This window comes from Haliotis asinina, chromosome 13, assembly GCF_037392515.1.
Source record: "Haliotis asinina isolate JCU_RB_2024 chromosome 13, JCU_Hal_asi_v2, whole genome shotgun sequence".
Lineage (NCBI taxonomy): Eukaryota > Metazoa > Mollusca > Gastropoda > Lepetellida > Haliotidae > Haliotis > Haliotis asinina.
Window position 1 is genome coordinate 29,367,242 of NC_090292.1, and position 144,179 is coordinate 29,511,420.

The 144,179-nt window shown below is 40.5% G+C and overlaps 2 protein-coding genes across 3 annotated transcripts; one reads left to right on the forward strand and one right to left on the reverse strand.

Annotated features, from left to right (window-relative positions):
• Nucleotides 1-28,346: 28,346 nt before the first annotated feature.
• On the forward strand, nt 28,347-83,105 carry LOC137260008 (uncharacterized). Of its 2 annotated transcripts, none has more exons than XM_067797686.1 (20): nt 28,347-28,407; nt 51,955-52,182; nt 52,614-53,191; nt 54,564-54,689; nt 55,528-55,664; nt 57,174-57,315; nt 59,080-59,208; nt 62,517-62,631; nt 63,398-63,601; nt 65,866-66,111; nt 67,597-67,820; nt 70,123-70,219; nt 70,782-70,919; nt 71,762-71,869; nt 73,951-74,067; nt 75,387-75,472; nt 76,565-76,690; nt 77,850-77,945; nt 80,994-81,082; nt 81,674-83,105. In XM_067797686.1, exons 2-20 carry the CDS (start codon nt 52,044-52,046, stop codon nt 81,816-81,818), a joined length of 3,042 nt encoding a protein of 1,013 aa, XP_067653787.1. In that variant the 5' UTR covers nt 28,347-28,407; nt 51,955-52,043; the 3' UTR covers nt 81,819-83,105. The 2 variants fall into 2 exon arrangements, with proteins under 2 accessions (XP_067653787.1, XP_067653788.1); XM_067797687.1 differs by lacking the exon at nt 28,347-28,407 and adding an exon at nt 50,337-50,400.
• A 2,092-nt stretch (nt 83,106-85,197) lies between these two features.
• On the reverse strand, nt 85,198-96,826 carry LOC137259891 (calexcitin-2-like). The gene is made up of 6 exons (XM_067797537.1): nt 96,347-96,826; nt 94,237-94,289; nt 92,539-92,676; nt 91,836-91,992; nt 88,552-88,649; nt 85,198-88,095 (listed from the first exon to the last, which is right to left on the reverse strand). The coding sequence occupies exons 1-6, from the start codon at nt 96,429-96,431 to the stop codon at nt 87,979-87,981; spliced, it is 648 nt and encodes a 215-aa protein (XP_067653638.1). The 5' UTR covers nt 96,432-96,826; the 3' UTR covers nt 85,198-87,978.
• Nucleotides 96,827-144,179: the final 47,353 nt, after the last annotated feature.

Below are 144,179 nucleotides of genomic sequence, written 5' to 3' on the forward strand. Positions count from 1 at the left end.
TGTGAAAGGTATATGACTAAGAAGGGAATGGGCATGAAAAACTGAAAAAAATGTTCTGGACTAAACTACTCGTGGAAAAAGAAAAAAATCGTTTGGGGCGTTTATTGTCACCAAATGTAGAAACATGTTATGACTTACGTCACAATCAACAGCTGGTGGCAGCAACTACCCACAGCATTGTTTAGTTTGGAAGATCCATTTGCACGTGCGTTACCTTAGCGATTATGAGAGAGTGAGTGAGTTTAGTTTTACCCCGCACTCAGCAATATTCCAGCTATAGGACGACGGTCTGTAAATAATCGAGTCTGGACTAGACAATCCAGTGATCAACAACATGAGCATCGATCTGCGCAATTGGGAACCGATGACATATGTCAACCAAGTCAGCGAGTCTGACCACCCGATCCCGTTAGTCGCCTCTTACGACAAGCACAGTCACCTTTTATGGCAAGCATGGGTTGCTGAAGGCCTATTCTACCCCGGGACCTTCACGGGTCAAATTGACAATCAAAGCTATGGATGAACTCGGAAAAAATAGTAAGGTTTCACTTGCATGCACAATGTACTGTTTTAATCATATCTTGTATATCAAACAGGATAAAAGAAATGTAGGGTGAATGGTATGTGGCGTTTCCATAAAATATAACATGTACCGCTACCCTGTAAAGTCATGTATTTCGGATGATTTCATAAAATGTGTTAAAAGCAAAAGTTTGGAAAACTGGTATTCATAAAATATTTAACAATCTAACGTTATTTCCTTCAAAACTATGAAATAAACGCCAATATAATATTAATCTTATTTCTGTTTCCGTGAGTACTTTTGATGTAACGCTGTTTTGTGTTTGTGATGTTCTGAATTGGCAAAACAATGGTGTGCTTCCATAAGATGTATTGACCATGAGCTGCTCGTGAATAGACAATGCTGACGTTTCGAATTCTGGATACGACTGGCTTCCAAATAGTACTAAAATTTGTGATCTGTTGAATATATTTCGCCTATGACAAAAGTACCCTTTATATACCCAGTCTTTCTCTACGTTGCTCAGAAAATAGAATCCATTTGGTAAAGGCAATACAGAGAATCACATGAATGAACCATTAATGACACAAGCACTGGGTTATGATGACGTGTCAGCCACGTCAGCGAGCCATTCCCTCCCACCACACACCACCACCCGATCAAACTAGTCGCCTCTTACGACAAACATGGCTTACTGAAGATCAATTCTAACTCAGATCTTCACGGACCTGAGACCTGATGAAAGATTGGTCTTCTCCAACTTACAGTTCACACACTGATCTCCTTTGGTTCTTGTCCGGACGAGTCGAGAATGCTCGGGACATCCTAGGTCCGGGTTCTGAGAGCACTGGTAATACAATATAGAATATTTGTTGTAACATGAATGGTAAATACTCATCAGCTGTAAGCAGGTGCGCAGCAAGTCAATCGTTTCGTGTGATAGGCTGAACAGCTTTAATTCAGATAGTACTGGGGGCTTGCCCAGCCTTTTTTCTAAACACAACCATCATGTGTAATCGTGGGCTTTGTTACATAACAGTACTGGAAGTGTCGGTTTTATATCCATGGCTCCATTTCACCTACTTGTACCTGGTGGAACCTGCGATAAAAACCGAGTTGCTCCAGACAAATTCCAGCTGCACAGCTGTGATTGCAAAATGTAGACGCAAATATTTAGATGTTATATTCAGACGTTTAACCACACAAAACTGACTTGCACTTGGTGCTACTAATAACAAAATTGTGCTTTGTAATACATGTATTAGGTTGCACACAACACTAAATCAGGCCCTGTTTTATAAGGTGTTTTGATGATGATGATGATGATGATGATGATGATGATGTTGTTGATGATGCCAAATAGACCCTGAGGGAAGATGTGACAATTTATTCCATTCCTTTGAAAATGTTTCTTCTGTATGGATATATATTACTTTTACTCACATGTATTGGTATTAACTAGTCGTAGGCTCGTTACATGGTACTGCTTTCTTGGTATTGTACAAATGTGATTTCATGACGCAGTGTTCGCGTTTCGAGAGCAATCTGTATTTGATCGAGTAAGAACATAACAACCAAATGGCAGACAATTCCGATGCCATGGGAATGAACAATACATTAATAAAGGCAATGAGAGAGTATGATTTTACGCCGCTTTTAGCAATATTCCAGCAATATCACGACGGGGGACAAGATTCACACACTGTGGCCGTGTGGAGGATCGAAACGGGGTTTTTGGCCTGCCGGGCGAACGGTTTGATCATCAGGGTACAACTTTGTATTTGCGACTACATCACTCTCTCTTTTCCCAACATGGGTGCAATATGATTGACAGCAAAGTGAGTGAGTGAGTGATTTAGTTTTACGCCGCACACAGCAATATTCCAGCTATAGGGCAGCGGCCTGTAAACAATCGAGTCTGAAGCTGACAATCCAGTAATCAACAACATGAGCATCAATTTGCGCAATTGGGAACCGATGACATGTGTCAACCAAATCAGCAATCCAGACCACCCGATCCCGATAGTCACCTCTTACAACAAGCATAGTCGCCTTTTATGGCAAGCATGGGTTGCTGAAGGTCTGTTATACTCCGGGACCTTCGCGGGCCTTGATAACAAAGCATTACTAATGCAGGACACTTATTATTCTTCGTGCCATAAATATGGAATATGCCGTTCTTTCAGTCATGACATGTATTTGAGTGTTTTGTCACAGCAACAACTGAGATGTTGGCGGAGCGGGGATACTGACAAAGTATAACTAGATATTTTCACCCTTTACATTACTTTTTTTCCATGAGAAAACAAACATTACCAAAATTGCCAACAACTACTCAAAAAGTCAACTTTGACAAACTCAACATAGCCATACTCATGTCAGCTTATATCAGTATCCGTCAACACTCACAATGACATCGAGTTTTGTTCTTTAAAATTTCTTTTTTTAAAAAAAAAAACCCCGAATTCCAATTATGAAATTTCTTCAACATGTCAGGGTTTGAAACACAACAGTTTTATTTCCAAAGCTATGCACCGTTTGGGGAATAACATGCAAATTCAGAAATGAAGACAGCTGGTCCTGTTAGCTGTTGTGAAAGGAAAATGTACACTCACTACGACGTAAAACATAACTCACTCACTCACTGACAATAAATATCAATTATTTACTTTTAAGGTCGCTTGATTAAATAGGATTTCGTCAGCAGCTCCGGCATCCAGTTTTTCACCAATCACCCGACACCTAAAGATGTTCGTTGAATAGCAGCACGTTGGTCGTCCTGTTATTTGACAGCAAAACTCCTCACATAGCTTTAAACCGCAAGGCCTTATCTCGTACTTCGGTATCTCAGCCGTCACCATGACAGCCATGAAGAAGGCTTCAAGGTTGAAAGAGAACATATTCCAACCTATGAAAAGTCCCAGCTGGAACAAAATGGAAAATCACAATAAACCACAAACACTTGAAAATATTCTCTTCAGAAGAGTAAGTAGGGGAACCTGAACTTTGAAGTTTGGTAGAAAGAAAACCCATAGAGGGACCTTACAATGGCATTCATCTTGTGTATGCAGCATCATTTCACGTTATCACCACACGCAAACACAATGCATGGGAAGCACGTGCACAACATGGGCGCCTCCTACACGTGCATGGGGAGTCATTATGAATCTTGACGTTTTTCAGGCAGGTCGTGAAATCACTGTAGACCCTTTTTTCCGATAATTTTCTTGCATCTGTGGATGGTCAGGGTTTTCAGGGTCAAATCACACACTACTGACTGAAAATTGTAAACCTGAAATTTTCATGTCATACGCCAGTCACCTAACAAGGGAGATAACTGAGCGAACAGCTTTGCTTTGAAAGAATTCCATGTGGTGATGCCTTCTCAAAACATCCATTATTATTGTATCAACACTGATTCAATGTCATATATCTCCCAATTTCGACAATCGTACAATGAAAGTTCCCCAACTTTTTAAAGAGTATATATTGAACAGCAAAGAAATGTAAGTTTTAAAAAAAATAAAATCTCATAAACGTAAGCGTTCGCGTTTATGATTTCTATTAAAACACAAAACAAAACAAAACAGAAGTGCGTTTCTTTTGCTGTTATGTATACTTGAACTGAACCCATTCCGAGTAAGATTCCATTCTAAGAAATTTACATGTACCTTGACTGATAGAGCATAGGCATTGTACGTATACAGATCTCCTGAATCAAGAAATTCCGGATTAACCAGGTGAAGTAGTAATTATTAAATCAGGTTTCACTGTACAGAAAAAAATGTGAAGGTTGAGTCCTATCCGGGATTCGAACCCACACCCTCAGATTCAGGCACCAAAGTCAGCAGTCTGACCCTGGGACAATGTGATTACACAACAATGCGACAAGGTAATAATACGGCATTGCAACAAAGGGAAAATATGACAATGCAATAAAGTGACTGTGCGACAATGAGACAACAAGGTGGTACAACAATGAGACAATGAAACAATGAGACAATGTGACTATGCTACAAAGTAAACAGGACATTGCGATAAAGGGACAATGCAACAACACGACAATGTGGTGGCGTGTGGTCATCTGCATAAGGCTCAGGTCACAATCAGGTGAAGGCGCGGTCAGTGCTCGGATGGGTGACCTGACTCCTGAGCATTTCTAGGACTACAGTACTGGCCGAGAACGAATCACATGACACATGTCTTACCTTACGCAAGTGAGTTTGTTCAAACTGCCTCTGTTCACCCAGCAGAAAATGGGTACCCGGTGGGATAAGTCATGTGATAGTAATCTTCTAGGGCCTAACAGGCAGCTTGGGTTATCCAGGGTAATAATATGCCTGCTTTAAGTGTTAGCGCTATGAGCATTCACCTCATGAGTGGAGTTTGATACAGTATAAATACACATATTATTATTTAAAATGTGACAATACGACAATGCAACATTGTGATAATGCAAACACATAATCTTGATCTCGCACGACAGTGCAACATTGTGACTATACGAGAACGCCGCAGAGATAAAGCACCAACATGCGACAATGACGAAAATGTCACTATAAGGCTTTACATGAAATATACAGGACAATGCGACATTACACAAATTTACCCTACAACAAAGCGAGAAAGATATGCACGACTATGTGACAAAGGGACAATACTATATAACGGTAAAATATCGATGCGACAATATCACTACACAACAATTGCGATAATGCCACAATGTGACTATATGACAATGCAACAAGTATATGACATGACAATGCGACAGTGCGAATACAACTACATGACAATGCGACAGATACATAATTACTATCCAAAAAGAAACGCATAGACGAGAAATCTGTTACGAAAATGTCGCATTTTCAAACATGTGTAACTCGTTCACAAATGAAATTTTACACCAGTTTAGAAGAGGGTAATATCAATACAACCAAGGGGTACTTTTAAATAACGGAGACGATGAGCGCGATGGCGATGACGTAGCACGACCCCAACGTCGGGTTTCCTGGCTCTCAGACCAATCTCTTTCAATCTGCTCCGTACAGTCTAACAGGATATCCTCTGAAGTCCAGGCACCCTGGCTACTGTGCTCTCACCCGTGGCAATACGATCCGCAGCAGTGATGGGCTTGGGCTGCAGTGGTAACTCGAGGTCTGCCTGTACGGGGACGGTCATTTGTTATACTTGTTTGGTTGCAACGAACTGCAAGCCATGATCTCTTGCTCAGACTAACATTCAGACGCCTGGCAACAGAAGATTGGTAATCCCCAGTATGCATTCTTTCAATGGCGATGTTCCGTGTAGTCAAGACGTGACGTAGTGATTTGAATGCCAATTTCTGAAAATAATCTGGATTTTTATTGCCAGACAGTGAATGCCCTTTGTTGCACAATTTCAACTGAAAGGTGATTTGTGTTGCATTGTGGCGATGCCTTTCTTGTGAGAAATCTCATCAAAATCAGTAGTATAGGGAATGACAGTTCTAAAACACTTTCAAGAAATGTCTCTACAAAGCCTTATTTACTAAATAAGGCTTTGGTTGGGGCCTTAGCTCTTGCTACTATTACCCCTACTACAAAAAGGTTGGGTGTCTATTACCGTGTATTGGTTGGAGGTAACACTGTGCCGTACGGTACGATCAATAATTCTTCTCTTACAAAACCCCTACCCGGCCCATCCCTCAAGTAGTACAAGTTAGGTTCGTCGGCTTTCATATCCACTTTATCTATGTTGTAAGTTTTGACTGACCATATAGGATCGGTGGCCCGCTTACGGCTATCGCCCTCGTGTTCCCCCGGCTGGTATAGATACCTCACTAGGGCCCTATCTGGTATCTGTTTCTCCTTCCCACGCAATGGAGCGGCCGACTCTGCAACTATTGATTTTAGTTTGATAGCGTCTGCCGGTTTCTTACCGGTGAGACGGGTGACTTCATGGTTGATTGCCGACACCACCTTGGGTAACCTCGTGACCCATTCAGTCGATCGTTTTCCAGGGGTGGCCATCTCCCTAGCATACTGGTAGCCGAACAAGCGCTCAGCCAAAGTCCTATTAAATCTTTCAACTATGGCTTGGCTGCGATGGGCTCCGGCCGTGCCACGCCTGACCTTTGTATCGTGTTTGGCTAGCAGTTGTGACACGGCACCCATGAACTCCCGTCCGGGGTCAACTTGCAGCTCTGTTGGCCACGTCAGCGGGCTGCGTTTGTATATGCGTTCGAATCCTCTGGCTACCTGGGCCGAATCTTTCGTGGTCAAGGGTTCGGCTTCCTTGTAACGACTGGCTACGTCCACTACGGTTAAGGCATACTTGTACCTCTTGTCGTGGGGTAGGAACAGTAGGTCTGCCTGGTGAACGCTATTAGGTATGTTAATACCGAACCTCCTTCTAGGCACGTAGCGTGGTGCCGGCAAATAGATCTGCCACAGGGCTTGTTTTTCAAGCCACGCTTTGGCTTCCTCCGGGGGTACTCGCGCTATTTTAGCTAGCTTATCTACTGCGCTAGCTCCTTTCCAGTACCCACGCGGGCTGTAGTAAATAGCCTCAAATTTTTTCATGTCCATACGCGTATGTGTTTATCCCATCAATAGCTATCCAACGTTTCGTGTCCATAGGCGACAGGGACGTCTTGTTTATAGTCAGTCCGTATATCTTATGTCCATCACTTCTAAGTGTGTTCATTTTATGCCTAAAGGTACGGGTCTTGAACAGGGCTTCCTTGAATCTGGCGTGTTTGATGTGTTGTTTTACCACATACTTCTTAACCCCCTTAGCCTTCCGGATCTCACTATTGTCGGCTTTCAGTATGGAGTACATCTTAGGTCTCAAACCTATGTACTCGGCTATGGGCGTGCCAGCGCACTCGTCCTTCATCTTACCTAGGACCTTTTTATTTACCGTACTGTGTATGGTATGGGTCTTAGGGTAGTCGCTGGTGTCGTATAAATCGAGGTGTTTTTTCATGTCCTCGTACACGTCCTCGGTTCGAATCTCCATCAGCAGGGAATCCGTGTCAGTGTACAGCACTTCACACCTGTCACCGTACTGTTTCTTGAGCTCGTTGTAGTAAAAGTCGTACATCAGGTGTTTGGATAAATCGAGGATGCTCATCCCCACGTAAAGAGGCCGGTTGAATTTTATGTGGCTTTTCTTCATGTGTAGGGCAACCAGGTTGTCTGTGAATATCTTACTACGGTTGAATGCCGGACTGGCTATCAATCTCCTGAGCTTGTCTTCCTCACTCGACCGAACCAGCTTCACGGTCACGCGTTTCCTCAGGTTCTCCATAGTCTTACCAAACACCGAGTTGTTCATGAGCTTGTAGAGATTTTTCTCAAAATCACTGGTGGCTTTTTTTCGTAGGTCTGTGTTCATTCTGATGTAGGGCTCCATCCATGGGCTCTGGTCGAACATGAGCACCCTGTGTATTTTGGTCAGCCTCATACCCAACGACAGGTACAGCTGTAGGTTGCGATAGTGAACGATGTACTTGGTCTTATTCATTAAGTTAGGCACGAGTTTTTCAACGTCTGTCACACGCCCACCTGACAAGTTATGTTGATACTCAGACATCCAGTCTGGGTTAACCCTCATACGTTCGGGGGCCAGGGGGTAGCTGTTGTGCGATGTGTGTAATTCCTTGGGGTACTCTAAGTCAACCTCGAGGATATACCCTTTGTTCGAATCTGGTGCAACCCCCATAACATCAACGTGGGGTACCCATTCGAATCCCCCTGTAGGTAGATACTGGCTCATGGCCCAGCCGTACAGGTTGTTTGCGTCGAGGTAGAGAATGTGATTGGTTGGCTTGTTAGGATCGTAACCTTTCACGTATTGATTATTTGCTTTCGCGTATCGTTTGGATGCCATGGAAATCCCACCTCGCAAGCCTTTCTCAATGAATAGGTGCATGTCGTAATCTGTGAGCAATTCCAAATTAACTCCGGTCTTTTTAAGCAAGGCGTCCCACGACAGACCTGGGCTGGTGTAATACCATGCGGGGTCGAGTTTATACTGCTTGAAACACGTCCGCCTAAACGTTTCAAACACGTCGTCTAACAGCAGTACATCTGTCCTCAAGTACAGGTCGTGATAATCACCCAGGTTCTTACAACCCAGTTTATTCCATACGTTAGTCGCGTGCGAGTAATCATCTCGTGAGATGGACGCCTCATTCAGCTTGCTATAAAAGCAGTCAATAGGGGGTAGTCTGGTCTCGGTGAACTTGGCCCAACTATCCATGTACTCATAGGGGTACACACCCTTCCTCATAAGCAGGGGTCTAGTCTCGGCGTCTGTGTATCGATCGGTGATAGGGAAGGTATTGTTGGCCTTGACCAGACTGTCGAGTGACGACAGGAGGAACTGAAACGAGTCAATGAACCTAAGTCCGTTTAAGCTGAAGGAGATGTATCTCTCCATGTTGTTGGGGATGCACGTTATATTACCATCGATTTTCGCGATGGCCTGCATGATCAAGTGTGAGTCGTACCCTCTCAAGTTGTGAAAGACAACGGGGATGTTTATTGTCTTAGGGTTGATTTTAAGCTTGAGGTTGCACGCGTTGTGAGCGGCGCCTCTATACTTACCAGTTATGTGGCAGTGATCTCTCACCGAATCACCGTTAAGTGGTGAGTCACACACGTGACAGTTAGTGCTACTAGCGTGGGCTAGCCTGTCGACTCGGGTCAGACGCATGGGAGCGATTTTATACAATGCATTCCTAATAATTTTTTCTTCCTCCTGCAAACACTTTAGAAACCTTTCAGCCCCGTCAGGCCCCCTATACACTACCGGAGCTTTCGTTTCCCCGTCACAACGGACGACAATGTATCCAAACGAACAGGCTTTATGCTCTTGTGTTTTGTGGGTGAAGGGAGCCTCGACGGCGGTATCACTGGTGGAATCCCCCACAACTAAGGCTTCGAAGTCGGCGTATATAATATAAGGCACAGACATTTGATTCTTGTGGTTACTGAATTTTAGGATATTGTCACCTTCCTTAGGCATGTCGACTCGTATGGTTGTCTGCCCCACACCTTGGCAATCCTCCCGGTGGGATTCTAATAAATCAGCTCGACTGAAACCGTGTAGGCATCGTACACAAAAGTGTTTTTCCCCATCGTGTTTCGACTGGTCGTGCAACAACCGGCTGAGATGTTTTATCCACGTGTAGTGATACTTTTCACCTCGTTGGATCATGAATATATTGATAACTTGGCGATCCTTCACCGGGCTGACCCTGTGTACTATTGTTTTGTTACCTTCGTGCCCAAAGACATTTATAGCCAGATTATTCTGTTTTTCTACTTTAGTGATCTGGGATATGGGGGTGGGTTCATCTATACCATCCCAGTTGAGCCCATCGTCTTGGGGATAATTAGAAGGCCTGTTCGGATTAGTGTCCTCTATTCTTAACGTTTACTATAGCATGTTTGTTCCTATAGTATGGTGGCAAGGCTAGGTATGACCCGCCTCTGAACGGCACGTAGTTAGCTATGTCTAGATAGATATTATCGATTTTATCTACAACCCACCCGGACCCCAAGTGTGTGTAGCGTTCTAGGTATTCTCGTATCTGCTGAAAACTGGTATCGATTGATGCGTCAATGGTCTCTGTATGTGTGGCGACCTCTTGTTGACCTCGGAAGTAAGGCTGAACATATTCAGTGGTACTCCCAACCTGCTTATCGAGCGACATTTTCACTGTGATCTGAAACTTGATACTTCCTAGATTATTTAGTTCCTGGTTGACCTTATCAGCTATCAGAGGCTTGATATCTGTAATGTCTATGTTTCTATCAACGTGCATGCGCCAACCTCTCAAATAGTTGCCTACAGCGCGCTCAGTGCGCACGAACTGTAGGTCAATAGCTCTATTCTGTCGTAATAATTCTACAAGCTGTGGTTTTCTCATACGGGAATACCCGCCTAAACCCAAATCGTGTGCCTCGGCTTTCAGTTGTTTTACAGTGGGAGGTTTTGCTACGGGGGTATGTGATAACAATGCGGTTAACCCGGCTCTCCCCAGGTTTGAATAACCCGTGTATCCAAGCTGTTTTGCTTGAGCTTTTAATTGTTTTACCGTAGGAGGGGCTTCTAAACCTAGTAATCTCAACAATGCTGACTTCCGCATTCGAGAATACCCGATCACACCTCTCTGTTTTGCGACCCTCTTCAGCTCGCGTACAGCAGACATAGTGTTTACACCTAAGAGAACCAATGTCTAATTGCTTCACAGTAAAGGGAGATAACCCTTTCACGCACTGGAGTCTATCTTGAGCAGTCGCCTACGTTCTTTTATGTAGCCTTTTTTATTCTCGTAGATGAGTTGATGTCTGACTACGTTCGCTCCGTGAGCTTTACATAGACAGTAGTGTCCTTTAACCCCGATACCACACACAGAACACGTGTAGTTAGGACTTCCCATATGGAAACAACAGAACCCCTGATTCCTGCATTTCCTACCACAGGCCTCGGTCTTCCCCATAAGTATGTATTCGCATCGGTATGGAGCGGGTCTCATGTTTACTTATATAGGTATTTTAATTTAATTGCTTCGCAACCAACACAGTAGCTGCTATACCCAACACTATGAAGCCCAGTTCACGATTCATTTGTCCCTTGGATGGTGTGTAGTACTGAGCGAGTGTGGGTTTATTGAGCGGTTCCAATTGTTTACCAGTTAGTAGGTAGTATTCTTGCATTGCTTCATCGACATCGTTGAATGTTTGAACGGCATGGTTTTCACGCTGGAGTTGTTCGTTAATAAAATCGATCCTCTGGAGGCGTTTTTTAGCGTACTCGGCCTGTGCTCTTTGTAATTTCTCAGTAGCGAGATCGTGCCGCTTCCTTTCTTCCTGTATTTCAGCCGCGTGATCATCTCGTAGTTTCGAGAAGAGGAAATTACTCCCGGAAAATGCCAGGGCATTCACTAACGCCCCACCGACCATCATAGCTATCGTGGCCATCCCTATATTTATTTCATTATATTATCAGGTATTATTCCTTGTTTTACTAGGATGTCTTTTGTGGCCATCGCCATACCAAGGTTCATTATGAGCATACCCATATCCTGCAGGTTGAAATCTAGCTTGATAGTTGGTTGTTTAAGCACCATTTTAGTCAACCGAGCGTACCCAGACTGGCGACCACTGTGGCGTGGTATGCGTCGTTGACGAACGTTTTCCCCTCAGACATTATGTATATGATATAAAAATATTAAAATTATAACATGATATGCGGGTCAATAGTGGGGGTGGGGGGCTCACTGTTGGGTGGTGGCTCACTGTGGGAGGGTACCCCCACATATAACCACGAGATAGCCAAGGCAGCAGTTACGCCTACAGCCAACAACAGTCGGGGGTTGGTCACTTTATGTTGGTTACACCACCGTTTTTTACCGGCAGCTACTCTCTTAGGATTCTTCTGCCTGGTTACTGTTGGGGGTACCCCCACTGGGGTCACTTCCCTCACTGGTTCCTGTGAAGGGGTCTCCTCCACTGTTGGGGGTACCTCCACTGGTTCCTGTGCAGCATCCATCTATACTATTATTATTATTTTTTCTCTCAAATTGACAATGTTTTGCCGTGATAATCGCCGCCGTCACTGGAGCCAACAACATGCCATATTTGTGGTACAGCCCGCAGCTGATAGAACTCACGGCGTGTTCGATAAAAGGGTCTTTCTCGAGGTCCTCCCACAGGTAAAGTCGGCGCTCTGGTGGAATGGGAAGGAAGTGTGATACAATACCGGTGTATATCTGGGTCATAGCCGATCCTATTGTCTTTGTCATTTCTGCTCCGAGCCGGGACTCGTATCTAGCGTACAGCTTATCGATTTCTTCGGCTGACATTTTGTGAATTTTATCCGGAGTGTAGTCTCCAAAGTAATGTTTGGCTTTGCCACCAACAGCCAACGCCACCAGTTTCTCTCGCTTGGGGGAATCCCCCACAGTGGGGGTACCCCCCAACTGTTCGAGCAATTCCTCACACTCCATCTTATAATATAACAAGTAAGATTTAGTTTTAACTATATAATACTCGATACAGACAAAACACAGAGAAATGAAGGTTAAGTTGCACACGACAAATACTTCAAATATCATAGCTATATACTTAGCTTTGCTTAGCTTTGCTTAGCTTTGCTTAGCTTTGCTTAGCTTTAGCATACTATATATGCTACTGGTTGGTCGGTCTTGAGCACGAGCTTAGCGTGTTTAGTTTCAGCGAGCTGTTTCTTCACCCGTTCCCGTTCTAATTTACTCATCACATCGTTCTCTCTCAAACACTCCTCGAACGAATCCCTGTCCTTGCAGTGAAATAAGGCCACCCATCGCGTCTGCTCCCTGAGGTCTTTCAACACCGAGTTGAACTTCTGCGTTAGCACCCAGACGCTGTGATTTGCATGCCGGCCGGAGAAGGCCAGGTACGATAGCATGTCTCTCTTTTTTGTTATCTCACGATTAGCGCTTCAGTCGTCCAGTATAAACAGCGTCGGTTCCCCTTTAAATTTCTCGTGAAGAGCTTTCAACCAGTCCTGCAGGCGTGTTCCAGGGTCGATTTTGTGTACGTCCGGGTCCGTCATCACCCAAGGTCGCGCGTACGTTTTATTCATGCTCAGAGTAGGGCACATGATAACGATGTTATCGAACACATCCTTGTAGTAACCCTCCAACATATCCAACACGAAAACGGTCTTCCCACAGCCAGTCTGCCCGCACACTATGGCGCAGTGTGGGTCAGTGGGTAGTTGTGGGTACCCCTGGGGGGTGTGGGGGTACCCCCCATCAGTAGATGGCTTGCACGAATCTCCCATTGTCTATATTAAGTTGCGCGTCCATAATAACGTACAGATATAATTTCAACTTACCAGCGGGTTGAGCCTTCTTAGTAATCTGGATGGTTATCCCTTCGCTGCCGTTATCTATACGGCGCCCGCTACCGTGCAGTTTATCATCATCCGTGGATCGCATGTCCAATCATAGGGCGTACTTGGTGGTCAGGTATTCACCGATCTGCACGGAGCCGAGGTCCAGGTCCTTTGTTATATAATCCCCCACTGGTAGTTTTTTTATCTCATCCCACTGCTGGTGTGGTCTCATACCATGACTGAACAGCTGGTTGGGCACGCCCTCGATGGTCACTTCCACCTTTTCAATCTCTGGGTTGAAAAACTTCTCGCTGTCCCTCCGGAATGGATCGTAATCCTCCACGGGGACGACCAGGATACCTTTCATCGATCGCGCCGGCACGTTCAGGTTGATATTCCACACAGTGTCGCTCTTATCTCGCACGACTGATCTATGCCTCAGTACGCGATCGTACAGGATAGCCATCTTCCCAGAGTACTGGCTTCGAACCTGCCTGGCCAGCTCCGGGCTAGTGACCATGTCGAACTCCAGAGATATGTTGTCTATGGTATAACTGGCCTCATCACCGTTCGGCGTACGCACTACTTTGCTATAGTCGTTAAACGTGAGCTCGTATTCGAGCCTATCACCCAGCGCGGCCTGGTAAAACGGCGCGTGTCCCGTGAGCAACTCGAAGTCGAGCGGCACGCAGAATCGATTCCCGTATGCTCGAGCGATGGCCTTTTCACCGTCCGATAGCTTGTCTTGCTGGTCTGGCGTGAAGACATACCCTATGCGCGCCCGGGTTGATTTGCTGATACCCTGGTACACATCATTGACTCGTTCTCTCTCGCTTTTCCAGAGATCCCTGTAGCAGTGAAACACGTCGCTGTCGTCGATGCTCAGCACCTCGTTACCGCTGATCTTGACGGTCGTTTTCTTGATGATAGCTCGACCCACGTTCCGCACTAGCTCGCGTTTGTCGTTGTCGGAGGTCAACGTGATATTGAACGCCAGTCGAACAGTGCCTGGTACAATAAGGTCATTCTCACCAAGGTTTGGAAATCTAACCAGCAGAGTTTGATTCTGGTCTATCTTGCTGGGATTGTTCTGAAAGGATCTAATTTTCTGCCGTACATTGTTATATAAAAGAAATATATTTTTAATACTAATGGATGAAGACATAGATATGACGGAGATGCCGGGCGATAGTGCCCAGGCATTCGATGAGCAGGAGACCTCATTTACTAGTTCACCATTGAACCAAGAACTCTTGGAAACAACGGTAAATGATTATTACGAAAATTTAAGAAGAGATAAAAACTACGTTGAACCACAGGGTCGATACCATAAGAATTTTTTTATTGATACAAAGGGTGTTCTACGCCTTAAGTCTGACCCAGGGGTTGACCTCTTTAACAAGAGCAATAAAAAACCACTGGCCTTGTCAACTCTAGCCAGCCGCCATGGTGTCGAATTTATCCGTAAAAATCTAAACATGCATGATTACGGTGGTGCAATACCTAAGGCCGTTAAAGAAGATCTGCAAGCTACCAGATCCCACCTCACCACTAGAGATGAAATGACACCACAGCGTGCTACAGAAGCCTCGGACAGCATAGAAAAACTGTTGAGCACCTACTGGGACAAACCGTTACCGGGGTTTGACTTTCCGGTAAGGGAACTGCGCGGCTTAGACGAAGCCGTGAAACGCGTGCGTGGAGAACTCGTGAACAACATGGGGAAACTGAACGAAATCGACGAGCACATCGCTAGGGAAAAAACCAAACTCAACGAAACTGAAAACGATGATATGAAGCGTCGTATCAATGAACGACTACGTGATTTAGAAGACGAGAGACGTACACGATTGGAATCCGCTTCCTCAAATCGTGAACAGCTTCGATCCCAGATCAGTCGCATTCGGGAAACAATCGATAGAATACTGAACGAGGATACAACTTTAGCCAACAGGATTCGGATATTATTCCGGGAGCAAGGGATCACCATCGCCAGCATTCTGACTGCATTGGGTTTCATCATATCAACCCTGGTGGTGTCACTGGTGGGAGGAACCCCCACACCTGGCGGCGGCGGAACTCCAAGTGGCGGTGGGGGTGTTAAAGACTGGATAAAAAAACTCGGGGAAGGCCTAGCTAAACTGGCTGGTAAAGCCGCCGAAGCCCTTCCCGGCATCCTGGGTAGCATCGTCTCGTGGTTGTTGGGCGCTCTGGCTAAAACTGCCATGTGGCTCAGTCAAAACATGTGGGCAGCCATCGTCGCCGTGGCGGGTCTGGTGTACGTAGCGGCTAAGAAATCTTTAACCAAATAAGTCCCAAAGTTACCCCACCAACCACCAGGGCCGTTTTACTATCAATATGCTGCTGAGCCTGAATATGAGAGTGTGTGGGGGGTACCTCCACATGAACTTTAGGCTCCGGGGGCGGCGCAACTATACCCGTTTCACGTGGTGGGATGTGTGGGATATAGGTGGTGTTAATATCGGGGTTGATACCCAACTTTTGATCCTTCGTGGCTATGACTATTTCGTTGTTATAACCCACCACTTTTTTTACTCTCAGTTGCATATCATTCGGAGCCATGTACAGCCCCACGGCGAACACGTAGTCGACTTTCGACCTGGCGTATTCTAACACGTTTTGGTAGCGTTCGATAGCCCGCGGGAGATCAACTGGAGAATTGATAGCATCCTCAACGTTGACAACGAATTGTTTCTGAGCGTCGTAAGCAGTTCCCTTACCGATGATGTTGGAACGCGTTTGCGACTGCGCGCCCAACAGCGCCCACACGTACGTTCGAATCGAGTCGTTCAACCTGACTACCCCGGCATGAGTAAACCCTTTCGACGTGTCCAGCATGTACATTTTCCACCCGTCTGCGGTTGACTGCTCCACTTTCTGGATTGTGAAACCAACACCACCTTTTTTAAAGTCCATACGATCATCCCTCCATTCATTACTCGACAAAGCAAAGTCCTGCCTAAGTATACCTAGTGTCAGTAAATCATCACTGGCATCTTTCACTGGTTTTGGCCCAGATTTGTTAGGTTTAGGAACAAGATCAGCTAATGCATGGGAAAAACGTTCCGTACTAAACATTTTTCGTTGCATAAATTTTATTAGTATATGTTTGTCAAATGCTTTTGGCGAGAGCCCATGAGCGTAAGGAATACCCAACCCGTGGTTCAGCCCCGGCAAACGCCAATCCGTCTTCGGGTTTATTTCGAATTCGTTGCAAATACGTTCGTAGGCCCGTCTATCGTACGGGTTGTTTGTTGCGTCCCACGCTTTGTCCTGTGGGAGGGGGGCGCTGATCTCTTTAAGGATACGTCTGACCTGGTAGTACACGTGGAACTTGAACACAGACTGACTCAGCGGCCCACGCCGAGTGTCGGTCAATGTCACACCACACCCCGTTGTAGCGCACCACACGGCAAAGTTGAATTGGTTCTGCCAGAACTGCATAGGGTTGTTGAACCAAGCGTGGACTGCCTCAATGTTAGTCACCGAAAGCTTATACTTATCAGGCATATCTATAAACTTGGCATTGAAATACAACCCAGGAGCAACCACGATCTTCATGGTGGAGAAATCTACGTCCAGTTTAGGGTACAACACACCAGGGGAATACATTTTAAAACTATTATATAATGAGCATATATACTCTAACATGTACATAACACTTCCAGGAATAACGAGCGGTGAGGCCGTTCAGCTGAGGCACGCGATCGATAACACGTCAGGTCAACTCGAAGTCGCACTCTGCGATATCACCTACCTACCGCAATGGACTAACATTAATATCAGCAACAATAAGCTGTTCGTCAGCGGAACTCGCAGTCAGATAACTGACGGCTACTACAGTGTGTGCTCTCTAAACGACGAGGTCTTCAAACCCCTGGGAGCCGAACTCAAGATGAACGACTCAAACGGCACAGTGGTGTTAATCAACAACGGAAGAACCTCCTTGAGGCTCGGCCGACCATTAGCGAGGATACTCGGTATGTCTCCTGACGAGATAAAACCAACAACAACCGTCACAGGTACGAAGTTACCCGACCTAGTACATCCATCTCGGTCAGGTGAGCACAACGTACAACATTCAAGGAGGTCACCCTTCCACTATACTGAGAGCAGTGCCGGTGAAAACTGAGAAATACAACGATGGTAGAACCGAGTCGTTTTCACCACGGCAGTATAAGAGATTAACCCAGGGCAACATACCTGAGCTGACAATATCGGTGTTAGATATAAATCATAATCCTGTAAATATAGGATACCTCAGCTTAACGCTTCATGTAAAATGACCAGCGCACAAGGGCCCGGAGTGAAAAAATGCGTCAATATCGGGCTCTCCGACCTCGGAGACACGCGCGGTTTCGACGCTCCCGGAGTAGATGGTAAATCGTACGCCTTGCAACTGAAAAACAACATTTACAAACGCGTTGAAATCCCCTCCGGTGGAACCCTAAGTGATATGATAGATACCACAAGAGCAACAGTCAACACTAAGTACGCCCTTGTCAACACCGGTGATAATAATTGGATAATATACCCATCGTTCGGTGGTAAACTGTTCGACTTAGACGATGTTGAGAGCACTACCGTCGCCCGAAACAAGCCATATATGCTCGTCTTCACCGAAGATGACAAGTGGGTGTTGTTACCCGATAACGACGACTGGTTTCTCAATATTAGACTCGTCTCCCCTTACGTGTTTACGGATAACAAAGACAACCACCTAAACAAAGTCGTGAACAATGGAACCCTGCTCGTGGCTTATGTCCCAACTCAGAGACGTAGCGTAGTCGTCAGCCCAGTCAACACTATGGTAGCCCACATGCTATCGAGTAAACCGGCCATACAAAACGTGACATTGCAGTTGGTGTCTGAATTCGAAGGCGTGGTCAAGATACTAGAGAGTCTACCGGCAAACTCAACACTGATCATCAAAGTCTACCTAGGGGAACCATCGGTGAATGATGTCGAGATCGTGAAGGGGATCAAACTCGGGTGGGTGAAACGACACCAGTATCAAGTTTGCAACGTTTACGTGCGGGTGGGTGTTGGAGCCGACACCAGTATGGAGGGGGTCAACGTGATCGTGGAAAACAAGATATCACTAACCAAGATCTTCCTGCCTGACAACATACACTTCATGGGTATGAAGTTAACCCCTGAATTATTATCAAAAAACCAGTTGGAAATTATATCGTAATAGTATAATAATGACCAGTCATCGTCCCAACACTACGCTTAACGACCTAGGAGATACGGAGGGATTCGATCAGCCTGGTGAGGAAGATGAATTATACATCCTGCAATTCAAAGACAACATGTACAGACGGGTGTCGTTATCAGATTTTAAAGAGCCCAAATGGCTGATCAACTTAACACTCACCTCACCTTATATCACATTAACCGAATTGGGGCGTATCTCTAAGATTAGGAACAACGGTATCTGGCCCGGGGATTTCATTCCGGAGAGGGGATTAATAAGAACTTACAAAAATGGGTTAACGTCTTCATTCGAAAATAAATTAACATTTAGTAATCCTGAAATAATATTCCCCCCTTTCACACTCATCATAGAAGTCTTCTTTGAGTATTCAGACAATGGAGACCCCCCAATAGTACACCAAATTTTACCCGAGGTGTATATACACTGGTTTAGCATACACAAAGGCGAATATTGTCGTATTGTTATACAACAGGATACCACGGGTCCTATAAACCACTTAATAAACCTCCTTGGGGTTTTTATTACAACAGGAAATTCTATTAGCCTCTCACCTATTACCCTGACTAATAGTCTAGAACTTGTAGACTTCAAATTCATTGATAGATTTTTAACTGAAACCCAATTAAAATATCTTTCAAAATATATATTATAGGATGGGTCTGTACCCAGTTGTAGAGGAAGTAGCGAAGACGCTGGAAACCGTAGATGGGTTCTGCTTGAGGCAGTTATGTGATGTGAAACGTCAACTAGAACAAGACCGTGACACGCGGAAAGCTCTATGTAAAAAGTATAATAGAGCTTTCAATATCGTGGACGGGGCTGACACTACCCTTATGGCAACCAGCATGGGACTAGGGGCGGCAGGTGTTGGGTTGTTGGCTACCATCGTGGCCGCACCTATAGTGCTAGGTATTGAAATAACGGCAGGGGTGGCAGGGTTGGCAGGATTGGCGCTTAAGTTAGTATCACGCAGACTTAATCGTAAGGCATTGAAACACGACGAGATCAGGGTTCTGGCCGAAGCAAAGCTGAACACAGTGAGTGAGCGTATTTCCACGGCACTCTCTGACAGTAAGATCTCAGAAGAGGAGTTTCGTTCAATCCTCTCTGAACTCAAAAAATATAACGGAATGAAACAAGATATTCGATCCAAGTCTCGTAAGTCTGCTATCAGCGAGGACGAGAAAAAAAAGTACATAGAACAGGGGATACAAAAAGCCCAGCAAGCCTTTATTATGAACACCAAAGAGATCGTAGGCGGTTCACGTTAAACTGTTTCATCGATATAAACATAACATAGGCACAGACGTTAAGTAGTAGGGGGAACACGAGGGTGATAGCCGTAAGCGGGCCACCGATCCTATATGGTCAGTCAAAACTTACAACATAGATAAAGTGGATATGAAAGCCGACGAACCTAACTTGTACTACTTGAGGGATGGGCCGGGTAGGGGTTTTGTAAGAGAAGAATTATTGATCGTACCGTACGGCACAGTGTTACCTCCAACCAATACACGGTAATAGACACCCAACCTTTTTGTAGTAGGGGTAATAGTAGCAAGAGCTAAGGCCCCAACCAAAGCCTTATTTAGTAAATAAGGCTTTGTAGAGACATTTCTTGAAAGTGTTTTAGAACTGTCATTCCCTATACTACTAAATCAACATTTTAAGGTAAAACCTTTTACTCGTACAATTGTATAAAATCGTGTTGTCAATACTTTTGTTACATATTTTGACGATTGTTTGAACACACAGGTAATTAATACCTATTTTAACACCACAAATCGATGCATGCATTTTCTTTTTCCGTTCTAATCTGTCCGTCCCGTGAAGGTCCGGGGTAGAATAGGCCTTCAGAAACCCATGCTTGCCATAACAGGCGACTATGCTTGCTGTAAGAGGCAACTAACGGGATCGGGTGGTCTGGCTCGCTGACTTGGTTGGGACATGTCATCGGTTCCCAATTGCGCAGATCGATGCTCATGTTGTTGATCACTGGATTGTCTGGTCCACACTCTATTATTTACAGACTGCCGCCATATAGCTGAATTATTGCTGAGTACGGAGTAAAACTAAACTCACTCTAATCTGGGTATTCACAGTTTGGAATGTAATTATTATCAGTTAGTAGATTGGAACAGATAACGGATAAGAGAATGGATAACATAACTTGCTGAATGACGAAATATCAGCTTGACAGCATATCTTAACAGAGAAATTATTTTCAGGATCTTCAGTGATGATTGTGTATGAAAGTGTATGTCAGAAATACTCGGCGTCATTAATGAAGGGTGAAGCTATCGGCAACATGAAAATATGTTCTTCCCTACACGTTCGTGTTCGGACATTGCTCAAATTGTTTCAGTAACATATTTCTGGCCGTGCCTTCACGGGTGTCATGGACAGGGCATGCTCAGTTTCCGAAACGCCATGAACCTGTCATTCTCTTCCCACAGAGGTTACTAGTCATATTTTCCTACGAACCTGTGTTCTAATACGGCCATATTTCGCGGTTCTCATAAAATCCCTTAACGGCAAAAAATGGCAGCAGATTTATCTCCCCTTTTTCTGTCCAATCAGAACACGTGTTACATCGACCTAGATTGAATTTGACAAATACAAGCAACGTGGAGAAACAAATATGACATGACTGGGTTCTGTCTAGAAGAAACGTCCGAGTATCGCGCTCGGGAAGAGGTTCTAGTTTTCACGATGCATCCGGAAATTACCGAGATCTTGCGAACGATCACTTTTGAAACAATGTCGCTGATTGCACTACTAGATCTGATTGCCTCCAATCACGAGTCTTGAACACTCGCACCATGAAAGGGTCGTATTAGAACAGAGGTTACATAGGAAGATATGACAAGTAACCACTGTGGGAACAGAATGTGAGCAATTGAGTTGAGCTATACGCCGCTTTGGGCGAAAGTCCGCCAATATCGTGGCAGGGGACACCATAAATGTGCCTGACATATTGTACCAATGTAGGGAATCGAACCCGTGTTTTCGGCGTGACAAGCGACGAAATACCATGTACGATCACTATTTGGTACTGACTCACGGGCACATCCTTATAGTGGAAATATCACTTTGGCTGTTCTGTTTGTTCTGATTATGGTTTGTACGTGCAATTATTTTCATTGTTATTTACAGAATAACATAAATAACCACAACAAAGAGGGTGTTTGTGGTACATTCAGGAATGGTTTGTCCCACCGAAGCTCAGGGCCCATATCCCCTTTACACGCAGCCCAAATCGCAAACAGGATTTTTATCATGAAACGATGCCATGCCAAACCCTCTGTAGACATTTTTGGTAATTGTGAATGCTCACTAGCACGGTAGCTTTGGGCGTTAGGTATTACTGGTACGAAACAGGACCACCTGCCCAGTGTCACTGAAAGAGATTGGGAGGTACCAACTTTAAGCACCAGAAATCGATGCATGTATTTTGTGAGTGAGTTGAGTTTTACGCCGCTTTTAGCAATATTCCAACAATATCATGACAAGAACACAAATGGGCTTCACATATTGCTCCCAAGTGGAGAATCGAACTCATGTCTTAGGCGTGACGAGTGAACACCTTAACCACTAGGCTATCCCCACCGTCCCTTAATTCATAGAGAACAACAGAAAGTCTGACTACTTGACATATGGAATACGTGTATGACAGGGCCAAGAATCATCTCACAGATGACAGTCTTACGTTTCGGATGAAGGCTTTCTACCTGGAATGTGAATGCACAAGCATAATATTAACAAGGTTTCTGTATTTACCATGCACTTTTATAAACACACGTTCTTTAAAATGACATCATCCTTATCATATATTTTTAAATACATTAGCCGACGCGTGCAAGAATATTTAAAATAGCTTTCAATAATCAGTTGAAATATTTCCTACCATTTGTGAAATGGATGTCATTCCGACCAATGAATTATTTGGTTCTAATCATTTGACTTGAAGTGAACTGACACATTTAACCTATTATAAGGCTGTAGCTGATAGAGGCGAAATTCCAGGGCTTCCATACAATCAATGAGACCAATGACTTTGTTTCCGTATTATACTGAACAGCAAAAAAAATTAATTGTAAGCGTTCATGTTTATATCTTCAGATCATAGTATCGTTTCTTTTCCTGTCCAGAATAGAACCTGTAGTAACCTGTTCGTAATGTTTCCGTATTATACTAAACAGCAGAAGAAACGCAAGTTTCGAAAAAAATATCCAAAGTAAGCGTTCATGCTTATGTCTTCAATATCGAACCGTATGTAACCTGTTCGCACATGTATACAACTAATGTCGACGTGTAAAGTAGAGCTATCTATCCCAAGTATGTCGACCAATCATCTTCGAGGTTTGATACATCAGTGAAACCCGTCAGTGAATAATTCCTCTTCAGAATTGGCAGTGTTTACTTTGAGTAATATGTAACAGTTCATTTACATACCATACACCAATCATCTTTCAAAAGCGACTACATTCCACTGGCATCTCGATCTGTTGGTAGTCATGGCAATGCAGCTCGACTGTATAAATGGGTCTTTTGTCTAGCTGCGTGTACATAATTGAGCTTGCATCTGTCAAACCGGATTTGAACATCAATTGCCAGGCCTTGGAACATCTAATAGCAGTCTTACCAGAGTTCAACATGAGTAACAGTTCAAGATGCGATAACAAGCATTGAGGTCATATGATCACCTTAGTGACCCCACACGACAAACATGATGACCAAGCTCGTCGGTTGATTGCTATCGCTATAGTGAGTGAGTGAGTCAAGTTTTACGCCGCATTCACTCAGCAATGTCCCAGCCACATGGCGGCGGGTGGAAAATAATCGAGGCTGGACCAGACAATTCAGTGACCAACAGCATGAGCATCGATCTGCGAAAATGGGAACCGATGACATGTGTCAACCAAGTCAGCGAGCCTGACCACCCGAACCCGTTAGTCGCCTCTTACGACAAGCATAGTCGCCTTTCATGACAAGCATGGGTTGCTGAAGGCCTATTCTACCCCGGGACCTTCATAGGTCAGTTGTTACTGATACTGGAAGCAAGAGCGAGTGCAGCTTAATAGGACGGGTTAGCTTGCACAATACAGCTTGCTTTTTTACATGAACCGACTAATTCTTCACCTGATGGAACCATATGATCATGAAAACGTATGTGCCGTTTACACGCACGCACGCACACACGCACGCACGCACACACACACACACACATATATATATTGAAAATCCGGTATGGTACATAAACATGTAAGGTATGCAAATATTTGCGGATTTGGAAAATGTACTTGTTTCTCTACACAGGTGAATTCACGTGATTCCAACCCCATTAAACTTAGATCGAAATCGGCAATTTCAGCACCTATTCAAAATTCAGAGGAAATACTGTATGACCATCCATTTACCGGGGATATCTGTTTTGCAATTCATGCTTGGAAAAACACGACAATCCGGTCAGGGCATACATGAACGATTTGCTTGTGCGTATGATGAGTATATGTGTAGGAAATACCTGCAAACATACGCAAACCCTGTCATAACATACATTTCTTACTGTATTTATGTATATTTCAGTGGTGTACTATTCGACTTTTGGTCCTGTGTATTGATCTAAGTCTAAGTGAAAAACACCAAATTCAACAAGAAAAAACTATAAAGACCATAACGATATTACTTGTCGCAATAACCAACAACCTGACGTCCCCTTTCGATCATATTAGAAAATGTTCACATTACCTCGTAGATATACAGGTGCAGTGGCTGTCACTGCACAATCCTCACTGTTTCCAGGGCGAGAGGTTTTCCAAGGACTGACAAACAGGGTAAGCTTTCTTCCTCATGCTATTGATCACGACACAGGTAGTTTAGATTTATTAAACATAAGGAGTAACTCCATCTGTTGAGAGCAGTCAGTATATGTGTCCTTTAGGAATACCATTTGACATTTTGGGTCGGAGATATGAGAACGTTCAGATTTTTAAGAATGAAATATGTACAGATATACAAATGATGTATGAACACACGTATAGTGGTAGGTTACGGCCATGCTAGTGTACCTTAGAATACTTTCTGATAGTAAAGAGTCCCTCTTTGATATTTCTGACTTTTGTGGTACTTAGACAACACACACTGTATAATTATGTCTACATTAATAAGAAGATATTCAAACAGAGAATTCATCACTTTCGTGACGATAAAAAATTTATGTATTTGTGCAATGAATTTTATCACAATGGAACAAAAATTGAACTTAATACTAATTTATTTGCCCAATAAATGGCATCATAATGCAACTGAAGATGAAGTTAATGCAAATATATCTGTGCAATCATGTTATGATAATACCAATTTTCCCTTAGATTAATTTTAAAAGGAAATGAGGAATCCCAGATGCTATAACAATAAAACATGTTGGCAGACAGAAAGGCTTATACGATAAGGAACAAAAATTTGAAGCAAAAAAAAAAAAAAAGTAATAAAAAAAAAATCCGTATTGTGGATTACTATATATTGATCTCATTACAGCATTAACAATTACCGTACCTTCATGTAAAATACCGTAATTTCACTAGTCAATGACGCTTTACAACGTTTTCATGTCACCCCTTCCAGCAGGGCGACAGCTGGAGCAATATATGACCCGCTGTTGCGGTAACCGCTGAACTCTGTGCCCAGAAGTTGTATCGCTAGCAATCTTATGGCGTCCTAACGTGACGTATGCAGTGCCCGGAGTTCGATTAGCTGCCTTGAGTTCTCTATGTACAGATTTATTTTGCGCTTTTAACTTATTCAAACTTTTTTATATATATATATTTAATCATTTGCACACTAACTTAAACATAATTAACCATTCTTATAGTACTTTTAAGCGTGTCAGAATATGTTTCACTGGACTGCACAGTCCAGTCGAGAGGCAGGCGCCATTTTGTTTGCATGTCATATAATCGGTAGCGATATTCCAAATAAAATTAACTGATATTTTGTACATTTACGGTAAGATAAAACGCTGCATGCTTCTTCCTCGGGAAATGAATGCGTTTATTGCGTTGGCTCATCTAATACTTATCAAGCAGTAATCTTGTACTCTTCGCCAAGTGGTATGACACCGAACGAACCGTTCCCTACTTTCTTCAGTAAACCATTGCTGACGTAAAGTTTTGACCGTAAGTTTAGATGTATAGGATCAAGTTCGAGGCCGAGGTCATGAGTGAAAAGTAAAGATCTCAGTGCGAGATCTCATTTTCACACTTCCTGAGCGCCGAGGCCCTTATTTATTCATTGATCACTGTCTGGTCCAGAGACGATTATTTACAGACCGCCGCCATATGGCTGGAATACTGCTGACTGCGGCGTAAAACTAAACTCACTCACTCATGCTCACTATCATTATTTGTTTTCATTACATCTAAAAAATTTATTTTTTGGATGAATTTGTTCTTTTCCCACTTTTCTTCCTTTCAGTCCAAAACTTCTATTTTGGCCTTGAGGGAATCCACAATTTGGAGTTGTACCTCTTCCTTTGATGTTTTGTACTGTAATTTGAATTTTATCCAAATTGCATTTAGTCGTTTAGATTATTGTTATGAAACCATTTTGCCTGTTCACACCATGTACTGAGATGATATTTTACTCTTGTTTTAATGAGTTATGGTTAAATATACATGATTTAACCACAGCGCTTTGAACTTGCAGTTACCCTAAAAGCCATCTCGGTTGAGTTTCTTTTGCAGCGCATTACTGACATTTTGGATTAACATAAATCTTGCAAAGCTCCCATTTACTCGTGCAATTGATGTGGCGGTTGCAAAACATCCTCATAGTGGTAGTAACAGCAGTTGCATTTTCAGAATACCAGAATACAGAGTGGTGATCCTAATGTCAAATGTTTGCATGGCAAATATACATTTACTGCTTGACAAGCATTAGATGAGCTAGCGCAATAAACGCGTTTGCGACAAGCAGGCGGGGCAAGTGATCTGGACGATTACACTTGTATGCTACAGGTAGAATGGCGATTAAGCACGTGAACTACATGCTGACCGTGGAGTGAAATCAATACCGCTACTGTTTAACACGTGTCTCGTACAACAATTTAGTTGAACAAGACACAATCACAAGAGGATTCGCACGAAGAAATTGAACTTTTCAATATTTATACGACAACCTGTTTCCCTCTTGTTCCAAATGGAATGTTCTGGAGGGCGTTCCCATATATGCACATTTGGGTCATTTGTCAGGTTGTGTCTCATCTAATACTCGTCAAGCAGTAGTATCAACTGATTACACTGGAATAAATATTTCTCCTGTTGATAAAGATTAACATGTTTTCACATGCAATAAGAATTTAAAGTGAGACTTATACTGAACAGCAAAACAAACGCATGTATCGAAAAATAAATAAATAAAAATAAAATAAAATAAAATCTCACAAAAAGCATGCGTTCATGTTTGTTTAAAAACTTGACAAAATCCAATGTTTCGTTGCTTTCGCTGTATATGACCGCAATAAGATGAATTTTTGGGGGTTGTAACCAGTTTGAATTTCTATAAATAGTGAAATGCGATCAATGTCTTGACAGTATCACGACTACTAGTATTCAAAACTGTACTCGTCACAATATGGCTCAAATATTGCCGATGTGACGTTCAATATTAACTTACTCAAAACTGTATCGAATGCTAACTACACTAACCCCCAAACGAAACGTTACCGTCTCACTGATACACTACCCAGGATATAGCAGAAGGCGTCAGTATATAAGAAAGCTGAATAACAGCTTTATGCAAATTACGAAATAAATTTGTCAAATGTATTCATATTTTTCAGACAAAAGTATTTGTCCTATTTTCGATCATACCGAAATAAATAAATCTGTAACACTGATTTAGATGTCCAAAACAAAGGCTGAAATGAACTTCTGCTTTGAGACCAAGATAAAGTCACAATTTTTCAACTGTTAAGCCAAGAAACAATTGTTGTAGAGAGGTGAAAATTGCTTTTGGTCTTTTAAAACATTTTGTGCTAATTTGCATGGGTGAAAACGAGTAAAACGTGTCTTTGATATTGTGAAAAAGTGCATGGAAACATCTGAAATTATCTTTCACAGTTATTCTTGAAAAGTAACATTTTTCATTTTCTGTTTTCAGTTAGTTTAGTCTTACGCTATATATATTCCATATGGCGGCGGGCTGTAAATAATCGAGTCTGGACCAGACAATCCAGGGACCAACAACATGAGCATCGATCTGCACAATTGGGAACCAGTGCCATGTGTCGACCACCCGACCACCCAACCTGACCACCCGATCCCGTTAGTCGCCCCTTACAACAAACATAGTGGCCTTTTGCTGCAAGCACGGATTGCTGAAGGCCTATTCTACCCCGGACCTTGACGGGTTTCTGTTTACACATAGTAAATATCAACCGCCAAAACGCAGCAACATACAAGCAGTATTGGCATGCATTTCACGAGTAAAGTGATTCTATAGGGAATATAGGGGGCAGTTTGACCAGAAAAAGAAGATCTGTTTCGTAAAACAGAAACAATATGCCAAGCCCAGTCAATGAAGGGGTTATTAACAATCAAAGCCTGTTTTCATTTAAACACACACCACTGCTTGTTCTCACCATAACGGGGTGTATAATTCACGTGTTTCACGTGCAGTATTAACAAGCATGTGCGCGAAGCTAGCAGAGAACGTGCTGATAAGCGATATATCACCATGGCTGGACACCGCTGTACGGTCAAAATTGGTAGGTGTATTTACTATACCTATAATAGGCTATATCAACATTTTGGCGAAAAGTGTGCATTGTTTTCGAGATTATACTGTTTCGGTTAAGCCGTTTTACAATTATCAATGTGATGAATACGTTTAGGCAGCTTTACTGCATCGGGAATAGACTTGGTTTTCAATGTGAACGCTTAGGGGCTGTGACCATGGAACGAGAAACGTCGAGGGCATCAAAATCGGTAAAAGGTTTCAGGCTGTTAGGGGAAGTAACACGAGAGGATGCCAAAAAGTAATGAGCCCAACTATATTCTCGTTATCAAGTGTTTGTAAAGTTCCCATTTAGTTGTGAAGGGATCATTAGCAAAGCCATGTCCATAGTTTCACATTAATGGGTAATGTGGTTCACGAGATATGAGTTTTCACAACACATTGAGGTATAATATTTGTTAAATTATTGCAGAATATAAAAAGGATAGGTTATTTGGTACCCCTTGGATAATTCATGTCCTCAGATATTATCAAACGATGTTTCAGAATGGTATTGGATGAATTTCAGTCATAACCAACTGCCAAAGATTTGGATTGCTTGATTTAGGTTTATACTTGGGCTGTTTTCAAAAGACACCTTCATTTTGATCTTTCAAAACTCAAAACCGTTGTGTCCAGATATTCAAACAATTCATTGGGAGCTTGGGTGAAATTTAAAAAGCGTTTATAGTTTCATATTGCTTGCGGGCTTCTACCTATCTCAAACAGACAAAATGTTAGAATGAAGATTTTATGGATATCAACTTCTTTATTATGAGAACACAACGTTTCGGAGTTAATGCTTACTCCTTCATCAGGTGAATGAGAATGGGGTACAGAGCTATATTTATATGTACAGGTAAAACAATAACAAAATAACAAGTGGAATGAGTTAACAAAAGCTGGGAGCCAGTATAAACGAGCACTGATAGGAAGCCGACAGTTTTGATAACAAAGATGGAAGCCAATGGTAATTACATTACACATGATTGGATGATGTTTACATAACACAGGTTGGGGATGAAGGACGATGTACATGTTTGGGGATTAAGGATGGAAGCCAATGGTGATTACATTACACATGATTGGATGATGTTTACATAACACAGATTGGGGATGAAGGACGATGCATCCAGCTAACCCGAGAGGATGCATCTACCAGATCCCGCGCAACTGTGGCGACCTATACATTAGAGAAACGCTGAGACCAATCAACACCAGAATGAAGGAACACCAGACCTCCATCAGCAAACTCGACCAGAAATGATATGATCATATGTGGATGTAGGGTAGATCTATGCGTTTTATTCTTTGAAAGGTTTTGATTGTTTGAATAATATTTACATGGTAAATTGACTCAGTAACTGCACTATACGACATTTTAAGCCTCTACACAAGTGTTAGAAGATCACACGTAGCCGTTACTGTAACATGTGCTTTATAGTTCTTGTGATGTACCAGAGTCAGTACGTTGGGACAAATATTGCACTTTCATATGAACAGGTTAATAGATATCGATTTAATTCTTATAAATAAAATTGATAATATTAATTAAAATGGTGTGTACATTTTATGAAATGTATGGACATACATATTTAAAGGAATTATCTTGTACTTTGCACTAGTGTGTTTCGTTTTGTATAGACAAAACAATTATGAAAATTGATTGGCCTGGTGCGAGCTTGTCAAAAACGTTTTATGATTCATTATAATTGTTTTAGGATATAAAGTCAATTCAGATTCGATTAAAACATATTATGATGACAGAACATCTAACTCAAACGATATTTATACGAAAATTGTTTAAAAAATATGTAAAGCAGGTCATGTCTTAATGTGGACAAACCTTACGTCCATATTGTAATAGTTCCATATTAAAAACGCGTTCTCTTTGTACCTTTCTTTGCATACTTATGAAGTAAAATATTTACATAATCATAAGAAGGAACGTTTATATTCTTAATGGATATTCAATAAATATTCAGGTTTTGTGAAATTTTAATTTACGCTAAACCGATGCCAGACAGGTGCGCGTGTTGCTCACAATAAGATACTTAGTAACACTGTCTAATTGTTAATATATTCAGGACACTATTGCAGTGGTAAAGCCATTCATTTTATGTTTTGTCTAAAAAGTATTGAATTCTGACACAGAAGCCGAGACCTTTTACACATTGAGTGGAAATTAGGTTAGACATATACCAATCAGCAAACCAGTGTCATCTTTTTCCGACGTCACAAAATGCACAAAACATGCCATGACGTCAACTAAAATGTCGCATTATTTTCAGTTATTTCATAACATTTGAAGATGTGGCTGTTACTCCGTTACTAATGATGCAAAATTAATGACAATACATCTACACAAACAGGAGTATATGCTAATCTAAGAATTCAATTATAAGGACATCCAAATCGCTATTATCTGCTTTCTCGTGTAGTATACTGGCATCTTTTCTTGTAAATAAATTATTGTGGAACTACCAAAAGGTATCCGCTCACAATGGGGGAACTTTGTATCGGAATAGTGTGGTTCACTGTGAACAAAACATAACGAAAATATACTGTTCGCATACACAGCAAATTCTCTCCATGTGATCTGAGTTACATTGGCCTAATGTAAAACAGAGGGGGTTATGCCCCCTTATCTTTATACGTGCATGACCTCTCTGTCGACGTTTGCCGTCATAGAAGAACACGTCACAATTTAATTCTGGACTCACAATAGTCCAGAAACTCTCCGCACTGTGGCCACTCTCTCACAAGAGATTTGGCAAAAATAAACATGCAGCTATTATGAATATGTGCTAAGGATGAAAAAATGAAAAAAAAATTTTTCGAAAACTGAAAATTTAAACTCGCTCGCCCATGGGCACGCCCATGGGCGAACAGCGGCCGAACAGAGGCCCATGGGCGAGACTGTTTAATTTCGTCCAAAATAAACGTTTTGGAGGTTGTAAATGAATGACAAAATGTTAATAAGTATCATGACTCAAATTTCAGCTCGATTTGACTTGACTCCGCTAACTGAGAGTGATTACAAAAAATCTCGCCCATGGGTGAAAAACATATTGGCCCATGGACGAGAATATTTACTTTCACTGGAAATACATGTTTTTTTCCATGTTTTGTAGTTTGTAAATAAATGAAAGTATATTTATAAGTGTCGTGACACGAAAATCAGCTTATTGTGACTTAATTCTGATAATTTAGAGCTGATTTAAAAATATCATTTGGCCCATGGGTGAGAATATTGACTTTTACTCAAATTACATCTTTTTGCATGTTTTGGGGGTTGTAAATGAGTGAAAGTATGTTCATAAGTATCATAATACAAATTTCAACTTATTTTGACTTAATTCCGTTAATTTAGAGCGATGTTTAAAAATCTCGCCCATGGGTGAATAACATTTTGGCCCATGGGCGAGAACATTGCCTTTTACCCCAAATATATCTTTTCACGTGTTTTGGAGGATGTAAATGAATGAAAGTACATTTATGAGCATCATGACAGAAATTTCAATTCATTTGACTTAATTCCGCTAATTTAGAGCGATTTTAAAAACTCCCGCCCATGGGCGAAAAACATTTTGGCCCATGGCCGAGAAAATATTGTTTTCACTCAAAATAGATCTTTTTGCATGTTTTGCAGTTTGTAAATGAATGCAAGCATATTTATGAGTATCATGACACGACATCCAACTCATTTTGACATAATTCTGCTAGTTTAGAGCGATTTAAAAACAATCTCGCCCATGGGCGAGAATATTTCCTTTTACTCCAAATACATCTTTTCCAATGTTTTGAAGGATGTAAGTGAATTAAAGTGGCTTTACGAGTATCATGACACAAAGTTCAACTGATCTGACTTAATTTTACGAATTCCGGAGGATTTTAAAAATTATACGAGAATAATTACTTTTACTCAAAATACATCTTTTCCTGTGGTTTGGAGGTTGTACATGAATGAGGATATGGCAAAAAATTCATTTTGACTTAATTCCGCTAACTACAAGAATCTGCACTTCCACTCCAAATACATAGTTTTTTTTATTGTTTTAGAGGTTGTAAATGAATGAAAGTGTGTTTATAAGTATCACTCCAGTCTTAATTCGACTAACCTCGCTCGTGGACAAAAATATTTTCATTTGCTTGTTTTCTTTATTTTGCAAGCATATGGTTAAAATTCAGATGAAATTATAGTGAAAAATAATTTCAGTTTAATTTAGTGAGTTTAGTTCTATGTCGCACTAAGCAATATTCCAGCAACATCAATTTTCGACCAGACAGTCCAGTGATCAACAGCATGACCATCGACCTGCACAATCGGGAACCGATGACATGTGGCAATCAAGTTAGCGAGTCTGACCACCCGATCCCGTTAGTCGCCTGTTACGACAAGCATAGTCACCTTTTATGGCAAGCATCGCTTGCTGAAGCCCTGTTCAACTCCAGATCCTCATAGGTCCTGAACGCAGAGCTATGAAATTGAAGTTATTAGTGAAAGTCCTTACTCCAGTGACACAAAGACTATGCTGGGACACATTAATAAAAAGCGTTGTGAGATCTTTAAGCTGTTTTGAAATGTGTCTTGTCAACCCCACTGACATTCGCCAATAACCACTTAAATATAGAATATATAGTCCGTGCTCCTTCGGAACAAATAAGTAATTAAGGATCCCCAACTGGGTAATTAAGTAAACAACTCAAAATACTGTCACTTTCTGCCCAGGACATCACGCGTCACCAGTCGTGAGCTAATGACCTTGTAAAACCCCTCCAAAGCACCAAAACCAGTACAGGAATAATCTACAACAGTGATAGGTCACTCGCTTGCTTTCTTTACCATTTGTACCAATTATCATGTTCCTCGTCATGTTCCAGTGCACACAGTGACTTGGTTCGTTTCCAGCGCAACTTCGGCTGCGTGTAACAGTACTTCAGCCAGTTTACTGTATCAGTCGAAATCTTACAATGAATGAATGAATGAATGAATGAATGATAAGAATTAAGAGCAAGATGTATATGTGAATGAATGAAAGAAATAATAAAAGAAAGAAGTACATATGTGAATGAATGAAAGAATAAATGATACACCACGGCCATCCCTTCCTAAACATGCTAAATAATGCAAAACTATCGTTAGATCACATGTGTTAACATCAGCTAATTATAGTCTCCCTTGTCAGACATAACAAGTTTCAGACAGGTTTAAACAAAAAACTATCTGCTTGACTGCACAGCTGCCTGTTGACGTAGTATACCCACCTCACCTAATTTGCCTGCGTAATCTTCATCTACACCACCATAAGCAGAGAGCACAGAAGGCCGAATACCTGTAACCACTGAACCGTGGCGTCTCACTGGAACAGGCTAAGTTCCCAAGTGCGGGTGTCCTTCTCTACCTTTTCCATTAATCTTTAAAACATCTAACAAGCTCAACGCATGCAACTTTTAACTAAAATGTGATGTTATACATATCATAAAAGTAATTTTTAGGTATTATTCAGTTGATAAATTATCATTTTATGATGCATATATGTATGACATGCTGGACGGGTATTGGGCATTTTGTGATAATTTACCATTATCATTTTCATAATGCATAAAAAAGACACTCATTAATCTATCTCTGAGTTTTGTCATTCTTTCACTCCAATACGGTCGTTAAATCCCCTCTGATCATAGTATATGGACTCTCCCATACCCAATTCACCTAATCCTGAGAAATCAACCAAGCACGACATACCCACATCACCTAATTAAGTTTCTGTACCTATCGATAAAAAAATACATAAAATGGAAGGACACCCTGTTCACTAATGGGAGTGAGCCTTGTAGGGAGTACCCTCACTCTCACTAACCAACCGACTGGGGAGAAGCTGCCGTGTTTGTCGGGGATTCTTCTGACTTTATTTTGCTTGCTTTTTGTGTAACTACCCACATTAGGACATTGAGACCATTCTGATTTATCGTGTAAAATACGATTGTATGGTTTAGAATTTGAATCTTGGCATATCTTACCGGTTTTGCTACTTTTGCACACTACCTTCTTACCTGGGGCGAGCATATTTTGGTGGTTTTAGTATTTCATCTATTTGTTTAGATTTATTGATTTATTTGTTTTTGTTGTGTTTTTAACTGCTAGTGGCCCAGCGAGTGAGTCTGCTTTGATAACTGTAAGTTTATTCTGACGCTTGACGAGAGAGACATGAACAAGAACATATATGGAGCCCTTGCATCAATACATATTTAAGACTAAAGGTTTTGAAAAAATAAAATTATTCTAGACCAATATTTGTACATAACTGGTGAAATGAAACTGCGCGTTCAAGGTTCATAAGCACGTAGAGGGCACATTTATCCTACTCCATTTAAGAATGTCCATTTCTGATTGCTTCATGTGACCTTTCGAGGGAGAATATATCAGTTTTACCCAGCCACGTGGGAAAAGCAAGCATCCATGGCAGTAAGTGAACGTAAAGCAGTGATTCGAATCGACTTTAGTCAGTACCATGTTAATAAAAATACATTATTTCAGTTTGTTTTGATGCTATATTTACATAAAGTGAGATTTAAACATTCGTTATGGTAAATGAGGTGTAGCATTGTGATCCACCGATCCGAATGTTAGTATCCTCTTTTGGTTCACACCTGGAGTGTCAACTGTTTGATCGAATACACAACTGGACTGTCGAGAAGCAGCGGAGTGTGAGTGTCGACTGCCTTGGAGAACTTGCGCCTAAGAATAGGAGAAGCCTCGGCTCTACTCTAATTAACGAGGGAGAACACATACACAAAGACATCGGTGAAAGAAGGAGCTGTGGAAGCAATTCCCGAACGATAGTCGTCGCACGAACAGTAATCGAGAAAGTTGGCATCATCGTGAATCGAGGGTCTGTGAGCAATGTAAACTGCATATTGTAACACAGTGGCCACAGTAAAGAAGACAGAAAGTTTCAGCGTGTCAAGGACCAGCTTCAGAGACAAGAGATTGCCATAATAAGCTGTGCTGATCAGACAGTCTACCTCGTTCATAGTGGTCACATTAAAGCATGTACTGTTAACGGATTTTGTTTACCTTCTTGTCCGGTGTGTTAAGGCCATAGTGTTAACGTCGGGTTACCTCCTTACATATTAGCCGAAACATCGAATTTACAAAATTTCAATTTTCGACAGCCCAGGTGCGTTGTTTATTGACGGAGTAAGAGGATTATGAGGCATGGTCGACTAGGTTTCTTTGTTTAACTAATCCCACACGGCCTTCACCAATAGAGGGAATGATTTCTGTTCAGTTATGACATCGCTGTTCTCCATATGTCTCTATTTTCTCAACACATCTCCAAGATGTTGTGTTTTTTGTGTGTTTCGTAAACACTGATTGGGACTGGTGAACAAGCTTTACAGTTTATATCAGTACTTCAGCCACACAACATATAATACAAAATATGAATGCAGCATGTGTCGTCATCCATATGAACTATCACATAATAACATATGCATACATATCATTAAATCAAATAAACATCTATCATATAGGTAGACATAAAAAAGAGAGTTACGGCTTGTTGTGTCTGACTAGCTCTTTGTAGAAACACTGAACAATTGTGAGAAGGTTATTGATAAGTTAATTAGTTTTCTGTTAAAAAAACAAGCTTTGTGTTTGCGTGATAAAATCATTGACGAATTCAACTATTTTCTGGTTTTCACAGTGTATAAGTTCTTTGTTTTCGTTCACCGAAGTCATCACAGACCACAGTGAGAAAAGGTCCATCTTCAAGCAGTAAGGAAGACCATGATAGAGTATGGAGTACTTGTGTCTTCCTTGGCTTGGTCATCTCCACCGTTACCCCCTCCTCCGAAACCACACCCCGCAAGGGCGTATAGGATTGTGGGGCCGTGTCAGCGACAATTTGGCTCGGTGGATAAACAGGGACTCCTATAACCCCGTATACCCTTCATCACAATGCTATAATTTGTCGGCTTTGCGTATCCGGTTTTGTGCATTCTGTAATATTGTATAGTACTGGTGAAGTATTAATCAACGCAATATTTTGTTTGCTAAATGAACGAGATTCTTTGAGAATCAAAATATGTTTTAACTACATTTTCAAAATTGAAATACAGCATGCACACAATAACTAAATTGAAAAGAATATCGTGCAGGAGAAGGTTTTCCAGAGTACATGCACATAAATGCCATTCAAGTCTTTGAATGTCTATTCGATGGGAGGACACTAGGATACTATCTACCAACAACAACAACTGGCGCCAAAGGAAACTGCAAGAGGCCATCGAGATCCGGAGACAGAAACCAGCCATCAACCGCGACCAAGGAGTGTACCTACCAAGTGCCTGGGACTTATTGATAAATTAATCTCATCTACCTGTGTACATTCTATCTATGTAATTCATGTATAGTCTATCTACCCGAGTACATACTTGTGTTTGTACATCACCAACCCTCATGTAAACATGCTCACCCCCTATCGTGTGTTATGTACATCATCCTATCATGCGTAATGTATCACCATTGGCTTCCATCCTTATCCCCAATCATGTTATGTAAACATATCCAATCAACTGTAATGCATTACCATTGGCTTCCATCATTGTTATCTTAACTATCGGCTTCCTATCAGTGCTTGTTTATACTAGCTTTCGTTAACTCATTCCACTTGTTACTTTGTTATTGTTTTACCTGTACATATAAATACACCTCTGTATCCCTTTCTCAATCACCTGATGAAGGAGTAAGCATTAACTCCGAAACGTTGTGTTCTCTCATAAAGAAGTTGATATCCATAAAATCTTCATTCTTATAAATGCCATTGTCTTTCACAGACTAATATGTGCAGGTCTTGAAGAAGGACAAAGTCCCCATCCCTGTTTTAGTAAATAGGATTGTTCAATCACACATTCATGTATATATATTGATTTCAATATATATTTACAGTAAAATTTAATGCACATAGAATTTTACGAAAGGTCGAAATTCGAGATTATTCATGTGCATATATAAGGTCTGCATGCATCCCCAGTATAAACAACAATGTATTTAGTTCACATGGCAAAGGAGGTTTATACACAAAACCGAAACCAATTGGTCAGCTCGACGCCTTGTAAAACAATTAATTCGAGATTTCCTTTGAATGTGAGATATTTGGCTACGCGTCATGCGCAGTCAGTCTTTTTCATCCATATACACTCACGAACACCTGTTCATTTCAAAGCTGGTGTCACCTAATGATCTAGAGTAATCCATGGATGAGATGTCTATATGACAAGTAAAATACACTTGAAAGCGGCAGCTGGTTTATTCCAATACACAAGACCAGCGGACGAGACACGACGCGCAAATTGTAGCAGGCGCTTTGCGGAAATTACGTAACTGAACGCGGAAACAGAAAACGTCATCGTTCCGCTCAGTGGTTTTGTCTTTGCGAGTTATGCTGAAATACTCAACAAATTAAGATAAAAGTCAGAATGATAAAAAAGTGGAAATCAGTGTGTGGATTAGAACTTGAAAAATTCTCATGAAGTCGTTGACAAAGTAATATCTGTTCAGGTTAAAATAATTTGAAAAACAGAGAAAGTTATATGGATATAGAAGTTCTTCTAATGTAAGCAGCATTTCGGCGTAGGTGTTAAACTCGTTTTGAAGCAAATGATGTCTACGGGGTAGTTATGTAAGTTAAACCTTTATTTTGGGTCAAGGTCAAAATCGTTTGGTGTAGTGACAACGGTGCTGTTTTAAGGGATTAGACACTGGTTTTCTAAAAAAAAACAAAATAAAATGTGTTTCTTTAGGAAACGAAATAAGACACGTGTGCCAATGTAATTGAACCGATGTTAGCGAGTTCACTCAGTGACTTTAGTTAATAAAATGAACTTTCAGTTCACCCCTTCCGTTAGTAATGAGTTATTCAGTTTCTTAATAAAATTGCTTAAAATGTGAATGTTGGAAATGACAGTTTTCTTTATCATTTTAACAACTTCAGTTATGGCAAATGCGCTGCTGTACTTTGCGTTTCCTCCTACCTATTTTACCTAAAGACACCTTTTTGTAAAAGGTTATATGTTCATTGTGAGAATATTTTTGTAGTAAAAAGGGAGAATGTACCTCGTGAAAATGAATTTTGAAAGACTGCAGATCAACAGTTCCAACAGTATCAACAACATAATTTCTAACATACTTAGAGACCACAACCATGGACCTGTACACAACGAAGCCACGGTAAATGTTTTCGACTGTAGCAAAAATAGCGAAAATTTATTAAAAGATAGAAAAGTAAACGTAAAATCAATCTTGAATATTTTACGTATTCCTCATAGCCCAATATAAAGATTACACATTAACAGTATGGATACGTTAATCTATAGTTTAAACTAATCTCTTAAAGTAATCGTGACTGGATTGGCAAGCATAATCATGCATATAAATGCCACTCCATACCAATAATATAATTATATAACATACATGATAACTACACAAACCTCGTCAACCGTCAGAATAAATTTACAGTTATAAAACAAATAAATCAATAAATCTGAAAAAATAGATGAAATACTAAAAACCACCAAAACATGCTCGCCCCAGGTAAAAGGTAGAGTGCAAAAGTAGCAAAACCGGTAAGATATGCCAAGATTCAAACTCTAAACCATACAATCGTACTTTACTCGATAAATCAGAATGGTCTCAATGTCCTGATGTGGGTAGTTACACAATCAAAGCAAAATATTGATAATTTATCAACTGAATAATACCTAAAAATTACTTTTATGATATGTATAACATCACATTTTAGTTAAAAGTTGCATGCGTTGAGCTTGTTAGATGTTTTAAAGATTAATGGAAAAGGTAGAGTAGGACACCCGCACTTGGGAACTTAGCCTGTTCCAGTGAGACGCCACGGTTCAGTGGTTACAGGTATTCGGCCTTCTGTGCTCTCTGCTTATGGTGATGTAGATGAAGATTACGCAGGCAAATTAGGTGAGGTGGGTATACTACGTCAACAGGCAGCTGTGCAGTCAAGCAGATAGTTTGTTGTTTAAACCTGTCTGAAATTGTTATGTCTGACAAGGGAGACTATAATTAGCTGATGTTAACACATGTGATCTAACGATAGTTTTGCATTATTTAGCATGTTTAGGAAGGGATGGCCGTGGTGTATCATTAATTCTTTCATTCATTCACATATGTACTTCTTTCTTTTATTATTTCTTTCATTCATTCACATATACATCTTGCTCTTAATTCTTACTATCATTCATTCATTCATTCATTCATTGTAAGATTTCGACTGATACAGTAAACTGGCTGAAGTACTGTTAAACGCAGCCGAAGTTGTTAAACGCAGCCGAAGTTGCGCTGGAAACGAACCAAGTCACTGTGTGCACTGGAGCATGACGAGGAACATGTTAATTGGTACAAATGGTAAAGAAAGCAAGCGAGTGACCTATCACTGTTGTAGATTATTCCTGGTCTGACAAATACGAGAATACCCCATAAAACCTCGGTCGAAGAAAACCTGGGACGGGCAAACGAGAATTAATAAAAGTGGATCCCACAATATTAAAACGAAACATGCTAAACTGGGTAGGTACACTTAAAACCACTGGGTAGGTACACTTTCCAATTGTAAGGTTTTGCCCACTATAGAATGTATTCCACAACAAATATTTTGACAACATACCGTGTGTCACCTAGAAAGAAATACAGTTTTGGTGCTTTGTGTTTCCTTGTGAGGGGTCACTGTGTGCACTGGAACATGACGAGGAACATGATAATTGGTACAAATGGTAAAGAAAGCAAGCGAGTGACCTATCACTGTTGTAGATTATTCCTGTACTGGTTTTGGTGCTTTGGAGGGGTTTTACAAGGTCATTAGCTCACGACTGGTGACGCGTGATGTCCTGGGCAGAAAGTGACAGTATTTTGAGTTGTTTACTTAATTACCCAGTTGGGGATCCTTAATTACTTATTTGTTCCGAAGGAGCACGGACTATATATTCTATATTTAAGTGGTTATTGGCGAATGTCAGTGGGGTTGACAAGACACATTTCAAAACAGCTTAAAGATCTCACAACGCTTTTTATTAATGTGTCCCAGCATAGTCTTTGTGTCACTGGAGTAAGGACTTTCACAAATAACTTCAATTTCATAGCTCTGCGTTCAGGACCTATGAGGATCTGGAGTTGAACAGGGCTTCAGCAAGCGATGCTTGCCATAAAAGGTGACTATGCTTGTCGTAACAGGCGACTACAACCTCTAAAACAATAAAAAAAACTATGTATTTGGAGTGGAAGTGAAGATTCTTGTAGTTAGCGGAATTAAGTCAAAATGAGTTGAAGTTTTTGCCATATCCTCATTCATGTACAACCTCCAAACCACAGGAAAAGATGTATTTTGAGTAAAAGTAATTATTCTCGTATATTTTTTAAAATCCTCCTGAATTCGTAAAATTAAATCAGATCAGTTGAATTTTGTGTCATGACACTCGTAAAGCCACTTTCATTCATTTACATCCTTCAAAACATTGGAAAAGATGTATTTGGAGTAAAAGGAAATATTCTCGCCCATGGGCGAGATTGATTTTAAATCGCTCTAAATTAGCAGAATTAAGTCAAAATGAGTTGGATGTCGTGTCATGATACTTATAAATATGCTTCAAAATGTTTTTCGCCCATGGGCGGGAGTTTTTAAAATCGCTCTAAATTAGCGGAATTAAGTCAAATGAGTTGAAATTTCTGTCATGATGCTCATAAATGTACTTTCATTCATTTACATCCTCCAAAACACGTGAAAAGATATATTTGGGGTAAAAGGCAATGTTCTCGCCCATGGGCCAAAATGTTATTCACCCATGGGCGAGATTTTTAAACATCGCTCTAAATTAACGGAATTAAGTCAAAATAAGTTGAAATTTGTATTATGATACTTATGAACATACTTTCACTCATTTACAACCCCCAAAACATGCAAAAAGATGTAATTTGAGTAAAAGTCAATATTCTCACCCATGGGCCAAATGATATTTTTAAATCAGCTCTAAATTATCAGAATTAAGTCACAATAAGCTGATTTTCGTGTCACGACACTAATAAATATACTTTCATTTATTTACAAACTGCAAAACATGGAAAAAACATGTATTTTCAGTGAAAGTAAATATTCTCGTCCATGGGCCAATATATTTTTCACCCATGGGCGAGATTTTTTAAAATCACTGTCAGTTAGCGGAGTCAAGTCAAATCGAGCTGAAATTTGAGTCATGATACTTATTAACATTTTGTCATTCATTTACAACCCCCAAAACGTTTATTTTGGACGAAATTAAACAGTCTCGCCCATGGGCCTGCCCATGGGCCGCTGTTCGCCCATGGGCGTGCCCATGGGCGAGCGAGTTTAAATTTTCAGTTTTCGAAAAGAATTTTTTTCATTTTTTCATCCTTAGCACATATTCATAATAGCTGCATGTTTATTTTTGCCAAATCTCTTGTGAGAGAGTGGCCACAGTGCGGAGAGTTTCTGGACTATTGTGAGTCCAGAATTAAATTGTGACGTGTTGAAGAAAATCCATTTTTGACATTTATTGCGAGTCATTTTTTAATTTGTGCATGTGACCTTATGCATTAGCACAAAAATCCATTTCATATACACTTATGTCGTTCAGATATCAAGCTGTATTTTCTTCGCTCACACTTTCCGTAAAGATGACAAGTTCAGAAAATCGTAGCAGAGTGTTTTTATTGGTGCACGATAAATAAAGGAGAACTTTACTTTTTTTTTTAAACACAAAAGTTTTGGACAACATTTAGCAGTGTCTATTTCCCAACCCCCTGAGGTAGTTGCAGTTATATTTATACCAGCGGATAGGAAATTAAATATTCTACATTTCTGTGTAATTTTATAGTCGTACGCAGATCCAGGACCACGCAAGCGCAATTCTTGCACAACGTTCACTTTTCTAACCTTACGAAAACATGCGTCTGAAAAAAAAACCCAAACCCGGCATCCAGGGGGTTAAAGAACAAAACAAACATAACAAGATTAATATTAATGAAAACCTTCAACGAGAATAAAGATGTCGCCCACCATATGTCAACTGAACAAAGGACAAGTCTCTAAAACAATTTTAATCCATTGTGGCCAACTGGTGAAACTTATTTGAAAAAAAAGAATAAAATTCACGGTAATGGTTCCTTTACTTGTTCTGGCTTTCCCGGCAATGAGGTTTGTACTTAAATTGCGGCTTTAATGGCAACAGGTAGTATTCAAATGTTGCACCGTCTGCACGTCTCATTGTATTGACGTCTCTGCTCGTCTTATTGTATTGACGTTTCCGCACGTCTTATTAAAATATATTGTATTGAAAATTAACTGGTAAAAGATATTAATATGTTTCTGTAAACTGTACGTGCTTTACAGGGAAACTCTTTGATTATCAGGAGTAATATACTGTACACAATAACATTGCTAGGTATACAAAGCATTGTACATAGGAAACTACTAGTAATATGTCCATTGGTGCAGTTACATTGAACATGAGTGAGTATAGATTTACACCACCCTTAGCAATATTCCAGCAATATCACAGCAATATTCCAGCAATATCACAACAATATTCCCGCAATATCACGGCAGGGTATACAAGAAATAGGTTTTACACATTGTAACCACATCGGGAAATGAACTCGGGTCTTTGGGCTGAAAAGCGAACGAATCAACACACAGGGTAGGGCATTTCAAATCGCCATTACGTGCTTTCTGATGAAATACGAAGTACTAGAATTTGTACTTTACTGAGAAAGTGTAATATCCAATATATGTAACTTATTTTTTATATTTTACCGCTTTCTAAATGGCAGTGCGTAATCACAGTTTTCGGCCGTGGGAACCGTGACAATGAACACTTATCAGAGGGGTACACCAAATCCGCCTTCTAGGAACCGTGACAATGAACACTTATCAGAGGGGTACAGAAATCCGCCTTCTAGGAACCGTGACAATGAACACTTATCACAGGGGTACGCCAAATCCGCCTTCTAGGAACCGTGCCAATGAACACTTATCACAGGGGTACACCAAATCCGCCTTCTAGGAACCGTGCCAATGAACACTTATCACAGGGGTACACCAAATCCGCCTTCTAGGAACCGTGCCAATGAACACTTATCACAGGGGTACACCAAATCCGCCTTCTAGGAACCGTGCCAATGAACACTTATCACAGGGGTACACCAAATCCGCCTTCTAGGAACCGTGACAATGAACACTTATCACAGGGGTACACCAAATCCGCCTTCTAGGAACCGTGACAATGAACACTTATCACAGGGGTACACCGAATCCGCCTTCTAGGAACCGTGACAATGAACACTTATCACAGGGGTACACCAAATCCGCCTTCTAGGAACCGTGACAATGAACACTTATCACAGGGGTACACCAAATCCGCCTTCTAGGAACCGTGACAATGAACACTTATCAGAGGGGTACACCAAATCCGCCTTCTAGGAACCGTGACAATGAACACTTATCACAGGGGTACACCAAATCCGCCTTCTAGGCTACCAATTGTCCGACTTTCGTTTTTTGTGGAAGTCGTTGTGGCTGAACGAATTTGTCGGCTGAATTTGTGTGACTCTGACTCTTAGGGTGTGGGTTCGAATCCCGGATGGGACTCAGCTCAAAAAGTACTAGAATTTGTACTTTATTTTGAGAGTAGAATACCCATTGAAACATATGTTAATACGATGTCTTCAAAAAGTGTGATACAACCAAACGTATCCGGTTTCAGTGGGGATCTTTGTATTGCTTAGTTCACTGGGAACTAAGTATCATGAAAATATAGCGCGAAAATATATCCAAAATTCATTCCAAGTGATCGGCGTTACTATGACCAAGTGTTGGCTGGCTGGTTTTACAGTTTTAGGGCCTCGTGGGCCAGTAAAAAGCTTATTTGCGTCCATGACCAAGTGTTACGCATAGTGGAGTTATGCCCCCTTATCTTCATACGTGCGAGGCCTCTCTGTCGTCGTTTGACGTCAAAGAGGAAAATCTGTTCTCAACATTTATTACGAGTCATTTTTAAGATTGAACGTATAACTTTATACATAAGCACAAAAACTCATTTCATGTGTATTTACGTCGTTCAGATACCAGGCAGTATTTTGTTCGCTCATACTTCCCGTAAAGATGCCATATTAAGAGCAGATATCGTCGCACATAGCAATTATGGGTGCACGATTAAAAGCGGAGAAATTTACTTTCTTTATCGCATGACGATTCGAATGACATTTAACAGTGTATAGCTTTTTGGGGAATTTAAACCATTGGATAAGAAATTTAATGGTTCACATTTCTGTGTAATTTCATCGCCGTAGATAGTTCCAGGACAACGTGAGAACAATTCTCGTTTACGTTTAAAATCTTATGAAAAATTTCGCCAGTTAAAAAAGGGGGGAAAACCCCAAAGCAAAAACAACAGCAACAACAAAACATGGCACACAATAGTGCATTTTGTATCCGCACGCAAGAGAAGACACGTTCTGAAGATTACACTTTCTTAGCAAAATACGGATTCTAGGTCTTTTTCCCGGTTACATGCGGGATTCGAACCCGCTCCCTCCGAGTCAGACGCTTAACCCGCTGAGGCATTTCAGGTGCCTGACTCTGGGGGTGTTGGTTCGAATCCCGGATGGGACTATACCAATCGAATGTACTAGAATTTGTACATATCTTACAATTTACCTCTTTCTACCATTGTGTGACCGCTGCCGTGGTGTAGTGGCTAGAGTATCCGCTCGGAGAGTGGAAGGTCGTGGGTTCGATCCTCGGTCGCGTCATCATATACGTTAAACTATGGTACTTATTGCTGCCTGGCATTGGACATTGATGGGTACAACAAGGACTGGTCGGTTCGGAGTCAGTATAATGTGTCTGAGCTGGGTATTCCTGCTTAACTGTGACATGGTATCGCAATGAGCTAGCACTATAAAACCAGCTTGGCTAGTACTTTAGTATGTTTGGCTCACATGCCGACGTGCATGCGTGAGCACGTGTGTCTGCTTCGTTTACTCACATACGAACAACGTGTCATAAGAACTACATCTCAAATACTGTAAAATCATTTATTATTATTCGCGGGTGTTTAGTTTTTGCGCTTTTCGCGCAAAAACATTATTCGCGAAAATAAAACCTCCGCGAAAAATTATGATAAATTGTTAAAATAAAAACAGAGAGCTTTGAGATTTAGTTTTGTACTGCTAGTAATTTGACTAAAGTACACTTCATTCATTCATGACTCAGTGAAACAAAAAGATACATAAAAACAAATTAAATAGTTGATTCAGCACATGTCATTTTCAGTGTCTCTGATTGACACGATACACACGACTTTACTAAATTAAAAATGTCAGGTCACCTGATACTAGTGAATTAGTCCGAAAGCCCAGCTTGGCGAAATCCGCTTTGGATTAAATCCTTCCTCTTGGATATGTTGTCGTAGGCCTGGATAATCCATTGCGCATATAGTGGTTTGGCAATACTGGATCTAATGTCAACAGAAACGGCGGATGTTGGGTCGTCAGCACCAGCTTCCTCCTGTTGCTCTAACTGACGCACTACTTCATTTGAATACCAAACATGAAACGCATGTTTCAGTTCATCTTTAAAGTTTTTGTTCACAGCCAAATCCAGAGGTTGTAGTTTGTTTGTGCATGGAGCAGGCAAGTAAACAACTTCGATGTTTTTCTCTTTTAGAAGTTTTCTAGTTGACTCTGTGCGATGTGCTTTGTACACGTCAAAAATGCACAGAGCTTTCTGAGTAGCTGATTTGGCCGAGCACGTCACGGGTCGAGGTCACATATGGGTCAATGATTTCTTCCACATATCTCAACATGGATTCTTCAGTGCTCCAGTGCATGTCAGTATGGGTGATGTCCCAATCTTCAGGAAAGTTGACACTGACGTGGCAGCGATCTGTTTTCCCAGCATAAATCAGTTGAGGGGGAGGTAGTTGTTCTGATTTGGTCATGGCTAGAAGTGCTGTGATTTGTCGTTTGTCCCCCATTCCAGATATCGGAACCTGTTTCGATCCTCTTTCTTCCATAGTCCAATCACCTACAGGCACGAGAGAAAGGCCTGTTTCGTCAGAGTTAATAACCAGGTCATCTTGGATGCCATGCGCTTCGATTACTGATGCCACTCGACCGTGAAACTCTGCTTTAATTGCCTCAAAGTCGGATGGAAGACGTTTCACATCTTTTGTTCCCTTTCTCTTGACAAAATCCATTCGCCTTAAGAGAGACCGGGGCCATGCTTATGTCAACTCAATGCTGCCTCCAATGTTTTGATTTATGGAACTTCTTCATTATCCCATCGGCAGCTGCATGCAGCATACGGACATTTACTGTACCGCCAGCCAATCCTGTTTTTCTAATCCACTTTCTGATGTCTTCTTCGTCCTCCCCTAACTTTGCCCTTTGACCCCTGACTGCCTTGACCAATCGGCGAGGGGCTTCTCCAGTTTGTTGTTGTTGCTTTAAAAAGCTAGCTTTCATTCCTCTAACAGTTAATTCGCTGACTTTCCTCTTTAGTTCACTGGAAAATTTTCTTGTTGCCTTCATGACTCCATTTTCAATAGCGTAAACAGCGATTTTAGCACGAAGTTCCTCATCATACAGGCCATACTCTCCACGTTTTCGCTTTTTCTTTGTGAGGTCAGGCATTCTCTCATCTTCCAACAAATCTACAGCGATGTTAGCTGGCATGACAAGTTGCGCTTCAGTTTCATTGTCACATAGACTCGGATCTGGGAGGCCGGGTGTCTTTGCTTTTGAAACAGTCTTCGTAAGCCACTTTTGTAATGAAGCATGAAGGAACACGGTATATGCAGACGCTTTAATTAAATAAAATTAATTAAACTACAAGGATTGATTAGGGATTAATTATCTGAGCAGAGGCACCCCCATGGCCCCGACTGCCAGCTGCTTGGACTGAGGTTCTTATTGAAGAACCTTGGACACAAACTAGAGATGGTGGCCGATTCCTGTTGTTTACAGATGGTGATGATGACAAGATAGTTGTCTTCTCTAGAGATGAACAGCTAGCCGCCCTCCAGTCTGCTGATGCTATTTATATGGATGGGACTTTTTCTGAAGCTCCATTTCTCTTGAACCAGCTTTACATACTTCACGCAAAACTTGGATCAGTTATGTACCCGTTGGTGTATGCTCTACCACCAGATCGTCAGCGAAGCACATATCATCGATCCTTCAGCAAACTGAAAACATCTGTGGAAGAAATCCTTCATCGACAACTATCCCCTGCTCGCATTCAGACAGACTTAAAAAAAACCCAGCCATTCAATTAGTTGAACTTGAATTTCCAAATGTTCATGTGTCTGGTTGTGCCTTCCATCATACTCAAGCGATCTGGCGAAAGGCACAAGCTCTTGGTTTGGCCGTCCCATACAGAGAAGATCCTGACGTGCAGAAATGGATTCGCCGAGCAGACGGTCCTCCCCTTCTTCCTGCTTTGGTTCCAGACACCTGGCTTGAGTCGATGAATGCAGCACCAGAGATAGCCAGAGCTGACGAGTTCAACGACTATGTTGTATCAACATGGGTAGACTACGATGCTTTGTTTCCAATAGGACTGTTGAACCACTTTACATGTACTACAGAAGGCCCAAGGACCGAAAACAATTTAGAAGGATTTCATTCACGGAGGAACCGTTCTCTGTCATGTGGCCACCCGAACTCGTATAAATTCATTGACTTGATAGCTGGGATTGAAAAAAAATTAACGGACCAAAATTGACCAGATCGGCCTAGGAGCTGCACCCCCTGCACAGAAGCGCGTCTACCGAGACTCAGAGAACAGACTCCAGAGACTGAAAGATCAGCTGGAGAGGGGACAGAAGACCGCAGTCCAGTACCTCGATGCAGTTGGCTACTTACGGAAGCTGGGCTAAATATAGAACACATTCAAGACTGAGAATGAAAGCAACACTAAATTGTCACACACTGTATATATTGTATATTTTGTCTATATAATGTTGTATTTGGATGTAGTGTGAGCGTGAAAGATGTATGAGTGGCAAATAAATAAATGAAATAATGAATGAATTTATTTGTTTTCTGTTGGGCATTATTACGTAGGCACTGGACCATAACGTCTGTTTGGGCAGATTCATTAAGCAGTCGCAGGTGACAGCATGTAGTTAATCTGTGCATTGGGCCATAACATGTGTTGTTTAAGCTGTAGTTCTTATGCGAGGACACCCCCAAGAAGGACGTTAAACTCCATGTAGCCACTTCTCTGCTAAAATTGTGTATTCACAGCAAAAGACCTCAGTGAATTAACAACGGGTTTATTGGACAGTCAGTGAATGTTATACAGGAAGTGTTCTTTTTTTCTAGAATCTATTCAACCAACTTAAAAAGCACGTTACAGTGAGATTAAGTGTACGTTTTACAAGACTTACGCGAGGAACAGCAATTATGTAATAGAGTAAAGCACAATGGTCACAATAAATATCAAGCTACACAACCTAATACCTATTATTATCCAATAGTGTTTCCTAGCTGAGATATCGCTTGTAGAAGATCAAACGAGATATCATGTGGTAAGTTTTGTGCTAACTGCTAATTGGTCAATATTTTCGGACTACTTTCATTATCCTTAGCTTTAAACAAAGATGGCCACCGCAATGAGTTATTTTTGTTGATGATTTGTTTTGACATTTCTTAAATGCCACAAGAAATGGTGAAACTTAGGTATTGCAGAAAGCCATGTACGTTACCACTACTTTTCTGTGTGCTTTGTTTGAAGTAATGTTGTCACTCGTCCCCTCTTCCATCAGCCACATGTATTCATATGCAAGTCTTCAAATTAAATTCGTTTCAGGTGACGTTTCATATTTAATTTCTCACTAACGACAAATTGATATGATATTGATAATTGTATGATATTGGATGATAAATGGCATGACACTCGTGTCTTTGATATCAAATATATCACCACTCGTTGATAAATATTTTAGTCCGAGGTTTGCCTCCTCCTTTGATCAACACGAGGCTGAGATTGTCTTTTATTGAACACAGCACATTCTAAAACCCCAACAAAATAGAACAACAACCCCACCCCCCCCACCCCAAACCAAAATCCACAGCTACAGTTAAATCACCAAAATCCCAAAGCAGAGACTCGGAAATTCCAAATTTCTCAAACTTAACATTCGTGTATCATTGCTGTCATATCCCAAGTGGAATTTGTATGTGAGTTTAGTTTCAAGCCGCTTTTAGGCAATATTCCATGAATATCACAGCGGGGGACACCAGTAATGGGCTTCACACATTGTACCTTTGTGAAGAATTGAACCCGGGTTTTTGGTGTGACGAGCGAACACGTTTACCACTAAGCGACCCTACCACCCAAGAGATTGAAAAGAAAACGATAGTGCTATATACAGATGGTGCAGAAAACAATTTATTCACAAAGAAAATAGTGTTCTTTAAAATAATCATACTACAGGGGATGAGAGAGGATAATTTTATACGGAATGTGGGATCCTTCATTTCGTTTTCAACGGGAACACATATAGCAGCATGGTTACATGCAAGTTCAGACAGCTGTGGTAGTGACCGCGTTCACTAAAACATGCATGGACTCTCCACGAACTCGCCATTTTGAGATACATTTTAAAAGTCGAAGATAAAGTCTATTTGGAACATAAAGTACAGCTGAAATTCTGTGGCAGTGATGTTATGTCATCGCTGCGCTGGAGTGTGGTTTATGAGATATGATGCGCTGACGCTTTCAACTGGGAACTGGGCTGCAGCTGGCGCAGTGATGGGACTCTGGGTAGGAGAGAGGGCTGGAGCGTCAACAAGACAAGGGAGGTGACTCTAAACTTTCAAGAACTGAGGTGGCGTCTCTTGTTGCTAGTCAAACGTAAACAAAGATATTTAAAGGTATATATGGTCGTGATTTGTCGTTTGACTGCTTGATTTTATGCATTGTGACAGGTTTCACACCGCAACAGTGTATTATAACAAAGCTTCGCGTGTGCGACATGCTACTAGTTTGAATGTCGGTCTGTATAAGTGGAACGTTTGCCAACCAAACTCTAGACGGTTCGTGGAGGGTTAAACTTTTGCGTGATGCACTGAAAATGCCGGCAGTCGTTTTAGTCGTGTTCCAGATTGACGGATTCCATAAAGAGACGTTACGGCAAGAAATTATATGTAGTTACTAAGTGCGGTTTGGTACTTAGCAGTTTTTGGCCCAGAACATAACAATGACGGCACGAATTCGTTAGGTTGGTACTCACAGGCCAGCGATTCGGTTATCATGGTAAACGTGCTAGATACACATTCCTTGTCATTAATTAGCAATGGGCGCTAATATGAACTAAAACCACAACATCTACATACCTAGTTCAGCTAGCTAAACGTCGTGTTCCTGCCAAGGCATACGTATGCCTTGGCAGGAACAGAACGTTTACCTAGCTGAACTACTAATTACCCTTTCAGTATTTGGGTCTTTTGACATGTTTTGGGCCAACACAAGCAAATTGTTTTAGATTTTCAAGCATAATATGTCTGAAACACCCACTGGAAGTGTATTTAGTTGCAGTTTCATAAGTTTATAATCAAATTGTGTTTAACAAAAATAGAAAGTGATGTTGGAGTTTTCTGTCAGTGCTGACTAGGATTCAGTTCAGTTATACTGGCGTCTCCTATTCTCGCGGTACTTATGAATATCAGCTGAAAAAATAATATAAACAGTTCTTTTTGTATGTATGCTTGTTGTTTTTAAATAAATAGATTCCCCCTCTAACATCTGCATCAACTGCTTGATCCATCAAGTGTATTATCTCATTTGAGCTCGATGAAAAACATGGTCGTCCGCCCCTGACTTTTCGAGGCATCTCCTATTCTCGCTGTACGAGAAAGTAACGTTATTACGTGTAAGGAAGGGGAATCTTATCGGGAAGGGCGGGGAAAAGTTATGATTTTTCCAAGTTGGTTAAAACTAACGAATATTTGTTACATTGAAAAATTTTGATAATTCACAGACTTGGGCCTCTTCCTAGTTACTGGTCAATGATGTAAACAACCGCTAAGTATCACACATCGGCGACCTTGGCAGAAAATGTGTTTACCGCGAGAATAGGAAACCCGTGAGAATAGGAGACGGTCCTATACATTTTTAGATAAGTATCTTGATGTTTAAATATGATCAATGTGCATTAATTGTAAGATCATAAGTTTTCAGGTGGCAGTGTTTACTAGCACTTATATCAAGGCTGGTTCCTTCTCACCAGACTCTGTACATTCCTCGAGTACCCAGGCATGTGTTAAAAATGATGATCTTAAAGTGTCCAAAATCTGTAAAGCAATATTAAAATCAGCCATGTGGTAAAGCTTTATGTGCTTTCCATACACAAATCAACATACACAGTTGCAAAACTGTATTATAAAGGGGTCTGTTTCCTGAGCAAAGTTCTTTATCCATGTTTTCAGGTCAGCAGAATCCATAAACTGTTGTATAATAAGTTTTCAAGGAAGATTGAATGTTTGAGAAAATGTGCCCCAAGTGAGCCCAGTATCAGATGGGTTGTGGGAGCAGTGCTTTGAGCCCCAGGGAAGATGTGGGGAAGAAGGATGAGAAGGCAAAAGTAGTGCAACAATATCAACAGCACGAGAGCTTCCGGACAACTCCAACTAAACAAGTACCCCCAACAGCATCAGGTGAGATCCGAATCTCTGATATTATTCAAAACCTACAGCTGTGGGGTAGCCTTGTGGTTAAAGCTTACACTCATCATGCCGAAACCCTGGTTCGATTCCCCACATGGATACTGTATGTGTGAAGCCTTTTTCTGGTGTCGCCCGATATTGCTGGATTATTACTAAAAACAGGGTAAAACCAAACTCAGCCGTAACTCACTGTAAAAGCAGCTTTAGTCCATACTAGAACAGCTGGTTCCTACCAGCTGACACATGTGCATTTACTTGACTAAAACTTGAATATCACACCTTGCTTTTTCTTTGTCCTTTTGAAAATATGTCGTGACATTTTGGATGACAATACTAAATTAATCTTAGAAAGACTGCTGTATTTCAGTACGTGATTTACACCATTTATAGCTATTGATTTGTTGTTCTGTTTTCCTTTGTAGCTGGAAACAAAACCTCCAATGCCAATGAATCTGTGCCAGAATCCAAACCTGAACTGAAACCTGAAACCAAGGAATTGGCAACATCTACAAACCCAGAACTGAAACCTCAAACCAAGGAATCCACAACACCAACAAACCCAGAACTGAAACCTCAAACCAAGGAATCCACAACACCAACAAACCCAGAACTGAAACCTCAAACCAAGAAATCGGCAACACCTACGAAACCAGAACTGAAACCTCAAACCCAGGAATTGCCAACATCAAAACCAACAGAAAAGACCCAACAACTTGAAAATTTAGTCATGTCAAGTTCACCAAAACTTATGCCAGTTTCCCAAGAAAAGACAACTCCTGAAGCTAAGAAAAATGAAAGTGAGGCAAATGAGAGTTATCTGCCCTTGGAACCTGAATCACAGCGACGGTTTGACAAAACTTTGGGATCTTGTTGTTTATTGGTAAAACCAGACAGTGTTGTGAATACAGTTGATAAGAATGTGACAAGGTTACAGCTACACAATGCTTTGCCACACACATATTCTGTGTACCACTTGCTGAAGAAACTTGATAATATACAGGTATGTACAGAAATGACACTTGTTGACAGGGAAGACACTTGACGAGTTAACAGCAACAGCTCCTCATTGACATACATTACTACTGTAATTTGAAATTTAGTTTGAATTGATCCCGGTTCATCCAAAGGATATCTACATTCTGCAGCAATGTGCTTTTCTATGCAGAATCTGTGGAGACTAAATGAAAACAGTATGATGACTATTACAGCTGTTCAATTATTACAAAATCAAACATTTTTTTCTTGCTCTCTCTCTCTCTCTCTCTCTCAACCACTTCTCACTCTTTCAGTATTTTACTTCCTTAGTCCTTCATTCACTCCTTCACTTGAGCTCAGTGTTCACAAACAGTGTTTTATAATAACAGGACATTGGGTCCTATTAGTGTCAGATGTCTGTCTTACCCACTGAAAATTCACCGGACCCATAGAATAAATTTAAACACACAATTCAGAATTATCATTTCTTATAATTGGCACTGAAATTATTAACATTATATGAAAACAAACACAAGATTTATAAACAGCAAACATATGTCACATGTCACAGAGAACAACTTCAGACAAAGTCATTGTAAAATATATTCAGTCAGACACTGGGGCCAGCAAGCTAGTGACTTGTCTGACTGGCAAATATGCCAGATTTGTTAGAGGGTCAGGCGCTATTTGTGAACGCTGTTCACTCACTTCTTTACTTATTTATGGTCTCTTTTACTCTTTCTCTCTGTCACTGTCCATCACTCACTCAACCACTCAACCATTCGTTCAACCACTCATTCGACCACTCTACCAACCATTCACTCAACCACTCATTTGACCACTCAGCTACTCAGTCAACCTCTCAGCCACTTGACCCGTGAAGGTCCCGGGGTAGAATAGGCCTTCAGCAACCCATGCTTGCCATAAAAGGTGACTATGCTTGTCGTAAGAGGCGACTAACGGGATCGGGTGGTCAGACTAGCTGACTTGGTTGACACATGTCATCGGTTCCCAATTGCGCAGATCGATGCTCATGTTGTTGATCACTGGATTGTCTGGTCCAGACTCGATTATTTACAGACCGTCGCCATATAGCTGGAATAGTGCTGAGTGCGACGTAAAACTAAACTCACTCACTCACTCTCAGCCACTTACTCAACAACTAATCCACTAAATCACTTACTCCATCACTCACTCGCCCACTCAAATACTCACTCATTTACTAAACCACTCACTCACTCACTCACTCGACCTCTCACTAAACCACTCTCTCACTCAGCCATTCATTTACACACTCACTCAACCTCTCACTAAACCACTCACTCAACCACTCATATAAACTCAACCATTCATTCAACCACTCATCAATCCCCTCAGTCACAGGTTTCTGTTTACAGGTACTGGACCTCTCTGGCAATAATCTTGGGCCCCAGGGTTTCCGCAGTGTCTGTTTGGCAATGTGTTCCAACATGTCAATTGTCAGTCTCAACCTAGCCGACAACAGATCCGACACAGACAGTGCAGTGAGCATCGGCAGCAATAACCAAAAGCACATGCAAGGAATAGTGGTCCTAAGATAGAAATACACTCCATGGTCCTGCAAAACCATCAACAGCCATTTTGCCATCTTTTTCAAATTCCACTATGCACTCTGACTATAAAACCTAGTCAGATTTGCCTTGTCTGTTCAACAGACTGACCTGCCTTAGGCTGCCTAAACTCCAGAGCCCACTTGCTTAAAGTGATCTTAGCGCTACGACTATCTTAAGCCTATGTTGGAGAATGGGAGTTACAGTCATCGTGGTGCTAAGATCGCATTGTTCAAGTGGGCCCAGGGCTCTTATTCTTGAACCGTTCATAGCCATTATTCACTCACACTATAAGACCTAGTCAAATTCACCATATTTGTTCAACAGACTGACCTGCCTTAGGCTGCCTAAACTCAAGAACCGTCTTGCTTAAAGCGATCTTAGCGCTACGACTATCTTAAAGGATATGCTGTAGAATGAGTTACAATCATTGTAGTGCTAAGATTGCATTGTTCAAGTGGGCCCAGGGCTATTATTCTCGAAATGTTCATAGCCCTAAGATTTCTTAACTTTGATTGTTACCAATATGTTAAGAATAGGCTTCAGAAGTTCATAGAGCTACAAACATTTCGAGAATAGCTAGCCAGGTGGTGCTGAGCAAGTGCCACCTTAAAGGAAAAAAAATTCAGGTCAGTCAGCATTTCTAAGACCAGAAATGGATATTTTTGTATCGCAGGACAAATTTAAGTAACATATTGTGTATGGTTTTTATAACTGTCAGCAGTGTTCAAGCATAAGCAGACTTCTATTGTTATGTTTTGCTTCCCTACAGGAGTGTGTTGGTAGACTGTTGTCTCACAACAAGTCTCTCGTGTACCTAGACGTCTCCAGTAACAATCTGGGCAAAGATTATTTTTCTCGGTGTGTGGGACCAGCCCTCAAGTCCAACTCCACTCTGCAGACTCTGAGGTAGGTAGTTTTAAATCCATAAGACTACCCATCAAAAGTTTAGACTCACTAGTGTAAATGTAGCTAGTTACTTCAGTCAACTGTTCTGAAGTAGATTTTGTAAAATGTTCCATGCTGTTTGAAAATACTGTTTACACATGATCTGATGTAGTGTAAAATGAATTTGTAACATTGAAAAGATTATTGTCATGAGTTCAATAAATGATGAAACTCGGTAAAGATTGGCGAAAAACAAAACTGTGCACCAAAATGCATCTGTTAACATGCACAAAATTTGCAGGTGTTTTTCAGCAATTTGATGCATGATGTGTGAAGTGAGATCTCCCAAGTTAGTGGAGAAATTTATCTTCGATGTAACCATATATATGAACATAACACATAGTGAGTGCTTGAAGTGACTCTAAACTTTTGATGGGTAGTATACATTTTAGAATCTTCCATACCTGTCTAAAACCCATGTTTGTCGTAAGAGGCGATATGTATTGGGTGATCAGGCCACCTGACTTGATTTACTCATTTTATTGCATCTCAAATGCATAGATTGATACTTACGCTGTTGATCACTGGGTTGTCTGGTCTAGACTCAATTATTTACAGACCGCTGCTATATAGCTGGAATATTGCTGAGTGAGGCGTAAAACATCAAACCAACCAAACCATTCTGAGCTCACTTGCACAAACAGATCTTAGCGCTACAATGATCGTAACTCCCATTTTGCAACATTGGCTTAAGATAAGTAGACGTAGCACTAATATTGCTTTGTGCAAGTGGACCCTAATGGGTCCATGTCTATGTTACATAGTGCTGAAGACTAAAATAATTATTCAGAAGCTCTCCTTTAGTGAATCTGTTTTTAAATTTCATGAAGTGATTTTAGTTCCTTAACATTCCCAGAAGATGTGTTTCAGTTTTTGCATAATATACAGCAAGCTTGGCAATATGTATTTGATGAAAACCAGTGCTAGTTATTGCTCACCATACAAGAATCATATGGGCATTAACGCTGTGATTGTGTCAACGAAACAGGCTTAGATAAACACCATGATCGAGATGATCAAGAATACTTCCAGATGAGACACACAGGAGTATGTTGTTTACAAAGCAGACTTGCAAATCAGGAAACTGCACCAGTTGTCAGTGTCTTGATTTTATGAACAAAACAATAAGAAACCTACAGTGGAAGGTGTCCAAACCGGCATTTGTCCATCTGTCAAGTTGTCAACACTGGCGTAAAATCTCAGTCCCATTCGTGGCTTGTACATGTATCATCGGCTCTACAATCCAGCACATTGTCTAAATCGGATTAATTCTTCAGTTCCAATAAGGGTCGTTTTAGACAGCTTCCACTCTACTTTGTAAAGTTTGGCCCGAAGGTCCGGGGTAGAGTAGGCTTGCTCTATAGACTTACAATTGACTGGGTGCTGTTATAACCTTGTACCAGTAGGCTCCTGTTCTGGGCACTGATTTCAAGTGTAGCCTTTGTTTAAGACCTAGTTTTCTGCTTTCAGGGCAAAAAGTATTGGGTCTACAAACATGAAGGTTTTGCTCGACATCTTGATGGACAATACCTCACTGACTAGCATAGATCTCAGCAGTAATGGATTATCTGATCGGGCTAGTCTTGGCACTGCATTCTCTCACTGGATCAAGGTAGGGGCTAGTCTTGGCACTGCATTCTCTCACTGGATCAAGGTAGGGGCTAGTCTTGGCACTGCATTCTCTCACTGGATCAAGGTAGGGGCTAGTCTTGGCACTGCATTCTCTCACTGGATCAAGGTAGGGGCTAGTCTTGGCACAACAATCTGCCACTAGATCAATGTAGGGCCACCATATACAGTTAAATCTCGTTAATCCGACACCGTCCATTGCACAGCAAACTGTTGGATTAATGAGGATGTCGGACTAAATACATGAGAATTTGTTCAATTATTCAATTTGTTACTAACAGAAGTGTCGGATAAAGCCGATTGTTCCATAAACGGAAGTCGGATTACTGAGACCTGACTGTAGCTGGAATGTCGCTGTGTGCAGTGTTAAACAACAGACAAATAAACTTGTCACTTAAACAAGTCTGACTGAGTTACGAAATAAAGACCAATTCTTATCCCCACAGCAACATAGTTGCGGGGATATAGAAACGAGTTCTGTCCGCGTCTGTTCATCATACTTTCTCTGAGGCATATCTTCTACACTTAACCAAACTTAGTACAAGCATCAAGCATCAAGCATCAAGCATCATCCCTTGATGTCAAGCATGATCCCATGATGTGCCATTTGGGGGTTACACCCATTATGAATTTTATTTTTTACTGGTTTCCATGGAAACGTGACTGTGACTGTGAGAATGTTATTGTGTCCACAGCAGATCTAAACCATACATGCTAGTTTCATCAAACTTGGTACACATATCAAGCATTATCCCTAGATTTGCCTTTTGGGTATTAGACTAAGATATGAACTTTATTTTTTTGCGGTTTCCATGGGAACATGATTCAGTCTGTGACTATGACTGATGATGAAGATGTCATCTTGTCAGGAGCAAATCTCCTAAACCATACATGTTACACGCATCAAGCATTTGGGATTAGACCCAGATATGAAGTTTATTTTTAGTAGTTTCCATGAAAGCATGACTTAGGCTGTGGCTTTGAAAATGTTATCTTGTTTGGAGCAGATCTCCCAGACTTTAGCTTTATCAAACTTGGTACACATATTCACCATGTTCACCATGATCCCTAGATGTGCCGTTCGGGGATTACACGAGTGTGTGAATTTTAATTTTTGTGGTTTCCATGACAACAAGTTTGACTGAAATTGGTGGTTGTGCTCTTTTCCTGATTAGAACGTTAAAACCATTCACTATTCCTTCACCTAACTTGGCACATAGTGGTATGCTGATGCCTTTTGGTAGGTTTAGATTTCTGAATAAAATAGTTTTTGCATTTCCATGGCAACAAGTTCTACCTCGACTGAATTTGGTGATAGTCTTCTTTTCCGAAGCTGAATGGTAAACCCTTACAATACCCTCCTTCTACTCTGTTATATGCACACCAAAACAATAATATATTGTAATCATAAAAAATAGACATACTCATGAAGAGTATTTGGCCATTGTGTTGGATACTGATCACTTAGTCTTCTTGTATTTCTTGTTTTATGGATCTACCAATCATTTTTTTGAAAGAACAAAAAAGAAAAAAACATTTTCCGCACTATTACAGACCAAAGATGTAAACTTACAAGAAAATTTCCTTTAGACTGCAAAAGGTAAAATACTTTTAGTATTTACAAGGAATATTACTTTACATTGATTTGCTTTCCATTCTTTTCCGTCTTGCCGGAAGGTTTTCTGAGGAGCATAATCTGAAAAACAAGAAATAAAATTGTTCTAGCCTTAAACAATTTTCATTTCAGAATCCAGGCTGTTGTCTGACATCTGTCTCTCTAAGTAGCTGTGAGATGAACCCTGCCAGCCTGTCGCTCATGTGTGACGCCTTGTCTCACAACCCATGTCTCACTGAGATTAATCTCTCTGGCAACGAGGTAATATTGCTGTTTTCACTACTTTTTCAATCTAAAATTTCTCATTTCTCTATCGGAGGTACAGGTGATCACAGTTCATGAACAGGGGTAGAATAGGCCTTCAGCAACCCATGCTTGCCATAAAAGGCGGCTCTGCTTGTCATAAGAGGCGACTAACAGGATTAGGTGGTCAGGTTTGTTGACACATGTCATCGGTTGCCAGTTGGGCATATCGATGATTATGCTGTTGATCACTGGATTGTCTGGACCAGAAGTGATTATTTACAGACTCTGCCATATAGCTGGAATATTGCTGAGTGTGGCGTGAAACTAAACTCACCCACTCACTCACAATTCATAAAACATACAATGCTCATACAAGATCTTTCAGCTGCAGTAAACATGTTATCCGGTAATAAGTATGACACCTCTCATCCTCCAAAAATTCTTGTTGATATGGAGGTAGCCACAGGTTGAATCTGGTTACTAAAAACAAACTGGTGTCAGCCCACAGTGACCTAATGCTAATAAACTGACATTGACATTGACCACACTGTCTAATGGCCGGGGACAATATCAGATGTTCATCATTGTCAAGATATGCAATATGGGTGATAAGGCCTGGTGTATCACGATTATCGGGTATGTGCTATCTGTACATTTGGCCTAGGAATGCATAGTTGTATCATTTTGACATGCCAGGACTTATGGACTCTTTTTGCTGTGAGTTAGGCGTTTTGGTGTATTTTATAGAAATATGGGATATTTTGGAAAATTGCTTAAAGTGGTCTTTACACAGTTACCCATTCATTTCATGGCCCAACTGTCTGACGTAAAGATCCACGTTATAATTGGTCTTCTCTAACCCATGATTGTTTTAACCCTTGAAGATCCTGGTTAAAATTGGTCTTCAGTAACCCATGCTTGTCGTATTAGAGGCGACTAATGAGACTGGGTGGTCAGGCTCGCTGACTTCTTTGGCACATTGAAGTAGGCAAACAATTGCTTTGTGACCTTACTCCATGTTGTATTTTTTTTTATTTGTAGTTTTAATGCTGCCCTCAGCAATTATCCAACTACTTGACAACGGTGTTATGAAACTGTTATATGTGTCTTGGGTCAAAGTGAGGGTTCCGGTGAAATCACTTACCTAACTGGCGTGCTGATCTGCTTGGGGGAATTTACTCAGCAAAGAGTCTGAAGTCACAAGAAGCTAATTACAACTTTATTAACAAGAAGTAGAATAACAAGGGTGGCCACAGAGAGTCGGTACAACCCTCTGGGCTGAGGGTTTTAGCTGACCTGTGTTGGGAGTCTAAACCCTACTGATGGACTAAAGGAGGTGGAGACTATTTAACTGCAATTTAAACAATGCAAATATTATGATTTGCTGACTGATACAAAAATGGGAGTAACCTGCAATAGCCAATGAAATGCAGAAAAGACAAAATGAGGTGTGTCCTACCAGTACAACTTCAATGACCAGACAGAGGGAGCACTTAATCTTTTAATCCTATTCTAAGTGGCATTAATCTTGTTGGCACATTTACTGGATGCTTGATTGCTTAGTCTGGGCTGGATCTTTAACGACCAGGTTTTGGCATAATGTTATGTTACTGTAAGTGATGGCATGTTTACCTCATCAAAGCAGTTTATTAACCTGTCTAAACATAACCCTTGTCTTAGTGAATGGTTTGTCTTACAGTGGAGTGAATGCTAATGTATTGCTTGTACTGGTTACAATTAATAATGAATTTTGGCATGAATTAATATTTCATGATAACCGTCTGGACCAAACAATCCAGTGATTGACAGCATTATCACTGTTGCACATCAACCAAGTTGGTTAGCCTGACTACCAGATTTCTTCCTAGTTGCCTTTTACTACATGCAGGGGTTGTTGAAGACCCGTCCTAACCCCGATCTTTATATGATACTTATGATACTTATAAAACTTTTGATACATATGATACTCGTGATATTTAGGATACATGTGATACACTTGATGCTTGTGATACAAATGATGCTTGTGATACATATGATGCCTCTGATACATGTGATACTTATGATACATATGATACTTGTGATACATAATCATACTTGGGATACATATGAAACTTGTGATACATATGATACTTCTGATACATAATTGTACTTGTGATTTCATATCATACTTGTGATACCTATGATACATATTTTACTTGTGATACCAATGATACATAATCATACTTGTGATACCTGTGATACATATCATACTTGTGATACCTATGATACATATCATACTTGTGTTATTTGTGATACATATCATACTTGTGATACATAATCATACTTGTGATACATATGATACATATCATACTTGTGATACATATCATACTTGTGATACCTATGATACATAATCATACTTGTGATACATAATCATACTTGTGATACCTATGATACATAATCATACTTGTGATACATATCATACTTGTGATACCTATGATACATATCATACTTGTGTTATTTGTGATACATATCATACTTGTGATACATAATCATACTTGTGATACATATGATACATATCATACTTGTGATACCTATGATACATAATCATACTTGTGATACCTATGATACATAATCATACTTGTGATACATATCATACTTGTGATACCTATGATACATAATCATACTTGTGATACATAATCATACTTGTGATACCTATGATACATAATCATACTTGTGATACCTATGATACATAATCATACTTGTGATACCTGTGATACATATCATACTTGTGATACCTATGATACATAATCATACTTGTGATACCTGTGATACATATCATACTTGTGATACCTATGATACATATCATACTTGTGATACCTATGATACATATCATACTTGTGATACCTATGATACATAATCATACTTGTGATACCTGTGATACATATCATACTTGTGATACCTATGATACATAATCATACTTGTGATACCTGTGATACATATCATACTTGTGATACATAATCATACTTGTGATACCAATGATACATAATCATACTTGTGATACCTGTGATACATATCATACTTGTGATACCTGTGATACATATCATACTTGTGATACATAATCATACTTGTGATACCTGTGATACATATCATACTTGTGATACATATCATACTTGTGATACATGTCATACTTGTGATACATTTCATACTTGTGATACATATCATACTTGTGATACATATCATACTTGTGATACATATCATACTTGTGATACATTTCATACTTGTGATACATTTCATACTTGTGATATTTATGATACATATGATACATTTAATACTTGTGTTGACAGTTCGGTAGTCTCAAGCTTGTGGCAAGGTTTATTGCATCAGCGTGTTTGCAAGGAAAAGTGAGGAATCTCCACATGAACGATGCCAGAGTCAAAGACCAGGTTGTCTCGTCACAAGGTCAGTGTCATATCAGAAGATCACTGTAGATCAAGGTATAATAAAACTTTCAGAAATTACAGCCAGACCATAGGTTAGATGTAACATTTGCTAGCCCTGACCAAAACTAAATGCCCAATAAAAATACTAATTTACTTAGCAGAATTAAATTAGAACTTGTGATATATTGGAAAAAACCCTAATGCCAATGCAAGAAAAGAATTAACTGTTTCTGTCAGATTTTTGAGTGAATTAATAATGATTTATTATCCTAAAATCTCATAAGTATATTATTTGTACACATGTATAAATTTTATCCCAGCTGTCAAGCAGGTGAATTTGAGAATCTGGCAGTCCGTGTTAAGAATAACTTGTCCCGGGCAGTCAGACAGGCAGGTATTTAGAACGCTGCTTAGATATCAGGAATGTGATTTGATTCTAACTCATCAGTCTTCATTGGTCCTGTAGATGATGTATCTTATTCAAATGCTTTGTTCAGGTCCATTTATTGAGGCACATGGAACTTAATTAAGTATTCAAATCACAGGATCCGAAAATACTTCATGTCAACATACACATAATTGTTTAATGTTTGGAGTTAATTGTATTCATATATTGGACTAAAACATATACACTTATGTAATTTAATACATACATTGCTATCCTGACCATTGAACATGCAGTTTTTCAAAACTGACTGTTTTATCTCAGACTATCAAGCAGACGGTCATTTTAAACACTGTATTTGAGTGTTTTTGTGTTTCATCCAAAGCAGTCTTGTCTTCAGACCTTCCTGAGTCACCGGACCCTCAGTCATTTTCTCCATCACTGCAAGTCCTGAGTCTACATTCCAGCAACATCGCCAATCCACTTTTCTCAGTACTTAGAGAGTGGTCAATGGGGAGACAACTCCAAATCACAGATCTAGATGTCACCAACAACCAATCTCTGACACCAGATTGTATAGAGGATATCATCAGTATAACTTCAGGTAGGACGTACAGTCCATTTGGGTTCAGATGAGAAAGATGAATGATCTACTATCTCGAAATAGGGATAAGGGCACAAATCATGAATAAGACTCATGGTCCTGAAACCTCTGTACCCAACAGAATCTGAAATCTGACAATTTATTTTTGTTGATTACGGGAAAATTTATTTAAGAAACAGTCATTTAATATTGTGCTATTTTCACGCTTCACACAGAGGGGTGACCAATGGCTGGTGAAACAGCACCTGCACACACAGCACCTCATCACAGCCACGTGAGATGACCCGAGCTAGTCAGGTGCTGTTCCATCAGACACCAGCATACATCTTCTGATCAGTCTAAGTAAACTTATCTTCAGTACTTTTCATTACACTCCACTACTGAGTCTAACAAAACCTTATGGGAGGTCACATCAGGTAACCTTTGAGATTGACCAATTAGAACACAGCTTACCAAATCGCAAAAGTGGACATTTGCACATATCTTTTGAACTTTTTATCTCGAAAAGATTCTTACCCGCACGATTCTGAATGCTATTTAGCTTATGGTTGATGCACACTACCATACAACCATGACAACGGTGAGTAAACAGTAGCTGAAAATAATGTTTTTGGCAATATTCAAGGATGTCATCTTGCGGAAATAGTAGCTAATGGTAACCATGTCAACAGAAACCCCAAAGCGTATACTGCAGGTCAAGCAACTGTGTTATATGCGGATTTTTGTTTGTGGAGAGATCTGTGTCAGTGACCTGAATATTTTGAAAGTCCCTCCAATCCCTAAATAGTAGCCGTTGTCTGATTGGATAAATCTATTTAACTGTCTCGCGTTTGATTGGACGGTCATTGGTGGCTCAAAGGTTACCTGACACAACCTTCAACTAGGTTTTGTTATACTCAGTGGTGGAGTGTAACGAAATACACTGAGACTAAGTTTACTTAGACTGATCTTCAGATGTGATAAAATGAAAGCGTTAATGACAAGGCTTCCCAATACTCCAGCTTATTAATATTAAGTGATACAGCTTAATGGACCAGAATTTGTTACTTATGAATTTTTGTATCTTCATAACTGTGTAAGACTTTTCATCTTAGGTTGCTGCCAGAGTTTTGTTATCTACGGAAGCGTATTAGGGCCACGGTGAAACATTTTTTTGGTGTCACTATCTCCTACGTAGGACTTACTATCTCCTATGTAGGAGTTAGGAATACTATCTTCTACGTATGACTTACTATCTCCTACGTAGGAGATAGTAAGTCCTACATAGGAGATACTAAGTCCTACGTAGGTGATAGTAAGTCCTACATAGGTGATAATAAGTCCTACATGGGTGATACTAAGTCCTACGTAGGAGATACTAAGTCCTACGTAGGTGAGAGTAAGTCCTACATGGGTGATACTAAGTCCTACGTAGGAGATAGTAAGTCCTACGTAGGTGATAATAAGTCCTACGTAGGAGATAGTATGTCCTATGTAGGAGATAGTAAGTCCTACGTAGGAGATAGTGACACCAAAAATATTTTTCACCGTGGCCCTGATACGCTTCCGTAGTTATCCGTAAAGTTCCATTTTGTGTTATCCTTACACAGAATCATAAAAAAAACTATAATGTCATCCAAATGTCTCTTAAATTTGCTTCTCAAGCAGTATGTGCAATAGCCACTGGCCCACCAGACCATTGCTAGTAAAAATCCAGTTGGGCTAGAAAATCTCCACAGTCACAGGCCCAGCTTGCTAGTGAATTTTCATGTGGTCCATTTGTAACCATATCACTCTCTCCGACTTGTCAAGGTATCATACACTTTTAAGTCATGCAAGATTATGGCCTGATAAAAATGATCATCATATTAGCAGCTTAGGCCTGACCAATTTTATTTCTTGTTTTACAGATTTTTGTACTCCTAAAACCTAAACGTTTTTCTTATTCATGAAAAAATATGGCAGACGGAGCCATAAAACAAGAAATAAAATTGGTGTGGTCTTACCCTTGAGTAATCTGTTGCTTAATTTCTACATTCAAATGTTTGGCTAGTGGATTCTTTTGTGGGCTGTAAGTTTGAGGCACCATCTCAATAACTGAAGCTTTAGTGTGTGAGTTAGTGAATATGGCTTCACTTTTACCAATATTCCAGGAATATTTCAGCAGTGGACACCATAAATGGGCTTCATGCATTATAACTACGTAACCACAATGCTTCCCTACCAACCATCTGACATATTAGTTAAAGCTGTGTAAAACTTTATCCTCATGTGCTGTTTTACAGATTCCTCTGGACACAGCTCTCTACAGAGGTTTACCTATGGAATGAACAGTTCAGACTCCTTGCCCCAGAAGCTGAACATGACTTCTCTCCCTTGCCTTACCTACCTCAACCTGAGGAAAGCCAAGATTTCTCCAGCAAAGATTGTTGAAATATGTGCTGGTTGTCTGTCTGAGGAGTCATTGCTTTCTGCGATGGTGTTGGATGGTCTCAAGCTTGCTGGTACAGATGTGGTACCTCAGTTGTGTGGTGAGTGGTGACGTGTTTTTGTGTCATTGCTGTCTGCGGTCATAAAGTATAAGAAAGCACCAGATGTGTTGTCCTAATAAACATAGTTCACTTCTGTCATGGTTTCTGTCTATAATTACCACCAGTACCCTGAATATTGCAGTAATTACAACTAAAAAGCTGGTAGGCTCCTTCATTATACATATTATGTGTATTACTTAAGGTTTGACTGTGTATTCCTTTCTTTGCATTGAAGTATGAAACTAAAAACCAATGTGCAAACTGTATGCATCTGAGTAGCGGATTCTTACAAAAGTTTGCATTTTTAATTTCATACCTCAATGCAACGAAAGAAATACACTGTCAATCCTTATAATAAAATTCAACAACAAATACTACAGGCTGTCGACAATACTTTATTTAAACATAATCAAATTCATCGAAACAGATATCTTTGTTACCACTGATTAACATTTTCAGTGTAAGAATGTGGTAATAATGTGACATGACTCAGGTGACTCATTTACATAAAATGACACGCCTACCAAACCATTAGCCAGTCAGCATACAGCACTCTTAAGCAGCTGTCAATCAACCAAGCTAACATTGGGGGGCGAATTTGAGCAGAACAACACAGCGTGACGCGTTACCAGTAAGGGCAAAGTTTCAAGTTCAAACATTTGAATTATTACCAGCAAACTGAAAGACACAGTTTGAAAAGTGAGAATTGGAAATGAACCCTGACAACATGATGTTAGTGGAACTGAGATTGTTAGTGACAGCAGTATGTGTGCAAATGGAAAGAGGCTGTGATGTGACTTGGATTGCGATGCCATGAACTGATGTTCCATCGTGCACATGCTCTTGTCGAGGCGTTGCAATGTTATTAACGTTCACGCTGAATTTTTTAGTTGTTTGTTTATGTTAACCACAATGTATCACTTCAATGTTTATCCAAAGTTCATTAAGCTACCTGAGTGCAAGGGAATTCCCTCGCTGTGTAAAGGTATTCCCCGAGATTCCTCAGGCCGAAAGTAGTCTGGTTCGGTGGGCGTGGCTTATTTTTTTAGATTCATTGGGAAATAAGATCAAAAGAAATGTTCCCAGTTAACCAATCAGATTGCCAGAAGTTTAATGAACACAATAAACATTTAATTATTCACCCATGAATACACCATTATCTACAATGATGTCAAATGTATGACATCATAATGGTTTACAGTTATGACATCACAATGCTAATACATCTGTCACGATAGTATTAGATATGCTTGACTCACGGAAAGTGGAGAGTCAGTCACACTGTTTCTATCAATTTAAGTTTCACTTGTTTGATATGAAATCATTTACTTGCTTGGCAAAAATGGTATTACAATGAAGGTCATTTAGTGTCTTCAATGTTTTACAAAATCCCACTGACAGTCTTAAATTTTTTTCATTTCAAAGACTTACCACTTATGCTGATGCAGGCCATATTTTAGTGTCATGCATGTTCACCTTTTTCAGGTCACTTGAAGCAATCAAAGGTCACAACCTTGAGTTTTGGTGGGTGTTCATTGGCAGATAGTGACCTCTCACCTCTCTGTGACCTTATTGGTCAAGGTCATCCTATCCACATGCTCAAACTGTCAGCCAATCGGATCACTGACACAGGAGTGAGGTGTTTTGTTGAGAGTCTTCTAAAGCAGACGTCACACCCACTAGGAGTTCTGGATCTCTCTAACAACACGGTGTGTGAACAGATACTTGCTGCTCATGCTTCCATCTTAAATGTTTGAGAATTGTCGTTTTTATGAAATGGAGGCAAACATCACTAATTATCAATTTATCATGTGATGTCAATGTTGCAATCATATGTCATTCTAAAAAAGTAGGGGGTATTCCTTTATGCACGCATGGCACTAGCCAATGCCATTGCATATGAGAAAAAGTAACATATACTCATAGAAACAAATAAGGGAACACATGAAAGAACAAGCATTCCTTTATTTATTTCCAGAATTTCACCCACTGTGCAATACATACCTTGTGAAGAACCTTGAAAAGAATAAAGGAACACATGTACTTTTATTACTCGCCCCTTGAAAATACAGCAGTGTAATATTTTCACTTCAGTATTACACTAGTGTAATACCGCTTGACGTATGACGTCAAAATGGTTCAAAGTTGTGACATCACAATACTAATATTGATGTCACGATTTTACTAGACCTTGCTTGACTTGAAAGCTGAGAGTCCTCACACTGTAGGAAATTTTGCAGCAGTTTCTGTCAATTTACGTTGGCGAGTAATAAACAGAATACTAAACTTGCTTCTGTGAAATACCATTTTCATTTAACTCGTTAAAGATTTAGTATCAAACTCGCATTCGCTCGTCTGATACCAAATCATTAACCCGTTTAATAAAAATGGTATTACACCGAAGGTCGTTTAGTATCCTCTATTTATGTGTTCCCATACATGTTTCCATGAGTATGTAACCATACAGATGAAACATTTCCGACGGAATGGAATATAAATTGTCATATTTTCCCTTAATTTCTCCTCATCAGTCTTATAAATCCAATATCCCCAACTATTTTTGAATGGTATATAAATGCTTGATATTTTCATTCAATGAAAGAAGTTAAAGTGCACTGTTTTGTTTAATGCACAGTCTGATTGATCAGTTTGTGGTATGGGGACAAATAGTTTAAGTTTGCACCAATTTGCTGAATTTTATTTTCTGGATTGTCGGTAGCATTGCCATCCATATGGAAGTAGTTGAAGGCCAGCATCGCACAAATGACACTGAAAACATCCTGGATAATCTCCAGGATATATGTTCTGAAAAATCTCCACTATGTCCAGGATAGATCCACGGGTCGGCCCAATGATCTTATTGCCTCCCTTGTCTGGCTTCGCATACAATCAGATGTGTATGCTTGGAAGTGTACCAATCACAACTCACTTTCACTTTTTAAATTTATGTAACTGAATAAACTTGGCAACTAGAATGACGCAGAGGTACTCTAAAATTAGAAGAAATTCTTGCATATATTTTTTTTGAGTTTCGGAATTGTCTATTTCTCTGTATGCTTTCCCAACAAATCTGAGTAACACTGCAAACAAACCTTAGCTCAGCTTAGCTGACTGACTAATGTGAGAATGTCGGGCCAGCCAAGAGAGGTGATAAAATTATCGAGCCAAGCCGTGGATGCATCCAGGGTATAGTCGAGATTTATTGAGGATGCACCAATAACTGAAGCACTGTGAACTGTGGAAAACTAGAAGCGACATTGTCGCTTTGTGAGTTGATGCTCTTACATAAACACTCAACATTTTGGCTAATTGTTGCATTGTCGTGTTGCCATGCATTTCAACACTTTCTTTATGCATCTTAAATGGGGGTGACATGGTAACATATTTTGACCTTGAAAACTCTCAATATGTCACCATTTAGGTTGACTTAGGAAATATTTTTCAAAGCGTGACAGTGCAACAAATGACCAGAATGTTTCATTGTCACATTGTCACACTTTGGTTTATTTTGACACTCTTTGACCATTTGTTTTAAGGCGACAATGTGACAATTTCCCTTGTACAATTCCGTTGTTCACAGTTGTGATAAACATTTTTGCTGGTTGTTTTATGTTGCAATCAGCAATATGCAGCTATGCTATGGGGCAGATAACTGAGTCTGGACTAGACTATCCAGTGACTGACATCATGAGCATCATGATAATAATTTTGCATTAAGGACACATACCAAATCCCTTTTAGAGTTTCTGGGTCAGAATAGGTGACCATAGGTCCCTGGTTATCAATGCTTGTCATAAGAGGTTAGCAAATGAGTCAGGTCAGACTTGCATGTTTGATTGACTCATGCGACTGTAACCTTACTGCAAGGATGATGCTCATGATGTTAATCATTGGATTGTGTTATCCACATGGGATTCTTGACAGGCCGTGTCGTAAAACTAGAATTTTGTTGAGTATTATCGTTCACCAGACAAACTGGCCATGTATCCAGTAATGTGCTGTCTGATTCAGATCGGCAGTGATGGTGCTACAGCTCTTGGCCAGCTCTACATTACAAAGACACATAAGTCATCTCTCCACAGTCTCAACTTGGCAGGCAATACTATTCGTGAGTGCCCTAGTAATGTTGATCCTTGCTCATACTGTTGATCATTGGTTTGCCACATTTAAATATTTGGCAGCTCAAAATTTCCTGCAATGTAATTTAAAAAAAAATTTGCTGCTAATAGGTATGTTAGATATAATGATGTTTATTTGTGATGTGTGAACAACTGACCAAACAAACGAGTGAAAGATCACACGAACAAATGAATGAGTGAATGAATGAACAGAGAATTGACCAAAAAATCAGAGTAATTACTCTGACTCAACCTTACAGGCAAATCTGTTCAGTGCACTTCAGAATTGTTGGTCATATAAACATAAGTGTTAATGAGGTGAGAAATCAAACAAATAAACAGGCAAACAAACAAACTGACATGTATCAGTGCATCACATTCTCAACCCTGCATTTAATACTATTTGTGAGTGCCTTTTCAAAATGTTTTCCTATACGATATAAACATAAGTAACGCACCACTTAGATTTTGGTAATTTTTCATTTGGAGCAATGGCCTCTAGTTTTTAACACCTCTGTAGACATGTGAACTGGCAATGTCCTGGTGTTGCAGGTAAAGATGGACTTATCTCCCTTGTCTCTGTGTTGGGAGGAGGGAGGTGTTTAAAGACGCTCTACCTCAACGACCAGCGTGATGCTATAGAAGAATCTGACATGGAGGAGGTGTACATGAGATTAGCCACAGCCCTGGGTGAGTAGCAAAACAGCCTTGAAATAATGCATCCCTGGTGTCCTGAACCTTGAAATAATGCATCTCTGAGCCTTGAAATAATGCATCCCTGGAGTCCTGAACCTTGAAATATAGCATCCCAGTGCCAAGATCCTTGAAATAATGCATCCCTGGTGTCATGATCCTTCAAATAATGCATACCTGGTGTCCTGATGCTTGAAATAATGCATCCCTTGTGCCATATGTCCTTGGAATAATGCAACCATTGTGTTATGATCCTTGAAATAATGCATCCCTGGTGTCATGATCCTTATAGTTTAAGTAATACATCTGAGATGTCATGATCAAGATGACACATTCACATCGATATTGATCTGTGATTATCTGTCTTAAACATGTTGATTAATTGAATATTATCTCCAGGGGCATAGCTAACATTACATAAACAAAGCTCTAGCTTACACATGATTTTTGCTAAAGACCACCATGACAGTTGGACAAGCCCTAACTATCTAAGTCAAAGCTCTGCAACCTTTATCAGTGGGCTGACACGCTTGATTAAATATTACCTCCAAGGCCATAGCTAACATTACATAAACAAAGCACCAGCTTACACATGATTTTTGCTAAAGATCACCATGACAGTTGGACAAGAACTCAACTATCTAAATCAGAGCTTTATCACTGGGCTGACATGAAACAAATAGCATCCTTAATATATGTACATGATCTCAGTGACTATCATATGTCAGCGGATATTAAAGGATGTGAGTATGATCATCCTGTCATGGAGATTTGTCCTCCAAGGACCTTTTGATTTTATACACTGTTTGACATGATGTAATGACTACTGTCTGTTTTAGATTTTACGGTTTCCAAAGTGGGTGACACTTTTCAGCCCAACAGCAGTGATCTCCCTTCCTTGCCAGAAAACCTTATGGTTAATCTGAAAAACCTAGGAGGACAACCAGGTAGGTATTTTAGATCAATCAGTGTAATATGCTGCAGTTAGGCACTGATTTCAACTTGCTGAGACGTTTTGTTTGTTTGTTGTGTAATGTCACACTAACCCCTATTCAAGCTGTGTGGAATTAGTCTGTAAAAATACAAATCTGGGCCAGACAATCCAGTGATCAATGCAGTGTTTGCGTTCATGCAGAAATCCTGCATACTTGTCTCAAATATGCATTGAATATAAAAGCTTGCATGATTGTTGACCCAAAGCTACTGGGCACAAACCTTGTAATTTGCTGTTGTTTAAAACTACATAAGTTATTGTTTGCCAGCTAACTGCTCAGTGCTGATGAAATACCTTACCTGCTTTACCTTGATTCTTTATCATTATTAAACGATCATAGTTGATGTCTTGATGAAAGTTCCAAACTGATGCTGACTCCCGAAAACATGTCCATGACTCCCTCTCATGACACCAGGGAGTTGTGATGACTCCTAAATGTTCATGTCTAGGGCAAACACTGTCAGTGGCATAACATATGTCAACGGCATAACATATGTCAACCAAGGTAGTGAGTCTGACCACCCGATCTCGTTAGTCACCTCATAAGACAAGCATGGGCTGCTAAGGGCAATTTTAGGCCTGATCTTCACAGGTATGTGAGATATTAAGCAATGTTAAGGATTTGATCCTATGGACAGTAGAAGTCCAAACTGTATGAACGATGTAAAAGGATGTAATGAGCACAATGGTTGGCCTTTGCTCTGTGAAATCATGGGGCATGGCGGGTGAGCTGGCTAAGGCGCCAGGCTAGTGATCCAGCGAGGTTTCGGTTTCGGGATCGAGCCCACCTGTGACCAGGTATAAAAACCTTGGAGTCAACTTTGTGTGCAGACTCTTTCAGTGTTGTCACAACCCCCAGTGTACAGTACACAACCCTGTGCACTTAAAAGAACCCACGAATCCGTTGGTATATGATCAGATGGTGGCCACATGAAAACGTGCATACACCTAGTTGCGGGTACAGCAACGTGCTGCATTCTTGGACAAAGTGCTGTGACTATGAGTCCCAGTCCACCCAGCTGTCAACTGGGTACCTCGTTAGGATGAGAGAGCCATAATAAACTCGGTGCGCCAAGAGTGGCGGCAAGAGTTGTATACTCCCCAGGGAGTTGAGATTGAAATACGAAGTGCTGTTGAGATTGACATCCGGTGATCAAGGCAAAAATGCCAGTGCCTTGAGCATGCACTAGTGCGTGGATATGTGCGCTATATAAATATCCAATCTATCTATCTATATATCGTTCTAATCAAGAAAAGTTGATTTCAGTTCTAATATCTATATACCACAAGTTTATGCATGAATGGATGTATTTTGGTGTGCTCAAGAATCCAGTTAATTACTCTTAACAAGATCTCACTGCAAAAACAATGATTGTCAAAACTGATGATTACACAATGACATTTTAGAAAATGTAACATATGTTATATTTTGGATTACACTTTCTTAGTTAAGTACAAATTCTAGTACTTTTTTGAGTTGAATCCCACTCAGGATTTGAACTAACACCCTAAGAGTCAGGCACCTACTCACCAGCACATTGCATTACTGAAGTATTGCACCTGAATGCAACATCCAATGACTGCCTGAAATGAAAACTGACTTGGCCCCAGGCGTCGGGCGATAGGATTTTTTAACCCCTGCTTCAGATGTGTTTTCTTGACTTCTTGAAGTTTGGAACAATGTCTTCAATTTGGAAACATTATCAGCTGATCTCTTGTACAATCACATCTATGTCTTGACAGTGGCCACTGGCATTGTTTCAGAACAAAGGAAACAGTAATTTCGTTACCTTAACTATGTGTTACAGTTTCACAATATATTGCAATACACATTTCAATACACCAACATATGTCACAATATATCAGAATGCGAAATTTTTGGGCAATACCCAACCCTATCGGGTATCTGTGAAAACTGTTTCTCTTCATCATACGATGCTGTTTAAAAAAATTTTATATGCATTATAATGTGATTTGAACTTGATTGTTCATACAGTTAAAGTATGTCTTCTTTCTGTTGTATTCTCCTTACAGGGTCCCTGGGGAAGCTATTGCACTCCCGTGCGGTTGTAACAGACACTACACAGGATCTGCTGACTGGCCTCACACTGTCAGGAGTTCTAGAGATCAGTGCTGCACTAAAAGGACTGGGTAAGAGAACCTGGGTTCTAGATTTTCAAAGTTCTCTTAGCGCTAAGATAGTACTAAGTTAATGTTAATGTATGGCACTTACGACCATCTTAACACTAGGATAGCTTCAAAAGTCTATGTCCGAGACTTTTTTTACGATTCCAAATTATTATAGTGCCCAGGTCAAGTAAAATGAAAAATAATTGGTTTGTTTAGAAAACTGAACTATTATTTACAGGCCTTGAGCAACATGTATCAAAACTCCATTCAATCTAGTACCTTATAACTATAATTTGGCCTGAAATGCATGTTGACTCGATTTTTTGTAAATAACTCTTCAACAAATGATCCAGTCGATCTCAAACTTTGCAAGTGGATGTTTTGTCAGACAACCTAATCACATTGTAAATCACCGATTTTATGCATTTGTATGAAAGAATCTGTCTATATAACTGTCAACAAAATAAACAGCAGAACGCTGACAGCTTGCAGAGGGAGAGGGCCATTGACCTGTAAGAAATGGGCCCACATGCATTTCATGCCAAACTGTAAGTATTAAAACATATTCTTTTTGACTGACTGAGTCATCAGTGAAATATGTGTTCTCTGTACAAAACAATTTTTTTTTTAAAATTCAAAATGTTTGATTTGGAAATGTTTACTGACGTATGTTGCAGATTTTCTGCAGACTCCAATTATTGGCCTCTGAGAGGTCTAGATACATCTCAGATACTCCATCCTTTCATGTGTAATTTGATCCTTGTGGATTTTTAGGCAGGAATAGGTCAACAGTAATGCTCAGTGAATTGGTTGGCATGTGTTGTGTTGTTATGCAGAGGGTTCATTTGACTTCTATGCATTATACACAGCCTTACATCCTGGTTTACATCAAACTGGTTTACATCAAACTGACATATTATGTGACGACTCAAAGCAAAGAGGCGTTATATAGCTACAGATAATGAAAGAACTTACTGGCAAACAAGGTAAAATTGGACCAGCACAGAGAATGTGTTTATGAGAAGTAGGCGGTGCATGGCAATGAGCAAATCCATTTGTTTTGCAAGAGGTGGAGCAGATGTAGGTTAGTGCATGTGCAGTGCATGAGGTTGAAATGGATTTTGCACATAAGAGTTTTCTGAGACAGGCCATGAGCTTTATGATACTTGATCATGGCCAGTCTGGGGTCCCTTTGCTCACAATGGCAAGTACTAGTGGGCTGCACTCATACATGCTACTACAGGTCAGCTGTCAGATTGGTGCTCAACTTGTCCTTGTTTGCCAGTAGTATAGGTACATGTCTCTTATGATGCTGATGTACTTTCTGTTTTGGTGTACAGGTTCCTCGGAGTGTGTAATGTCTGCTGAGGAGTGGAATCTCATCACAGGTGCCAACAAGGACAGAGAAGTGCCGTCTTGGCTACAGGTGAGACAGTGACAAGCAGGTTATAGATCTTCAGCAATACTGGGAATGCTGAATAGGTACAGACGTACCAGTTATATCTGGCCACTTGACGTAATTTCCATACATTTCATACTTGCACGTTAATTTAGTGTAGAATAAATAATTTTCTGTGCTGTAGGTGGGGGTTGGAGTAGCCATAAAGTTAAATCATTTGCTCATCATACAGAGAGCCATTAAAGAATAACAGTCACTAGTGATCATCCATCTATCCATCCATCCATCCATCCATCCAACATCCATCCATCCATCCAACATCCATCCATCCATCCATCCATTTATCCATACATCCTTCCATCCATCAACAATGTACACAACCAGCAGTTCTCATTTGCGAACATGTTCACATTGCAATGGTAACCAGCAATATCTTTCACCAAAATCGGTTTTCTAAATGATGGGGTTCGCTGGGGTAACCATTAGGGCTGTCATGATACTTTCACATATTCAGTGAATCGAACTGTAGCCCTTCATGAATTCAATTTGTTATTCATGGTCACCAGAAACGAATATGAATGAACATTTACAATTATTTACCTGAGCAAGTTTTACTTGATCTCTTATTAAAGTGAGATATGCAAGAATGGAATATGTATCAGCATTGCAGTAGTGCAAGTCATGTTAGTTTGTAATGGCTGCACATGTTACTGTGGACTATAACTATTAGTCTATTACATACCAAATTTGAATGTCACGTCAGATCACTATTTATTACTATGACAAACTAACAGTCAACATGGGGGGTCAGTATTGTGCATTAGTCACATAACTACAATATTATACTCATGAATATGTATTCATATTCGTTACCCAATACTCATGATACATATCATATTCGCCACATAGTGTATTCATCGCAGCGCTAGTGAGCATTACCGTTAAAGCATGACAGCATCACACTGAAGACACAGATGTGATTCCCCATATGGGTACACGGTTTGAAGCCCGTTTCCTGTGTTCCCTGACAATATATTTCAGGAATACTGCTAAAAGCATCGTAAAACCATACTCCCTCGGAGTAATTTACCAGTACCTTTATTGTTTCCTGTCTGGCAGCTTCAAGATCGTCGTGAGCGATCAGTGTACCTGAGTAGTCTCCCTGGCAACGTGTCGGTACAGAAGCTGGAGGGGATGCTGGAGATGGAAGCAGACTGCAGCGTAGAGGAAGTCGTGCTCATCAAGGTGACAGGGATGGGGAGACTGGTTTAACATAACTGCAGTGTTAACGAATGGTGTTTCATAGTAACAGGACATTGGGTCCTGTAAGCTTCAGATGTCTCTCAGCCTCTACAATTTTATCATAGTTGCTACGAATTTTAGTCTCACCAACACGATTGCACTAGAAATTCTTCAATGTAAGGTTATTGAAATTCAAATCTATGGACAAAAACATATAGTTTTATCAACTAAATGCATTTTTGTCAACAACATGACAACATGAAGAAATGTTACATGCTGATTATTTGGAAATCTGCTTTTGGAGATTTATTGTAAGATTAAAGCTTCATTCTTGATTAGTGTCGTATTATCTTTCTCAGAATCCATCATGGCTTTAAGTATTTAGTTGACCACTATTTTTGTGGTCAGCCATGCTTCTCGAACACCTGGCTGACCTTTCCTCTGCACGCCTCCCTCGAAACAAACAGTATACAGTGTGAATATTCTAATGATAGTTTGTTAAACAACTTTTTTATTTTTAAGACAAAAATTCTATAAAAGCCTCACAGAGTTGGTATGGTGTTTTGATTATGATCAGCATTTCATTGAGTATTTTATGTTTTAATCAGCGTTTTATTGAGTATTTTACATTTCAATCAGCGTTTCGTTAAGTATTTTATGTTCATTAGTTTTTGAGTTAGATTGCAATTGATCGGCACACTTTTGGAGCAAACAGACTGTATATGTTATGTCAATATATGTGGTGATATCGAAGACTGATTTCCCCACTAACTTGGGGAAACCAACTGCAAAACTTATGCAGATGAATTGTACGAAGGTCAAACATCAAATTTGTGTTTTGGTTTAATGTTTTGTTAAGAATTTTCAGTTTATTTCTGATTATAATCATTTATTGAATTCACGACAATAATCTTTTCAATGTTATGAATTAGTATTACAATACATCAGTTCATGTGTACACAGTACCTTTAAACAGTGTGGGATATTTTGCAAAATCTATTTTAGAACAGTGGACTGAAGTAAGTGGCGATATTTACACTAGTGAGTCTAAACTTTGATGGGAAGTATATATTGGCTTTCAGTGACTCAGGATGATGAACAAGCGTTTACTAAACTCTGGCTTCAGACTAATGATAAATGGTTGTTGTTCTTGTGTGAGCAGGATCCAGTGACTAAGTCCAACGCTGGAGTAGCATGGGTGCTGTTCTCTGATGGAGATTCTGTCAAGAAAGCCATTGACTTTTTTTATCAAGGGGAGGTGAGTTGAAAAACTTGTGTCTTTGATCAACAGATCAGGCCCTCCTTTCAAAAGCACTAAAGTGATCGTAAGTCACTAAGGTAAACTCAGAGCAATGTTAAAGAATGGGAGTTCAGGTTAAACTTAGAAAAGGTTGCCTCATGAAAGAAGCCCCAGGCCTTGATTTCTCAAAGAAGTTTTTAATCAAATTTCAAACATGTTGAAACAGTTGAAAATTAAACTCAGCTGCCCTTTTAACATGAAAAAGCCCAAACAACATAAGTAATCTATCCACAATCTCTAATTGTGCACTGTTATGTTGATTTCTGTTTATTCTGGGGAAAGCGTTTTCCTGCGTTTTCTCAAATTTGAGTAAAAAGTCTGACTAAAGTCAAAACTCAGTCTTAAGTTTATTTCCAGAAATTGGGGCCAGAATATTTTTGTCACATTCTCCAGTACTGCAGGAGGGTTTGGTTTTGTTTGGATGTTTCAATGTCACACTCAGTAATATGTGGCTATAAATAATTTAGTCTGGACCAGGCAATCAGGTGATCAAAATGGATCCACATAACTGGGGTAGAATTACATGTGTCAACACCAGTCAGCGATCAGGTGATCAAAATCATGAGCATGGATCCACGTAACTGGGGTAGAATTACATGTGTCAACACCAGTCAGCGATCAGGTGATCAAAATCATGAGCATGGATTCACGTAACTGGGGTAGAATTACATGTGTCAACACCAGTGCGCGATCAGGTGATCAAAATCATGAGCATGGATTCACGTAACTGGGGTAGAATTACATGTGTCAACACCAGTCAGCGATCAGGTGATCAAAATTATGAGCATGGATTCACGTAACTGGGGTAGAATTACATGTGTCAACACCAGTCAGCGAGCCTGACAACCCGATCCCATTTGTTACCTCCTATAACAAGCTTGGGTTGGTCAAAACCAGTTCTAACTGGGGTCTGCTCGAATACTGCAGAAGAGACAGTATTAGTGAAGAGAAAGGGCCTTGAATGTGGGGATGTTTTTCCCTTTAGTTGTTGTTGATTAACACAAGATTCATCACTCTATAATGTTAATCTTGACCCAACAATTTAATGAGTGGGTGGGTTAGTGTGTGAGTGAGTGAGTGAGTGAGTTTAGTTTTACAGCATTTTTAGCAATATTTCAGCAGTACAACAGAGGACACCAAAAATTGGCCTTACACATTATACCCATATGGGAATTCAAACCCGGGTGTTCAGCATGACGGGCAATCACCTTAACCTCTAGGCTACCCCACCGTCTGGGATCTATTTTGGTGTTGAGGTACCTAGGTGTTATGGTACACAAGGCCCAGCGAGCCCTTACACGATCTGCTGTAATGTCCATCTGTTGCACTCAGGTCTCAGACTGTGTGTTGTCTACTTACATCCAAGGACATTGTCCAGTATTAAGCTGAATGGTGCGGTAGCCTAGTAGTGCTCGGAACTGGTGGAAATGTCATGACTGATGTTTGAGTCATTATATTTGATAAATCCTCAAAAAAAATTGGTTAGTGTCCCTTTTTAGATTTTCCTATCCAGGTTGTTATTGCAGATGACTATCACAGGATACATCTTGATACTGTAAAGTGATGACTAACATATTATGAACATAAACCTTCTGGGCTCTTCAAGAAATATTCAGTCATGACTTTTCAGTTACTGAAGTGAGTTTTCTAACAATTAGACACGTTTTCAGGGCCTGACAACTTTTAAGATATGTTTCATCATCAAGAGTACAACAATAGTTCCAAAACGGTTTATGTTTGATTATGATAAAATGTGATTGATCGTTTGGTGACTGCGACCAATCTCAGAGTCTTTCGATTAATCAGAATAGCACTATAGCCCAGTGGTTAAAGCGTTCACTCACCATGAAGAAGGCACTGGTTTGATTCCCCACATGGGTACAATGTCTGACGCAATTTCTGGTGTCCCTGCCGTGATATTGCTAGAATACTGTTTAAAGGACGTAAATCTAAACTCACTCACTCCAGCATTAAGCTTTCCCATGGTGCACTCATATTGTGAGTTGCGATAAACTAGTACTAGAATTGTTATTATAGTTGATATTTATTTGTTTTCACTGCTCATAATTGTTGTATTTCACATTGTTTTCACATTTAGTGATGCGTCCCAAATTTTCCGACTAGGTACCCCACCCCTAATACCCTACTCTGTTACTTGTTATGTTTATTCCGAACATTAAATTTGTAAGAAATGGCAATATATTCCCTTAGAGCAGAGGCTAAAATTTCGAGTTTTTCATTATCTTCACCATGTATTATATTCAAAACAAGGGAGTGTAAATTATGCCTAAATCTTCTAATAATGGTAGCTTGATGGTTAAAGCAGAGTTGAAGACCCAGGATTAATTCCAACATGGGTAGAATGTGTGAAGCCCCACTGGTGTCTCCCGCTGTGATATTGCTGAAATAGCTAAAAGCAGTGTAAAACCCAACTCACTCACTCACTCTTCGAAGACAGTTGAACGTTTTAATCATGAAAGAGTAATCTGTCAGTCACATGATCATAATGGATCTGAGACAGCTACCAGGGTCCAGCTCATTACCCACCTGTCCTGGGTTTCTGGGTTACCCAACCCACCACCCTATTACCAGCAATGTGTATGTCAAGTTTCAAATTGTGATGAAATTATTATTTTTTCATTTAAAAGAACAGCTTGCCACCATTCACCATTAGATCACTGATCAATGAGGCCTGTGAAGATGCAGGGTAGAATAGGTCTTCAGCAACCCACGCTTGCCACAAAAGGTGACTATGTTTGTTGTAAGAGACGTCTATAACAGGATCAGGTGGTCAGGCTCATTGACTTGGTTGACACATGTCATAGGTAATCAGTTGCACAGATTGATGCTCATTCTGTTGATAACTGGATTTTCTGGCCCAGACTCGATTATTTACATGCCACTGCCAACTAGCTGGAATATTGCTGGGTGTGGCGTAAAACTAAATATCATCACTGATCAATGATGTGTCACTGTCTTTATCTTCTGACATCAATTATTTTTCAGGCAAAAATATTTGGTCAGCCATTTTCAGTCTCTCGGATATGTGTGAAGATTGATGATGAGATGAACTCCGAGCTTGAAGCAAAAGCCAGGTAGAGAACAGGATTGAATTACACAAGGGTCAACAGAATTGAATTGCACAAGGGTGAAAGGTCAAAGGTTAAATAACAACTGGGTACATTGTGTGAAACTCATTTCTGGTGTCCCCGCGCTGTGAAAATGCGATCTCTATGGGGCACTGGATAGCCAATTCGTTGAGTCTTGTTATGCCAAAGATCCAGGTTTGATTCCCCACATGGGTACAGTGTGTAACCCATTTCTTATGTCCCAACCATGATATTCCTGGTATATTGCTGAAAGCGATAGTGTATGGTCCTGCACATAGAGCTCAGGTCAATAGTCAGTTGAAGCAACATGGAGCTTGGACAGTCCTGCCCCACAACCAAGCACGTGATGCGTGTGTTCTCACCTCAGGCAAGTGAGTTTGTTTAAGATTGCCTCTTTTCACCCAGGAGAAAGAGGGTGTCCAGTTGGATAAAGTCATATGACTATAACCTTCTGGCACCTTTGGGTTATGTGGGGTCATAATAGTCAGATGGTGTTTGGAGACTGTTTGCTAATGAAGGTGACTTATCATTATTTAAGTGACATGAAACTCACTCAATCACTCACTCTTCTTCCAGAAAAGACCAGGAGACCCGTCTCAAGGCCCGTCGTGCTGAAGATGCTGCTCACCGGGCCCTCATTCAACAGAACACAGAGGAGTCGTGGAAACGTCACGCCTACCGACTTGCTCACCCGGCGTATGCTGATGGCAGAATTTGGTGACTCAGTCTGAGGATCATGGAAACGTCATGCCTACTGACTTGCTCACCCAGCATATGCTATTGGCAGAATTTGGTGACTGGGTCTGTGAGTTCTAGAATCGTCACGCCCACTGACTTGCTCACCCGGCATATGCTGATGGCAGAATTTGGTGACTGGGTCTGTGAGTCATGGAAATGTCACGCCTACCGACTCAATTACTTGGCATATGCTGATGGCAAGATTTGGTGACCCGGTCTTAGAATTATGGAAACGTCATGCCTAACGACTCGCTCACTTGGTGTACGATGATGGCAAAATTTGGTGACTGGGACTGAGAGTTATTAGTCTTGTCATCGTTTGGCATGTAGAGATTGTTTTAAGTTCGTAGAAAATTTCAGCAAACAACAGCAAATGATTGAAATGTTAGTAAAAGTTTAAATTGTAATATTGTATACAGTTCTTACAGCGACATTTTTATATCTGTGAACAACAAACATCCACCCATGTTTAACCTTTCATACTGACTGTATGATAACATCGAGTTGTTTATCTGACATTCCAAATAATTCCACAGCTGCTGTACACAGCCATCTGTCGTCATGGCAACACTGTCTGGTGCCAGGAATCTACAGCCTGTCATCCCCTAATTCAATAAGACCACTTTGTAAAGGACAGGTAGGAAATTGGTTCTCAATGAGTGTGACTGATTCATAGAAGTGAGAATGAATCAATAAAATGGAATGATAAATTAATGTGACCTTTCATTTTTTTATGTCACATAAATTAATGACAATTTTGAACTGAAATTGATGCAAAAGTTTTTTTTCTTCAGCCAAATATTGTTTTTCTGATTTTATTGAGATTATCTCATCAGTCTTTATGATATATGAAATATATTGCCAAAATAGTTAATATATTGTTTGTTACTATACAAAATATGAATGAAATATTATATTATAGGTTTAGTCTGTATTGTTGAAGCATTTATGTTATGCTACTCAAAGCAAGTTAAGGATCACCCCCCAATTGAAATCTGAAGTCCACCACCCAGAAGAGATTGATATAAATCTCTGATGTTCTCAACTTCTTTTGAGTAGTACAGAACAATATTACTCAAATCAAAGGATGATGAAAAATATTTGATATTTGATATTGTTTCCTGAATCTGTTATGTATTTTCTTATGGCATTTGACATTTGAGACATTTTGCAGCTGTTTCAGAATATGGTGACATTGTTATTTAAGAGTGTTCAATTTGATGAGTTTGTTTTGTACCTGTTTGATTTAGTAAAGAAAAGATTTCATGGACATTTTATTTGCTTAATAGCTGTCATATTCACAAAATACTTCTTACCATGTACATGACTGCCTTGTCATGCAGTGCACAATATGTGTTGGACAGAGTTGTGTCCCTTGGACTTGACAGGAACCAGTGATTATGTGTTCGAATTCAGGTGTGTTTCTACACCAGTTTAAGCAATAGCCATGCTCATGGACTTCACCTAACCTGTATGGTGAGTTTTGAGATTGGCATTTAGTTTGGGACAGTAACCGGATACAAAACGGGGCTCGAGGGGTAATGAGTCCATATCTGTCTCAGCACTCATACCCGTTATGATCATTTGACTTATAGATTAAACAATGTGGTATGTTTTTCTTTCATTACTTAAAGGTGGCAATGTCTTTGAAGATTTAAACAGAATTACAGTCACCTCTTTTAAAAAATAATACAAAAAATAATTCAATAAAATATTGAAAAACTCGAAATTGTAGCCACAAAGCTGAAGAATACCTTGCCATTGCTTACAAGGTAGATGTCAGGAAGTAACATACAGGAATCTGGGTTGGGTAATGTAATAGCGGGTGGGGCACCCGTGTAGAATACTTGGACCTAATTTCCAGCACTAATTTCCATTTCAGCTGTGATGTATGATTGTTAATTGTTTATTTAAAACGCCACGTCATACTCAAGCTTCATGGCAGTTGTGTGGTATGACTTATGGTTTATGATGTGATACGACAGGAGTAGTGTTAACCAGCTGAAATTCTTCAAAGGCATTTAGAAGTTGATTTAATACAAGACAAATCTTATGTATAACAACTCCTTTATTTCTTTCGCAAGACATTTCTTCTGGACAAGCTCTTGACCCTCCTTCAGGTGAAAGAAGAAGGGTAAGAACTAGTCCAGACACATCCTGACGAAAAATAAAGAACTTGTTATCCATAAAATTGGTCTTGTTAAAATTGGTCTTTGCGGTGGCAAAGCAGACACACAAATCTACTCAGTCACGTGATTGTCTTGAAAGTATTAGAAACAGCCTCTTGAATGACGACTGTCTCACCCTATTGCGACAAACGAAGACCTTTTTGCAGTCGGCGACCATTCTAGGTGGATTTCAACACTCTTTCATTTTTGGCGGCCATCTTGGATTTGGGGGAAAACGGGAAAATGTTTTATGATGATGTTCCCCAGCACTTTGCAAAGTTGCATGCTGTAGCCCGCCAACTATCTGCTTTCACCCTTAGCCACTCCAGTATTGTGAACAGTATGGTGGCAGTAGGTAGCCCTGTGGTTATGACGTTATTCATGAGGTTCGTTTGTGGAACAATTTCCCGATGTACTTCTAGACTATTGCTAGACTATTCTGAAAATCAGCTGAAAACCGAACTTCCATATTCTCTTAGTTGTTAGCAGTGGATGCATCTTTCTGTTTTGTTTGTTTTGTTTGACGAGCCCATTGCCTCTTAACGAGATTGAGAGAATCAATACAAAGATCTTAAGACTTTCTGAGTAAACCAACAGCACAAATTAGAAGGCCCAGTTGAAAGAGACCGATAACAGAAGATAGTCAGAGTTGCTGGCTCTGTCCGATGCCTGTTTTGTCTGTTTGTTTGTTGTATAATGCTACAATACGGAATGGAGCACCTATATTTCGCGATCTGTAAATGCTTAAATCAAGACCAGTCAATCCAAGTTTGCGGAAATTTATGGGTTGGTTGGTTAACGTAGCACTCGTCATATTGCACCAATAAAGCGGCGGTCAGTAAATAACTGAGCCGGGACCACAAAATTTAGTGATTAACAGTATGAGCACCGATGTACGCAATTAGGATACGATGACCTGTCAACCAAGTCAGCGAGCCTGTCCACCAGATCCTGTTAGTCGCCTCTTGCAACACGCATGGTTTGCTGAAGATCAGTGCGAACCCAGATTTTCACTACTCGATGCCTGAATGCCATCAGGATTAGAGTATGCTCAACGATCTTCAACGTTTTTTCTCGACTTAATAAGATTCAGGCTGCAGTGATAGAGCTTGAATAAATAAATAAAAAAATAAATAGATAATAATAATTGATAAATTTATAAAATATACAAACAAAACCAATCAGATGTGCGAACATTTAATATATTTTACAGAATTGTGTTACAGACAACAGACGATGTGAACCCTTTGTACAATAGTGTAAAACAACAATAAACCATTACCTTATGAATATAATCAAATGGAACTTCTAACACTACACACAATAAAAGGAATAGATATACAGGACTAGGGTTTACTCCGGGCCTAGATTTCCGAAGCTCTCTTAGCGCTAAGATAGTCGTAAGTTAATGTTAACGTATGGCACCTACGACTATCTTAGCGCTAAGAGAGCTTCGAAAATCTTACTCTGGCCAGTATGAGACACTGCGCTGGGCACATCGTGACATGTAAGTAATGGCGTATGCATATATTTTGTGTAGTATACAACGTCAACTGTGTTATTGTTATTCACTTGTGACTCGTTACAATGAGTATGGTATGTGTCGAGTTTGTGTGTGTGTGTGTGTGTGTGTGTGTGTGTGTGCGTGCGTGTGTGTGTGTGTGTGTGCGTGTTACCCTTACCCTTACCCTAAACCAAACCCTAACCAAAACCCTAAACCTAATCCAAACCCTAGACCTAAACTTGAACCTTACCCTTACCCTAAACCAAACCCTAACCCTAACCCTAACCCTAACCCTAACCCCAAACCTTACCCTTACCCTTACCCTAATCCTAACCAAACGTTAACTCGTTTGCTTTGAAAGATGGGTGAAGGTGTCTGGTATTCTGTTATCCAGCCAGTCAGGGGATTGGTGGATTGGATTTCAATGACCTCCGCCCCCTACCATCCTTGTGAAACAACCGCCACCCACCTCAATACCTTCAATAGCGACGTAACAGTTAATTAATTATACCCCGTTAATAACAAAATCAATTAAGTAATAATAAACTTGAGGATTTCACAATGGAAAGTAGTCACCTGCACCCCGTGACACGTGGCCTCTACTCAGTTTCCTTCTGTGACCTATAAAATGAGTGATGTGTGACAGAGACAATTGCCACAGAGGGACTTACCACCCCAGCATCTCAACTGCACTGATAACAACCCCAGGTTCCGTTTCACGAAGCTGTCGCAAGCCCATTATCTTAAGCTCGTAACTTGCATCGTAGCTAGACTGGTTCCCCTGCCCTATTCCGCGCTGCGCTATCGCTGTAGCCAGCTTGCTGAGCGTAGCATAGGCAGAGTACCAGTCTGGAGGAGGTCCGAATGCTACTAGAAAAGTTGCAAAAACTTAGGCTAGCGAGGGCTTTATGAAACGGGGCCCTGTTATCCAGCAGCTATCATGCTGGTATATTGACTAAAAGTCAGTGCCCAAACCAAGATAATATTCTTCTTAAACTGGAATGTTTGTTCGTCAGTGCCCCAAATTTAGAAGAATCACAAGTGAATTGCGGCAAGAAAGGAGATTTCAAAAGACCAATGGAAATTTTCTTGGAGAGTCATTGTACTGGAATAGATATTGCTCCAATTGTAATCAGATTGTCACCCATTGTTATTCATCCCCTCATGAATGTGTTTCAGTGTAAGAAATGAAGCTTACAAGTTTATGAATGACACCGTCTTGTTTATTGCACAGAGCGACTTTTCTTCTCATTTACTGCTGTCGCCTTTTACTAACACTTCAATAATTTGATTCTTAGCCTGTTATCAGATTACAAGATACATTGTTACCCTGTTATCAAGCTAAAAGTTAAGCCTGATAAAGATGTAAGAATCTACACTAAACGCCAAAAGAAACGTTACACTCCACCCTTAATGACGGAGGTACCTATCTTCAGGTGGCGTTCTTATGCATGGACGTCCAACTTCTTGTTCTGTCCAAGGTGACCCTAGTCTGTCTGCAGCGCTGAATAAGACGTTCGGTGGTAATCAAGGGCGTTGGCAGTTGTTTTTTTCGTTTGTTTTAAAAGTTGAAAAACGATGACTATAACTGTTTTTTCTTTGTCTCGCAGCAAGATTTTATTCCAACCTTTCTGTTTGACATGTTAATAACTGTTATTGGTTTATCTCGTCAATTTAAGTCTTTTGTAAAAGATGCGTTTCACCTGAATATGAATGCTTTTGAGAATTTTGTTTCGTAATTTGAATGAAACTATGTTGTTCAGCTTTTTTGTAAACTATTGCCTTTTAATTCATCTTTCATAGTTGTTTTCAGTAATTCTTAAAGGTGGGAGAGTAACGGGTTTTTTTGCGTTTAGTGTATGTATAGGACTGAGGAGGTTTACTCCTGGTCAGTACTGGCCACATCTTGACATTAATTTGTGTGTGCGTGCGTGCGTGTATGTCTAGGAGGTGTGTGTATGTGTGTGTGTGTTTGTGTGTGTGTGTGTGTGTGTGTGTGTGTGTTTGTGTGTGTGTGAAAACATATGATGTATGTGTGAGAGACCAGATTGAGATTAATCCTATAATTATAGGATTGGACCTTATTTCACTGACCCAACCATCTTTGGAAACATTTTTACACGACAACTTCTGTCACCCCCACCCACATCATTGGGACCTCACAATCCCAGGCTCTGTCGTTCAATATCACACTATTTCACGGATAACGGCTTTGTGAACTCTTGTAAGGTCTCAAAAGAACATACAAATTTAAGAAATCGCCCACGACAGATGTCATGTTCTTCCAGCTTAAATATGTCTATCAAAGATTAAATTCACCGATGTCAACCTTCTTTGAAAATTACATAAAATAAGACTGATAATATATGTTAAGAATAATTCTTTGGCAAGAAGTCTATGAATTCTGAGGTTAGCAGACGAGTTGTTCTTCTGTGTCATACAGTGCATGTTATGTGGAAATATCGTAATGTTCAGGAGAAATCCAGTCTTCCGGTAATGAAGTTTCCCAGAGCACCAGGGTCGTCTGCACGGTAGTACTCTGACGACAGCTCCTTGAAGTACTCCAGGTTGATCTTCTTCTCGTGATTCTAAAATCAATGCAATGTAACAATCAGGCAACCCAGCAATGAATGGGTATGGCTTCAAACTATTTCAGCTAAATTCCAGCAATATCGCACACCGGAAATGTGCATTTTACAATATACACGTACCCATGTTGGGAATGAATCCGGGGTCTTAATGTGAGTGAGTGAGTGATTGAGTGAGTGCGTGCGTGAGTGATTGAGTGAGTGAGTTTAGTTTTACACCGCACTTAGCAATATTCCAGCTATATGGCGGCGGTCTCTAAATAATCGGGTCTGATCTGCGCAATTGGGAACCGATGACATGTGTCAACAAAGTCAGCGAGCCTGACCACCCGATCCCACTAGTCGCCTCTTAGGACAAGCGCAGTGGTCTTTCATGGCAAGTATGGGTTGCTGAAAGCCTATTCTACCCCGGATCTACAAGGATATCAGGAACTGTACAACTCTTAAGCTACGTACCATGGAGAATATCAGGAAGCAAGCTCGGGCATCTTTACAGGACACGCCGAAATCCCCGAGGACGTATTCAAACTCATCCACGTCGATGACACCGTCTCCTGCAGGTAAAAACAAACAATGCATTGTTCTTCACCTGTCCATGGACCGTGGGGTAGCCTAGTGGTTTAAGCGTTCGCTCGTCACGACCCAGGTTCGATTCTCCACATTGGTACAATGGGTGATGCATATTTCAGGTGTCCCCTGCAGTGATATTGCTGCAATATTGTTAAAAGCGGCACACGGGGAAATGTTTTTGAAAAATATATGTATATTAAAACTAATCCTAGTATATTATATAGACTATATTTTAGTCTAGGTTACTATGTTTGTTTGTTCTAGACACTGTTATTTTCAGGTTGCCATCTCGTGGTAGGTATATAGCTGAGTGTGGCTTTAAACAACAAATAAACAGCAAATGCACAACAAAAACAAAAAAATAGTAAAATTTAGATAAAATAGTAAAATATTTTTAAAAATGTTTACCGTTTCTTAGAACAAATTAAAACACCAACTAGTTAGTAAGTCACCAGGCCCCCTGCAATAACTGAGGAAATAGACAGTCGACCGAAAATGAACGATTACACTGAAATGATTTACTGAATGTATCTTTATTTATATATTATATTTACTTTATAATCACTTTTTTTAAAACTCTACCTCCCCACCAAATCAAGGCGTCCGATGGCTTATTCTGGTAATTTGACGTTCACGCAAAACACAGTCCTAACACGACAACCATACTGTTGTCATTTTGACTTGACCCAAGGCCTTTGAGCAAATTAAGTTCCTAACTTAGAATCTATTCATTCTATCACATGACATTTATTTAACATATCTTTCGACGGAGATTTCCCTTTCAAGGCTACAAATAGACACTACAACATATGTTTTGTAGTGAGTGAGTGAGTGAGTTTTACGTCGCACTTAGCAATATTCCAGCTATATGGCGACGGTCTGTAAATAATCGAGTCTGGACCAGACAATCCAGTGATCAACAACATGAGCATCGATCTGCGCAATGGGGAACCGATGACATGTGTCAACCAAGTCAGCTAGTCTGACCACCCGATCCCGTTAGTCGCCTCTTACGACAAGCATAGTCACCTTTTATGGCAAGCATGGGTTGCTGAAGGCCTATTCTACCCCGGGACCTTCACGGGTCTTATGTTTTGTATCTGCTGTTAGTAGTTCAACATAAATTCTAGCATGACATTGTGTGATTCTCGATTCTGATTGGCTGGAAGCACATCAAAACCGTTCTTAAATGGCAGTTTAAGGACCGCTAATAAATGTGACCGAATCAACACGTATGAATATAATGAACCCGTTCGGTTTTAAATTACATTTCGCTGTCTTAAATCAATGATAAAGGACCACAAATTTGAAAACGAGAGTAGCTTCATTTTCCGATTACAAATTCCACGATCGCCTGCCTGTCAGCCTGGTGTCCTACTTCCGAGTTTTGCGTTATCCACCAGATCTTGAAACAACACAGGTGGATCCACTGGACCTGAATCTACGCAGCAATGATCCAGATTACTGTACCAGAACGCTCTATACAAGTCTCAGTAACATCATTGGGTTCTATGGCTCTTTGATCAGGATCACCAACAGATGTCCAGGGTCTAGAGTTCCGAACGTTTCTTAGCTCTAGGACAGACGTAATGCCATATATTAACTTACGACTATCTTAGCGTTAAGAGGGCTTCGAAAATCTAGGCCCAGAATATAATATTTCTTGAAACCTTACACGCTGTGTTCACTTCATTTAATTTACCATAACATACTATTTATGTTTTTCTGCACTGTTTCATCACTATTCAAGGCAATCAGGTGTCTGACATGAAGAACGCGAGCCACGCTGTTGGGACCCAATGACGTGTCAACCAAATCAGCGAGTCTAGCAATGTGGGAACCCACTAATAACAGCGCACTATCTAATGAGATCTTCGAAGTCCAAAACCATTCCGAACTTAGGCGATTTTATCACAAAGCGCTTTGGTACTTTTGGGTAAGATTTTATAACGTAGTGCTTTGTTTTTACATAGTGGGTTGCCAAGTGGCATCCGACTCACACAGATTCCGTAACTTTACGAGCCATTGTGGAGCCACAGTGCCAACTGTGGAGCTTACGAAGGGCCCACTGCTACGAGTGAGTGAGTGAGTTTAGTTTTACGCCGCACTCAGCGATATTCCAGCTATATGGCGGTGGTCTGTAAATAATCGAGTCTGGACCAGATAATCCAGTGATCAACAGCATGAGCATCGATCTGTACAATTGAGAACCGATGACATGTGTCAACCAAGTCAGCGTACCTGACCACCCGATCCCGTTAGTCGCCTCTTACGACAAGCATAGTCGCCTTCTGTGGCAAGCATGGGCTGCTGAAGGCCTATTCTACCCCGGACCTTCACTGGTCACTGCTACGAACGCCTATGGATCGGACCTCTGGCACTCTCCTCAGAGGAACATGCTTTCTTGAGATCATGTCCAGCCCCGAGCGTCAAAGGTTTTCCTTAAGTAAGTGTTGAAACTAATGTATTTAGGTACAAATATATATTAATATATGCCATAGTGAAAATAAAGACAATTAACTGCCTACTGTTTGTCTACTGAATGACCTGTTTTCAGATGTATTCAGATACATTTATAATTTTATGCGCTCAAGACATAAATGTGGTATGAGGTACAAACTTTCACAGAGTTTACCCCTCGAAGAGATCCCCAAGCTTCAGTCACCCCAGAAAGCCAGCAGCTTAGACTTTCAGATGTCTCTAATGAAGTATAAATTTCAAATGATAAATTATGAAAATAGGAGTGAAAAGAATACATTGTCGTTAACAGACTGGCGTTCTAGTACTGCCTGCGTATCTATCCTTGCATCTTTAAAAGAATTAGTATTCTTTCACGGTGTTGCATTCAGTAACGCCATAAAGCTCGAATATTGCTGAGTGTGGCATAAAACCCATCTACACCTCGGTTTGGTTTGTTTGTAGTTTAACGCCACAGTCAAACATATTTTTGCTATATGGCGGAAGTTTGTAAACAATCGAGTCTGGACCAGACAATCCAGTGATCAAGAGCATGAGCGTCGATCTACGTACAGAGCAGATTTGAAGCAAGACTTTCAGTAATGCTGCGGTTCGAGGAAAAATATAAGCATCGTCAGACTGCATCGTACACAATCTTTAACTGTACAGTGGAGAATGACATTTTGGCGAAATAAAGAGATACAGGTACCCACCCGTCCTGTCATAGAGGTTAAACTTGTACTCGATATATCGCTTCAGCCAGTCGGGTAGATCATACGCCTCTACTTTATCCATCTCCCTTTTCTCCTTGTCGGTCTTCCTCTCGTTCTTCTTGAAGCCTTCTTTGTGGAACATCTCCCACATCTTCAGCTACAACACGTAAGAGATCTAATCTAAGCCGTGTGGGTGTTATATGAGTGAGTGAGTGAGGGAGAGTGTGCGTGGGTGGGTGAGTGAGTGAGTGAGTGGGTGGGTGAGTGAGTGAGTGAGTTTGTATATGGTTGAGTGAGTGGGTGGCTGGGTGGGCATGTGAGTGACTCAGTGAGTGAGTTGGTGGTTGGGTGGTTGGGTGGGTATGTGAGTTAGTGAGTGGTTGGTTGGATGGGTATGTGAGAGTGAGTGAGTGGATGGCTAGGTGGTTGCGTGGGTATGTAAGTGAGTGAATGGGGGGTCGGGTGATTAGGTGGGTATGTGAGTGAGTGAGAGGATTTGATGGGTGAGTGAGTGAGCGAGCGAGCAAGTGGAAGGGTGAGTGAGTGATATGAATAACCTTGTGAGACAGATAATACCGTGAAAGAGACCTTGACCTTGACCCTGATCTGGTTTATCAGTATCACATTGTCATATCTCATATTAATCTTTATAACTGAATGACAGCAGAAGAAATTCACGCAAACAGCAAACCCAAACACTTACCCATTCATCTTCTGTGACCTTGCCGTCATTATTCTCGTCTGCCTCGTCTGACAACCGCCGCCATATTTCAACGAAGAGTTCTTGTGTGCGCATAAACTTATCAGTACCGATCTTCCATCCGCTCAATGCGCAGATTTTCTGTAACATATCACGTGACTTTTAGTTGCGCCACAGAACATGCGCAATATTTAACCTATACTGACGAGCAAAAGAAAGTATACAATGAAAATCAATCATGATGTTACAGACTTTTGCAGGCTGAAAGAGTCTGTTGTGTAACCTAATGCTTGAAGTGTTCACTCGTTACGCTGAAGACCCAGGTTCGATTCCCGTCAAGGGTACGATGTGTGAAGTCAAATCATCTTTCAGGGGGTATCACCGCGTAAAATGCTAGGAGTCAAACCAAGGTATGAGACACAACATCGGGTTTCTTAACGACTCACTGTGTATTAATTCTGGTAGGAATAGAAAGAAAACGTTATGTCCGGTATGAAAGTCGCATCGCCTTTCACATACTATATATTATACATTTCCAGGCGAAGCAAAATAGTATACCGGTCGTGATTCGGGAGATTGTTACTTGATGCACTTGACACGCCCACACAGCCAGTAGCCATTCAACGGAGAAAAACATACAAACGAGGTTCATCAGGACCCGTCAATCACCTCCAGGGACAAAATGAACGACAACCGTTCGGCAGTGACACACTATCAGCGTTTGTTTCAGACAGAATTAGATTTAAACACTGTTTTACCCAGAACTAGTTGACCGAGTTGGGAAAATATCAGTTAGAAATGAAACCCGAAAACGTGAAATTTGTTTCACCCTTGGGGCTGGGGTAGAGATCTTGGTCCTGGGTACCCGAGGTAGTATCATCCGCTTCGACAGCATCATGTAATTAAGTCCCATACTAAGCCAATATAATTCCTTACCTGTTTTCCCCTGAGAAGTATTTATTCTTTAAGTTAAAGTTTTGTTGTTAAATATTTGAATTTGACTTCAGTTTTCATTGAAACGAAAGTGTACTAATGTGCATTTTTAGTAAAACACACAACTTTACTTTCCTCTGTTTACAATCAGGAGTTTTGGAGGATAGGAATAAGAAAACTGAAGCATCGTGTTTGCAGCAAGAGGGAATATTTTTTTCTTAAATTTGATCTGTTTTAATCCCAGTGATGAATCTGTACCTTATGGTTGTTTTTTTTCCCCCGTGAAACTTCTGGTTAGAATTGGCCTTCAGTAACCCACGCTCGTCGTAAAAGGCGACTAACAGAATGGAGTGGTCAGCATCGCTGACTTGGTTGACACATGTCATCATATCCCACTTACGTAGACAGATACTTATGCTGTTCATCACTGGATTTTCTGGTCCAGACTCGACTATTTGCAGCTCGCCACCATACGGCTGGAATATTGCCGAATGAAACTCACTCTGATTTATTCCCGTGAATATTCGGGTTAGAATTTGCCTTCAGCAACCCCTGCTTGTTGTAAGAGGCGACTTACTGGATCGAGTGTTCTTGGTTGAGTCATTCCACCGTAACCACATTGCGTAAATAAATACATATGCTGTGGATCAGTGAATCGTCGGGTCTGACTCGAAGTTTACAGGTCGTCGTATAGCTTGAATATAGCTTAGTGCGGCGCAAATCAATAAACAAAACCTTTTGATTTACAACTGTAAAAGTCGAATATACCTGTCGCGCCAGATCAAAGTCCCTCCACTCCAGAGCCCCGTCTTTGTTTAAATCTGAAAGACACACAGAAAGCAGGGTTGGGTGTTGCCAAAATTGCGTGTTGCGATATATTGTGATATGTGTAGGTGTGATATGTGTCGGAATATTGCAATATGTACTGCAATATATTGTAAAAATGTGACACATTTTTAAGGTAATCAAATTACTGGTTCTTTTATTTGAAACAATGCCACTGGCCACAGTCAAGACAAAGATGCATTTGTACAACAGATCAATTGAAAACACTTCCAAATTGAAGACTTTGCTCTAAAGTTGGAACACAAGAAAAATCATCCGTCATTTTTGTTTGGCTATCCTTGAAACGAATTCCGTTACCAAACTTTTTTCATATTTCTGTGGTTTATGAGTCACGCAAATGCAATAATATGATCGATAAAAATTATCAAGAACTATTAATGTGCAATAATATACAGGCAATACAAATAATTGATATTATGAGTTGTTTTGACTACATCACGAAAATTACCGATCGTATTGGATGAACCGTTTCGCGCAAAGTGTACCACAATAAATCGTATTGTGAAGTTTGAATTGTAATACACCGGTGAACGGGTATTGTCGCCCACCCCTAATAGAACCGGTAGTATCGCCAACCCCAATAGAACCGGTATTATCGCCCACCCCAAATAAAAAACATAAGAGGCACAGAATTAGCAAAATTTGCTCGTCGTTGAGACACACAAAAACATGCCAAAGGAACGTTTTCCTTTACATTGTGTATGTTGCTATATGACTACGATACACATGACATAAAATGGTTCAAGTATAAAAACCCCGTATTCTCCGAAACCCGACGAACAAAATACAAAGTCATTATACAAATATTTAAAGACTTAATATCATAATATCATGCCCAGTGACTTATTAGCTATAGAAACGTATATTTAAAGACTCACACCGTTATATAATAATACTAATTATTAATATTTTTTATTATTTTAGGATAATTATATAGCGTACATATCCACTAGTACATGCTCAAGGCGCTGGCATTTAATAAATCACCAGTCTCCTGCTACAGCGGTACATCAAAGAGTTTATTTATTAGTGCCTTATTAGAAACGTAACTTAAACACGTGCACTATTATTAAAAGATCATATATTCAAATATATATATATTCAGTTTTGATATATATATATATATATATATATATATATATATATATATATATACATATATATATATATATATATATATATATATATATATATATATATATATAAAAACTGAACAACTCAATTCATAGTTTTAATAAAAAAATCAGCGGGAGCTCCAATAAAACCAACTGTGAATTCACGCGAAGCGTAAATAAATAACATGACATTCTAAACATTAGAGTGTAAATAGCAATATTGTGCTATTGCGATATTGAATTATAATTCCCTACACACCGTTGATATATACATATGTCAGTATACGTCGCTCCAGATAGAGTGTTATATTCCCAATCAATAGCACAGTGGCAATATAAGAGCATACAGATGGCGCAGGGTCGACTGTATGACACTGTGTGTAAGCAAAATTATAGTAAACAGAAATTGATATCTATGGCAACTGTGTGTTTTTAATCTGCATGTTCAACTGGATCATGGGTACATAAAAAAAGAACACATAAAATCGTCAGACTGGCAAGCACTAACGTATGAGATGCTCAGTATGTGGACGGGTGACTTGGTTTAAGTTATGTGCTGAGTCAAAGGTAACATTCTTTCTACACCCCCCTCCCCCTACCCATACATACACCCTTCTCCCACACCTGTCTCTCTCTCTCTCTCCCTTTCTCCTTCTCTCCCTCTCTTTCTCTCTCTCTCCCTCTCTCTCTCTGAGCAACATATATAGCTACTAACTACTATTAATGATAATGTCGGCGATGATGATGATGATGACGATGATGATGACGATGATGATGATGACGACAACGACGACGGAGATGATGTTTTCCCAATACTACACACACGTGAAACCATTCAACGTCACACAATGGCACCATACCTGCGTTATCAACCAACATCAAGAACATAACACAACGCGCGGGATTCGGTTACTTACCGAAAAACGTGTGGAACTCGTGCAGGAGCTTGTTTTTCTGGAACTGACTCAGCTCAGGCTTGACCAACCCCAGAGTTCCGCCCATCGTCCTGGAAACTACAACCACAACAGCACCGTCAATACAACTCCATATCGGCGATCAGGGCAGGGGTTTGTAATCAACGCATGACGTGTCCAACATGCAATCTGTACGTGACAGTTATTCCAGAATCAGACAAACTGTCGCCTGTCTGGACAGCGAAGCTCGACACCCTACGGAACACTCTGTCAATTATGTCCACACATGCGATACGTGCAGATAATGCCCTTCAACCTGAATAAGACACAATCCAAAATTTCGAGAAATGATTTTTACATCTAAACAGCTATAAACATTACTTCATGTATGGTCAGGAAGCACTATCATTCTCCGCATTTACAATTTGCTGTGAGATAAATGTCACATTTATTGAATAAGTTCTATGAAAATAACAATAGAAACGAGGGATGTTAGCAAGTCGCAGAATTATAGTTGCACGTCACTGTCTGATCGATAACAGCTGGCGCTAATGTCTCGATGTCACATGATCTGGCGACAGCGTCACGTGACTTGTCATTCCACCTGTTGCAGGTGTGTTGGTGTGAACACAATGCAGACTGATCATAAATCCGCCATTTTCATATACACTTAAGTCACGGGGTCATTGATCTTACAACGAGCTTCCATAAAATCTTAATTTGTCGTTGCATGTAGTATTTGTTAATGGGTAGTTGATATCCACATAAAAGGAGCTTGTCGTTGTTGCGTCAATATTTGTGTTTCAAAACATGCAGCATTTTTGCAGTGATTAAAACATAGTTTAGAGCGGAATTGCGACATCGGAAAACGGTGACACGTTTTAATTCATTGATATTCCACATCAGTCTATTCATTTCCAGTATCCGTCTGGAGTATAAACGGTTCACATGTAACCAAAAGGTGTTAGCCAATAGTTTAACGGACAAATAACTCCCTGCTTTTGATTGGCTGGGACAGGACTGTCAATGAACCCCTGCGACAATTAATAATATTCCTTAGATTCCAGATCGAATTGCCGAACTGTTGGCATCACATTTGCAGCATTCCAACCGCAATTTTATATCTCGGATTTACGATGTTAGTCGATAATTACGATGGTTTCCAGATGAAAGAGATCGGGGGATATAAATGCCAAACTGAGGTCTCACATTTGAAGCATTCCGACCGCAATTTTGATTCACGGTGTTAGTCGCCTTCTCCGGATAATTGTGATCTTTTCCAAACGAAAGGGATCGATGGTTAGAAATGCCCGACTGAGGTTATCACATTCGCAGCATACCAACCACAAGTATGTATCTCAGGATGTTAGTCGCCGTCTCCGGATAATTACGATCTTTTCCAAATGAAGGGTCCCAAGCAAGGTACTGCAAAGGTTTCAGGGTGCGGGTGGGTTGAAAAAAACAGTTCGTTTTCGCTGGCCGTTCTGGTGACGTGACTTGTTGTCTCTATTCATTTCAGTTTATGATTAATAGACAGAATCGGTGAAATATTTGTAAATCCTTCAAAAATGGCTAAACGATAAACGTTCCAGTTCTACAGTCCAGCTTTACTACCATAATTTTTTAAAAAAGAATACCTTTTATTTCCAGTATCTATCCCCATCTTAACATTTAGAACCTGAAATCTAAACCTTCCGATCGAAACCGGCTGACGGCAGAACATATATACCGAGAGAAGTAAGATTAAGTAAACGCTGCAACTGTAATTTCGCAGGTGACGACTTCCGTTTTGTTAATAAATGCACATCACCTCAGTCCTACAGAAAATAATTCATCCCCACAAAATGTGACAGTTGATGTTGTTTTTCGAGACTGGCTGTCGGAGTCTCCTTAAGATCGGTGGGCAAAGTAAATCGACGACCCCGAATGGTCAGCTACCTTTAATTTTTTTAGCATGGCGTTATGAGTTACCACAGGAACTCAAGCGAGTTGTCCAATAAGGATCTATACCTGTTAATTTTATCTTCGAGGAGTTGATTTTTACAAAAAAAAAAAGAAGAAAATATTCATTCACATTTGATATTGTTTGACGTAGGAGGCGACTAACGGGATAGGGTGGTCAGGCTCGCTGACTTGGTTGACACATGTCATCGGCTCCCAGTTGCACAGATAGATGCTCATGCTGTTGACCACTGGATTGTCTGGTTCAGACTCGATCATTTACAGACTGCCACCATATAGCTGGAATATTGCTGAGTGTGGCGTAAAACTAAACTCACTCACTGACAGATCCTATAGGTCACCTCTTACTCATGTGTTGCTTTAACGTGTTTCAACTCGGATCTTCACTCTCTGATGCCTGTACTGCCATCACAGTTAGTGTGAGTGAGTTTAGTGTTATGCCTCTTAGGACAAACATGGGCTTCTGAAGATCAATTCTAAATCGGATCTTCGCACACTCACTCTAACATTGCTAATTGCTATCACTTATTGCTATGACGCCATCAGAACCCTATGGTTACACAGTGTCATTTAGAAGGTGGTCAAATGTAACATATGTTTGGAATTACACTTTCTTAATAACGTACAAATTCTAGTACTTTTTGGTTGAGTGCCATCCGGAATTCGACCCCATACTCTCACCTAACTGCCAGCACACAAAGTCAGACGCGTAACCCACTCAGCCACCGCGAATTCCAAAGTACTAGAATTTGCACTTTGTTGAGAAAGAGTAATCCCAAATATGACATATGCTTCAACAGAACCCACGAGTGGTTTTCCAGCTCTTTCATATTCACATACTAATAAACGATAGGGATATAAATTATGTGCCAAGTAATTAAATTCTACTGAGCAATTTCCACTGACAAAGGTGTGTTCCAGTTGCGGACGTAACACAAACTTACAGCTGACAGGGCGATGGTATTCGGGTGAAGTTTAAAGGTAATAATAACAATATATATAATAATATACCAAACACGGTAGGTTTTATACCTAACGTATGTACACATGGAATGAACCCCCACGGGCCCCACCACCCTTGGATCCGCCAATGTGTACATCCGTCTCGTGTAGCCAGTTAAGCGAAATAACTGCGTATCATAAATGCGAGCTCGAACTGTTACATCCCTTCGCATACGGGATGCGTACAAACCACGGTATCCTTTTCATTTTTTTAAAAAAAAAATAAATAACGTGTCAAATTTGGAAATACACTTTTTTAATAAAGTACAAATTCTAGTACTTTTCTGGTTGAGTCCCATCCGGGATTCGAACCCGCACCCCGAGTCAGGCACCTAATCGCCAGCACACAAAGTCAGCCGCCTAGCCAGCTCAGTCACCGTAACTTCCACAAGTTTACCCAGCAAATCACTTCAGTTTACATATAGGCCTCGAGTAACACATGAGTAAGAGGTGACCGACAGGATCTGTCAGTGAATGGGTTTAGTTTTACGCCGCACTCAGCTATATTCCAGCTATGTGGTGCCAGTCTGTAAATAACCGAGCCTGGACCAGGCAATATCGTGATCAACAACATGAGCATCGATCTGCACAACTGGGAACCGATGATATGTGTCAACCAAGTCAGCGAGCCTGACCGCCCGATCCCATTAGTGCGACAAGCATAGTCACCTTTTATGGCAAGCATGGTGTCCCCATGTGGGGAATCGAAGTTTGGTCTTCAGCGTGACAAGCTAAGGCTTTAACCATTAGGCTACCCCCACCCTGCCCGCTCTTGGGTGTATCAAAGGCAACTGTATAGAAGGTACTTACCGGGTTCAGCTTTCAAAGTGAGTTATCTCTAATATCCGTTCATTTGTAATCTGCAAATTTGCTAATAATTTTACGAATCCAGCCAGTTTTACCATAAACGACAACAAAACAGTAATCAAAGCATGCCCAGTGAAAATGTCGTAGTGTACTGAATCCAACCCGAAGCCAAACCTGACTAGCGAACGCTTGGACCATTAAGCTACAAGAGCCGCCCTCCACCCCCACTCCCACCCCTCTCCCCCATCCACCCCACCCCAGTTATGTCTAAAATAATTTATTACTCGCCCGTTGAAGATACTGCAGTGTAATATTTTCACTTCAATATTACACTAGTGTAATAATACTTGACGTATGACGTCAAAATGGTTCAAAGTTGTGACGTCACAATGCTAATGTTGATGTCGCGATTTTACTAGACCTTGCTTGACTTGAAAGCTGAGTGTCCTCACACTGTAGGCAATTTCGCCGCAGTTTCTGTCAATTTATGTTGGCGAGTAATAAACAGAATACAAACCTCGCTTCCGTGAAATACCGTTTTCATTATACTCGTTAAAGATTTAGTATCAAACGAGCTTTCGCTCGTTTGATACCAAATCATTAACTCGTTTAATAAAAATGGTATTACACGGAAGGTCGTTTAGTATCTTCTATGTATGGAATGGATACTGACACCTATCAGCCGCTGTCACCACATCGTGTCACAGACTACAATCACTTCATTACTTCTCTAAGTGGCACCGCAAAGTCGGCATGATATAGCGGAACAAGTATTTTGGCTTCACAATTTCTTCATTACAGCACAAGGGAGAGTCAAAGAGGCTTTGTCATTTTACAGACACTTACACTGTTACGACCACACCTTCTCTACTACGACCACACCTTCACTTGACTACACCTTCACTGTTAAGATAACACCGTCATAGCTACGACCACATCTTCATTGCTACGACCACATCTTCTTTACTACGACCACTCATTCACTGCTATTACACCTTCAGTGCTACGCTACACTTTCACAGCTACGCTACACTTTCACAGCTACGATACACTTTCACAGCTACGATACATTCAATCCTATAACTACACCTTCGCTGTTACAAAATTGACCACTATAGAGACACTTAACCAGTTTACAAACACTTCGCCGCTACGATATCACCTTTAAAGTTGCGATACACTTTCACTGCTACGATACATTTTCACTGCTACGATACACTATCAAAGCTACGATACACTTTTCAGCTACGATACACTTTCACAGCTACGATACACTTTCACAGCTACGATACATTCACTCCTACAACTACACCTTCGCTGTTACAAAATTGACCACTATAGAGACACTTAACCAGTTTACAAACACTTCGCCGCTACGATATCACCTTCAAAGTTGCGACACTTTCACTGCTACGATACATTTTCACTGCTACGATACACTATCAAAGCTACGATACACTTTCACAGCTGCGATACACTTTCACAGTTACGATACACTTTCACAGCTACGATACATTCACTCCTACAACTACACCTTCGCTGTTACAAAATTGACCACTATTGAGACACTTAACCAGTTTACAAACACTTCGCCGCTACGATATCACCTTCAAAGTTGCGACACTTTCACTGCTACGATACATGTTCACTGCTACGATACACTATCAAAGCTACGATACACTTTCACAGCGATACACTTTCACAGCTATGATACACTTTCACAGGTACGCTACACTTTCACAGCGACGATACACTTTCACAGGTACGCTACACTTTTCAGCTACGATACACTTTCACAGCTACGATACACTTTCACAGCTACGATACATTCAATCCTACAACTACACCTTCGCTGTTACAAAATTGACAACTATAGAGACACTTAACCAGTTTACAAACACTTCGCCGCTACGATATCACCTTTAAAGTTGCGACACTTTCACTGCTACGATACATTTTCACTGCTACGATACACTGATGTTTTGTGTTCTTTTAACCTGATAGTCAGTGCTCGACCAGTTTCACCAAAATATGTCTCTTTACAACTGCATTGGATCTGGTAGACATATATTGGTGAAACTGGTCGAGCACTGACTATCAGGTTAAAAGAGCACAAAACATCAGTTCAAAATTTGGATCAGAAGTCTGCTGGATGTGAACACATCATGCACAACCCCAATCACAAGATTGTTTGGGACAACACCAGGACATTAGTTAGGAACGCCAATGACTTAAAAAAACGGAAGCTCCTAGAAGCCATTGCAATCAAGCGGAACAATCCCTCAATCAACAGAGACGGAGGTGTTTACTTACCCAATGCATGGAACCACCTTATCCTCAGTGACTAATCTTTATCCAAACATCTTTACCTGTAACTCGTTAACCTAATCAACACAAGCCTGCACACCAATCAGTTGACGCCTGTACATAAGTTGAAGCCTGTACATCTATCAATCCAAGCCCGTACATCAATTAATAGAAACCTGTATATCTTGTTACCCATTGTTATCAGTCTACTGTTATGTGTATATATACTACAACCCTTTAGTTTTACCCTCACTTCACCTGAAGAAGAGACTAGAATCTGTCTCGAAACGTTGTGACCTTGTATAATAAAGAAGTTGAACCATAAAGCACTTTTAGTTTGATTCCTCCAACTTCTAAATGCCTTTGAAACAACTTAACAGACACTTCACCGCTACGATATCACCTTCAAAGTTGCGACACTTTCACTGCTACGACATCTTCACTGTTACGATAACACCTTCACTGCTTCGATACACATTCACTGTTACGATAACACTTTCACAGCTACGTCACACCTTCACTGCTACGCTACGATACAGCTTCACTGCTGTGATAACATCTTCAAAGCTAAGACACTTTCACTGCTACGACATCTTCACAGTTACGATAACACCTTCACAGCTACGACACACCTTCACTGCTACGATACAGCTTCACTGCTGTGATAACATCTTCAAAGCTAAGAGACTTTCACTCCTACGACACCTTCACAGTTACGATAACACCTTCACTGCTACGACACACTTTCACTGCTATGATGACACCATCAAAGCTGAGACACTTTCCCTGCTACGACCACACCTTCTCTGCTACGACATCTTCACTGCTACTATACACCTTCATTGTTACGATAACACCTTCACCTCTACGACAACCGAAGAATTAACCCCTGTGAGACCGAGCCAACTGTATATGAAGCTCGGAATACACACATCTTTCGCTGAAACATACCAAACAATTTGTAGGCTAGGTATGGGTGTAATCATTAAGGCAACAGTTAAAACATGTTTTAACGGGGCGTAGCGAAATAAATATGTCTTAATACATACATTCTCCTGACAGTCGACGGAATATATCCATTGCACTCTCGGCATGAAGTCAACTGTCTTATAAAAAGCCGCATAGCAAACTACTAAAACTCCGAGCAAGTATTCCAGCCATTACGGGCGAATTATATTGAAAAGTCGATAAAATCCTTTCACAATCATAGTCAATTCACGTTGGGCGTCTTTTGTAGTGAGTACACGGTATAGATTTTCAACTGAATTTATGAACAGATACTGGTGAAAATAGTCAATATGAACTTGAAATAGCCACGTGTTCTGCGAAGGGTTTGATTGGTTCATTGTGACGTAAAACGTAACAGTGTGGGTGGAGGGACCTTTTGGACCTTTCACCCTCGCAAGCACATCGCCATCACGTGACCGATATGTGGTCGTGAAATGTGATAATTCAATAACATGTACTCACTACAAAAGACGCCCAACTTGAATCGACTATGATTGTGAAAGGCCGTTTGTAGACTGAGACTTAAACCCTTTGTGCAAATACAAACCGCCATGATTTATTTTCTCAAAACATGTTCCATACTAATTATAACATGAGTGAGTGAGTGGAGTATTGTTGCAACATTCCAGCAATATCAGGGCGGGGGAAACCAGAAATGGGCTTCACATGGCGTCGTGTTTTGGAAAGTGCCATTTCGGTTCCCAGTGGAGCTGACCGATGCTCATGATTTTGATCACTGAAGTTCCTGGTCCAGGCTCGATTACAAGCCATCACCATATAGCTACAATTTTACGGGTGCGGCGTAAAACGTATCTCATTCACTCACTCAGTTTTTAGTATTTCCCGTAAAGCGGGTATGTTATGCTCGGGAAACTGAAAATAAAACCATGTTTTTGGCTCATATGTCAGAAATGCCAGCATATATGAGATAAAAATGACTTCTTCATGTGACGTCATTGCCTGTGCGAGCACTTTCCCGCTCGCTGACATCACACTTCTCGCGCGGCTGCCAGTTCCTCACATCTTACACCTACGCACTGTTTATAATGGGTAACTAACTATTACAGCTGTTTTCAAGTCTCCACCCGCGCAATCTATACACGACAAAATATGTTAGGGATATTGTATTTGTTATGATTGATATTAGATCTATATGTCTATATGTGATATATCACATATATATGGTCATCGTAATTTCAAAACTTACGAATATCCCTATGTTTGTTCACTACATATAACCTCTCTGTTCTTTCTTCTAACTTAGATCAACCTTAATTTTTACTGACCGCTTCTAATCTACTCAAATAAATTGTAAACTGTATTATATGTCACTAATCCCATATCAAGAATAAAACTGTCAGTCAAACGTTGCAAGTGCAATACATTCATGCAAGTGATATTGATCGAGGGGCAGCAGTGTGCAATATTGAGACCTGTGCTGTCTTTAGGCAGGGTTCTGGAATATACTTCAGAGTACTACAACCCAGGAGAATCTTGATGAACCTTTTCCTTGACTATGTAAAGGAGCTAACTCTTGCCTCCATATCAAGTAACAAGGAGATCATCAGTTGCGTTGAGATCATTCTTACCCTGGGTACTATGCCTGTTTTGGAAAGGGGCGGTGGATGGCCCAGTGGTTAAAGCGTTCGCTCGTCAGTAATCAAACTACTCTGCATAAATGCTTTGTTAATGTTGTTCGGCAATACGAATAGTATTGACATTGAATTGTGAAATCCCAAAGTGAACACTGGATCGTGTAAGTAAGAGAGTGAGTTTGGTTTTACGCCGCTTTTAGCAATATTTCAGCGATATCACGGTGGGGGACACCAGAAAATGGGCCTCACACATTGTACCCATGTGGGGAATCGAACCCGGATCTTCGGTGTGACGAGCGAACGCTTTAACCACTAGGCTACCCCACCGCCCCCTGGATCATGTTATTGGAAAAGTGTCCTTTCAGACTAGTATCTGTAGTTTTTCATTTTATGTTTTGGCTTATTCGTTTGAAATAACTAAAAGACACTCCAGCATTGGTATCGATAATCCGACAAAGAAAACGGGAAGGTTTACAATATGTCACATTTATGCATATAATGGAATAAACATCATTATTTGTTTTTTTTAGGTTTGTAGCTCTCGACACAGTTGATATTCAGAACTTCAATGTACAGGTCTAGAATCTTAACGATGTTTGAAATCAATGTCATTCTCACATTACAGAACATGATTAGGAAGACAATTACAAGCCTCACACCACCTTCTGCAACTCAGTATGGTCCCAAAATTAATTCTCCCACATCAGTGATGTCTGTTGCTATAAGCACTGTCGGGAACTCCAATTACATCTCCAAGCATGGTATGTACATCATTTGTGAAAACATATCCGCGGAAATGCGAATGACGTCAGTAAATGCGTCTGCTATGGATGAACTTTAGAAACCTTTTAGTAACAACGAGTAATACAATCTTTGCATTCACCACAATTAATGTGTAAGTCGCGAAACTAAGCAAAGAGTTCATCTGGGTTTGTTTGGCTTGTATTCACATCTAACGGCAAACACATTAATTGGTATAACAACACCTCGTCTCGTCTCACGTCACATCAAATCAGATCTCATCTTCAGGATTATGTTGATGAGTATTAGACAAGATCTGTAACGTTTAGAGTAGTTTCTGGCATGGTACTTCCATGTACAGGTCTGAATATTAACGATGATGAAAATCAATGTCATTCTCATATGTTGAGAATGATTGCATCAGTCTACATTTTTGTCTAGTATCTCAATCTCAGCAATGACTTCATCCGGGTTTGACTGGCTTCTGATCTAACGGCAAAAATATTAATAAGTGTAACAACACGTTTTGGCCACAAGTGTATGTTCATGAGTGTTAGACAAGATCTGTAACGTTCAACGTAGCTTCGGACATCTTACTATCAGAACGATGGAAGAGTGTAACAGTACATCCCCCATTCAATACATTCCCATATATATAGCTGAATCTGTATGTGTGGTTAACACAGTCTTTCTCATTTTGGTGATCGGCTTGACTCCTTCTCTCAAGGGGTTTTCTGGTGTTTTGCTAATGAACGAACAAGTTGCCTGTTTAATGCAACGAGTCTCAGCTGGGATGTTTCTCTACACCATGAGGAAAGCACGGAGTAGAACCATGAATGAAATCATGCAGGTTTTCACGGAATCAGCTCATTCTGCAAGCATATGTCTTCTGTTTGTCATCAACGTCAATTTGTATGCGGCTGTGTGCAAGGGGACGTCCTACAAGACACTCATCACGTGGAAAAGGGTTGTTATCATCATCACAACAGCTTGGATAGTGTGCTTTGTTTGGGGATGTATGCCCTTGTCCTATGATTTTTTTGTGCTAGACTGTGACACAGTCTTTTTGGTATCCAATCCGAATGGTGTAACAAGATGGCGAACAGTGGGGTACCTTCTACAAAGTACTTTTGTAATAATTGGTAGTATAGTGATACTATTGAAAGTCCGCTGTTACAGGACAAGAGTGCAACCAGATTACACACTCAGAAATATGTCTGCGACACGGAACAAAATGAAATTGGTCAAACTAACCTTTGTAGTGGTCATGATTCAAGCTATAACGTTTACTTACACACAACTTTTGGTCAGTTTTTCCGGTTCAAATGGAATCAGTGTTTTACGATTACTGGCACCTTTTGCCTTTGTGCTGGACAGGATTTATAATTGTTTCCGATTGTGTTTCTATCTGTGTCTGTACAAACCGATGTGGGAGACCACCAAATCCCTCCTGGGCTGTTGCAGGGTGAACGTGAACCCGCGAATCATTAACGTCGCTCCCACACAGATGACAGAACGTGGACAAGGGGCCAATGCCAGTCCCGCCAACAGGGACGTCTCCATCAGCGTAATAACGTCATAACCGTCCACAGGAAACACATAAAATTAACTTGGGAACATAAACCCATCCCACTGAAGACATGGCCGAGAAAGAGATAACCAGTATTTTCCACTATGTTTCATCACACAACGCTTTAACGTCTATCAAACCCACAGGGAACTTACCTGGACCCACCCTGTTTTGGGAACCTGTTTTTGTTGACGAGTGGTATCAGTGGCATCTGTGTGTATTTGTACAGTGATCTGCTAATGGAGTCATAGCAGGCGATCCATAAGGCTTCCAAACTACCCCAAGCACCATGGGGATACTATTAGGAGATAAACATCATGTGTTGGCCAATTTCCGGGTGTTATTGAGTATTTGAAGCACGGGAATGCATTTGGAACCGACGGCTAAAGGGGTTTTAGTGTCTGCACTCGTTTACATCGAATACGGACACAGCAGTGAAGTGTCATCAGCTGGCCGTTTCAGCTGGTTCCCATGGTAGCGTCTGCAGCTGCTCATTTGTGACGTCATTCTAACTTTACGTCACAATATGATTTGAATGACGTCACCACTGTTGATGACACAACAAAACAATTGTTTACGTGTCAATACGCGGTGAATAGTCTTTCAGTTTCCGGGAATCTAATACCATTTAATCATGTTTTTCAACCAATCAGATTACAGAACACAGTGACTTTTGGTTTACAATTTAAATTATCTTGTTTTATTGAGAAGTCATTCGATTCCAGGAAGGTATTTTAGTATACATTATGTGGTCGAGTGGTAAATATCTTCTTTTCAGTAACAACACAAGCAGAGATCCAGTTCTATTTCCCTTTAATCCATCAGATGGCCATGTTGGTTTGGAGACACACAGTAACCACGTGCTCTCTCTCTCTCTCAGTTACTCAGTCTATCTGTCATCTGCTCTTTTCTCTCTCTACCTCTCTTATCAGTTATCTAAACCACTGCGTGTGCAATCCTTATCCTGTGCGCCTTAAGTGAAAGACAGTGAAATGCATGAATATTAACCCCAAATACCAACCCAGTGTTGAAACATGTGTCTGACAGGAATCTTCCAATTACCTTAAGTAGGAGAGAAAGATAACCTAGACACATTAACAATGGATATATCTTAATTAATTATATTCTATTATGATTATTACACCACCTTATCACAATTACCACAGACGGGAATTACAGGTGAAGTGTTATTTACGTTAAAGTCCATGTGTCTCAGTTTACAATCATGTGTAGAGTTTGATAATATGCAAACGAGATGAAAAACGTAATAGAGATTAATAACGTAATCTAGGTGCAACAATTAGTGATATTGTAGACACGTTGACGGAAAACTGTAGGACGGCCAAAACATGTTCTTAATTATGTCAATAACTAATTCTTTTGTAATGAAAAAAGAAAACAGCTTAGTAATTTATTCTGCATATTTTAGTCAGATTGCGTATACTAGGTAAAATCAGTTCAGCGATGTGAACAGCAAACTGCCAGAAATGAAACTTACGTAAATCTCACTGCCGGAAATGAGGCTTACGTAAATCTCACTGCCAGAAACGGGTCAGCGCGCTAGACCATTTAAAAGGCATGATAATCTCACTGCCAGAAATTGGACTAAATCATTCTTTTGTAAAGATATTGTTGAAATGTTGCTTCATATTCTACTCAGTTTTGTAATTACCGTTGTTGATTGTGTGATATATTGTGTGATACAGTTGAAACTTGTTGTGGCGAGTTTTGTTTTGGCTGGCATGTTCACCATCCAATCCTTTCCAGTGGAATAGGGGCGGTGGGGTAGCCTAGTGGTTAAAGCGTTCGCTCGTCACGCCGAAGACCCGGGTTCGATTCCCTACATGGGTACAATGTGTGAAGCCCATTTTCTGGTGTCCCCCGCCGTGATATTGCTGGAATATTGCTAAAAGCGGCGTAAAACTAAACTCACTCACTCACTCACTCCACTGGAATAACTGTAATCTTGGATTCAGTGTTGCCCTATCGGGGTTCGTGGATAGTTGCTTTGAACTGGTTACATGTTAGTCTGGATATTGAATACAAACAAGTAAATATGAACCGTCGTGTCTGAAACCTGAATGCGAACACATTTGGAATTGGGTCTTCGACTTTGAGTTTATAATCACTATTGCATTCTGTGACATATGATTCAAACATCCTAATTAAGGTTGTTAATAGTAACTAGAGTTTCTGCAGGGTATTGAAATGTAGATTTTATTTGAAACAAAATGACCCGTGAAGGTCCCGGGGTAGAACAGGCCTTCAGCAACCCATGTTTGCCATAAAAGGCGACTCAGCTTGTCGTAAGAGGCGACTAACGGAATCGGGTGGTCAGGCTCGCTGACTTGTGATACGTCATCGGTTCCCAATTGCGCAGATCGATGCTCATGTTGTTGATCACTGGATTGTCTGGTCAAGACTCGATCATTTACAGACCACCGCCATATAGCTGGAATATTGCTGCGTCTGGCGTAAAACTCACTCACTCACTTGGTTCCACATCTCTTGCTAGCACTGTAACACTTTACGAAACCCTGATCTCCTGATAAAGACTTGGATAATGAAGTTTGAATTATGCCTTCTGATAAGGTTACGAATTCCTCTGAGCACAAATCGAGCTGGTTCCTCGAGAACTTGCCTTGGAGGACACCAGCAGAGGAGGCGATTGTATACTGTCCGTTGTCACTCACGTTGGTGATCACAACTAGAACGTTCCTCACATCATCACCAATCACGAGCTCTTGAAAACTTCTCTCATCACGACCACCATGTGCAACGTCAGAGGTCTAGTCAGCGTGAACATGGTAGACTGGTTGATCTTCCAGTGTCTTCCTTCTTTTCATGAGTCGCTGATGAGTCTCCACACTCAACAGTCTCATACATGGACAGGAAACACTAATCTTAGTGCGCCTTCTTTTCTTAGTGCGCCTTCTTTGATGTCACTGGGGCAAGTTGTTTAAGCTATGTAATTGTGGCACAGTACTTTTGTTTGTGGATTAACACTTTCTTTAGCATTGTTTCTTTAGTGTTTGTTTAAGGCATCATAAGCTCAATCTTTAGAAACTATTTGCACGGATGTATCAGTGTGTCATAAATATCTGTTTGTCTATACTGTCCTTGATTACTGCAGAGTGTTTGTTTAAGAGAAACAATGCGCATCATGTGTTGTTTTTTTTGGAACATTCAAAACAGATACATTGAAACTGATGCATTGACTAAATTGTTGAATCAAACTGGATCTCTTTCTTTGACCAAATGACTGATCGTTTTAGTAATTTGACCAGATTTACTATAACATGTACAATTTATCATGCTGAAAAACAAAACCACGCAATTTTGTTTTTCGCCTGGATGTCTAATTGTAATTACATGTAACTCAGGAAGGTTTGTGAATAATGTCAGTATTCGGTTTTTCAATACATCAGCAAAACGTTCAACTAAAGTTGACGATTGTTTTCACAGTAATGTTCGTGAACAACGTTGTACACATGTGTTTACTGTCTTTTGTTCGTCAGTATATCTTACTGTGTTTATCTCTATTACATTAAACGGACCTCCGCACTGTGCTTTTGGTGATTTTTAATGCTGTTTTGGTATACAATGTTAGAAGTGGAAATTACAGAGAAGATTTAGAATCTACAGTAGACGTCAATGTTTGTTTTCGATTCTGAATATTTACCGGAATTTAATGTATGGGAAGTGGGTTTGCCTTGACTGTTTTGTGTGTATATAAATTCTTTTCAAATGATTTTCTGTGAGAAATAAATGAACGCCACTTCAGCATAAATCTTGGAGTTATATTGATGCACACCAGTGACTGGGTTTGTATGTAAATAAAGCTGTTCTATCCTGTTTATAAGGGATGTCCACTATTTGTCTCTTACTACACTACCATTTCTGAACTTGTCAGCCAGTGAATAGCTTTGAACAAACAAAATCCTGATATTCATCAGAACCATATTTTTGTTCATTCAACGCAACCGCAGAGTTCTAGTTCTTTTTCTGAAACAAAAACCAACTTTGGGGAGGGGGATGCGGGGATGGGTCTTTTGCTAAGGTTAAAAGGTTTCTGGCCATTAGGAAATGGTGCTCGTGATGCTGGCGAAGAGATGGGGAGCTGGGTTGGGGAGAGAGAGGGGAGACAGAGAGAGAGAGAGAGGCGAGGTAGAGAGAGAGGGAGAGAGAGAGGGGCGAGGCAGAGGGAGAGAGGCGAGGTAGAGACACGTGGGGAGAGAGAGGGGCGAGGCAGAGGGAGAGAGAGGCGTGGCAGAGAGAGAGAGAGAGAGAGAGAGGCGAGGTAGAGAGAGAGGGAGAGAGAGAGGGGCGAGGCAGAGGGAGAGAGGCGAGGTAGAGACACGTGGGGAGAGAGAGGGGCGAGGCAGAGGGAGAGAGAGGCGTGGCAGAGAGAGAGAGAGAGGCGAGGTAGAGAGAGGTGGGGAGAGAGAGGGGCGAGGCAGGGAGAGAGAGGCGAGGCAGAGAGAGAGAGGCGAGGCAGAGAGAGAGAGGGTTGGGGTGGGGAGAGAGGCGAGGCAGAGAGAGAGAGACTGGGTAGGATGGACAAGTAAAAGGAAGTGAAGAAGCTGCAGACATTGAAGTCATTCTGGTTATCTGCTCCACAAAGGGCAAACACTGGTGCTGTTGTGCATGTGCCGACAAGTCATCGAGGTACATCTTGACACATTTTCACATTCGGGTGTACGGGTGTAGAGGGAACATTTATTTGAACATTTAAGGGTCACATGCAGCCGAAAACTCAAACATAATTAAAACACAGCTACCACTTATTCATGATATATGAAATGCATTTCTGATTAAGAAAAAACAAATCAACAAAATGATAAGCGTATAATCGCAAATCAAAAGCGCAATATTTTGTACTTGGGTTTACCTCCCTCGAAACGAAGCAGCCGCGACACCGAACCCAGTCAGTGTTGGGGGGTGTTCACTCCAGTGTAACGAAGCTTTTTGATTGGCCACTGGTTCATTTGAACGTTTGAACTCCGATTTCGCGGGCCTTTTTTCATAGCGTTTTTTCAACTTTATAGGTTGAATTGGCATTTTGGATGATTTGTTTCCGTAAGTGCATACCGAAAGGTATCAGAATCTGCAAAGTTGTGTTTTACGCTGCATGTAACCTTTGAATATTTCTTGCTCTCCAGTTGTGATTAAATTATTATCTAAATATGAGTATTTCTACCTGTTTAACTATGAATATTTCTTGTTGTGTAATAATGAATATATCCACCTATTTAGCCATTAATCTTTCTCGTTATGTAATGATGAACATTATCAGATCACAGGCAAATTGTAGCGCAAATGGGGTTGCGCAGCATAAAGAATATAAAAGGTTTTCTTATATGCCAGCGAAGCGAGCAAAGGTTGGCAACGTACATTCCTCGCTTCGGATCGAAAAATATTTTTCATGTCAAAATAAAATATCGCCACCATCAAAGGTACACTCCCGTTTCCTCACTTGGCTGTGCTGTCACATTTCTTACCCCATCTTTAGTAATTACTCACGTGAAATATGTTTTATTCAACATTTTAAGCGCCACTCGTTGACAACACTGAAATAGTCTGCACACAAAGTTGACTCCAAGGTTTTTTACACCTGGTCAGAGATGCGGCACATCCAAGCTCGCTGGATTAGTATCCTGGCGCCTTACACAGCTCGCCCACCGCGCATCCAGTTATTTAGCCATGCGTCTTTCTCGTTATGCAATTGTATATGACAGGAAGTCACTTACGGCCTCATCCTTGTCGTAAAAGGCGATTATCGGTTATCGGGTGATCAGGCTCGCTGACTTGGTGTACACTTGGCATCATACCACTATCACGGAGCTCATGATGTCGATCACTGGTTTGCTTACTCCTGGCTTAAATATTTCATTACAGAACACCATCATGTTGCTATAAACTTACTAAGCGTGTTCGAAATAGAAACGCCACAGCTTCACAGCGTATTCATAATTATTCAATTATTCTCTAAATGTAAACTTTGGGTAATTAGTTTTCGCAGTATTGATGATCTTGTTAGCCGAACATTAAAAAGAAGGAAGATCCCCTACTAAGAGGATATGTTAAAGAAGCTGTAATGCATAGACCTCTCGTTGTTGTACAGACCCCAAGTTGATGACTCTGAAACACTTCAACACTGACACTGCAACACTGACTCGGGACAGATACCATCCACTATCCTGACGCCGTCTCATATCTGCTGAAGCTGTCCTGAATTTTATATCATATTTGTCATTTAACTACCTAAATGTTTTATTGATGTACTTTTGTAATTTATGAAATGTGACATCAACCCATTCACGTGTTTCACAAATATGGTATTACACGGGCCATAGTTCAGCATTCTCTATTTATCATATAAAACTTACGATTATTATGCATTTTTTCTACAGAAAAAGTAGTATGCCTCTGGTGTGCAGTGATGTAACGGCAATGCCACTGGGTCGGAGTCCTGATGTCCCGGCTGAACCTGAACTTAATGGAAGGACGGATGTGCTAAGTATTTTGCACATTATACTCGCTAATTTCGTATTTTACCTTTTTCTTTATTTTGTACTTCTCTAGATCTTTGTGATGAAATTATTCTTCCAATATTAATATTTGTACCCCAAGAGATGGAGCATGGTTGCGCCATACATTGTAGAGACCACTGTGTGGGGAAGTTGACTTCGTTAACCGCTGAAGTCCAAGACTTGAAGGAAGTAATCCTTCCCAGGAACCCATGCTTGCCATAAAAGACGACTGTGTTTGACGTAGGAGGCGACTAACGGCATCGGGTGGTCAGGCTCGCTGACTTGGTTGACACCTGTCATTGGTTCCCAAGTGCGCAGATCGATGTTCATGTTGGTCACTGGATTGTCTGGTCCAGACCGCCGCCATATAGCTGGAATATCACTCACTCACTCACTCACTCACTCACTCACTCACTCACTCACTCACTCACTCACTCACTCACCCACCCACTCACTCACTCACTGGAACAGGAAATCCACTCCTTACACCTAAGGCGTGACAGTGAAGAAAAGGTTGGTTAAAACATATTAAATTTAAATAGTAAGTACAAATATGTAAAATATGAACATAATGAGAACTTAAGTCACCTGTCATTCACCTGAACACATTGAAAAAACACACAGTTAAAATATTGCTGTTTCATTTAATATGCATTGTCAACTTATACTTTAGTGGCAACGTAATATTATTGGCACAGCTGAAAGCCTTCCTTCTGTAGGTATATGTACAATGGAAGTAAACATGAAATATGTATTTGAGTGTGTTGAGGACTGTGCACTAAATATGTTGAAAAGACTGGTGTTTAATTGAATCTGTGTGTACAGGTGCTACTCTACACAAACCTACCCTACGTGGTCTTCAAGAGCATCTCTTCCATGCTGGAACGCTTCGACCTGAACTACCATGCTGGATGGAAACCTTCAACTGTATCCTTGGAAAATCAACTTTTCATAAACTCTCATGAAACTTACCATGAACAGCAAAAATCTCGATATGGCCCAAATATTTAATGTGAGCCGTACAGTTTCCAATATTTTCAATACTCTCGTCTATAATTGCATAAACTCTTTTCAGGTGATATGGATAACTACATGCCCAGTCAGACTAAGTGAAAATGCAGCATGCCGAAGTCTTTTGAAGATTATGCTATCGATGCTATCGACATGTCTCAGGATATCCCCAAAGACCCTGACTGTCAAAATATAGAGCGAACAGCAACTACAAGCTGTTAAAGCTGTGACAGCTGTGGCACCCAATGGCGGTCTAGCATACTGCAACAGTCTATATCCTGGTTCAGCATCAGGTGTAGCTATTATTAGCCATTCAAATCTGTTGTCTACTTTCAAACGAGGTGATCTTATTTTAGTTGATAAGGGTTTTACTATTCATGAAATATTGCCAAAAACGCAAGAACACTAAAAGATCAAATTAAAGTTTTCTTTAATAAATATAAATGTCCCATTATGAAGGAAACAAATGCGACGTTTCGATTCAGGTTCTTGTATCTTGTCAAGCATGTAAGGATACAAGAATCTGTATCGAAATCGGGGGTGGGAGGGGCATGTAATTGCAAGGGAGCTAACTCTGGATGACACAATATATTGCAGAATCTGAATCACATCGCGATAATCGTATCGCGAGATACTGCACCTGTATATACCGGTTAATCAGTAATATTGCACAGAGGTGTTCGGTGGGGTAGGCCAGTGGTTAAAGTGTTCGTTCATCACACCGAATGCCTTGGTTCGAAGCTGAGGCCCATTCTAGTGATTCCCGCCCTTATATTGCTCTTATATATTGCCCTTTCTAAAACCTGCGTAAAACTATACTCACACACTGTTACTGGTGAAATGTCGAATTAAAACGCATTCACCTTTCTACAAAATGTTGTTTTAGTTACCTTAGGGCCTTTGCTTTCGAGTTCCTTGGACTCACGTTTTTTAGCATGTGGCGACTTTATCTTTGGGTTGGTGGTTTCAATTACTTTGTATAGATTGTCATTCGTAACTACTCGGGTCATTCCGGAAAGCTGGATTCTTGCAGGTTACGGAAAGAGGCGAGTAGTTACGAATGTATAGATTGTGTGTCCACGAATGTCGCCAAGATATGATGTTACTCCTGATGCTGACCCGTGACGATCCGTGTTAGAATTCAGTAACTCAGACATCTTCAGTAATTCATGTAAAAGAGGCGACTAACAGGATCTGATGTTCAGGTTCGCAGATTTCGTTGACACATGTCATCATATCCCAACTGTTTAGATTCATGCTCATGCTGTTGATCACTGGATTGTCTGGTCCAGACTTGGTTACTGAATATTACAGACCGCCCACAAATGGCAAGACACATATTGTGCGGCGTAAAACTAAAGGAACATATATCATGAAATATACCACGCATGGTATATCAAGGAATTCATGACCCATGACATATCATGGGATATATCACTCATGATATATCAAGGAATATTTTCCTCATGGTATATCATGGAATACATCATGCATGGTATATGAAGGAATATATCACTCATGACATATCATGAAATATATCAAGGAATATTTTCCTCAAGGTATATCATGGAATATATCATGCATGGTGTATGAAGGAATATATCACTCATGACATATCATAGAATATATCACTTATGATATATCAAGCAATATTTTACTCATGATATATCATGGAATATATCACTCATGATATATCCAGGAATATATCACTCATGATATCTCATGGAATGTATCACTCATGATAGATCAAGGAATATTTTACTCATGGAATATCATGGAATGCATCATGCATGACACATCAAGGAATATATCACTCATGATATATCAAGCAATATTTACTCATGTTTTTTATATAGCTAACGACTGCGAAACTGAAGGCCACAGTGGAAAATATCTCGTTAATCTTAAATGTTCATATTTCATTTAATCACCAAAATAAAAGACCTATTTCTTACAGGATATATCACGTGTCGGTTAACCTTTGCCTTTCTAGTCATGTGCAACAATTACGTATCATATACCCACGCGCACAGAGATAGAAGAAAGTCGAATGTTGAAGGATGACCATCCTTGCCCTGGTAATACTGGTGTTAGTTTTTCACTGCAGTCTTTGTAACGAGAACCTAAGACTTTCAACCTCCAACAAGATACAGATTGCATGTGCTCAGTTGAGAACATCCAGCTGTTCTTACGTTGTCCGATGGGATCTCCGCTGTGCCCAAGTAGGACTCACGGTGAATGCGACGACAAAAGGTAAGCCTCCAGTTTCGGACTTGAAATGAATCGTCTTCACCCAGCTCCAGTGCCTGGTCGTGTTGGTAGATTTCTTGTCTGGTCAGTAGGTTCAGTAGTTGAATGGTTGTTAATGGCAGAGGCAGTTTAAAAGTTTTTCATATTAAATGACAGTTTAACCTGGACCTCTAGCTTCGAAAGCCCAAAAGTGGTCTAAGACCTCCAGGCTTGTGTCTGAAGTGTGTCTTCGCGCAGCTCCAGCTTTGTGTGTTCTTGTCTGGCCAGTAGTTGATTGGGTGCTTATGGCCTGCGGCTGATAATGTGACTATTTATGTTGCACAGTTGTAAGTTTATCTGAGGTCTTGAAGAGTTTAATCTTGGCCTGCATCTTCATTCGTGACCAACTCATTCCGGGACAAGCCGAATAGCGACTCGTGACTCCTGCTTTGTGTGGTCATAATTAGTAGGTTTCTTGTCTGGCCAGTTGTTTCAAAGTTGAATGGGTGCTTATGGCCTGCAGTAGGTATATGTGACAATTCATGTTGTACAGTCATCTGAGGTCTTGAAGAATTTAGTCTTGGCCTTCAGACTCAAAAGTATGTTTCGTTGGAGACCTTTTGTACCCTTGTAAGCTTTTAGTGTTAGTGTTTGTCTTCACCACTACTTCATCACGTGGATCTCCATGATATGATTGATGGCCAAAAGCTGTTCCCGACTGACAGATACATGGCTTGTTACTAAATGAATCTGGTGGTCAGACTCCATAACGTGGCTGATAGCCTAAACTCGTTCCCGATTCACAGAGACAGTTAGTTACCACGGCGTTCTACCAAAGACTAAATAGATCTGACAGTCAGATTTATAAGGTGGATACCTTTAACTCACAAAGAACGACTTATTGCAATGATTCACAGCTATAGACTGCGGTTCAAAACAATATTGTTTGGGGAGTAGTTTGAAAGTCATGTGTAAAATATTGAATTTGTCATTGTTATCCAGTTATCCTGCCCAACAAATATGTTGTGTGTTATCTGATAATTCTTAGGTTTATGGATAACAACTTCTTAGAATTATTCCTCACGACGTTTCAGGGCTTGTTCTAACCCCATCATCAGGTTGCGTGAGTGAATGAGTTTAGTTTTACGCCGCACTCAGCAATATTCCAGCTATATGGGGACGGTCTGTAAATAATCGAGTCTGGGCCAGGCAATCTAGTGATCAACATCATGAGCATCGGTCTGCGCAATTTGGAACTGATGACGTGTGTCAACCAAGTCAGCGAGTCTGACTACCCGTTCCTGTTAGTTGCCTCTTACGACAAGCAGAGTCGCCTTTTATGGCAAGCATGGGTTGCTGATGGCCTATTCTACCCCGGACCTTCACGAGTCTCATAAGATTGAACTGAACAGTAAGGCTTAACTGTTATACAAAATTTGCTATGGTTGTGGAAGCAGCTATATTGGATAAAGTTGCCGGCCCTTCAACATAAGACTAAAAGAACATAAAACTTCAGTGGCAACACACTCAAATTCTGGCTTCCAACATCAGTAATTGTATCAAGAGAAATATTTTTGAATCAATCAACTTAAGAAGATTAATGCCCGAGATCAACAGGGTGCAAGGGGTTTACCTCCCCAGCGCCTGGTACATCACCAAAATATCATAGACTATCAGCAACGCTGCTATGTAAACATACCCCTGTCCTCACTGTAATAACTCATTGTAAAAACTGACGAGGGCACCCATGTGTAAACAATAATTTCTATGTACGTACTGCTATTATTATTACTTTACATCCTATACATTTGTGAAAAAAAGTCATTGTACATATCTAAATCAATCAACAATTTTGTGTAAGGGTCTGTACATTTTTAAGTTAATCCAACAACATTTTACATATTCATTGTAACTTGTATTCATTCTATTAGCCCTTTTAGCTATTACCATTCACTTCCATTTAGATTATCTTGTCATAGCATTGTGACATCATAAGCATTGTGACGTCACGGGCAGAGTTAACAGTTGAGCCTTACTGTTCAATTTAGCCTGATGGTGTGGCTGGAACAAGCCCCGAAACGTGAGAAATAAATTCAAGAAGTTGTTGTCCATAAGATTTGTTCTGTATTACTACACCAACTTCTAAATGCCTTTGAAGAATCACAACTTCTTTATTGCTGTGAGAGCGACGTTTCGGTATATTCCTTTCAGTACTAACCCAAAATTGATAGTAAACTGATTTAGGGAGAAACAGCTGTTGCTTCATGAAATATTGACGATATAGTTACAGCCAAGAGACCAGGCTATCGTTCAGTCAAGGTTGGGAAGGAGAAGATCAACGTCAAGAAACACATGACTCCACTGTCTTGGGATGCAGCTTTGCGTGTGTGTCAGTCTGAAGGAGGGTCGCTGGTCAAGATTGACACTAAAGAAAAGCAGACAGCAATCGAGGAGAAATTCAGAATTACAAACCGTTCATTCTTGGCAGGTATTAAGAATTTTTATTTTTGTAATCTAATTGGTTTTGAAGTCGTTAAAATGTAAATGGCTTACTCGAAGAGATTGTGTTGAAGATTGAAGGACGTTTGGTTACGCAGGCATGTCTTTCACAGAATTTTGGAGGCTGTAGGCTCGACTGTAGTGTAAAAGACGGACCCTTTAAGGTTATGTAATGTAATGACATATGCATTCCTTTGGTTAGTGTTCGTTGGATCAATTTTGTAATCCTTGCTAGAGGGCATGCATGCAGCCAACATAGTGGTCCAAGCATGATGATATATTCTCACTTGATGACCATTCATCCTCTGTTTTAAATGTAAGTCTTTGATACTTCATTTATTTACTGTCCTTGGCATGAGGTCTTTTAGTGGGATTTAGAAGTTGTTGTATATGACCGAGATCTTTTATGGATAAATCTTCTTTCAATTCATTAATAAACAGCGCTTCGGAGTCATTTCAGACCCCTTCATTAGGTGAACTGACAATCGATGCTATGCATGCCATCATAGCATATAATATATAATGTCATAGCATGAACTCTCAGTTCACCTGATGAAGGGGTCTGGAATGACCCCTAAACGTTGTGTGTCAAAGAATTAAAAGAACATTTATCCATAAAAAATATTGTCCCTAACATGTTTTCAAAATGTCGTTGTCTTCGCAGGTCTGTAGGGTAGTCAGGAAATTCAACCCTTCTGACCATATATCTTACCTCACTCACTCACTCATTCGACCTCTTTCCTAAAGATCATCATAAAACCCTTACTATACGAAAGAAAAGGGATAAGATGATTCATTTATTATCCCGAAGAAGAAATGCTGTACACAATCGCTCATCAACACAGAAACCACATACAATTCAACGAAGAATACATGATCAAAAACACAAATTGATATGTTAAAGATTACAAAAATAGATGGCAATGACGCCCAATGTATGAGGCAAAGATAAATGATGAATAGATAATGATATATTAAAGATTCAAGATGAAGTGGCCACATACAATTATACTGGGGAACATTAGCAAGAAAGCATATTAAGATAACACATGATTATGTTTTTTAATATCATTTAACATTAAACTAACTCATTTGAAACGCTATTGCTTACTCAGATGAAACACGTTCGAGCTGTGTTTCTTCGCGCATGAGCAGTCATCGGTCACAAGGACATTCAGGAAATAAGACACGACTGCTGCCATTTATAATTCTACGTGCTTATTTTCAATGTGTTGTTTATAAATAGTGCAGGTACCTTGCATTTTAAGTCCAGAACTTTTTCTTTCCGTGTAATTTTGGATGCAACGTTTAGACTGAGTTTGAACAGACAGACTCCAATAAGGTAATGTATACTGAATCAAAAAAGAACCTTTACATTCTTTCTTCATTGTTATTACTGCATTGCTGACATCTGTCTATGTACTTGATACACTGGCACCCGTGAACGGCCACCTCCTCGTGGTGGATGCTGGGTAACGCCAAGAGCCGTTCACCCACGTCGTGGACCCGGGGGGATATTTGGTCTACCAATCCGTTTGCCATGGGTTGCGGCCCTGTGTCGGTGGAGGAGGGGATCCTGGTGGTTGAGGGCAATAGGGGCCTGCAACCGTGTTCCTGTTGCCTAATACACCACTTCGGCCCTGACTTCAACAAGACGGGTGCTGCAATATATGGAATCCGAGAAGGGACATTGTCGCGTTGTCGCATTGTCGCGTTGTCGCCATCTCAAAAACAAGCAAAATGAGGCAAAAATTAACCAAAGCGCGACAATGCGACAATCCGACAACGCGACATTTCGCCTATTTGTCGCATTGTCGCGTTTCGAATAACATTTTCTCTGTTCCTCCAAAGTGCGACACGCGACATAGCGACACTTTTCAAGGTCAAAATATGTCGCGTTGTCTACGATATGTAAGAATTCACTAAAACGCGACAAAGGACAATGCGACAACCCGACATTTCATCAAAATGTCGCGATGTCGCACTGTCGCGTGTCGCGCTTTGTTAAAATATTGACCATAGTATGCATTTAACATTGTACTATTCGTTGTATTCCTCGAACTCGTTCGAGGAATACAACTATAAATGAATAATGGGTACAGTAACGATCCCGGCTAGAATCCGGGGGTCCCCCCGTGTCGAATAGAGTTTTTTGTTGGTTTGTTTTTGGTGGTATAGAGAACTAGAACGTCTATTTTGTTGTTCGTGTTCTATGTCGAACACGAACGTATGTTTTATTACTGTAATATTTTCTCGAACACGAACGTACATTTTAATGCTGTGGTTTTTTTTCTAGAAGTTGTTTTCGTTGTCTGTGGTGATGTATCTCGGTTCCTTGATGACCCATGATGCTGCTGCTTGTTGGTTTGGTGTGATAGCTGGTTGATCCACGCTTATTTGTCTGTCTGCTTGGAATATGGTAGGCTTGATGCTCGGTTGGTCTGGCCAGTCTCCCGGTACGAATTTCGCCTGTAGACTTTGTTGTCTGTCGTCCTCGGTTGCTTTGTCGTTGTGTGTGTTGAATTTGTTTGCGTTTTTGTGTTGTTCCGATGCCCAGAATTGCATTTTGGGATTGAAGTGTGGGAACAGTGGTATTCTGTTTTGGATCAGCATTTCGACTTGTGCTTTGTATACTATTCTTGCCTGTACGAATCCCGTCGTGTGCGTCATTTGATTTCCCGATGTTGTGTACATGGGGTATACCATCAGGCTTGCTATTGGTGCGTACTCTGGGAATTGGTAGGCTAGGTTTGTTGTCGTGTGCATGCTGTCTGATCTTGCTTGTACCCTTTGTCTTGTGACGTCCCAGTCCGATTGTATCTCGAATGTCACTGGTGCGAATTTTGGTGATAGTTTTTCCCAGTTTTGTTTTCTTAGTGGTATCGAGTATTCGTGTTTTTGTTGCCATCCTGCTCTTTCGTACAGTGCTCCGTTCATGATCCATTGTTTTGATGGATTCTCGTGTATGTATCCTACGTCTGATTCTGGTGTTATCACGTTTGTTTCGTGATCGTTGTATAGGTCGTAGAGTATGTTTGGGTCCATTTCTGTTCTGGCTGCTTTGTTCCATTCTATGGTGTCTCCGTTCGATACCGTGTTTTCTACGAGCCATTTTTCCGGGAACGTTCCTCCTATGATGAGTCTTGGTAGTATGGTGTCCTTTGGGTCAGTTGGCATTGCGTCTTGGAAGTCGTTGTTGTGTGTTCCTCTTTGCCATATGTTTGATCTTTCTCCTCTGTACCATGTGGTGTTCGGGTCTTGATCGTCCATTGAATTGCTTATGTTTAGTGGTGTCAAGCTGTTGTCTTGATCCAGGTTTAGCAGTATTTGGAAGTTTTGTGGTATTCCTTGTCTTGGTTGTGTTACTCTTACTCCCGGTGCTTCGAAGTGGCCCTGAAATCCTGTTAGTTCGAATCCGTAGTTTTTTACTCTGTATTTGAGTGCTAAGCTTTCGAACTCTCGCATGTCTGCTGTCGTCATGGATGCTGCGCATTTGTTGTATGGTATGTAGGATAACGGACTTGCCCATTCTATTTTCACTGTGTCGTCGTTGTTTGGTTTGTATTTGTCTGGTTCTTTTCCCCAAGTGTTGTCCTTTTCGTCGTCCCATACGTTTATCGTTTTGAAGGTGTCTTTCCCTACTTGTTTTTTAAAATTGTTTTTGAAGTATTCGCACGTGTTTTCCGTGTAGATTGGTATTGTTACTATGTATGCCTTTTCGTATGTTCTTGTTATTGTTTGGAACCTTTGGTGGTCTGGATTCTGGAACGGTGCGTTTGCTGCTGCGTTCACGTTCGGTCCCGAACCGTGCGTTATTTGTGTCGCTGCTGCTCCGTGATTCGTTGTGTTCGTCCCTGCTGCCGTCGCCGGTTGTGTTGGTTGTGTTCGTGTGTTGTCCGTCATCGTGTCTTGTCTGTCTTGTGTCTGGTCTTGTTCCTGTGGATTAGTAATTTGTAAGCCTTGTTTAGTCGTTGTTTTGCTGTGTTCTTTTATTTCTTTTTGTAGTTCTTTTATTTTTTTTTCATGTTGTTTATTCTCCTTTGTATTTTTGCTATATTTATCGGTTGTGTTGTTTTTTGTTTTGTTTTTTGGTTCGTGTTCGTGTTCCGGGCCGTTCCTACTGGTTGTGGTGGGTCCCCTGGTATTACACTTTCCTGTATGTCTTTCCATCCTGTTTGTGATCTTTGTATGAATGCTTTTGCTGTTCTGACTGTTGTTTGTGCTTTAGTCCATTTTGCTATGTTCCCTAATTGTGACTGTTTTTGTACTGGCATTGGGTCTAAATTTCCATTGTACCCGAACACGTATTTGTGTCTGTCTAGGTACTCGTGCCCTGGTGTTCCGTACCTTCTTATTTGTGCTGGTCTGTGTGAGTGTGTTTGGTCTCCTAATATGCCTTCGTGTGTTACTGATTCGTCAAAGTCCTCTATATAGAACCATTTTTTTTCGTTTTCGTCGAAATTCCATAGTACGTTTTCTTTTGTTTTTGCGTATCCCGGTATGTGTGTTTCGTATTGGGAAGTGCTTCCTTTGAGTTGTGTATTGTATAGGTTATGCACGTATTCTGGGTTGTCTACCCTCATCGGATTCGACCAGTCTGGACTAGCTCCGTGTAGTTCTGCCCTTTCTGCTGCCCGTCTAGAATCTCTTGTTTTTTCTAACCAGTTTTTAAATTGTTGTGTTCTCCTAACCCCGTATTTCCAATTTTTCTCGTACGGGTTTTTGAATTCTGCCATTTCTATTCCCCCTTCTTCTGTAAATCTTTGGTATTTTACTTTGTTTTGTCTTATGTCGTTCCATCTTGCTTTTACGTTTTGCCAACTTTTGTTGAACCTTGTTCTTATGTTTAATCTACTGCTTGTGAGTCCCGTGTACGGACTTTCTGTAATGGGTGCGTTGTTTATGGTTCCTGCTAACGTGAATGGTGCTATGTGTTGGCCTGCTTCGTTTGTGAGTTGTTGGTAATCGTGTCTACTCCTGATTTTTTTTTTTTGGTCTTTCCTCCTAGTCTCCTGTATTTAAATTGTCCTTTTGCTCCCACACTTCTTATCATCGTGGATCCCACTCCCCTTAATCTAAATATGGGATTGAACGGACGTGTTCGAGCTATTCCCCTCCAGCGACCCATCTTACCTTTTTAAACTGCAAATGGCGGTTAAGGAATGAGAACGAGGCTGTAATTCAAGTTCGATAACTCTTTATTGTTTACAATGAATGACCGCTAGTGAAATGGCAATCGCGAACGCGAACGTTGAAAACAGTTTATCAATTTGTGAAAGTTCACACACAGAGTTCACACACAGAGTTCAGTGGAATACGAACGGGTGTTCGTTCCCGAATTTGTCGATTACAGTCACTGGTTCGTCGTCCTCAAGGCATTCCGCTTGATCATGGTCCATTATGTTGTCGTGGCATTTACAACATTTGATCTGTCCCGAATGACAGCCGTACTCTATGATGCGATCGTTGTAATCGCAACTTCGGCAGCGAAGTCTGTATATTTCTTGCAGTGTCATGTCTTCGTTGGTGTGCACCATCGTGGACGTTCCGTATTCTTTAGCCTCTGTTTCTCTTAACTTCGTGAGGAGTTCTTTGAAGAATTTTCGTTCCGAACGATGGAACGTTGCCCATGATTTGAATTTCGCCGGCTCATGTTCCCCTCTTCCGTATGTCCAATGTTCATCGAATATTTTCAGCATTCCATTTAATTCGTTTTCTGCCTCTTCTGTTGCGGCATAAGTAAATTCAGGCTCGGCAGATTGTGCTTCCTCATTTGCTGTTTCTGTTTCTCGTTCGATGTTATCATGTGGTCTGTTTCGCTGAGCGCCTCGTTGAGGGATAGGACTTCCTCTAGGTATTGTTTGTACTTCCAGGCGACGTGCTTCTGGACGGTGTTCGTCCTGTGATGTTTTCTCTCGTTCGTGTTCGGGTACTGTATGAGCAGCGGCCTGTTGGGTTCTGTTGGTAGCAGGAGAGTCCACTTGTCCGAGTGTAGTAGGACTTCGTAGAGACCGCTTTGGTCTAGTTGGTCCCTCGTCATCTTGGATGTTTTGAGTATCCAATACTCTTCTTCTGTTATACTGCATGTTTCTTTCCACCTTTCTGGGAGCTTGAGAGAGTTCGTTATCGGCGGGTCTGTGTGGTCTTCGTGGTGTTGTTCGTGGTGTTGTTGTGTTTCTGGAACAGGAAACTGGCAAAGGAGTTTTCGCACTACTATTACATGGTTGACATGGTGATCCACTAACGTCATGGTCATGGTCCATGGTCCATGTCAATGATGTCATGGTCACTGTCGTCAGTGTCGTCAATCGTGACTATCGTATCGTCTACGCTGTATTGCGTCTGTATCGTTTTGAGTTGCTCGTCAAAGCTATCGTCTAGTATGACGGTGAGTTCTTGCTTTTTTTTCTGTTCGAGTTCTTGAAACAGAACTTTCCACATGGACGGGTTTAACTGTTTGCTTACATGTCTGAGGAAAGGTGCCTGTTTAGTTTTATAAGTATAACATCTGGCTTCGATCGCCGTTCTTGCCTGAGGGAAGTATTTGGTGATACTGCTATTGGTCGTGATCAGTACCGGGGTACGTTTTAGTAAGATATCCCCTTGATTTTTTTTGTGGACCATCGTCTCGGCGCCCTCTAGGATGAGTTTACACTCTTCCATGAGGGCGTCGTCGGCAATGCACGGCTCTTCTATGACGATGACATTTTTGTCCACACAATCCTGCCAGACAAAATTATAACTGGTGCCCATCTTGACTTCGGCGTAAAACCGAGTGATGGGTATGAGCGAACGGATGAGCAGACTCTTGCCGCTGTTCGGCTGTCCCAAGAGCACGAACGTATTTTTTTTTGTATTTTTTTTTGTTTAATACCGCGCTCAATTGCTCTAGGAATTCGTCTGCATTCCATCCGTTATGGTGTGCAATCTTTTTGAAGATTTGCGTGCTCGTTTCGACACTCTCGTATCTTTGTGTCATGTCTTTGCTGGGATTACTTCATGTTCCTCCATAAGCTCATCGAAGCTGAGCGTTTGTGTCCTTTGACACTCTAGTGCCATGGCCTTGCTTATCAACGTGTTATAGTTTGCGCACGCGATGATGTCGAACAGTTTAGCGCTTTGCTTTTTCGAGAGCTTATTTTGGTTGTATATGGTAAGTATCTCGCCCTGTTGCTTTATATTGTGTTGTTGTATGAGGCGTATGAGGAATTGCAAGTTGGTTGCATTTTTGCTTTCTTTTGTTTCTACCTCTATTTCTTCGCGTTCGCGATTCGCGTTCTCGAACTCGTGCGCTTGTTTTCTCATGGTTTCCCAGTACGGCGTCTCCTTTTTGATTTGTCTGGGTGGTTGGGTAACGTACCGCAACCACCCTGCTTGGTGACGCATTTTCTGCACGTTTGGCTGCCTGTGCGGGGCGAAATTTTGTTTGCAGTACTGGGCCAGTTTGTTGTACGCGTAGTTTTTCGTGAGGTGGTATTGGAATCGCGTTTGCAGGCCAATGTGTAGATGGTGTACTCCATCCCACGGTTTGTTTTTGTTCGCGCTTGTCGCGTTCGAACTTTCTAGGTTACATTGTCTAGTTTCTGCTGGGTGGTGAACTACGATGTGTTCTTTGCTTACGGCTTGTATCATGTCGTCTACTTTTTTTTTCAAGTCGCTCGTTTGGTATTTGTCATAGGGAACTAACGTCTGGATGACCATGCTCCACGTATTGAGTGATACTGGCTCCTTACCTGATTCGCTGTTGTTGGTTTCCATGACGATGTTTTCGTCCTCCACGAAATGCTCGGAATCACAATGTCCTTCACGAAACAGTCTCTACACAATGCGTAATCCAGTTGGACTCCAATTTCCGCCGCTATCGAGAATAATCCAATGATGGCCAGCGCCCACAGACACGTCTTCACCGTTCGCCTGTGTCGTTCAAAATGGCCGAGTGTTGACGTTTGATTTTCCATGACGTCATGTGATGACGTCACTCGTTGCTATGACATCCCATGGCAACCAGGTCACGTGACCCTGGTCAAAGGTCAGAGGTCATGGGTCACCAACCGTCAGCCTTTTTTCTACGTTTGTGTTCTAGCATAGCTCTTAACGCAGGGGGACCCCCTCACACGGGCCGGTACGGGACGAGGTCAGGGTGGCGGTGAAGGGGCCTCTCTCGTGGGGAGGGGATCAAGCTACCCTCCTGCAATTTTATCGATCATTGATACGTTCAAAACTTGACTACGGCTCCATCGCCTATGGTAGAGCCTGCAAAAGCAACCTAAAACTTTTAGATTCTGTTCACAATCAAGGTCTAAGTCTTGGCTCATTTCGAACTTCACCCGTCAACAGCCTCTACGTTGAGGCTGATGAGCCATCTCTTAAACAACGCCGTATAAAATTATCTTTACAGTATATAACAAAATTATATTCCAACGAGTCAAACCCCACATTTAACTGTGTGTTTAAACCTCTGTATGACGATTTGTATAACAAGAAGTCTTCCCTTGTTCCTCCTCTTGGACTAAGAGTGAAACCTTTCCTTTCTGCTGCTGGCATAGCGCCAGACAACATAGCTCCCTCCCGTTTGATTTCCTCTCCTCCCTGGCAGGTGGTGAGGCCACAACTGGACCTTACACTGACTAGTCAAGTATTTTTATTCCGTACGTAGGCCACAGGCCCATATACAATATACACGCAATTGTTACAAATATAAGTTAATTATTACAGGGTATACATATTAATGGTACATGTGGATTGTATTAATAGATTCTTGTCACTATAAATATAACATTGTAATATAAACATATATACACACAAATGTAAATATATGGTTGAAATGTACGAACCTGTGGTTTGAAGAGAATTTATTGGAGTTTGATTGTCCTGCTTTTATATGCATGATAGATATATTTACATAAATTTCTTAAAATTGTTTCATTGTTCGTTGATAACAGAGACTTAAATTTATAGTAGTTTGGTTGTTTCTGATATATACAGGGCAAGTATTTTAATCTTAGTGCGTTATATTCAGTACATATAAAGATGAAATGGTACTCGTCTTCTACACCTAGATTACACAGAGGGCAACTCCGTTCAGCAACCTCAACATTCAACCATCTACCTTCATTATACTTTAGCCTTAATAATCCACATCGGAATTTGGTCAAAATATTTCGAAACGTTTTGTCCAATATACATGATAAATATTTTTCTGGAGTTAACAGACTTTTAAACTCACGGTACATATGGTATCGTTAACTGTTATTCAATGTACTGTTCCATGATTGTAAAAATATATTGATTGCAACAGCCTTGAATCTACTTAAAAATAAAGCTGCGTCACCAACTGCCTGGGACATCCAGACGTAACCAAACCCATGTGCAAAAAGTGTTTCTCTTATATAAGAAGCATATGTCTTGTAGCCACAGTTATCGTAATACACTTGCATTTTGTACACTTTCAAGGGGATTCTATCTTCATGCATATGAATAACCTTTACCCAATATTTCAAGGTTTTACACAATGCGTTTATATAGAGAGGATATCTTCCACACTCGCCATATACAATAGCAGTAGGTGTTTGAGGGCTGACATTCAAGAAACGTTTGCAAGCTATTAAATGGACCTTTTCTATTTCATAAAATCTATGCATTCCCCAGATTTCTGCTCCATACAGTAATATCGGCTGTATCTGGGCATCAAAAATTTTGAAGTACACACTGGGGTCTATTATTCCAATTCCATTTAAATTACTTATTACTTCCATTAAAGCCCGCTTGCCCCTCAATGCTAAATCAGAGATGCAATTTCTCACCTTGAATGTTGACGAAAATACAACTCCCAGATATTTATAAGTACTTAATGTTGTTATTGGCTGGCCATTTAAAAACCACTTTTCATTCCTTGCTAAGCGCCCTCCCCTTCTAAAAACAACTATATTTGTCTTGTCTAAATTTACCTCTAGACTTGAATATTCAGAGTAATTGTGCAGTATATTAAGTTGATTCTGTAAGCCTGTAATTGTATCAGATATAAGAACAACATCATCTGCAAACATAAGTAACATTATTTCTAATAGGTCGGGAAATAACTGCACTCCATATTTGCCATATCTAGATATGTCATCTGATAATCCATTAATTAAAAAGGAAAACAATACGGGGCTAAGAACACAACCTTAACTTGCTTTAAACCAATTGGACAATCAAAATATTCAGTATACCCATTATAACCTCTAACACAAGCTGTTACTGAACTATATATACTCATGATAGCAGATAGCATTTTCCCCTGAAGACCAGATTTGAATAAGCACTTGTATAACTTAGGACGGTCAATTGAGTCAAAGGCTTTTCTAAAACCAATAAAAGCAACATATAACTTTTTCCTTTTCTTAATTAGACATTTTTCTATAGCACCATGTAAAGTAAAAATATGATCAATCGTAGAGTACCCTTGTCTAAAACCAGCTTGTGTTTCGGGAATTTTACTCCTTATATTTGCCCAGGTTCTGATGCGGACATTTAAAATGGACGTATATAATTTACTTAATATGCACATTATTGAAATACCTCTGTAATTATCTGGGTTTTTGCGATCGCCCTTTTTATGTAAAGGAATAACTATTGCTTTCATCCAAGCCATGGGAAAAACGCCTGTATCAAAAATCTTATTAAACAATACCTTTAAAAAGGGCATAATAACATGCTTAGATGATTTCAACAGCTCAGTAAGTATAGACTATATTTTAAAAAAATCAAAAACTGATGAATTACAATATAAACAAGAATATAATCAATTTAAAAAATACTGCAATTGCAAATCCTTAATTACAAACGGATCAAAGGACGGTGGATCCAAAACAATATCTTCTAGATTACCCAATAGCTGTTTAATTTTCACGGCTGAAGCAAACGCCATATTAACGGCTCTTAAATATATTCAAAGACACCCTAAGCATCAGCAATATATAATCTATTCGGACTCTCTTTCATGCCTTCAAGCGATTAAAAACGTATCAAGTAAACATCAACTTTTAATAGAAATTATTGAATTATATATAATGATCTTGCTACTGGCCAGTACGAGGTCGTCTTTTGTTGGTTCTTTAAGTCCCCGTGGTACCGAGTATGGTGATCTACCTTCAGTTGTTGGCAGTCTATAGCCCGTGTTCATATTGTATTGTCTTCAGTAATTAAGCTGTTTTAGATATCATTACCAGTTTCTAATTGGGTGTCTGTGATATACTAGTGGATTTGCTGTTCTTCGTCAACAGGTTTTAGATTGTTTCAAATATTATTGATATATAGCACGTATTTTTACTGTTCTCGTCACGATATGGCTGCGATATTGCCTATGTGACGATAAATATTAACTCACTCACTCGATACACTGAGAGTGCCAGAGTCAGTTCCATTAGGATACACCGCCGTTCCAAAACACGGATATACAGAATGTTAAGTCACAAGAAAAAAAAGTTCGAAATTTCTCAGTTCAATATTGTGTGTGGCCGCTTCGCGGTTTCACCACCGCTAAACACCGTCTCCTCATCGACTGCCTGATGCTTGTGAACACGTGGTTGGGGTTCTATGCCATTGCTGTTGCAAGGCAGCGCTAGTTCCTGCAAATTCTGAGGTTGGTTCCTAAGACCACGAAGTCTTCTCCCAAGTGCATCCCACGCGTGTTCTATTGGATTAAGGTCAGGGGACCTCGATGGCCAGTCCATGACGTTAATTTCTACGTTTTGAAGGAAATTCGTGTCAACATCGCGGTGTGCGACCGAGCATTACCATGCTGGAACTGTAGACCTTGGCCATAAACCGCCATGAAAGGAACGAGTTCAGGGGTGAGCACCTGGTCGCGGTAAGCAACAGCTGTGAGGTTTCCACGGATGACCAGAAGTCGGGAACGGTTGTTCCCACTGAAAGCACCCCACACCATGCAACTTCCGCCCCCGAATCCAGACTCTAGGCCTGTCGTCCGCGAATCTGTGGGTAAGCCTGCATTCATCGCTAAGAATGACGTTGGGCCCCACAGCAGACGTTGACGTTGATGAAACGGCATCAATATTGGCCCCAGATATGGACGTCGAGAATGGAGATTGGCAGCCTCCAACCGATCTCGAATGGTCAGTGAAGACAGTCGACCTCTAAACATTTCAGCCCTGGTTCGTGTAGCCGACAGAAATCTGTCACGTAGGTGGCATAGAACGACTTGACGGTCTTCTGCTCGTGACGTCACACGTGGACGACCCGACCATGGGCGATCAGAAGTGGTGCTAGTCTGTTGTAGACGACCTCGCAAGTCATATACAGTACGACTGTTGCATCCCATTGCTCTTGCGAAGTCAATAGCTGATCTGCCACTGTGCCAAGATACTAAGATTTCTTCAACTATCTATGGTTTTGCTATAAGTGGCAACTGATAACGGTTCGCTTCACTTTTTCCAACAAAATCAATCACCATCTCTTTTGTTTTCTTAGCATTTAATTCAGACAGGTTGATTTTACATCAATCAAGAAATTTTGTGATTTCAAAGTAATAATCATTCTCCGATTATGTAATAAATCCAGCATGGGCGGCGTCATCTGAAGACAGTTAAACATCGTAAATAACTATTGATACAGTCTTTTGCATATGAAATAAATAAATAGGGGAAAGAACTCAAGCTTGCTGGACACCAGTGGGGATGAATGGTGTAGCTGACTAAGCAGTCTTAACAGTTACAAACTGGGATCTATTTACAAGAGGATTCTGTCCATTTTGTGGCACATGAGCTGACATATTACAGTTTTTGCATTACATATGAAAAAAAAACAACAAAAACAGAAGAAAACTCGGAAAACAGAATTCGCACATGGGAATGTGAAAGTTCTAAATGTTTATAAATATTGTTGCTTCCATTGTAAATATTGTTTAATAAAGTGGTGGTAGCGTCCGTGATACCTCGCCCATCCCAGTAGATAAAGTGAAAAGGGTCAAGAAGGTGCTTTGGTTCTTAAAGGAGCAAACTCTTTACTCTTCATAGATTTTGGGCGTCAGAGCAACTCGGTTGAAATCATAATCAGTCGAGGGCGTGGGGATTACAGGTACTGGGAAAACATTTACATTTTTCCAAATGTTTGGGATAGAAGGATTGTTGACAGAATTTTGCGACAAAAGAAATTGTCTAAAAGTGTGGGATTATTGTTCACGACATTATCTTAAAACTTTACCAGAACGTTTATTCGGACCGTTGCTTTGTGAATATTGATTTTAAAAATTGAATGGATGACATCAAAGGAAGTCAGTCAAATTGTCTCAGTCCTCATATCACTGAAGTCAGCAGTATCACTTCGAGAGTAAAAAGTGTTCAAATTAATGGCAAAGTGTAGACAGCCTTTCTTTGCTCTCTTGATGATTTTCATCGTGTCAACACTTATTCCACACTTCATTATTTACAGACAGCCGTCTTGTGATTGGTGTGCTGTTGAGTGTTGTAACGACGTAAATTGTAACAACGCGGCAAAATCTGGAAAAAACTGTGAGCGCAACAAAGAACGAAACAATTATTTGTATGGTAGAAACTACGGTGACGGTGAATCGTTTAAGGAAGCAGGTATCTTTGCTGGCTATCAGTGCTGGCGAACTGTCTACGTCGCTGGTTTGTTTTCCTTACAGTTACAATGACTATCGTTGGGCTGGAAATTTCCCTGAAGTAATCGGAACTCTTTGAAAATGGTCACCGCTATTGTCGTATTTCCAGTATGTGACATGTCCACTTATATGAATTTATGTCTTATTGTGTACTTGTACTGTTGCATACAAATACACAAATAATTAATTTTATAGTGACAAAAACATTTATCTTACCTTCGTTTCATTGGTTAATGATGCTTTAACACGTTTCCGTGTCACCTCTCTTAGGAAGGTGCACACAGTGCTCGGAGTTCGAAAACCAGTATGTTTAATGTCTACCTATGTGAACTTATGTATTATTGCGTACTTGTACTGTTGCATTATGTATTTTGTGTATTTGTGTCTACTGATTGGGATGATTAAAAACACGTTATCAGAACTCAGTTGATGATGTTTAAAAATAAACATATTTTTTAATTGCATAGGCGGGTGGGATTCTTACGGCCGTAAAATCAAATACGAACGCCCTAAGTTATCGGAACTCAGTTCAGAATGTTCATCAAGAAGTGAGTGAGTGAGGTGGAGATCACTGGTCTCTGGAACACCAAAGGGATGTAAAGTAGCTAGGTGTATTGCGGAGCGTTATGGCACAGGGCCACCAGTGCGTAGAATGTGAGAAGGATATCGCTATAAGTTGTATGATCCTCAGGAGGGTAATACGATCTGCTGTACACCTCGTCGTAGCAATGTGACCCGAGCCAGTAGGCGAGGGATGACACTTCTACAAAGAAGCATACATCAGACTGTACTACCGGAGGAAGAAACATACAGCGTATTTATCCTACCGTTATGTTAAGTATACAAAATATCATTTTATTTTATATGTAATATCGCTACCGACTATATGACATGTAAACAAAATGGCGTCTGCCTCTCGGCTGGATTGTTAAAATCATTGAACATACTTTTACAAGCATAAAAGTGGTTAATTAAGAGTAAGTTGAGTGCACAAACGATTCAATGTATACAATAGTTTAAATAAAGCAGTGAAAGTCGGTAAAATAAATGTCTACTCAAAAACAGCCAATGGAAGGTTTTTGAACTCCGAGCACTGCATGCACACTCCTAAGAGGGGTGACACGGGAACTTGCTAAAGCATCATTGACCAATGAAATGAAGGTAAGGTAAGTGTTTTTGTCACTATAAAATTAATTTCATTATTTGTCTATTTGATATGTTGCTTTCATAAAAGTTCATTTCAATAAAATAAATGTATTACATTTGAAGGTCCGAACACGTGTCTCTTGCAGCTTATTTTTGGATTGGCCTCAGATATTTCAAGGGTAAAGGTATGTTTCTGTGGACAGACACGACACTGTTAGAGTATGAAAACTGGGGCCGCGGAGAACCTGACCACACCTTTACTTATTTCGGTATCTCTTCAAGGACAGACTGCGTTGCACTGCAAAGTTACACGTTTACCGGCACCGTCTGGAACGACCGCCCATGTAGTAAACAATTCGGCTTCATATGTGAAGCTCACTGATAAGAACCTGTCTGAGTTTCCAACGTGGCGGGTCTCAACTAACTTCTGGTCGATGGTGGATCCTGAATTTGTCTGCGCCCGTGAATCATGTGTGCAGCTGACGATGTATTAATTTAATTAATTTAATTTAACTAGTTTAATACTTATGAAGTACAGCATTTGGGTTCTTAGTTGTTATGTACAAAAGCGTATGTAGACGTGCTCGACACGTTGTTGTGGCACACAAACATTTTGTTTGTTTGAATGTTTAAACGCCACACTCAGCAATATTCCAACTTTATGACGGCGTTCTATAAATAATCGAGCCTGGGGCAGCATGAGCACTGATCTATACAAATGGGATACAATGACATGTCAACCAAGTCAACGAACCTGACCACCCGATCCTGTTCGATCCTGTACGACAAGCATGGGTTAACCAAGATCAACCCTGACCCGGATCTTCACGGGTTGACACACAACCAGTAAATACTAAAGTCACAGATGGTCTACAATATGTTCGTGTAATATAATTATTGGCCATTTCAGAATAAACTATATTATTAATGGATTGTGTCTGTGACCAAAATGGCACTGGAGGTATACAAAGACACATGTTGTTAAAAGGAATCATCACCAACACAACTGAAACTGGACTTGATGTGAAGGTCCTACCAGAACAGTAGTTCATTAATTTCAACTTAATTATAAATTATTTTAAGTTAATTTTATTAATTTTACTTAATTTAGATTAATTTAATTCATGCCACATGCTAATAAGGAAACATATTTCGTGTCAAAAATGTAAGGATTTCAACGAATTTACTTTAAGTAGAGAATCAAATAACTAATAGTCTTTAAGGTGAAGGAATCTTTGGCAAATATCCCGGGTATGATAGATGAAGCATAGCTTAGGGTGCGTTGGGGTAGCCTAGTAGTTAAAGCGTTCGCTCTTTACGCCGAAGATACAGGTTCATTTCCCTACGTGGGTACAATGTGTAAAGCCCATTTCTGGTGTTGCCATCGTGTCACTGCTGGAGAAATGCTAAACGCTGTGCAACACTAAACTCACTCACTCACTCCACAGCTCAGGAGAAACTCAACAGAGGCAGGAACTTTGGGCCAAAAATGAGAAGACTGCCATATCCAACATGCACACTTTCTATGGTTCCAACAATGTACAGCATCTGCGAAAGTTAGATACTGTATAACTATTCACATGTTTTACGCTTTTCATATCTCTGATATTTGTCAGTCAACTTAGTTTTTTTAAAATGTAACCGTCCACAGACACTAGGGTCCTTTTTCCCCACTGTGTGAGCGAGCGAGTGAGTATGGTTTTACGCCACTTTTAGCAATATACCCCCAACATCACGACGGGAACACCAGAAACAAACACACACTTTGCACCCATGTGGGGAATCGAACCCGGGTCTTCACCATGACGATCAAACGCTTTAACTGTTAGGCTACACCAACGTCCCTGTCCTCAGCTGATGAGCCAAGAGCGTTTCCCATTGTTTACTGCTAGCAAACAAGGAACATGATCCTTGCAAATGAGCTCAATTCTCCAAAGTAACCAATGTGATTTTTGGTCTTTTAACATAGCCTCGAATAAAATTATTTTTGCATTCACCGTGCCCAATTTTATTCGTTTTGCGCTACGTCACGCTCATCGGTGGTCATGTTGGTGAAACCTGTCCAGTTCAGATACGACTGAAAACGGAATCAGTGTCTAAGCGCTTTGAGTTTGACGTCATTCAGAAGAATGTGCTTCTGGGTAATCATGTGCTTTCATTAAATTAGGGGATTCCCCTATATATTGCCCACAATTCCCCGATGTGCGCGTTAAAATGGTATGGTTACTGCCGAAACCTCGGAACCTTTCTGAGATATTGGTATCAACTTAATTGTAATCGAATAATCATCTGTAGTTCAACACTCAGTGCTAGAATGTTTGCAGATTATGGTGGTAATTCATCTGTCGTCAGATCGCAGATATATTAGATGTACTTGAACTTCGTCTGTCATGCATTCGAGATGCTGTCCTTTAGACGACCTTAGCGTTAAGAAATTATGCCGGCAGCCATGTCTGTTTAATGCCTTCACCAAGTTAACGGCGTCGTTAAAACGTTATTACGACTGAATTTAATGATAAAAGGATGTACTTAGTGAACTTTTAATGATACGTTAAATGTCCATTAAAGTTTGATGCAACCAGGATTTGGTTATCTGTTTATATTGAAGGCAATCCAGCGTTACTATTGATGCGTATGGGAAATGTTTTGGCTTAACACACATAGAAGTGAGACAAGGTGTTTGTATGCCTCTTCGGCGATCCGATGGTAAAGCTTTGGCTTTCGTGTCTATTTTCAGCACTGCTATCGAGATTCAAAAACATCCATTCAACTGTTACATCATCTGGACATTCGTCAGTACACTAATTACATACACCCCGTATGTCCTTTTTAGATCATTTACTCTTATTGACTCATTAACTCTTATTCAGAGTTTTGTTGTTTATAATGTCAACTGGTAACAAAACAACAAAACTAAAACAAACAAAATACTCGCCTCTTCGCAAACAAACAAACAAACAAAAAGGAAACACTTCGAAATCTTTGGCGAATACCGTTTCTGCCATTTCTTCAGTATTAGTTGTCAATGTTTATTGATTCCTTTCTCTTCAAAATAGGAAAAGGAGATATTTTACGGCATTAATGATCTACCTGCAAGATTTTCTTTTTATTTGTTGTTGTTGTTGTTGTTGTATATACTACATGTCTTTAAGGAAGGTGGATGCCAAGTGGTTAACGCGTTCGCAGCTCACGCCGAAAACCGTGACCGATTCCTTACATGTGTGCAGTGTGTGAAGCCTAATTAAGGGTGTCCCTGCTGTGATAGTGCTGAAACGTTGCTAAAATCGGCTTTTGTGTTCTCCAGCATTTAATGGGGTGCATGGCATCCGAGGCTGCTCAACATCGCATTACAAAGTAGGAGGGACACTATCCTGTTAACCCAAGCTGTGAGGTACTAGACGGTTAACAGTTACATAACACATCCCATCGGGTACCCATATTCTGTTTAACAAAGTCACTGACCTAAGCCGTCACATGTATCGGATGTGTTTCGTCATGGGTCAAGGTAGCCTAGTGGTTAATGCGTCACACAGAAGACCCGGGTTCGATTCCCCACATGGGTACTAAGAGTAAAGTCCATTTCTGGAATATTGCTAAAAGCGGTGTAAAACCATATTCACTAACTCATTCACTCAGTCACTCAACGTCAAGTTCCAAGACAGACATTGCAGTGTGATCATGTCCTTCATTTCACGACTAGTGTTGCTGTGACTTTTCTTCAACCACACATTGTTCGGATGTGCGGATGTGTTCACCAGAGTGAGTGAGTGGGTTTAGTTTTACGCTGCTCTCAGCAACATTTGTTGCAACTCTAATCAACAAAATCATTATTAACCTGAGTGACTAACGAAAATCTACCAGACTGGCATTTTAGGTAATTGCAAATGGAGTGAGTGAGTGGGTATGGTTTTACGCCACTTTTAGTAATATTCCAGCAATATCGAGGTTGGGATGACCAGAAATGGGCTTCACAGATTGTACCCCTGTAGAGAATCGAACCCGGAACTTAACCACTATGCTACCCCACCGCCACCAAACTGAAAGTTTTGGGGTCACATTACACATATTCAACACCAAGATAATAGCAAGACAAAACGATAATCTGTTAACATTTTGTGTAAAAGCAAACTGGTTGAATTAAGTGTGGTGATTGAAAGGTAAACCACAAAACCCAAGTTAAAACATTGATTACAGAACAGTCTCGTTTCCTGTTTTCTTAGTTCCGTCCTTTTGCGCAATGCAGTGCAATAATTAGACCAGAATTCTTAGACCAATTCATTTAACTGGATACCCAAATATTAATCAGCATGATTTGATAAGTCTGCACAGAACTACACTGAATAAGCGCAAAAACACATAACAAGTGTAACCAGTGAGCCAGATGTATTGCGAATCATTTTACGACCTCAAGAAACAGGAGCAATGTGTGGTTTCTTGGTTAAGGTATGCTGCCTAAACCTCAACATAAAAGATAGAAACATGGTGTCATAAAGCTTTACAAATAATTTCATTTGAAAATACAATTTTTTATGAAACGAGGAATTGAAATTCTGTGTAACCAGAGTTGTTTGTGGTGTCTATTTTCACTTTCACACGAGAAAAATCGTCTGAAAATTTGGCCATTGTCTGAGTAGGTTAATTACACTCAGGTTTCGGTATGATACCAGATGATAAACCTTTTTAGTTTAAGACAAACATATGTTCATTAAAACAAGACCTCATAATTTATACTTTCAGGACTATAAAGTTCATGCTCTGGATAATATCACTTGAGATATTTGCGAAATGGGATAAAATAATTTTCTCTTGGCTCACGTTTAATGCATGACAGATTCGCTTACTTCAAAGATTTGAAAAAAATCACAATTGCACATCCACTGCATTGTACTGACATCTCTACATCATCTAAAGTGACAGTCAAAAGCTACTTTACAACAATGGGTTGCTGAAGGCCAATTTCTAGCTCGGTAGGTAGGCGAGGTTGGGAATTCATTCTGTATTATGTCATGTGGCCATGAGTACCACATAATATTCTTGCACCAGGGCAGTCTGGACCAATGAACATATGAAGGACATTTTGAAGTGATACTGATGAAAGGGAAAAAGCTGTCGTTGTCAACTTCTGACATATGACAAATGCGACGCTTTCATTCACCTGACGAAGAAGTAAAAGTATACTCCAAAACTATGGATGAAATTGTATTGTTTTTCTCAAAACAATTCATGTGATCCACAAAACAAACACGTTCCGGATATTTCTAATTATTTTCAAAATGTTTGCTAATCCTTCCAAAGGATACTTGTACAGAAGAACGCCATCGCAGCATTGCCTTGAGCTCCGATGTGAACCCCCATTGAACATCGTTGGGACTAGCTGGGTGGGTTAGCTTACTTGTCAAACCATTCACACCTAAGACCCGGGTTCGATTCTCAACATGGGTACGATGTGTGATTATTAGCGGTGTCCCCATCGTGATATTTCTGGAATGTTGCTAAAAGCGATGTGAAACTAAACCATCCTGGTTCCCGGGCCTCTCATTAACATTCAGGCCCTGGTATTGGCCATCTAATGGCGTCGCTCACTGGGTGAGATTCAAGATGGTGGACGAGGTAAGTTTACCATGGAACTGACCGATTTCTAATACTTCTAGCTGCGACATTCACACGACACTTGGCTCAGTGATGCAGAGTGAAATTAGTATCTGAAGCCCGGTTGCAAAAAAGTTTTAAAACAAGGAAGTGTGTCTCCATAACACCGCGTTTTCACAAAACGTGAGTCCCGCCCACTCGCGAATGTAAACACAACTCGCACGTTTTAGCGCCTCACATTACAGGGTACATACACCGATGACAGGACGAATTTCAAAATAGTAAACTTACCTCGTCCGCTATCTTGAATCTCTCCCAGTGAGCGACGCCATTAGATGGCCAATAGCAGGGCCTGAATATTAATGAGAGGCCCGGGAACCAGGATGAAACTGAACTTACTGACTCACATGAAGGGAACAAAACTAGGAATGGCTGGCTCAGAGGCTAGTGTGGTGAGTCGTTCTTAAATTGTGATATGTTATTTTACTGGGCCAGAAGTTTAAAATAATGACTCGGAGTAATACATTATATTGTCTTGCACTCACTTAATCTGTAGTAACACATTATGTTATTTGGCTAGCACTGAAAACCTAATAATCTGCAGTAGTACAGTAGGTTATTTGCCGAGCACTGAATACGTCATAATCTGGAGTAATACATTGTTATTTGGCTAGCACTGAAAACCTAATAAAAAGTAGTAATACATTATGTCATTTGGGTTATATTATATTCATGCGCGCGAAATTATGAAACAAGTAAACAATCAACGTGTTTTGCATACATCTATTTGTGGTGTCCCCATATATATTCTCTTTATGAATGTTTGTATGAAATAAAAGGAAATTATTTATTTTACGTACAACATCGATACCAGTCAGCCCAAACAATGTTGAGATTTGAAAGAAAAACAACCATTTATATATTTCACTTGAGAATCTCAATGAGATGTGGTCTTCATCAGGAATACAATGGCTAGATTTTGATGTTCCTAGACGCCAATCATCCGTGATCTGATGACGTCAGGGGTGTCCATTACACGTGGTGAGTTGTTCGGGTACCAGATAATCTCCGAGTGCCTTTTTTCAAATGGTGCCTGCAACAGAAAAGTGGCGGATATAAAACTTAGATAACAAAGCGACGTACTGATAATTCCACATCAAGGTGCGTATGAGTTTGTTGTTACGTGACGCCTTAAATGATGTCTGCAAAAGGAACGAGATCTGATTTCAGGTAAATACGATGCAGCTATCTAGGCCATGAGAGCAGGTATTGATTATTTGTCACCACGGAACTCATGATGTCATATAGGGTTTGTTGTGACGTCACTTGCTTATCACGTCACAACTTATAAGTGGAAGCCACTGTTTGGCACTGAGTGCATTTAAGGAACAATTCGTCACCAATAGTTGCCACAACAGGCTACTACTAATATAGGATCTGGTGGGCAGATTCACTGACTTGCTTGACACATGACACCATATTAGCAGTTGCTTAAATCGATGGTCATGATGTTATTCACTGGATTGTCTGATCGAGACTCGATTATCTTTTCAAGGCGTCAAATAACCAAAAGTAAGTTTAATTATATTGCATTTCATATGACAGAATTTGGATATTAAACAAGGAGTAATAGCTTATGTGAATGCCTCTCCACTAGGGCTTCCATTGTTAATTCTGTGTTTCTCATCCCCCGCCATCCGTAAAAGTCTCACCTGCATATACAATAAAATATATATCTTCTTTGTTAAACTTTGCGCCGCCCATTCTGAATGGTGTACCACCCACTGAAAAAACATGCCTTCACCCCAAGAAAACAATATCAAAGAATGAGCTTAAATGTATTAAATTTCATTGAAAAACGAAAACGAAAAAAAATCTTCAGGCTCAAGCAACTCTTGCATGTTTACTCCCTGTTACGACCCAACATTGCCACCCACTATTATTTACGATCCGACAATGTTTGGAGTTCGCGATTTTCACGTGCATACATGACAGTCAACTACATGTAAACACATAGGCGCTCGACTTTGATATATATATTTGGAAGTATGACCTAAATATATAAGAGTTGTGTCCTAGCAAACAACGAGAAATCTGACTGGTTCCAGCTTCATAGAGGAGTCCGCCAAGGAAGCGTTTTATCTGCCAAATTGTATCTACTGTATATAGATGAACTTCTGAGAAACCTCCACAAGAGCGGAAAAGGATCAATCATAATGGACATCAGTATAACAGCTCCAACCCAGGCAGATGATATAACCCTGATATCACCAATCAAATCCCATCTACAAGACATGGTATCTATGTGCGAATCATACAGTAGACAGTGGCGATTTACATTTTCTCCATCAAAAAGCAGAGTTCTAACGTTTGGACCAGTCAGCCATTCTAACCTGGACATTAAGTTATATGGTCAAAAAATCCCAATTACCAGAGAAATAAAACACGTTGGAATAACTCTTTCAGCAGAATACAACTCCTGGAATAGAACCATCGATGCCTGCTCGAAGATGAGATCAACAACAATGTCACTGTTAAAAACAGGGCTACACGTCAGAGGATTAAATCCTTTAGTCAGCTCTAAAATCATTAAATCTATCTGTATCCCAAGATCCCTTTTTGGGTGTGAACTGTGGAACAACTTAAGCAAAGCACAAGTGTTGGCGCTAGAACGCTCCCAGAGAACAGCCCTCAAGATAGCACAAGGCCTACCTCGTTCTACGAGAACAGATATCTGCAACGCACTGCTCGGCTGGACATCACTGGAGTCTGAAATAGACAAGCGAAAGCTGCTGTTCATTGGAAACCTGTGTAAAGGCAAAACAGACTTCCTCCCCAGGCGTATTTTGTCAACAAGACTGGTTCTGTCTAAGTACAAGTATTCAAAAAATCCTCTTGGCTTTGTCCCGGACATCAAACGGATTGCAGAGAAATACAACCTCACAAGTTTCCTTAACGCCTTCAGTAGCCATGGATCATTCCCTAATAGACTTACCTGGAAGAGGATTGTAAAAGATGCTATTAAAGGGAGAGAGCTCGACACATGGAAAAAACGAATAGAAACCAACCCAGACCTGAGACACCTCCTACAGATTCATCCAGTTATCTCCCCCCACAAAGCGTGGGTAACGGCGAAGAGAGTTCCAGGTATGAAGAAAGTTGCAGTCTTTGTGATCCAGATGTGCGCCATGTGGAGGCCAGGAAACCTCCAGGGTGTGTGCAGACTGTGCAGGAACAGTCACACAGACCTACTGGTACACATTGTGTGCATGTGTCATGAAACAGAAAAACAAAGAGACAGCCTCTGGTGCAACATAGTGGACAGGTGTTCTGTGGAGGTCAGTGCAGCTCTACACCAGAAGCCTGATGTAGAATTAGTATGCTGTTTACTGTCCTGCCATTCTCCTGTGCCAAATCCGGACATTGAACACACATACTCTGAAATAGTAATGAAAGTCTTACTCGAGTTTAAAAAAATAACTGTCCTCGAAAAGGAGTATTATAATCACCGCTTTTAAATCTACAAGTTACTAAAATTCCAGATGCCGATATAATGTAAAGCTGTTCTAACTTACTTCCCTTGTAACTCTCCTCTGGAGGAATAAAGAATATATATATATATTGTCTTTGATAGTGCATTTGGTGAGTATACATTCATATATGAATACTGGACAGTATTTATTATCACTATTCTATTGTTTTTTATTTTATTTTGCCATTTTTTATTTTCCCCCGTCCACCCGTTGCCTTTCACGTCACAACTGTTACTGAGAACCAGATAACTTTGAAAATCAATTAATTTAATTGTTGTTGAACAAATGTGGGATCTCCTCAAATGACAACTGCTCCAAGATGACATTTCTGGAGTATACGACATGCTGGTTTGTCACTGACTATTGCAAGGTTGTTATCATCCATCGAGATAATCATCCGATTGGTCAGAAAACATCAACATACTAATAGTGTTTAGGACTTTTCAGCATTCAGCCTGATCAATCAGTGACAGCTCCTAAGATGGATTCATCCCTTGTCGGAATTACAAAACGTCACCCTTTCATGCCACAAAATGGCTTCCACATAATCAGTTTTTCACTGGACACACCCCTTAAGGATCGAGAGAAACATAAACAAACATACTGGTTACCTCAATTCATGGGCCCCGGTGGACCAGTGAACAACATATTTATCTTACCTAAAACCTCAGTGTTCATTT

What these genes read in the sequence shown, in the direction of transcription:
- LOC137260008 (XM_067797686.1), top strand. Translation starts at nt 52,044, where the DNA reads ATGGGTTGTGGGAGCAGTGCTTTGAGCCCCAGGGAAGATGTGGGGAAG. An exon ending in GATCCGACACAGACAGTGCA is followed by an intron (nt 54,690 to 55,527) that starts GTGAGCATCGGC and finishes GCTTCCCTACAG; the next exon opens with GAGTGTGTTGGTAGACTGTT. An exon ending in ACTTTTTTTATCAAGGGGAG is followed by an intron (nt 77,946 to 80,993) that starts GTGAGTTGAAAA and finishes ATTATTTTTCAG; the next exon opens with GCAAAAATATTTGGTCAGCC.
- LOC137259891 (XM_067797537.1), bottom strand. Translation starts at nt 96,431, where the DNA reads ATGGGCGGAACTCTGGGGTTGGTCAAGCCTGAGCTGAGTCAGTTCCAG. An exon ending in ACTTTGATCTGGCGCGACAG is followed by an intron (nt 92,677 to 94,236) that starts GTATATTCGACT and finishes GATATGTTACAG; the next exon opens with AAAATCTGCGCATTGAGCGG. An exon ending in TAACCTCTATGACAGGACGG is followed by an intron (nt 88,650 to 91,835) that starts GTGGGTACCTGT and finishes TTTTACCTGCAG; the next exon opens with GAGACGGTGTCATCGACGTG.